The following is a 144,179-nucleotide window of genomic DNA, read 5'->3' on the forward strand; positions in this document are numbered from 1 at the left end:
CAATTTATAAAAGTTTGTGTTCCAAAGTTCAACCAGTCTCGCGTCTCGTCACTGCATCCTGCGTACCTGCGATTACTACACCCGCACAACTACATACTCATTCTAAGACCACGTTCATATGCTCAGTATTTGGTCAGTATTTGTACGCCAAAACCAGGAATGGGTGATAAATGCAGACGTGGTGATGTGTTTCTATTATACTTTTCCTCTGATTTTGGCTTACAAATACTGAGGTAAAATACTGTGTGAACGTGGCCTAACGGCAGATTAACCCAATCTGGAGCAAATGACAAGTGCAGAGCAAAGGCGTAATACCACAAAATCACCAACAGGGAACAGCATGACGGGTCTGTATAGTATCTGTCTTCTATGAACCCTTTGGGCCCCCCAATGCTCCAAGCCCAGACTGTAACCCCTCCATAGTTATAGCCCTGATGGTGTGGTTCCCATAGCAACCAGATTTCCCCTCTCATTTCTTATAATTTATGTGAAAGGTCAATGTTGAAAGGGATTTTCCAGTCAGTGAACCTCAAATGATTAGATGCTTGTAAAATAACAAAGACAAGTTGTGTTCACCCTCCCCCGGTCTAACTCTGGCTCTCCTTCTGTGTTTTGGCTGCGGTGGTGATGTCAGGGCTACAACACCCATCACCGCTGCAGCCAGCTGCTATTATAGTCTGTGATTGCCTGCAGCCAAAACAGTCACAGGAGCAGTGATGGACCGGGGGAGGGTGAGTACTATGTCTGTTTTCTTACAAGTATTTTTCAAGTATATTGACTGTGGAAACCCCACTTAAATCGGCTTTCTTTGGGCAACTATTCCACCTTCTGATTGCACTTGATCTGTGGCCAGTTTATGTAGTGTATACCGGTGTCAACCATGGTGTATGTACATAGGTTCGACTGTAGCTACTGGATGTGACAGGGACACCACTGCCAGCTCTGTGCGAGGCGAGCGCCGCAGACACAACACAATGGGCGGGAGCGCCGCACTTCCCCCTGCACTGCGCATGCGCATCTCTCAGCCGCACCGGCTTCTTGTGTGAGGTCAGCAGTCGGCATGGCGGAAAGGGCAGAGCTGGAGCAGGCGGCAGCGCTGCAGGGAGAGAAGGTGCGGAAACTGAAGCAGGAGAAGGCCAACGCCGGGCAGGTGAGTGCGGGACAACACGGCACATGGCGGAGGGGCGGCTGCTACACGGAGCGGCCTGCGGGGCCCGGAGGGAGAGGGGCTGACAGCGGTGTGGTCACCGCTCCTGTGTACAGTCCGGGGGGAGGGGCTGACAGCAGGGTGGTCACCGCTCCTGTGTACAGTACGGGGGGAGAGGGGCTGACAGCGGCGTGGTCACCGCTCCTGTGTACAGTCCGGGGGGAGGGGCTGACAGCAGGGTGGTCACCGCTCCTGTGTACAGTCTGGGGGAGAGGGGCTGACAGCAGGGTGGTCGCCGCTCCTGTGTACAGTCCGGGGGGAGAGGGGCTGACAGCAGGGTGGTCACCGCTCCTGTGTACAGTCTGGGGGAGAGGGGCTGACAGCAGGGTGGTCGCCGCTCCTGTGTACAGTCCGGGGGGAGAGGGGCTGACAGCAGGGTGGTCGCCGCTCCTGTGTACAGTCCGGGGGGAGAGGGGCTGACAGCGGCGTGGTCACCGCTCCTGTGTACAGTCGGGGGGGGGGGGAGAGGGACTGACAGCGGCGTGGTCACCGCTCCTGTGTACAGTCCGGGGGGGAGAGGGGCTGACAACAGGTTGGTTTCCGCTCCTGTGTACAGTCCGGGGGGAGAGGGGCTGACAGCAGGGTGGTCACCGCTCCTGTGTACAGTCCGGGGAGAGGGGCTGACAGCAGGGTGGTCACCGCTCCTGTGTACAGTACGGGGGGAGAGGGGCTGACAGCAGGGTGGTCACCGCTCCTGTGTACAGTACGGGGGGAGAGGGGCTGACAGCGGCGTGGTCACCGCTCCTGTGTACAGTCGGGGGGAGAGGGGCTGACAGCGGCGTGGTCACCGCTCCTGTGTACAGTCCGGGGGGAGGGGCTGACAGCAGGGTGGTCGCCGCTCCTGTGTACAGTCCGGGGGGAGAGGGGCTGACAGCAGGGTGGTCACCGCTCCTGTGTACAGTCCGGGGGAGAGGTGCACCGCTCCTGTGTACAGTCCGGGGGGAGAGGGGCTGACAGCAGGGTGGTCACCGCTCCTGTGTACAGTCCGGGGGGAGAGGGGCTGACAGCAGGGTGGTCACCGCTCCTGTGTACAGTCCGGGGGGAGAGGGGCTGACAGCAGGGTGGTCACCGCTCCTGTGTACAGTCCGGGGGGAGAGGGGCTGACAGCGGGGTGGTCACCGCTCCTGTGTACAGTCCGGGGGGAGAGGGGCTGACAGCGGGGTGGTCACCGCTCCTGTGTACAGTCCGGGGGGAGAGGGGCTGACAGCGGGGTGGTCACCGCTCCTGTGTACAGTCCGGGGGGAGAGGGGCTGACAGCGGGGTGGTCACCGCTCCTGTGTACAGTCCGGGGGGAGAGGGGCTGACAGCGGGGTGGTCACCGCTCCTGTGTACAGTCCGGGGGGAGAGGGGCTGACAGCGGGGTGGTCACCGCTCCTGTGTACAGTCCGGGGGGAGAGGGGCTGACAGCGGGGTGGTCACCGCTCCTGTGTACAGTCCGGGGGGAGAGGGGCTGACAGCGGGGTGGTCACCGCTCCTGTGTACAGTCCGGGGGGAGAGGGGCTGACAGCGGGGTGGTCACCGCTCCTGTGTACAGTCCGGGGGGAGAGGGGCTGACAGCGGGGTGGTCACCGCTCCTGTGTACAGTCCGGGGGGAGAGGGGCTGACAGCGGGGTGGTCACCGCTCCTGTGTACAGTCCGGGGGGAGAGGGGCTGACAGCGGCGTGGTCACCGCTCCTGTGTACAGTCCGGGGGGAGAGGGGCTGACAGCGGCGTGGTCACCGCTCCTGTGTACAGTCCGGGGGGAGAGGGGCTGACAGCGGCGTGGTCACCGCTCCTGTGTACAGTCCGGGGGGAGAGGGGCTGACAGCGGCGTGGTCACCGCTCCTGTGTACAGTCCGGGGGGAGAGGGGCTGACAGCGGCGTGGTCACCGCTCCTGTGTACAGTCCGGGGGGAGAGGGGCTGACAGCGGCGTGGTCACCGCTCCTGTGTACAGTCCGGGGGGAGAGGGGCTGACAGCGGCGTGGTCACCGCTCCTGTGTACAGTCCGGGGGGAGAGGGGCTGACAGCGGCGTGGTCACCGCTCCTGTGTACAGTCCGGGGGGAGAGGGGCTGACAGCGGCGTGGTCACCGCTCCTGTGTACAGTCCGGGGGGAGAGGGGCTGACAGCGGCGTGGTCACCGCTCCTGTGTACAGTCCGGGGGGAGAGGGGCTGACAGCGGCGTGGTCACCGCTCCTGTGTACAGTCCGGGGGGAGAGGGGCTGACAGCGGCGTGGTCACCGCTCCTGTGTACAGTCCGGGGGGAGAGGGGCTGACAGCGGCGTGGTCACCGCTCCTGTGTACAGTCCGGGGGGAGAGGGGCTGACAGCGGCGTGGTCACCGCTCCTGTGTACAGTCCGGGGGGAGAGGGGCTGACAGCGGCGTGGTCACCGCTCCTGTGTACAGTCCGGGGGGAGAGGGGCTGACAGCGGCGTGGTCACCGCTCCTGTGTACAGTCCGGGGGGAGAGGGGCTGACAGCGGCGTGGTCACCGCTCCTGTGTACAGTCCGGGGGGAGAGGGGCTGACAGCGGCGTGGTCACCGCTCCTGTGTACAGTCCGGGGGGAGAGGGGCTGACAGCGGCGTGGTCACCGCTCCTGTGTACAGTCCGGGGGGAGAGGGGCTGACAGCGGCGTGGTCACCGCTCCTGTGTACAGTCCGGGGGGGAGAGGGGCTGACAGCGGCGTGGTCACCGCTCCTGTGTACAGTCCGGGGGGGAGAGGGGCTGACAGCGGCGTGGTCACCGCTCCTGTGTACAGTCCGGGGGGAGAGGGGCTGACAGCGGCGTGGTCACCGCTCCTGTGTACAGTCCGGGGGGAGAGGGGCTGACAGCGGCGTGGTCACCGCTCCTGTGTACAGTCCGGGGGGAGAGGGGCTGACAGCGGCGTGGTCACCGCTCCTGTGTACAGTCCGGGGGGAGAGGGGCTGACAGCGGCGTGGTCACCGCTCCTGTGTACAGTCCGGGGGGAGAGGGGCTGACAGCGGCGTGGTCACCGCTCCTGTGTACAGTCCGGGGGGAGAGGGGCTGACAGCGGCGTGGTCACCGCTCCTGTGTACAGTCCGGGGGGAGAGGGGCTGACAGCGGCGTGGTCACCGCTCCTGTGTACAGTCCGGGGGGAGAGGGGCTGACAGCGGCGTGGTCACCGCTCCTGTGTACAGTCCGGGGGGAGAGGGGCTGACAGCGGCGTGGTCACCGCTCCTGTGTACAGTCCGGGGGGAGAGGGGCTGACAGCGGCGTGGTCACCGCTCCTGTGTACAGTCCGGGGGGAGAGGGGCTGACAGCGGCGTGGTCACCGCTCCTGTGTACAGTCCGGGGGGAGAGGGGCTGACAGCGGCGTGGTCACCGCTCCTGTGTACAGTCCGGGGGGAGAGGGGCTGACAGCGGCGTGGTCACCGCTCCTGTGTACAGGTCGGGGGGAGAGGGGCTGACAGCGGCGTGGTCACCGCTCCTGTGTACAGTCCGGGGGGAGAGGGGCTGACAGCGGCGTGGTCACCGCTCCTGTGTACAGGTCGGGGGGAGAGGGGCTGACAGCGGCGTGGTCACCGCTCCTGTGTACAGTCCGGGGGGAGAGGGGCTGACAGCGGCGTGGTCACCGCTCCTGTGTACAGGTCGGGGGGAGAGGGGCTGACAGCGGCGTGGTCACCGCTCCTGTGTACAGGTCGGGGGGAGAGGGGCTGACAGCGGCGTGGTCACCGCTCCTGTGTACAGGTCGGGGGGAGAGGGGCTGACAGCGGCGTGGTCACCGCTCCTGTGTACAGGTCGGGGGGAGAGGGGCTGACAGCGGCGTGGTCACCGCTCCTGTGTACAGGTCGGGGGGAGAGGGGCTGACAGCGGCGTGGTCACCGCTCCTGTGTACAGGTCGGGGGGAGAGGGGCTGACAGCGGCGTGGTCACCGCTCCTGTGTACAGGTCGGGGGGAGAGGGGCTGACAGCGGCGTGGTCACCGCTCCTGTGTACAGGTCGGGGGGAGAGGGGCTGACAGCGGCGTGGTCACCGCTCCTGTGTACAGGTCGGGGGGAGAGGGGCTGACAGCGGCGTGGTCACCGCTCCTGTGTACAGGTCGGGGGGAGAGGGGCTGACAGCGGCGTGGTCACCGCTCCTGTGTACAGGTCGGGGGGAGAGGGGCTGACAGCGGCGTGGTCACCGCTCCTGTGTACAGGTCGGGGGGAGAGGGGCTGACAGCGGCGTGGTCACCGCTCCTGTGTACAGGTCGGGGGGAGAGGGGCTGACAGCGGCGTGGTCACCGCTCCTGTGTACAGGTCGGGGGGAGAGGGGCTGACAGCGGCGTGGTCACCGCTCCTGTGTACAGGTCGGGGGGAGAGGGGCTGACAGCGGCGTGGTCACCGCTCCTGTGTACAGGTCGGGGGGAGAGGGGCTGACAGCGGCGTGGTCACCGCTCCTGTGTACAGGTCGGGGGGAGAGGGGCTGACAGCGGCGTGGTCACCGCTCCTGTGTACAGGTCGGGGGGAGAGGGGCTGACAGCGGCGTGGTCACCGCTCCTGTGTACAGGTCGGGGGGAGAGGGGCTGACAGCGGCGTGGTCACCGCTCCTGTGTACAGGTCGGGGGGAGAGGGGCTGACAGCGGCGTGGTCACCGCTCCTGTGTACAGGTCGGGGGGAGAGGGGCTGACAGCGGCGTGGTCACCGCTCCTGTGTACAGGTCGGGGGGAGAGGGGCTGACAGCGGCGTGGTCACCGCTCCTGTGTACAGGTCGGGGGGAGAGGGGCTGACAGCGGCGTGGTCACCGCTCCTGTGTACAGGTCGGGGGGAGAGGGGCTGACAGCGGCGTGGTCACCGCTCCTGTGTACAGGTCGGGGGGAGAGGGGCTGACAGCGGCGTGGTCACCGCTCCTGTGTACAGGTCGGGGGGAGAGGGGCTGACAGCGGCGTGGTCACCGCTCCTGTGTACAGGTCGGGGGGGAGAGGGGCTGACAGCGGCGTGGTCACCGCTCCTGTGTACAGGTCGGGGGGAGAGGGGCTGACAGCGGCGTGGTCACCGCTCCTGTGTACAGGTCGGGGGGAGAGGGGCTGACAGCGGCGTGGTCACCGCTCCTGTGTACAGGTCGGGGGGAGAGGGGCTGACAGCGGCGTGGTCACCGCTCCTGTGTACAGGTCGGGGGGAGAGGGGCTGACAGCGGCGTGGTCACCGCTCCTGTGTACAGGTCGGGGGGAGAGGGGCTGACAGCGGCGTGGTCACCGCTCCTGTGTACAGGTCGGGGGGAGAGGGGCTGACAGCGGCGTGGTCACCGCTCCTGTGTACAGGTCGGGGGGAGAGGGGCTGACAGCGGCGTGGTCACCGCTCCTGTGTACAGGTCGGGGGGAGAGGGGCTGACAGCGGCGTGGTCACCGCTCCTGTGTACAGGTCGGGGGGAGAGGGGCTGACAGCGGCGTGGTCACCGCTCCTGTGTACAGGTCGGGGGGAGAGGGGCTGACAGCGGCGTGGTCACCGCTCCTGTGTACAGGTCGGGGGGAGAGGGGCTGACAGCGGCGTGGTCACCGCTCCTGTGTACAGGTCGGGGGGAGAGGGGCTGACAGCGGCGTGGTCACCGCTCCTGTGTACAGGTCGGGGGGAGAGGGGCTGACAGCGGCGTGGTCACCGCTCCTGTGTACAGGTCGGGGGGAGAGGGGCTGACAGAGGCGTGGTCACCGCTCCTGTGTACAGGTCGGGGGGAGAGGGGCTGACAGCGGCGTGGTCACCGCTCCTGTGTACAGGTCGGGGGGAGAGGGGCTGACAGCGGCGTGGTCACCGCTCCTGTGTACAGGTCGGGGGGAGAGGGGCTGACAGCGGCGTGGTCACCGCTCCTGTGTACAGGTCGGGGGGAGAGGGGCTGACAGCGGCGTGGTCACCGCTCCTGTGTGAAGCCCAGTGGAACAGCAGGGACAGGGCTTCATCCAGTGCCCACTACACATCACATCAGCCCTGCTGATTGCAGGCTGCCTGTAACCTCTTACTGACTAGGGACAGTTTTTTCTTTTGAGCTTGTTTTTTTTTTTTTCCCTTCTTCCTCCAAGATCCAAAGCTTTTTCTCAGTCCGTGTTTCCGTATGAGGTTTTGTTGTTTGCGGTTCAAGTTGTGGTTTTGAATGACTCCTTTCACTGTGCACTGACGGTGCGCTCTCTCGCTGGCTCATCACTTCTAATCAAGGGCTGTGATGGAATCGCACTGTCACTGTGCATGAAAAATTATGTAGCCGTGACGAGATCCTATGAGGCATATGTCGGAAGTGATACCCGACAGTGACCGCGGCCCCTGCTTCATGATCCCAGCATGCACTGGGAATTCTCAAACAACATGTCATCAGAACGGGAGTAGGCGTGTAAAACAATCGGGTTTGTTTGGACAGGGAATGTTAAAGATTCTTTTTAACAAATTTAATCATTTTTCTAATACATTTTAATCCAAAATAACTTTACTGTGATAAGTACAATATTTATTTCAGACCACCCCTTTAAGGTGTGTTCACAGTGGCTTCAGCCACCCCTTAATGGTCCTTAACATCCCTTTCATGAAGTCTTGTAAACATCACAGTGAGGTCTGTTAGTAAAGCTCCTCTAGAAGTGAGATGAAGAGGAGGTGACGTATAAATCCTTGTTAGTGTCCACGTGAGTCACTTCACATCCAGGGCTGTGGCGTTGGCGTTGCTATAAAATGGACAGACTCCGACTCCTAATATATCTATCTATCTCTTTTGGAAGTGCATTGAGCAGCAGGGTGGTTTGCTGGTAAAAGGGAAAAAAAACTCTTAAATCTTCTGCCTGAGCGAGTGTGAACGAGCTGATTGTGACCTGAGCGTAAGTGCGAACTGTGGTAAGTGTGTGACTTGAGATTCAGTGACTTTGGATTCAGGGAGTTTCCAAGGGAGGTATTACTGAATTGCTGTTATATTATATTAATACTTTTTTTATTTTTGCTCATCTTTTTTGCCTGGTGCAATCCCCATTAGGATGTGCTCCACTATTGCCAATGCCATCCAGTGCACGTCTTGCCGCATGTATGAAATCCTTGAACAGCCGGTCGAGGGTGCACACTGCTGTGTGAGATGTGAGCACGATGTGCATTTGGAAGCCCAGATACTGGATCTAAGGCTGTGTTCACACACAGCGTTTTTTTAGCGGTTTTTACCACGGTTTTCACTATAAAACTGCTAAAAATAAGCTTCCCAGTCATTTCTATGCATTTTGCACTTTTTCTGCACATTGATGCGTTTTTTTACCGCGAAAAAAACCACATCGCGGTAAAAAGCGCAGCATGCTCATTAATTTTGCGGATTTTTCCGCGGTTTTGGCTTCTTCCATGTGGTTTGAAACTGATGCGGGAAAAAACGCATCAAAACCGCGCAAAAACCACCGCGGAAAAATAGGTGCGGTTTCTGGGAAGGGATTCAGGTTTTTGAGCAGAAATTTTCTGCAACGTGTGCACTTAGCCTAAATGTGCAGCTGGCAACACTGAGATCCATAGACAATATGGAAAGGAGTCTTCTGCTCACTGAGCAGACGCTCAGTGGGATAGATGAGGGGGGGATGCTAGGTTGGAGCTGCAGGACAATGAAGCAGCTAGCTGGGTGACAGAAGGCGGGGTAGAGGGAAGAGCGCCAGGGAGGCTAGTCCTGATCTGGCACACCCCAATAAGTTGGCAGATGAGGGGAGTGTTAGTGCAGGAGTAGCACTGCTGCAGCAAGGCATGTCCTCTGAAAGCCAGAGGAGTGTCTGCTCCAGTAAGGGGGGAAATAGGAGAGCAGGGCAGGCCAGACAAGTTCTGGTAGTGGGAGACTCAATTATTAGGGGAACAGATAGGGCAATCTGTCACAAAGACAGGGATCGTCGAACGGTGTGACACATCGCTGATCGGGTTGACAGATTACTGGGAGGGGCTGGTGAGAATCCAGCGGTCATGGTGCACATTGGCACAAATGACAAAGTTAGAGGTAGGTGGAAGGTCCTTAACCCCTTCACCCCCAAGGGTGGTTTGCACGTTCATGACCGGGCCAATTTTTACAATTCTGACCACTGTCCCTTTATGAGGTCATAACTCTGAACGCTTCCATGGATCCTGGTGATTCTGACATTGTTTTCTCGTGACATATTGTACTTCATGTCAGTGGTAAAATTTCATTCAAATAACTTGCGTTTATTTGTGAAAAAAGCAGAAATTTGGCGAAAATTTCGCAATTTTCCAACTTTGAATTTTTATGCCCTTAAATCACAGAGATACGGCACACAAAAAACTTGATAAGGAACATTTCCCACATGTTTACTTTACATCAGCACAATTTTGGAACCAAAATTTTTTTTTTTTGTTAGGAAGTTATAAGGGTTAAAAATTGACCAGCGAGTTCTCTTTTTTGCAACACCATTTTATTTTTACGGACCACATCACATTTGAAGCCACTTTGAGGGGTCTATATGATAGAAAATACCCAAAAGTGACACCGTTCTAAAAACTACACCCCTTAAGGTGCTCAAAACCACATTCAAGAAGTTTATTAACCCTTTAGGTGCGTCACAGGAATTTTTTTGAATATTTAAAAAAAAAAAATTAACATCTAACTTTTCACAAAAAAATACTTTTTTTATTTTACCAAGGGTAACAGGAGAAATTGGACTGCAAAAGTTATTGTGCAATTTGTCCTGAGTACGCTGATATCGGACATGTGGGGGGGAACGACTGTTTCAGCGCATGGCAGAGCTCAGAATGGAAGGAGCGTCGTTTGACTTTTTCAATGCAAAATTGGCTGGAATTCAGATCGGACACCATGTCACATTTGGAGAGCCCCTGATGTACCTAAACAGTGGAAACCCCCCACAAGTGACCCCATTTTGGAAACTAGACCCCCCCAAGGAACTTATCTGGATGTGTGGTGAGAACTTTGAACCCCCAAGGGCTTCACAGAAGTTTATAAAGTACAGCGGTACAATTAAAAAAAAATCATATTTTTTCCACAAAAATGATCTTTTCACCCTCAATTCTTATTTTTCCAAGGGTAACAGGGCCCTAAAAGTTATTGTGCAATTTGTCCTGAGTACGCTGATACCCCACATGTGGGGGTAAACCACTATTTGGGCTCATGGCAGAGCTCGGAAGGGACGCAGCGCCATTTGACGTTTTTGGCTGGAGATGAGATCGGACACCATGTCGCGATTGTAAAACCCCTGATGTACCAAAACAGTGGAAACCCCCCCACAAATGACACCATTTTGGAAACTAGACCCCCAAGGAACTTATCTAGGTGTGTGGTGAGCACTTTGAACCCCCCAGTGCTTCACAGAAGTTTATAACGCCCGGGCGTGAAAATAAAAAATTCGTATTTTTTCCATAAACATGATCTTTTAGTCACCATTTTTTTTATTTTCCCAAGGGTACCAGGAGAAATTGGACCCCAAAAGTTGTTGAAAAAAAAGTGATCCAGCTGGAGACGGAGGCGGCTGCAATTTACAAAGCTTTATTGGACAACTTAAAAATATGTTGGTTCTTTAAAAATTTCTTATAGCAAACACCAAGCACACCAGTGAAGAAGATGTTCACTGGTGTGCTTGGTGCTTTGCAGGCACCGAGGAAGCCAGCTCCCTGCAGGCCCCCGAAGGCCCCTGTCGCCATCTTGGATTCGGGGGCCTGCAGGGAAAGAGCCCCCCGCAGCAACGCTGCACATTGCGCTGCTGTGGGGGGCTCAGGGAAGCACGGAGGGAGCCCCCTCCCTGCCGATGCTTCCCTTTAACCCCCGGTACACCGCGATCATGTTTGATCGCGGTGTGCAAGGGGTTAACGTGTCGGGGGCGGTACGTGACCCCCCCTGACACATTATCACAGCTGACACCCGGCCTTGATCAGCGGCGCTCACCACGTGGGCGCCGCTGATCGCGCTAGACGTACTATCCCGGCCATGGGCATAGGGGCCCGGGTCCCATGAACAGGATAGTACGTCAGGTCTCAGAAAGGGGTTAAAGATGATTTCAGGGAATTAGGCTGTAAGCTTAAAGCAAGGACCTCCAAGGTGGTATTTTCGGAAATACTTCCTGTACCACGTGCTACGCCAGAGAGGCAACGGGAGATTAGGGAGGTTAATAAGTGGCTCAGGAATTGGTGTAGGAAGGAGGGGTTTGGGTTCCTGCAGAACTCGGCCGACTTCTCAGTTGGCTACAGGTTCTACGCTAGGGACGGGCTGCACCTCAATGGGGAGGGTGCAGCTGTGCTGGGGGAGAAAATGGCTAGAAGGTTGGAGGAGTGTTTAAACTAGGGACGGGGGGGAGGGTATTCCTTTTATAGGGGGGAAGACAGTGCAGATAGAGACCTGGGCACAAATAATGACATTGGGGGTGGGGGTGACATGGGGGGTGGGGTTAGAACAGTTAATAATTTAAGAAAGAATAGAGGTACAGAGAGATACATAAAGTGCATGTATACTAATGCCAGAAGCCTCGCCAACAAAATGGAGGAATTGGAGTTAATGTTGTTGGAACATAATTATGACATGGTGGGGATATCTGAGACATGGCTGGATGAGAGCCATGACTGGGCGATTAATTTACAGGGCTATAGTCTGTTCAGAAATGACCGAACAAATAAGCGAGGGGGAGGCGTGTGTTTATATGTGAAATCATCCTTAAAACCCATCCTTCGTGATAATATATATGAATCTAATGAAAATGTCCCTGTGGGTGGAGATAAGGGGAGGGGGGAAAAATAATAAATTACTGATAGGGGTTTGTTATAAGTCTCCAAAAATAATGGAAGCAACAGAGAATATCCTCATAAAGCAAATAGATGAAGCTGAGACTCAAGGAGAAGTCATTATTATGGGGGACTTCAACTACCCTGAAATACATTGGGGAACCGAAACCTGCAGTTCCAGCAAAGGTAATGGGTTTTTGACAACTATGAGAGACAATTACCTTTCACAACTGGTTCAGGACCCAACAAGAGGGGGGGCACTGCTAGACCTAATATTAACCAACAGGCCAGACCTCATATCAAATGTAAGGGTTGAGGGTCACTTGGGTAATAGTGATCACAAATTAATAAGTTTTCATGTATCCTTTAATAAGATGTGTAGTAGAGGGGTTACAAGGACACTAAACTTCAGGAAGGCAAATTTCCAACAGATGAGAGATGATCTTGGTGCAATTAACTGGGACGATATCCTGAGACATAAAAATACACAAAGAAAATGGGAGACGTTTATTAGCATCCTGAATAGGACCTGTGCACAATATATACCGTATGGGAATAAACATGCGAGAAATAGGAGGAAACCACTATGGCTAAATAGAGCTGTAAGGGGCGCAATAAGGGACAAAAATAAAGCATTTAGAGAATTAAAGCAAGTAGGTAGTGATGAGGCATTAAATAAATACAGAAGATTAAATAAATTCTGTAAAAAGCAAATCAAGACAGCAAAGATTGAGACAGAGAGACTCATTGTCAGAGAAAGTAAAAATAATCCCAAAATATTCTTTAACTACATAAATAGTAAGAAACTAAAAAATGATAGCGTTGGCCCCCTTAAAAATAGTCTGGGTGAAATGGTGGATGAGGATGAGGAAAAAGCCAATATGTTAAACGACTTTTTTTCATCAGTATTTACACAAGAAAATCCCATGACGGATAACATTATCAGGGATAAAAATTCTCCATTAAATATCACCTGCTTAACCCAGCAGGAAGTACGGCGGCGTCTAAAAATCACTAAAATTGACAAATCCCCGGGCCCGGATGGGATACACCCCCGAGTACTGCATGAATTAAGCACAGTCCTAGATAGACCATTATTTTTAATCTTTAAAGATTCCATAATAACAGGGTCTGTACCACAGGACTGGCGTATAGCAAATGTGGTGCCAATATTCAAAAAGGGGACAAAAACTGAACTTGGAAATTATAGGCCAGTAAGTTTAATCTCAACTGTGGGTAAAATCCTGGAGAGTTTTCTAAGATACTATACTGGAGTATCTGGGGAAGAATAACCTCATGACTCAATATCAACATGGGTTTACAAGGGACCGTTCCTGTCAGACTAATCTGATAAGCTTTTATGAAGAGGTAAGTTCCAGACTGGACCAAGGGAATGCAGTGGACGTGGTGTACATGGACTTTTCAAAAGCTTTTGATACGGTGCCACACAAAAGGTTGATACATAAAATGAGAACAATGGGGATACGGGAAAATATGTGTAGGTGGGTTAAGAGCTGGCTCAGGGATAGGAAACAAAGGGTGGTTATTAATGGAGCACACTCGGACTGGGTCATGGTTAGCAGTGGGGTACCACAGGGGTCAGTTTTGGGCCCGCTTCTTTTTAACATATTAATGACCTTGTAGGGGGCATAGAGAGTAGAATTTCTATATTTGCAGATGACACTAAACTCTGCAGGGAAATCAATACAGAGGAGGACAATTTTATATTACAGGAGGATTTATGTAAACTAGAAGCTTGGGCTGATAAGTGGCAAATGAGCTTTAATGGGGATAAATGTAAGGTCATGCACTTGGGTAGAACGAACAAGATGTATAATTATGTGCTTAATTGTAAAACACTGGGCAAAACAGTCACTGAAAAAGACCTGGGTGTATGGGTGGACGACAAACTCACATTTAGCGGCCAGTGTCAGGCAGCTGCTGCAAAGGCAAATAAAATAATGGGATGCATTAAAAGAGGCATAGATGCTCATGAGGAGAGCATAATTTTACCTCTAAGTCACTAGTGCGACCACACTTAGAATACTGTGTACAGTTCTGGTCTCCGGTGTATAAGAAAGACATAGCTGAACTGGAGCGGGTGCAGAGAAGAGCGACCAAAGTTATTAGGGAACTGGAGGGTCTGCAATACCAAGACAGGTTATTACACTTGGGGTTATTTAGTTTGGAGAATTGAAGGCTTAGGGGTGATCTTATTACAATGTATAAATATATGCGGGGACAGTACAAAGACCTTTCTAATGATCTTTTTACTCTTAGACCTGTGACGGGGACAAGGGGGCATCCTCTACGTCTGGAGGAAAGAAGGTTTAAGCATACTCACAGATGCGGATTCTTTACTGTAAGAGCAGTGAGACTATGGAACTCTCTGCCATATGATGTTGTAATGAGTGATTCCCTACTAAAATTTAAGAAGGGACTGGATGCCTTTCTTGAAAAGTATAGTATTACAGGGTATATACACTAGTTTCCTTAATATTGCGTTGATCCAGGGAGCTAGTCTGATTGCCGTATGTGGAGTCGGGAAGGAATTTTTTTCCCCAACGTGAAGCTTACTGTTTGCCGCATGGGTTTTCTTTGCCTTCCTCTGGATCAACATGTTAGGGCAGGTTAGGACAGGATACGGGTTGAATTAGATGGACTTGGTGTCCCTTCAACCTTAGTAACTATGTTACTATATATATATATATATATATATATATATATATATATATATATATATATATATTAGTGCCTACAAGTAGTATTCAACCCCCTGCAGATTTAGCAGGTTTGATAAGATGCAAATAAGTTAGAGCCTTCAAACTTCACACAAGAGCAGGATTTATTAACAGATGCATAAATCTTACAAACCAAAAAGTTATGTTGCTCAGTTAAATTTTAAGAAATTTTAAACATACAAGTGTGGGTCAATTATTATTCAACCCCTAGGTTTAATATTTTGTGGAATAATCCTTGTTTGCAATTACAGCTAATAATCGTCTTTTATAAGACCTGATCAGGCCGGCACAGGTCTCTGGAGTTATCTTGGCCCACTCCTCCATGCAGATCTTCTCCAAGTTATCTAGGTTCTTTGGGTGTCTCATGTGGACTTTAATCTTGAGCTCCTTCCACAAGTTTTCAATTGGGTTAAGGTCAGGAGACTGACTAGGCCACTCCAACACCTTGATTTTTTGCCTCTTGAACCAGGCCTTGGTTTCCTTGGCTGTGTGCTTTGGGTCGTTGTCTTGTTGGAAGATGAAATGACGACCCATCTTAAGATCCTTGATGGAGGAGCGGAGGTTCATGGCCAAAATCTCCAGGTAGACCGTGCTATCTATCTTCCCATGGATGCAGACCAGATGGCCAGGCCCCTTGGCTGAGAAACGGCCCCACAGCATGATGCTGCCACCACAATGCTTGACTGTAGGGATGGTATTCATGGGGTCGTATGCAGTGCCATCCAGTCTCCAAACGTCACGTGTGTGGGTGGCACCAAAGATCTCGATCATCAGACCAGAGAACCTTGAACCAGTCTGTCTCAGAGTCCTCCAAGTGATCATGAGCAAACTGTAGACGAGCCTTGACATGACGCTTTGAAAGTAAAGGTACCTTACGGGCTCGTCTGGAACGGAGACCATTGCGGTGGAGTACGTTACTTATGGTATTGACTGAAACCAATGTCTCACTGCCATGAGATCTTCCCGGAGCTCCTTCCTTGTTGTCCTTGGGTTAGCCTTGACTCTTCGGACAAGCCTGGCCTCGGCACGGGAGGAAACTTTCAAAGGCTGTCCAGGCCGTGGAAGGCTAACAGTAGTTCCATAAGCCTTCCACTTCTGGATGATGCTCCCAACAGTGGGGACAGGTAGGCCCAACTCCTTGGAAAGGGTTTTGTACCCCTTGCCAGCCTTGTGACCCTCCACGATCTTGTCTCTGATGGCCTTGGAATGCTCCTTTGTCTTTCCCATGTTGACCATGTATGAGTGCTGTTCACAAGTTTGGGGGAGGGTCTTAAATAGTCAGAAAAGGCTGGAAAAAGAGATAATTAATCCAAACATGTGAAGCTCATTGTTCTTTGTGCCTGAAATACTTCTTAATACTTTAGGGGAACCAAACAGAATTCTGGTGGTTTGAGGGGTTGAATAATAAATGACCCTCTGAATAAACTTTTCACAATTTAAAAAAAAATTAAACAAAGAAATAACATTCTTTTTTGCTGCAGTGCATTTCACACTTCCAGGCTGATCTACAGTCCAAATGTCACAATGCCAAGTTAATTCCGAAAGTGTAAATCTGCAGGGGGTTGAATACTACTTGTAGGCACTGTATATATTATATAATATATACAGTCATGGCCAAAAGTATTGACACCCCTGCAATTCTGTCAGATAATATTCAGTTTCTTCCTGAAAATGATTGCAAACACAAATTCTTTGGTATTATTATCTTCATTTAATTTGTCTTAAATGAAAAAACACAAAAGAGAATGAAGCAAAAAGCAAAACATTGATCATTTCACACAAAACTCCAAAAATGGGCCGGACAAAAGTATTGGCACCCTCAGCCTAATACTTGGTTGCACAACCTTTAGCCAAAATAACTGCGACCAACCGCTTCCGGTAACCATCAATGAGTTTCTTACAATGCTCTGCTGGAATTTTAGACCATTCTTCTTTGGCAAACTACTCCAGGTCCCTGATATTTGAAGGGTGCCTTCTCCAAACTGCCATTTTTAGATCTTTCCACAGGTGTTCTATGGGATTCAGGTCTGGACTCATTGCTGGCCACCTTAGAAGTCTCCAGTGCTTTCTCTCAAACCATTTTCTAGTGCTTTTTGAAGTGTGTTTTGGGTTATTGTCCTGCTGGAAGACCTATGACCTCTGAAGTAGACCCAGCTTTCTCACACTGGGCCCTATATTATGCTGCAAAATTTGTTGGTAGTCTTCTGACTTCATAATGCCAAGCACACAGTCAAGCAGTCCAGTGCCAGAGGCAGCAAAGCAACCCCAAAACATCAGGGAACCTCCGCCATGTTTGACTGTAGGGACCGTGTACTTTTCTTTGAATGCCTCTTTTTTCTCCTGTAAACTCTATGTTGATGCTTTTGCCCTAAAAGCTCTACTTTTGTCTCATCTGACCAGAGAACATTCTTCCAAAATGTTTTAGTCTTTTTCAGGTAAGTTTTGGCAAACTCCAGCCTGGATTTTTTATGTCTCGGGGTAAGAAGTGGAGTCTTCCTGGGTCTCCTACCATACAGTCCCTTTTCATTCAGATGCCGACAGATAGTACGGGTTGACACCGTTGTACCCTCGGACTGCAGGGCAGCTTGAACTTGTTTGGATGTTAGTGGAGGTTCTTTATCCAACATCCGCACAATCTTGCATTGAAATCTCTTATCAATTTTTCTTTTCCGGCCACATCTAGAGAGGTTAGCCACAGTGCCATGGGCTTTAAACTTCTTGATGACACTGCGCACGGTAGACACAGGAACATTCAGGTCTTTGGAGATGGACTTGTAGCCTTGATATTGCTCATGCTTCCTCACAATTTGGTTTCTCAAGTCCTCAGACAGTTCTTTGGTCTTCTTTCTTTTCTCCATGCTCAATGTGGTACACACAAGGACAGAGGTTGAGTCAACTTTAATCCATGTCAACTGGCTGCAAGTGTGATTTAGTTATTGCCAACACCTGTTAGGTGCCACAGGTTAGTTATAGGTGCTGTTAATTACACAAATTAGAGAAGCATCACATGATTTTTCGAACAGTACCAATACTTTTGTCCACCCTCTTTGTTATGTTTGGTGTGGAATTATATCCAATTTGGCTTTAGGACAATTCTTTTTGTGTTTTTTCATTTAAGACAAATTAAATGAAGATAATAATACCAAAGAATTTGTGTTTGCAATCATTTTCAGGAAGAAACTGAGTATTATCTAACAGAATTGCAGGGGTGTCAATACATTTGTCCATGACTGTACATTATCTCTCTCACTTTTTTTTTTTTTTTTTTTTTCCCCACACAGTATATACACACAGTACAGACCAAAAGTTTGGACACCTTCTCATTCAAAGAGTTTTCTTTATTTTCATGACTATGAAAATTGTAGATTCACTCTGAAGGCATCAAAACTATGAATTAACACATGTGGAATTTTATATTTAACAAAAGAACAAGAGTGTGAAACAACTGAAAATATGTCTTATATTCTAGGTTCTTCAAAGTAGCGACCTTTTGCTTTGATTACTGCTTTGCACACTTGGCATTCTCTTGATGAGCTTCAAGAGGTAGTCACTGGAAATGGTTTTCACTTCACAGGTGTGCCCTGTCATGTTTAATAAGTGGGATTTCTTGCCTTATAAATGGGGTTGGGATCATCAGTTGTGTTGTGCAGAAGTCTGGTGGATACACAGCTGATAGTCCCACTGAATAGACTGTTAGAATTTGTATTATGGTAAGAAAAAAGCAGCTGAGTAAAGAAAAACGAGTGGCCATCATTACTTTAAGAAATGAAGGTCAGTCAGTCCGAAAAATTGGGAAAACTTTGAAAGTGTCCCCAAGTGCATTGGCAAAAACCATCAAGCGCTACAAAGAAACTGGCTCACATGAGGACCGCCCCAGGAAAGGAAGACCAAGAGTCACCTCTGCTGCGGAGGATAAGTTCATCCAAGTCACCAGCCTCAGAAATCGCAGGTGTTTAACAGCAGCTCAGATTAGAGACCAGGTCAATGCCACACAGAGTTCTAGCAGCAGACACATCTCTACAACAACTGTTGAGAGGAGACTTTTGGAAGCAGGCCTTCATGGTAAAATAGCTGCTAGGAAACCACTGCTTAGTACAGGCAACAAGCAGAAGAGACTTGTTTGGGCTAAAGAACACAAGGAATGGACATTAGACCAGTGGAAATCTGTGCTTTGGTCTGATGAGTCCAAATTTGAGATCTTTGGTTCCAACCACCGTGTCTTTGTGCGACACAGAAAAGGTGAACGGATGGACTCTACATGCCTGGTTCCCACCGTGAAGCATGGAGGAGGAGGTGTGGTGGTGTGGGGGTGCTTTTCTGGTGACACTGTTGGGGATTTATTCAAAATTGAAGGCATACTGAACCAGCATGGCTACCACAGCATCTTGCAGCGGCATGCTATTCCATCCGGTTTGCGTTTAGTTGGACCATCATTTATTTTTCAACAGGACAATGACCCCAAACACACCTCCAGGCTGTGTAAGGGCTATTTGACCAAGAAGGAGAGTGATGGGGTGCTGCGCCAGATGACCTGGCCTCCACAGTCACCAGACCTGAACCCTATCGAGACGGTTAGGGGTGAACTGGACCGCAGAGTGAAGGCAAAAGGGACAACAAGTGCTAAGCATCTGAGAACTCCTTCAAGACTGTTGGAAGACCATTTCCGGTGACTACTTCTTGGAGCTCATCAAGAGAATGCCAAGAGTGTGCAAAGCAGTAATCAAAGCAAAAGGTCGCTACTTTGAAGAACATAGAATATAAGAGATTTTCAGTAGTTTCACACTTTTTTGTTAATTATATAGTTCCACATGTGTTAATTCATAATTTTGATGCCTTCAGAGTGAATCTACAATTTTCATAGCCATGAAAATAAAGAAAACTCTGAATGAGGTGTGTCCAAACTTTTGGTCTGTACTGTGTGTGTGTGTGTGTGTATATATATATATATATGTGTGTGTGTGTGTATATATATATATATATATATATGTATGTGACACTATTTCTTATAACAAATTCATCAACTGCATTAATGTTTTTTCAATACATTTTTGTTGAAAAGCGTTTGGCATATTTACAATTTATTGGAGTTTTTTGTGTTTAAAGTTGTATTCCAATAAATATATTAAGTTCTAACTAACTTGATTATTGTATCATAATTGTGATGAAAAGTTACCATTTTACTGCAGTAAGGCTGTGTTCACACGTTGTTTTTTTTTTCGCGTTTTTCCCGCGGATTTACCAAAAAATCTGCTCAAAAAACGCCTAAAAGAAACTTCCCATTCATTTTAATGCATTTTGCACTTTTTGTGCATATTGATGCGTTTTTTTACCGCGAAAAAACGCTTTGCGGTAAACGCAGCATGCTAATTAATTTTGTGGTAAATTCCGTATTTCTGGCTATTTTCTGGCTATTTTCTATGTGTCTGGGAATGCTCTGGAAAAAAATGCGCGTTTTCTGGGAAGGAGTCCGGTTTTCATGCAGAAATTTTCTGCGTACGTGTGCACATAGTAAGCATGAGCCATGTATGATGGAGGCCGAGTAGGAGGTTTGGCTTACCAAGGCCACAGTCCTGTTCACATCAAAGTGTTATTATTCCCTGCAGAATGTCAAAAAATCGCTTGTCAATCTGAGAATGAAAAGAGCTTGGCATTGGTGCAGCAGTGTGCACCCTTCATTTTTTGCAATGTACTGCGCTCCGTGACAACTAAAACCGGTAGTTGCCAAAATTGGTTGTCTGGTTGACACAGATGTCTGTATTCACTCTATGTAGCTACAGATTACTGCATCTGACAGCTTGCGGTGTACACGCGGTCAGGATTCCCTGGTTTTGCCAGAGCGTGTGGTGCCAGGACTGCATGTGTGCGGTTTGCAGCCTTGCGGTCACATGACGACTAGCCATGCTTGGCCTCTCAATAGAGGTGCATTGATAGATGTGAGATACATCCTCCAAATGTATAGTAGCTCCAGTTGTGAAGGACACAAGCTCATCTACCTGGTGTTTAAAACGGACATAATGGTGGACTAGCACAAACGCCTTAGGCCTTGTTCACACATCCGTTTTACAGTGTCGGTGTAAACCGCAATGCATGGACCCAAACCCAACTCTCCAAGGCACAAGTAAGGCTTTTGAGTTGAGGTCTGAAAAGCTGTTGTTGGTCTATTCATCGTGGTCCCTACAGACAGCAGGCGGGGTCCTGCCCCCTTGACTGCGGGGTCCTGCCCCCTTGACTGCGGGGTCCTGCCGCCGCCTCAACAGTGAGCTTTGGTTTTGTTTTAGATATTCAGATGGATCCGGTGTGCTTCTTAAGTAGATGTTTCTCAATATTCTTGTTAATCTAGCATGCCAACACTTTGTGGTTAGTGAGGGACAAGCCGATACCCTAAGATCTCGCAGCCCTTTTAGTTTCTACCTGCGAAGCGATGTTATATGAGGTTGCATTACAGAAAGAATCCACAATGTGTTGAAATGCCCAAAAATAAGTATGTAAGTTTTATTACAGTGATGATGCAGTTCAGACCTGCAGGCAGCGTAAAAATTTGGTGAAATTAAGACACAAATTGCCAATATTTAAGCAAAATAAACCGATGAATGTAACGCTATCTGATCTGAACAGGGGGTGATTTTCTGATTCTTTTCCTTGTGCCTGTCCATCCTCCTATGTGCTCCTCTTCACAGTACAGGGTTGTGGTACAGTAACGATTATTTACTTCTTAGATTGCAGAAGAAGTTGCAAAACTTTTAGAGCTGAAAGCAAAGTTGGGACCAGACGATGGAAAACACAAGTTTGTTCTCAAGACCCCAAAGGTAATATATACAAAACGTATTGTTTGGCGGCAAAGCAAAAAGTGACACATTCTGAAAATGTCATGTAGGAAGAATGTGATTGACATGAAAAATCTACTGGAAAAGCAAAAATGTGTATGTCCTTGATGATTAAATGAATTTTCCTATTCCCTGAGTACATGGGGCATGGTGTCATTTAATAAGGGGTTGCCTCTTTAAAGTGAATCTTTCTCCGTTCATGTCTGGATTAGTATATACTTGTTTCACCAGGAAATAAGTTTTTATTGAAAATCATTACGTAGAACATCAATAACAGTATTCTTCTAAAATATACCAGACCACCTATATAGTCCAAAGGGTTCCCTTGACTGTTGAGCTATATAACCTCGCCATCACCACCGATTGGCAGTTTTCAGTGTACACAGTGCATAGGCAGAAAGCTGCCGATCACTGGTGGTTGGGGCATGGTTGCACTACTTGGCAGCAGGTTTACTAGTACTCTCATGCTGATAAAATTGATTTTAACAAAATTGCCCGGTAAGTCACACATTGCTGGATTCAGGGTCTCTGTTGTGCTGCTCTCGGATTATGTAGCAATAACCTGCTGACGATTTCTTTCATAGATATGGACACATATCCCTATTGGGCGATAGTGATCCTAAATATATTTTTCCATTCTACATGACGGCAACACGAGAGAGGGGATCCGCCCCACGAGGACAGGAAACCTTCAAGATAAAAGGGGCGGCTCCTCTCTCCGCATCAGTTGGTTTCCTGTCCTCGACGGGGAACCCTCAAGATGAAAGCCTCTTGAAGATTTTGAAGAAAGAAGAGGATGCCTGGACCCGGGTCGGGTGATTAATGGCAGGCATGGATTTTCTACACCCGACGCCGGGTACCGGTAGTCGCCTCGGGGGCCATATATGCCTATGTCCCCCCTGAGCGAAGGCATGGCCACAGCCGGTAGGGCAGATGCCCAGGCGAAGCGGGGTACCTTGGCGGTGGACCCTCCAAGATGACAGCACACAAAGAAGGTCCAGGGAGGCCACTTGCAGTGTTCCCTCCCTGTCGACATACAGTGGCCATGCAGCCCAGGAGACACATCGGTGCCCGGGCAGAGAAAAAGGCTCCTCGGAGGCCACAGACAGTGTACCCTCCCTGTTGAAGACCAGACACCGGACCCCGCAGCGAAAAGGAAAGGTATACAGTGGTGGCCAGGCCATCGGGCAGGTAAGGGGTGTCTGGGGGCCCCGAAGCAAGTAGGGCCCAGGCGCTCACTCGGCCCAGGTTCGTATGGCCGCAACGGGAGGCGCGCGCGTTGGGAGCGCGCATGACGGCCGATGAACCGGAAGTGGTTGCGTGCGACCCGGAAGTAGAGCGACGCGACGCGGGGCCTGCGAGAGGCAGAAGGTGTGCACAGTCCCGGGGGGGCACGCAGGGCATGGGGCACGCACGTGCGCGCGTGTCCACACAGACACTAGCGGGGCAGGTGCGGGACCAGGTGGTCCAAAAAAAAAAAAAAAAAAAAAAAAAAAAAAAAAAAAAAAAGGTGCTATTTAAGATCGCCAGAAAAGGCGATCAGGCGTCACAGCACCAATTTTGAGTTGGAGGTGACTACTCGCAGCATAATGGAGAGCCCTTCGCCAGAGCATGTGCAACCGCGCCAGGAAGCAAAGGAGAGGCGGTCGTGCTCAGAGGAGAAAGCAAAGACACGCCGCAGCAGTAGTGTGAGCCACTTGGGCAGCGCACGGGCGGATCGTCACCGCAGGAAAGAGGGGTCCATAGTCTCGTTGGGAGACAGTGAAAGGACCAGTCAGCCTCCAGATCCGGTACCCGTTCTGTGAAGCGCCCGAGTGGTGAGTGAACTTCGAGAAAGTCCAGTAATCTAATGTCTGTTCTCTTTCTCTTTTCTCCTCTCTTCCCTCTCCTCCTCCTCTTACATACATTGGCGGGGTGGAGTATAGGAGGTCCCTAAGAAATGTAGAGGAAAGTCTAAAAATAAAGAATGTGCTTTATGTAAAAGTCCCGTAGAAGCAGCCTGGAACAAAAAGTTATGCCAGGAGTGCATTAACAAGACCATAGGGGAGGACGACTCAAATAAGACGCAGTATTCAGGAAGTAGCTTGGACGGGGAAGATACGTTCCCAGTAGAAAATACAGATGAACTCATTAAAGCAGTTAGATCTACCATGGGGCTAGTAGAAGAGCGAGCAAAAAAGACAGCCCAAGAACTCATGTTCAGTGGACTGCAAAAGAAAAAACGTAAGACCTTCCCTGTTAATGAGCAACTAAAAGCACTCATAAAACGCGAATGGGAAAAACCAGAAAGGAAGTCCCAGATAACGAATTCCCTGAAGAGGAGATACCCCTTTGAGGAAGAGGCATCCTCATCCTGGGATAGGGCCCCCAAAATTGATGTAGCGATATCAAAGGTCGCCAGAAAATCTTCCCTACCCTTTGAGGACCTGGGGTTTCTAAAAGAACCGCTGGACCGGAAGGCGGACAATTGCCTTAAGGCAGCCTGGGAAACCTCGGCTGGGGCACTAAGACCCGCCATCGCATTCACTTGTGTGGCTAGGTCCCTGAAGATAAGGACAGACCACTTGGAGACGATTCTGGAAGCATTACCGGCTATTAGAGCGGCGGTAGACTTTCTCGCAGAGGCGTCAGCAGATTCTGCCAGGCTAGCGTCAAAGTCAGCAGCCTTAACCAATGTAGGACGGTGTGCGGTATGGCTCAAATGCTGGCCGGGGGACACTCAGGCAAAAATGAAACTTTGCTCTCTACCATGTGAAGGAAATTTCTTATTCGGTCCGGCATTGGATGAAGTGTTGGAAAAAGCGAGTGATACAAAAAAGAATTTTCCGAAACAACCAATTCAAGCTTTCAGCGCTCCTTTCAGAGGGGCCGAAAATTCAGAAGACAACAATTTAAAGATCGTGACAGAAACAATTCTGACAGACGATACAGAGGAGGGAGAGGCTTCTATTTCAGTAAGCCCCCAAGAGAAGCCAAAAAACCCGCCCAGTGACGGTCCTTCTCAGGTGGGGGGGAAGGCTCTCTCACTTCCTCCCAGCCTGGGAAAGGATCTCATCCAGCACCTGGATCCGACAGATAGTAGGGTCAGGTCTGGAGTTAAAATTCCACCACTGGCCACCACAAAAATTCATTCAAACTCTGGTACAATCATCTCAAGAAAGACAAAAGAGTTTGGAAGAGGAGGTATTATCACTTATACAAAAACTCGTACTGGAAGAAGTTCCAGAAAAAGAAAAGAAGGAAGGCTTTTACTCCCCCCTATTTCTGATAAAGAAACCAGACGATTCCTGGAGGACGATTATAAATCTGAAAGGCCTCAACAAGTATCTAGTAGTCCCATCATTCAAGATGGAGACGATAAGATCTACAGTGAAACTCCTCTTCCCTCGGTGTTACATGTCGGTCCTGGATCTCAAGGATGCTTACTATCATGTCCCGATCCGGCAGCAAGACCGCAAATATCTCAGGGTGGCAGTCCAGATAAAATCTCAGTGGCATCACTTTCAGTACAAGGCTCTGCCCTTTGGGGTAGCAACAGCCCCCCGGGTCTTCACGAAATTAATTGCGGAGGTCACGGCACATCTCAGAGAAAAAGATGCTCTAGTAATACCATATCTGGACGACTTCTTGATAGTGGGGAAAGATTTCTCTCACTGTCAGGAACGAGTCAAGATAGTGATAGAGACTATTCAGACTCTGGGTTGGCAACTGAACCTCAAAAAATCCAGGTTGGAGCCAACAATGGTCCAGAATTTTTTGGGCCTAACAATAGACTCGGTAATACAGGAATGTCGCCTCCCAAAGGAGAAGAAGAGAAAATCAAAAATCTAATCAGGACAACATTAGGAAAGCCAACAATGACTCTGAGGAAAGCCATGTCAGTGTTGGGGTCCCTAACCTCCTGCATACCAGCGATAAAATGGGCTCAATTTCACACAAGGGAACTTCAGTGGTGTGTGTTACAAAGCGATCTGACGCTTCAAGGGCAGTTAGAACAGAAGCTCACCATCCCGGATCCTGTACTCCAGTCACTAAGATGGTGGTTACAGATAGTCCTCTCCGAGGGGAGTACCCTGGACATATACAGCCTCCAGAGTAGTCACGACAGATGCCAGTCCCTGGGGCTGGGGAGCCCATCTAGACACCCTATGGCTCCAAGATCCTTGGGCTCAGGAGGAAAAAGATCTATCCTCAAACGAGTGGGAGCTACTAGCCATCGAAAGAGCGCTGGAAGGATTGCTGACACACCTGGGAGGACATCATGTGAAAGTCCTATCGGACAATCGTACAGCAGTTGCATACGTGAACCATCAGGGGGGCACCCGTTCTCGGGCATTAATGGAAATAGCAAGAAGAATCCTGACTCTGGCAGAACATCAGTTTCTCTCATTATCGGCCCTGCATATCCGAGGCGTGGACAACCTGAAGGCGGACTTTCTGAGCAGAAACCGCTTAAAGCAAGGCGAATGGTGCCTAAAAGAGTCCATTTTTCAACAAATTGTGCAGAGGTGGGGAAAACCCATAATAGATCTCTTCGCCTCAAAAACCAACAGAAAAGTTCAAAAATTCTGCTCCCTAAGGCAAGCAGACATGCCACTGGCGGTAGACGCCTTCAGGATAAAATGGACATCAGGTCTCCTGTACGCCTTCCCTCCGATATGCCTCATTCCATTAGTCCTGAAGAAGATCAGGGAGGACCAAGCCAGAGTAATTATGATAGCTCCCTTTTGGCCAAAAAGGCCGTGGTTCTATTGGCTAAGAGTGATGTCAGTGACAGACCCATGGGTGCTCCCAGAGGACCACGACCTCCTAACACAGGGTCCCTTCAATCACCCTCCGAATTCCAGGCTGCATTTGACAGCCTGGAATTTGAAAGGTCACTGTTAGAGAAGAAAGGTTTTTCAGCAAGGTTGATTGCCACCCTAATCAGTAGCAGAAAGCCAGTGACTACAAAAATATACGGGAGAATATGGAGAAAATTTTTGTCCACCTCAGGCCCAATACAGGAGGGGGAAGTACCTGTGAGGGCAGTGCTAGAGTTTCTACAAAGGGGTTTAGACTTGGGTTTAGCGGTCAGCACCCTGAAAGTACACGTCTCAGCCCTGGCAGCATTATTCAACTATGACCTGGCAAACGATAGATGGGTCGCCAGATTTATCCGGGCCTGTACTAGAGCTGACTCTGTCCCATCTCCTAAACCTCCTCCCTGGGATCTAAATTTAGTCCTATCATCTCTAACGGAAAGCCCATTTGAACCAATAAACGCAACATCAGATAAAGTGTTAACTTTAAAAACAGCCTTGTTAGTGGCACTCACATCGGCACGTAGGGTTGGGGACTTACACGCACTATCAGCAGACCCGCCATACACTCAGGTTATGGACGATAGAGTCGTGTTAAGATTAGATCCAGCATACCTCCCTAAGGTAGTGTCGAAATTCCACAGAGATCAGGAAATAATCTTGCCATCCTTTTGTCCTAACCCCGGTAACAAAAAGGAAGAGAGATTACATTGCTTAGACGTTAGGAGATGTATCCTACAGTATTTAGAGGTGACAAAACCATGGAGGAAACAGAGGGCCTTATTTGTCTCATATCAGGGGGCAAGGAAAGGCCTTAAAGCCTCTAAGCAAACTATAGCTAGATGGGTGAGAGAGGCCATCATACTAGCATATAGTAGTGCAGGCAGGGCTGTTCCAGAGGGCCTAAAAGCCCACTCCACGAGGGCCATGGCAACGTCCTGGGCGGAGAGAGCGGACGCCTCCATCGACCAAATCTGTAAGGCGGCCACTTGGTCCTCTCCATCTACCTTTTTCAGACATTACAGATTAGACCTATCTGCTGCCTCTGATCTCACATTTGGGAGAAGAGTGTTACAGGCAGTGATTCCCCCCCCCCCCCCCCCCCCTAAAGAGAATACAAATCTCTGTAACTCTCTCGTGGTGCCGTCATGTAGAATGGAAAAACACGGGTATTACATACCTGGTAATGTGTTTTTTCATGACACATGACGGCACCCTTATATTCCCGCCCTATTTGATCACGTCATTAGTTGGGTGTTTTGTTAGTATTATACACTCCCTTGGTGTTGGAAATTTAGCAGTATAAAATATGTATTATTTATGTGTCCACTAACCTGCGGAGTTCCTCTCGTGCTCTATAAAACAACTGATGCGGAGAGAGGAGCCGCCCCTTTTATCTTGAAGGTTTCCTGTCCTCGTGGGGCGGATCCCCTCTCTCGTGGTGCCGTCATGTGTCATGAAAAAACACATTACCAGGTATGTAATACCCGTGTATCCTGTGGAAAACTCCATCCGTCATGAGGGATAACATTTCATATATATTTTTTTCTTTATCGCCTTATTGGGGGACACAGAATACCATGGGTGTATGCTGCTGCTGCTAGGAGGCTGACACTATGCAAAACAAGAAAATTAGCTCCTCCCCGGCAGTATACACCCACCGACAGGCACTAGGCACCTCAGTTTATGCTTAGTGTCTGTAGGAGGCGGACCGGGATCTCCCCAGATCCGCAGTTAACTTTTTTCCCTTAGGTTTTCTAGTAGAACGTTTTAATTCTTTGTCTTTTGTTTTTCAGATTCAAGTCGGGAAACAGGGTATAAGTTTCACCCGGCTTTCCCATATCAGGTGGCTGAGCGAGCAGTGTGGCTGATCCCACATCGCAACTCTCAGTACCGCTGGCAGGACTTTTTCCCTATCACCTTCTGGTGCTATGGGATGTGGACAGGTGGCTGGTCCTTGCCAAATCCCCCTCCTCACCCCTCTCTCGGGACAGGGCTGAGAGGAAGACGGCGATCGCAAGATTCTCCTCGCCAACAAGAGGTTAATGCCGTCTTCTGTAGGATGCGGGTACAGAGGACATTTCCCAGCGGCTTGCCTTATGCTCGTGGGCCCGTGATCATCCTCTTCAGGGACGTCAGGTAAGTGCCTGTACGATCCCTCCAGCCCCCGCAGTGTTACAGAGAACCCATCGGCATTTGAATCTCCTGCCTCTCTCCCCTGCCTGCCGCGCACCGCTCTCATCAGCACGCGCCTCCCTTTCTATATTCAGGGGGGCACAGCACACAGCCTGGGCAGGGATTTCAAGAAATCTGCGGGCATAGATACCTTAATAGCGGCATTTTTTATTGTCCTGCGTTATCAGGCATGGGGCTGCGGCGACGTCAGTTTCACTTTCACTTTCGCCGCTCTCAGCGCGCTCCCTCCTCCTTCTGAGCGCGCCTTCTGTCGCGCTTTTTCTAGCCCATAACAGGGCTCCTTTCTCTTTGGCCTTGCCAGCCCTCCTCCTCGACGCACCCCCCCCCCCGCTGCTCTTATCCAATCGCGGCTCAGCTGCTAAGCTCCGCCCCCAATTTCCATCATCAAGCATTTCCTGGGTTTTCACTCCTCTTCCTGCGCTGCTTGGGGGACACTTCGTAGTTTCTGCTGCTCGCCTGAATCTCGGTAGGCTCTGCACTGAGGCTGGAATTAGCTCTCCTCGGCAGTTCTTCCCTAATTCCTTCGGCCATTCAGCGCAGTTTACTTATGCCCAACCCTTCAGGGGATCTCTGCTTCAGGCCCACCGCTACCCATTACGCCTGTGCGCGCGGTAAAAAGAAGTGGGCATCGGGTCAGTCGTCCCCCATCTGCCTGTCCTGCAGTCCTTCAACTATGTCTGCATCTCAGGAGCACACAGAGTCCCTGCCTGTGGACACTCCACCCCCCCCTCCCCCGGAGTGGACCGTTGTAATGTCTCAGTCAGTATCTGACTTGACAAAAGTTTCTCAGTCGCTGGTCCAGGTCTTAGAACGATTACCTTAGCTATCTACAGCCACCTGTGCTCCGACCGCCTCTCAGGGTGAGTCGTCCGCACCTGACCGCGACCTTCAGAGAGACAAACAGGGCAGGAGTTCTAGGAAGCGAGCCTTATCTACTTCGTCCTCTAGCTCGCAGGGTCCTTCTACTTCTCCCAGGCTCCCTTCTCCTTCCTCGGATGACGACCTTAAGTCTGGCGATGACTCTCAATCGGGATCTAGTTCAGAAGCAGACAGCGTTTCTAAAACACGGGACATGGTTGATATTCTCATTTCGGCTATCTTCCAAACCCTTAAAATTAAGCAAGATAAGGCTCCCCCTCAGGAATGCTCTGTTCTCTTTAAACGAGCAAGGCCTCCATCTCGAACCTTTCCCAATCACAAAGAGTTCGATACTACCTTGTCCAAACACTGGGAGCGCCCGGAGCAACGTTTCTCAGTCCGCAAGTACTTAGACGTGCTGTGCCCCTTTGATGCAGACCTGCTCACAAAGTGGACTAAGGCTCCCGAGGTGGATCCCCCAGTTTCCCGGATAGCCTCAAAAACGGTTCTATCCCTTCCAGATGGGGCATCGCTCAAAGATCCAACTGACAGGCAGATTGGATCTCTGGCTAAGTCTATCTTTGAGGCATCCGGCGCCTCCCTCTGCCCTATTTTCGCATCCGCCTGGGTGGCGAAAGTAATTTCCGCTTGGGCAAAAATTCTTCGCAGGGGCGTCTTGGCGACAGCTCCTCAAGACGAGTTGGCAGATCTAGCGGATCAGATTAACCATGCGGTAAAATATCTTTTAGCCGCCTCCTTGGACGCGGCCGGCTGCGTAGCAAGGGCTAACAGCAACATAGTAGCTATACGCCGAGTCCTTTGGCTAAAGTCATGGAATGTGGATACTACTTCAAAAAAAGTCGCTTACTAATCTTCCATTCCATGGCTCTAGGCTCTTCGGAGCCAAGCTGGATCAGATAATCTCCGATGCCACGGGTGGTAAAAGCACCTCTCGCCCCCAGTCTCGACCATAACGTTTTTTTTCAACAGAAAGGGTTTTCGGCCATTCCAGGCCCTTTCGTCCCTTCTCTTCCACGGAAAGATCTGCCCAGCAAGATCGTCAGTCCACCACCAGGAAGCGGGAGCAGAAAAAAACCTTCTTACAAACCCGCTCCTCGCTGGAGATCTAGAGGACAATACTCCAGATCTTCAGGCGCCAGTTCCGGCAGGTTTTCCTCTAAGTGACGGGTCACCCCCACCTGGAATTTCTTCCAGGGTGGGAGGCAGACTTTCCTTTTTCGTGGATGCTTGGCTCTCTCTTGTTGACGACGCTTGGATCAGGGAAATCGTCGCATCCGGATACAAGATCGAATTCGCTTCCCTCCCGAACAGACGTTTTTTCCTGTCTCGACCACCAAAACTGCGGTCCCACATTCCAAGGTTCTTTCAGGCCGTTTTCCTCCCTACTTTCCGCCAGAGTGATTGTTCCCGTTCCCCCCAAACAAACGGTTTTCAGGGTTCTACTCAAATCTCTTCGTAGTCCCGAAGAAAGACTGCTCCCTTCGTCCGATCTTGGACCTCAAGTTGCTCAATCGCCACGTGAAGATTCTTCATTTCAAAATGGAGTCCCTTCGGTCGGTCGGTGATACCCTCAATGGAACCCGAGAAATTCTTATGCTCTGTGGACATACGGGATGCCTGTCTGCACATTCCTGTTTGTGTGCAACATCAGAAATATCTTCGATTTGCGATTCAGAAAGATCACTACCAGTTCACGGCGCTTCCTTTCGGCCTAGCCTCCGCTCCCCGTGTTTTCACAAAGGTAATGGCGACTGTCATGGCCATCCTTCGCTCCAGGGGGATCCTCATCATCCCTTACCTGGATGATCTCTTGATCAAGGGCTCGTCCTGTCAAGACTGCCTTCAGAGTCTTCAGATAACCCTGGATACTCCGCTGCTTGGGATGGATAGTCAACAAAGAGAAGTCCATTCTAATTCCCACTCAGCGTCTGACCTTTCTAGGCATGGAATTCGACACGAACCTAGCCCAGGTGTTTCTTCCGAGGGACAAATTTGCGGCTCTTTCCAAAGGCATCAAAATCCTAAAACGGCCAACTCCCATTCCCCTTTGGTTCTGCATGAAGGTTCTGGGGAAGATGGTAGCTTCCATGGAAGCAGTGTCCTTTGCACAATTTCATCTTCGCCCCTTCCAGCTGTCCCTTGTTTCAGCCTGGGACAAGACCACGCTGTCTTTGGACCGTCCCATTCTCCTCCCTCTGAGTGAGGCAATCCCTGACTTGGTGGGCAATGCCAGCCTCAGTTCTACAAGGGAGGTCTTTTCTCCCTTTCCAGTGGCAAGTCATCACCACCGATGCCAGCCTTCTCGGATGGGGAGCGGTGTTCCATCAGAAAACGGCCCAAGGACGCTGGAGTCCACAGGAGGCTCAGCTTCCTATCAATCTTCTGAAGATCAGAGCAATCTCCCTGGCCCTTCTTCAATGGCAGCCTCTCCTCGTCAGCAAGCCGATCCGCATTTAGTTGGACAACGCCACGGCTGTGGCGTACATAAACCTCCGGGGGGGTACTCGCAGCTAGCAAGTTATGTCAGAAGTGGCCGATACTGCGCTGGGCAGAACGTTACGTTCCGGCAATCTCCGCCGTTCACATTCCAGGGGTGGAAAACTGGGCAGCCGACTTTGAGTCGTCAAGGCCTAGCATCAGTTGAATGGGCTCTTCATCCCACAGTCTTCAATCAGATATGCCAGCGCTGGGGCTCCGGATGTCGATCTCATGGCATCTCGGATGAACCACAAAGTTCCGCTCTTCGTGGCCAGGTCCAGGGACCCGCTAGCCGTAGCTTGCGACGCCCTAGTGATTCCGTGGTCCCAGTTCCAACTTCCTTATCTGTTTCCGCCTCTTGCCTTGATCCCACACGTGGTCAAAAAGATAAAATCGGTAGGTGTACCAGTGATTCTAGTGGCGCCAGACTGGCCAAGACGTCCTTGGCACGCGGAGCTGTTGAACGTGCTCGCAGACGTTCTCTGGAGGCTTCCAGACCTTCTCTCGCAAGGCCCCCTTTACCACGAGAATTCTCAGTCTCTGAGTTTAGCGGCATGGCCGTTGAGGCCGCGATACTGAAAGGATCAGGTCTGTCCAGCCAGGTTATTCAGACTATGATCAGAGCCAGAAAGCCAGCCTCTTCCCGCATCTACCACAGGTACTGGAAGGCTTTTTTCCGTTGGTGCGACGATAAGTCTTTCCAATGTCCTTTTCCATTCCGTCCATACTGGGTTTTCTCCAGTCTGGCTTAGATTCGGGTCTCTCTCTCAGTACCCTCAAGGGCCAGGTTTCCGCTTTGTCTATCCTCTTCCAAAGAGAGCTCGCTTCCTTGTCGCAGGTTAAGACTTTTCTCCAAGGGGTCGCCCACGTGGCTCCTTTTCATCATTCACCGATAGACCCGTGGGATCTCAATCTCGTCCTTAGCGCTCTTCAAAAGGCGCCGATCGAGCCTATCCAGGACATTCCGTTGTCCCTTCTCTCATGGAAAGTAACCTTCTTGATTGCCATTACATCCATCAGAAGAGTTTCTGAGCTGGCGGCATTGTCATGTCGTTCCCCTTACTTGGTCCTCCATCAAGATAAGGTCGTCCTCAGGCCCGTTCCTGCCTTTCTTCCGAAGGTGGTGTCCTCTTTCCACATCAACGAGGATATCGTTCTTCCATCTTTTTGTCCTCCTCCTTCTCACCCTCTTGAGAAGTCTCCACAAACTGGATGTAGTTAGAGCCTTGCGTGTCTCTCGCCAGGACCTCTTCATTTCATCAGTCCGATTCTTTGCTGGTCATCTATGAAGGTCGCCGGAAAGGGCTTCCGGCATCCAAGTCCACGATCGCTCGCTGGATTCGTTCTACCATTCTGGAAGCGTACCGGCTACAAGAAAAACGGCCCCCTCCGGGAGTGAGAGCTCACACCACCCAAGCCGTGGCGGCGTCGTGGGCCGTTCGTCACCAGGCCTCGGCCTTACAAATTTGCAGGGCCGCTACCTGGTCGTCCTTGCACACCTTTGCAAGGTTCTACAGGGTTCATACCCAGGCCTCGTCTGATGCGGTTGTTGGTAGGAAGGTTCTGCAGGCGGCGGTGGCGAACCGGCCAACCTAAACCCTTCCTGTTCTTTCGTTCCTTATTGCTGTTACCGCCCTTGGGACTGCTTTGGAACGTCCCATGGTATTCTGTGTCCCCCAATAAGGCGATAAAGAAAGATGGATTTTTGGTTCTTACCGTAAAATCTCTTTCTTGGAGCCTTCATTGGGGGACACAGCACCCTCCCTGTTTAAATTGTACCGAGTTGGGTCTTTGAGTCCCTTGTTGGGTTGGTACATATGTTTAGAGTGGTTTCGTTGCTTCTCCTACTGCTTTTTCACCAACTGAGGTGCCTAGTGCCTGTCGGTGGGTGTATACTGTCGGGGAGGAGCTAATTTTCTTGTTTTGCATAGTGTCAGCCTCCTAGCAGCAGCAGCCTACACCCATGGTATTCTGTGTCCCCCAATGAAGGCTCCAAGAAAGAGATTTTACGGTAAGAACCAAAAATCCATCTTTTCAGATTATCCCCATCCATGTTAAATATATTTGTGTAAATGTTTTCTTATAGCTATCATTTGGTTGAGATGTTTATTTTAATGTGCCCCTACCACCTTTACAGCCTTGCAGGGCATTGTTTCTAGATTTGTAGATTTCTGTAGCTGTCAATGCATTCACCTTTACTTGAACCTAAAGTGTCCATATCATTAGAGCAATGCACGTAGTGCAGTGATATCTACCAATGTCCCCAAATTGTTCCATAAAGCCCTGTGTAGGTGTGGCGCCCCTGAGGGTTCAGTCGTCACAGAGGTACTACACCTCCTCCTGAGGTGTGGTACCCCACTATCCAGGTAAGGTGGAGACACCTGACCACACTCCAACACTCACATCCCACACGCACACCAGTAGTGTAGCAGAGCAACCTTGGTGGCTCCCTGCTTGGAACATGAAGAGTGCTGGGAGGTGGGTGGAGCTTAGACTGCACAAGAGAGGAGAATATTAGGAAAAGGTCAGTCTGTGAGAGAAGATCCCCTGAGAGGGATGGAGTGAAGGAAGTGCTGCAGCAGACTCCTGTGACATGGAGCTGCTGGCACAGGAAAGAGCCATAGAAAGCCTGATTCTTCAGAAGGAAGATAGTTTAGTACGGGACATAAGCAGAAGAAGAGAACTAAGGACTAGGGTCGGAGTGGAACCCTTCCTCAAGTTTGAAGTGCATGGCCAGGGTCCGGTCCCCGAGGTTGTATGGATACTGATGTTCCTGCAGCAGAAACCGGAGGAATAGAAGTCGTCACCACTTTATTCCCATCTAAGACTTGGGGGCACAACAGCAGCGTAGGTGAGCCGGGACATGATAGCAAGGAGTCCCCGAAGCAGGCTACACTTGTGGGGAGCTTCAACATCATTGCTGCACCATACCATCTGTCTCAGAGAAACAACCCTGCAGCGCTGGTCAAACTTACCAGAAACTACAGGTGGCGTCATGAATCATCTCAACAACTTTATCCCCATCACTCTACCCCTTTTACATTGACTGCCTGAGGCCACGGACCAGGTCACTGCCACTGTGACATCTCCCATTGAAGTCATGGGCCCGGCACCGAGTACCCCACGGCCTCTGGGGGCGAGTCATAGGCCACACAGAATGTTAGTATTCGCAATGTGCATGAAGCTGAGTGAGCAATTCTCACTGCTGATAAAGAAAAAAATGGAAGCAAAATTTTCAGAACATCTCAATTTATGCAGTATCGAGTAAAAACGCGCCACGTGCATAAACAGAAATCCCTGCATTTACAGTCGGCTGCGATCAGCGATATTACAAATGTTAGTGTGAGGAATGTTCTGCCATGAAGAACGCAGTTGAGCATGGAAATAATCAACATCTGCTGCTGGCAGCTGCCTTTGCCGACTAATGATGTCCCCTATGTGCTTAATGGGAGACAAGTCTGGAGATGCTACAGGCCATGATAGCACATGTAGGTTACAAAGACGTCTGCATGACATTGGGCTACGAGCAAGAAGGCCAGTTACATGTGGTTCATTGACAGAGGTCTATCCATTGACAGAGGTCTATCCTCTTCAGTGATGAGTCGTGCTTTTGTCTTGGACACAATCATAGCTGGAAATTGATCTTGAGTCCATGTGTGCCATGACATGTAAACCTTTATGAAGGAACATCACAATGGTCCTACTCCTGGGTTATGGTTTGGGGGTGGCATACTCTATGGTAGCTGGAGCTCCCTAGTCTTCATTCCAAGTGCACTAACAGCTCAGCATTACATTGATTTAGCCATGTCCACGGAGAATGGTGTAAGTTGGTGAGAATATTGGCATAAATTATATTTGAGATCAAATAACTACAAATTGTGCATATGTATTCACCCCTTTTGCGTTGAAGCACCTAAAAATTTCTACTGAAGGCAGTTACTCTCATAAGTCACGTGACAGGACGTAAACCTGTGTGAAATCTAAGTGTCACATGTCTGTCAGTATATACAGTGTACTTTTTACCTTAACCATAGAGGCTGCAACATCATTAACAAGAGGCACCACTAACCAAACATCACCATGAAGACCAAGGAGATCTGCAAGACCAGGGACAAAGTTGTTGAGAAGAACAAGTCAGGGATGGGTAATATAAAAAAAAAAAATATCCGATGCTCGAGAGCATCATCAAATCTATATCAAATGGAAAGAACATGGCACCACCAGAAATCTGCCAAGAGGGGGTCACCCACCAAAACTCTCAGCGTGGAAGGCATTAATAAGAAAAGAAAAGAAAAAGGAGATTGCCAGCTCACCATGAATAATCTCCAGTCTGCACAGAAACCACGAGCCGACCATTCGTGCAATGTATAAGGGAAAAAGAAAACAAATTCCGCTCCTGGTTAAAAAAAAAAATATATATATATGATTCAAGACTTTGACAAAGAACGGGCATGTTTGAAACTCGTTGCCCTTTGTATACCGTGTCTTGAATATGTTTATATTTTTTGATGGAATAAAGTCTTGAACCATATTTTTTACCCTGAGCTGCAATTTGTTTTTTTTTGTTTTGTTTTATTTCATTAATAAGACGGCCAACACAGAGGCCAAAGGTAACCCTGAAGGAGCTGCAGAGTTCCCAAGCAGAGACTTGTGAGCTCTGCATATATAAGACCACAAATAGCTGTACTCCATAAAGGTGGCTTTTATGGAAGAGTGGGCAGAAAAAAGCCTTTACTTACACACCCAAATGGTAAGGCTCGTTTTGAGTTTGCCAAAAGACATGTGAGGCTCCCCAAATGTATGTAGGACAGTGCTGTAGTCGTAAGAACCCAAAATTGAACTTTTTGACCACCAAAGTAAACGATATGCCTGGCGTCAAACCAACACAGCTCATCACCCCAAGAACACCATCCACACTGTGAAAAGTGGTGGTAACATCATGCTGTGGGGCTGTTTTTCGGCAGCAGGGACAGGGAAAATGGTCTGAGTTGAGGGGAAGATGGATGGTGTGAAACACGGGGATATTCTTGAGAAAAACCGGTTTCAATCTGTCAGTGATTTGACACTGGGACCGAGGTTCATCTTCCAAGAAGACAATTACCCAAAGCATAGTTCTAAAATAACATTCTACTGGTTTAAGGGGAAACTTTTGTAAATATTTTGGAGTGGCCTAGTAAAAGCCCAGATCTTAATCCAATCGAGAATTTGTTGTCAGACTTGAAGATTGCTCTTCACCAGTGGAAACCATCTAACTTGAAGGAGCTGGAGCAGTTTTGCATTCAGGAATGGGAAAAAATCCCAGTGGAAAGCTCATAGAGACTTATCCAAAGTGACTTGCAGCTGTAATTTCTGCAAAAGGAGGCTCTACAAAGTACTGACTTTATGGAGGTGAATAATTATGCACACTAAAGTTTTCAGTAATTTTGTCCTATTTTTTTTTTTTTTTGCTTTACAATAAAAAGAAAATCAAATGTTCAGTTGTAGGTATGTTCCTTATATTCACTGATGCAAACCCTCAGAAAACCCTGTGAAATTCCAGGTTGTGAGGTAGCAAAACCTGAAAAATGCCTGTGTGTAAAATATAAATATATATTTGCAAGTCACTGTACATGCTTGTTTTTTTTTTCTTAGGGTACAAGAGATTATAATCCGAAACAGATGGCCATTCGAGAGAAGGTTTTCAACACGATTATCAACTGCTTTAAGCGCCATGGTGCTGAGACCATCGACACGCCTGTATTTGAGCTGAAGGTAAGGATCGGTCAGTGATTTCCGTCATCCGTGTGTTCTGAACGTAGCACTTCCTCTCTTGCAGATGTATTGTATCTTGGTACAACCACTTGGGTGAAGACTGGTCTTAGATTTAGGGACTGAATAATGACTTTGAAGAGCTGTTGTATGATGTGAGGTTTCCTACACGACCCCGTGGGGAAGAATACGCTGGGAAGACTTCAGGTGTCCATGATTATAGTTGCAATTTATTAGAGCTGCTGAAAAGCCCAACCAGGAAAGGCCAGAACAAGAAGAAAGCCTGTTCCCCCCCCCCCCCCCCCCCCCCAGTGTCTGAGGATAACCGCGTGTTCCCAGCACTTTACTGATCAGTCCTCAGTGCTGAGCTTGGTAACATATTAATGCGGTGTAATAAATATTACAGGAAAGTGGCGCTCCACCTTATATTAGTACACGAAAAAGGTAACGGAGCAGTGACAGGCTTTGTGTGCTCGCTAAAGACATGAGATGGGTAATCGCTGGGATTTTTACAGTAACTCTGTATAAGCAGGTAGTGGAAAGAGGACGAATGTGATATGCTGCAGAATGGATGCCTCTGCCATAACCCATAAATATAGAGATATTTGAGTCATCTGCGGCTCCTGTGCATCTAATTGTTCACCAAAAGCTGCAATCAGAACATCATAGCTAAATGTATGGTAATTGCCAGTGCACTAGGGAATCACTATATGATGGGTGGTGATCCGACGTCTTGTACCCAGCTGATTCTGAGAATAAAGGGACCGCATCACTTGTGTCCCCTCCTAAATCCTTCCTCCAGGATGCCCCTTTCACATGTATGGAGCTGTTATTAGGGGTGTGGTAGAAATCAGGCTCAGCCAAATGTAGCTTTTGTAGAAAAGCTGTCTTGTGTACCATGTCTGGCTCGGGTAGCATGGACTTCTCATTTTCAGTTTTTATTAAGTAAGACATCTGATCTCCCATTTTTTTTTTAGGAAACACTAACCGGAAAGTATGGAGAAGACTCTAAGCTTATATATGACCTGAAAGATCAGGGTGGTGAATTGCTGTCTCTGCGTTATGATCTTACTGTATCCTTTAAAAAGAGGTGATCAACCTCAGTTTTCACATCGAAACGGCGAGGCCGGCGTTAGACCGGAGAGACCATGAAGCACACACTCCATCTTCCCAGTCAAAATCTATGATGCTGGCAAATAGTCAAGTTCAGTTCTGTGTGTGTATATATAATGTGTATATATATAAAATTTGTCCATTGTCCAGCCTTTGTTGGTGTCACTGCGTTGCAATCCTTCACTCCGCCACCAGGTTCCGTTTGCTCGTTATTTGGCAATGAACAAGATTACCAACATTAAGCGTTACCATATTGCTAAAGTTTACAGAAGGGACAACCCGGCCATGACCAGAGGCCGCTACAGAGAGTTCTACCAATGTGTAAGTCTTAGACACAATCTATCCTTGTAGTTTTACAATAGAGACGTTTAGAGGAGTGTTTGTAATAGACATGTTTGGGGATTATTTTTTTTTTACTTTAGTGCATATATTTTGTGCTGATAATCATTTTCCAGCTTTTGCAGGCTACTTTGTTTCCCTGCACATCGCTGGTTGCAGAATGAGTTGAATTAGAATGTGTTAGTGAGCTCATTTCTGAATGGAGCGTTTTTAATTCTTTCCTCCGTTTTTTTTCGGAGCTCCTCTCCGCTTATTTGCAAACACAAAGTCCATGGGGTCTGTTGAAATACGTAGGCCTAGAAGAGCGCAGAAAAAGATAAGTTAAGCATTTATGTTGAAGCGAGCTCACTGATGGATTCACAGGTAACTCATTCTGCTGCCAGCAATAGACTGCAACCTAGAGGGAAATATAGAAGGCAAATGGTGCAGTTATATTGAAACACAATTGCAAAAATGATTTAGTTTTTCGCTTCATTTATCCTCCATTTTGTCAGGTTTCTAATATTGGTCAGGGTAGTGGAATTTTCTGGTCTTCTACAAAATATACATGGAAAACTGATAGTATATAAAGCCGTCTGTTTTGTAGTGTCCATGTAGTAGATAAGGCTTAGAGGACCTCGGACTGCCATACAGCTTTTATTCCATCCTCTAGGTTAAAAGAAAAAGAAAAGTTTTATTCCGTATGAAAATGCATTGTTTTTGTAGAGTAAAATATGAGCTGTTTGTATTGTATATGAAATCTCTACATATTCGCCCATGTAAGAGCTGTGCTGTGAGCTCATGAACAGAATTACCAATGTCATGCCTTGGTTTCCATGTCGGTGTTGAATGTCAGAGGAGAGGCGCAGAGGGATTATTGGGGATCTCGAACACTCCCCAAGTACATTTTTTTTTTTTTTTTTTTATCACCTGCCTAATACGGTCTACCTATCATAATATTGTAGTATGTGGCTAGGATATACCATAAGATTGAGTGTGGGATCTGACTTCTAGGCCCCACTTCCCATTCTGAGAATGGAAGGCTTTTATGGTAGAGCTACACGACTTGGGTAATTGCGCAGCAGCAAAACTAGGGCAAGATTCGGCACAATTTTATAGCTGGTATTTGGCCGATAAGGTGGTGACAGTAACTAATGTTTATTCCATTTGCCTCCAGGACTTTGACATTGCTGGACAATATGATGCGATGATCCCTGATGCTGAATGTCTGAAGATTGTTCATGAAATCCTGAGTGAACTGGAGCTGGGAGACTTTTTAATTAAGGTAAGGTGATGTGACACTAGTCACTACTCACGGGCGGGCCATGAGGTTGGGTAGTCAAAGTTTCAGGATCAGATGCCAAGAAAACACGTAAACTAAAAGGAAAAGGTGAAGTCAGGTCACTGTCCGAGGTCAGAATACCAAGAATATAGCGGATCAGCGAAAAGGGGCTAGGCAAACGAATGGTCAGAACGAGGTCCAAGGTTAGGCCGCAAAATAACAAAAAAAAGCACAGAAATACAAGACAAACCACTGAGCAGATGCTACGTCTGGCAGAGGTCTGGGACTGACAGCTCAGCTAAGGAACTGGAAAAACTCAGCACCTCCCAGACTCAGATTGGATGCCTGAGCTGTCCTACAAAACACCTGACAGCTTAGCACGCCTCTGCACCAAATTGGATAACTGAGCTGTCAGTCACCATGTCCAAGACACAATGAGCGGAGGAATCACGATGAGCGACTGATTAAGAAGACTGCATGTTGTCCTTTTGAAGGAAGCAGTGAGAGGCTGAACTAAGATAGCTAAAAGTGGTACTTAGAAATAATAAGACAGACTGGCACATCCAAGGAAGTGTGAATAGGTGCATACTAGGAGCAGCTGCCTCCATATAAAATAAAAAAAAGTTGCACACTCTCGTGCTAAAGGATGTCAATGTGAAATATGTGAAATATGATTAGCAATATGGCTTCTGAATACTAGGAAAAAATGAGACGCTTAGCACATAATTTGGCAAATTCATGCAAGCCCATCAACCAACGTCAAGGTGGTCTCAAAACTGATGGGTCCCTGCATATCTAATATGAATCCCTCTCTCAGGCTGAAGTCTTTATTCCTGGGTAAATATGGACACCTCTGTCAGCAAAGTTTGCATTTATGGGTAGGTAGGATCCTACTGTAATTGGCCATCTCCTGCAGTCCCATAGTCTTTGTCTGGAGAACTGCAGATGCATGCAGGTTAATTTTTAACATTGAGAGAGAGAATATTAAAAATTAAATCCAGAAAATCACATGGAGCCATGTACCGTAAAATCCTGAGTGACAACCTCCTTCCCTTCACCAGGACATTAAAAATGGGTCGTGGCTGGGTCTTCCAGCAAGACAATGACCCAAAACATACAGCCAAGGCAACAAAGGAGTGGCTCAAAAAGAAGCACATTAAGATCATGGAGTGGCCTAGCCAGTCTCCAGACCTTAATCCCATAGAAAACTTATGGAGGGAGATGAAGCTCCGAGTTGCCAAGCGACAGCCTCAAAATCTTAATGATTTAGAGATGATCTGCAAAGAGGAGTGGGACCAAAATTCCTCCTGACATGTGCGCAAACCTCATCATCAACTACAAAAAATGTCTGACTGCTGTGCTTGCCAACAAGGGTTTTACCAGCAAGTAAAAAGTCTTGTTTGCCAGAGGGATCAAATACTTATTTCTCACTGCAAAATGCAAATTATATAATTTATACAATGTGATTTTCTGGATTTTATTTTTGATATTCTATCTCTCAATGTTAAAATTAACCTACCCTTAAAATTATAGACTGACTGTTCATGTCTTTGTCAGTGGGAAAACTTACAAAATCAGCAAGGGATCAAATACTTATTTCCCCCACTGTATGTACAAAAATAATATACAAAAAAGGGGAAGGAGAAGGGATTTTACAAGCATTATTACATAAGTAGCTAATAAATGGGTAAAAGAGGTGGGATTCATGGAGGAAGAAAAAAGGTGGGAGTGGGGGGGGGGCTGGGAAGGGATCAAGGTTGCATAGGGTCAAGGAACACTATGGAATCATACACAGAAATTAGAAAACTGCTTACAACAGGCATAAATCAGACTTGGACAAACATGCCAGCAGAGTTATCAAAGGATATCATGTAGTCAAGTGTGTTTAGCTGTAGGGAGTGGAGACCTAAAAGTAAGGAAGTTCTACTTATTTCCAATAATAAAGTATAAAATATATATTGAAATAAAAAAATATTGAGTATCAAATGTTTATAAAGTGGTATGGAGAAAATATAGTAGGGTAAAGGGTATATGGATATAGAGAATGTAGAAATCAGAGGTGAAGGTAGATTAAAGTTGTGTGGTGCAATGAGTGGTTATATGGAAGGATATTAATATAGTGGAGCGCAGACGGTTAATGGAAAACTTACATGTATTGTAGAGGTGGCGGGTATGACATAGATGCACCCCTCCATTCAATCTGGATAATATGGGGCATTGATGTCGTGATAGGTGAGGGCACAGCGGAGGTTCTCAAATAGGGGATATGTGCATGATCTATCATGGGGACCCACACACGTTTGACTAAAGTCGACTGAACTCTACAATATCGGTGGAATGTCAGCAGTCTGTGTATGGGGGGCTCCTGACTCATCTTACATTAGGTTAAAGAAGGATTCTGCCTCTAGAATTTGCTGTCCGATCTTTTAGTTCTTCAGGAGATAACCCTCTGGCAGAGGAGTCTGGTAGCAGCTCTTGCAGAGATCACATTGGAGTGTTTGGCCATCCTGAGAGTGTCGGGAGAGTTTGGTGAGATGATCAGTTGTTTGGTCATCATCGGTTTAATGCATATCGGGACTTTTTTTTTGTAGCCCAGTGCAGTATGGTGGTAAATACACTCCTCAAAATTAAAATTGCAACACCCAGAAGGAAAGCTAAAATTATGGAAACCACAAGATGGATAGACATGTTACAGATCTGCAAATGATGAAAAAATGGAAAGAAAAGTTTCAAAACGTCTCAATTTGAGTAGATGTGCCACACTCTCAAATCTCGGCACTTACAGACTTGGCTGCTATCGGTGAAGTTATTAATGGTTGTCTGAGGAATGTTCTGCCGCTTAAATGCGCTTGAGGATATCAAGATCTGCTTCTGGCAGCTCTCTTTGCAATTACTGGGCAAAATTGTCCAGTTGTGCTCAATGGAAGACAAGTCTGGAGATGTTGCATGCCGCGGTAACACATTTCGGCCAGAAGTTTCTCACAGTAACACAAGCAACATGCTGCCTGGCGTTGTAGTGTGTCTGATATTGGCCACCATTTTTAACCAACTTCATTTATGTTCACTTTATAAAGACTGGTCCAGGCTATATACAAGCTGATCTGTGGTCATTTACTGGCATGTCTAGACAGGTTAATGTTCATTGTATGCTCACAGAATGATCGCTAATATCATTGTTTTGCGCACACAGAATAGCACATTATGGGCAGCACATCTCCCATTTACGTAGAGTGATATACTGCTGATAACCAATGGTATTTATGCCTGCATGAATGATCCAATCACCAGATGAGCGTTTTACTCTTTTGATGAGCGATTGCCATCCTGGTTAGATGGGGCGACAGAATATCTGATTAGCAATAAATTCCTTGCCTACATGTGCTGTTCCACTACACATAGGGATTCACTCTCGGGTACGCGGTAGGTAGGGTTCACATAGTCAATGGATTCTAGTTTCAAAAACAATGTGATAATTATTTTTTGCTGGTTGCACAGTATCAAAACAAACCATAAACATAAATTTCTAGCCTCGTCCATTCACTAACTAAACACAGACCAAGATTACGTCAGACACCGCTGAGCTAGTCCCTGTGCAGTCTCGTAAAGAGATTCTGGCCTTTCTCGTCGCTCTTCTGCTCCAACACACATCCAGTTTGCTCAACCTCCACAGCAGACCGACTTAGATGAACACCCAGCCTGGTAATATATGCAGAGCTTAGCCAGGCTTACTTAATCCGACACTATAGCTCTAACCCTAGCCTACCTGGCATTGCTACAATAGCAATAGTTGTTGTAAATTAGTTCTTTCTCTATCGCTTCATTGGGGGACACAGAAACCAAGGGTGTATGCTGCTGCCACTAGGAGGCTGACACTATGCAAATAAAAAAAGTTTTCTCCTCCGCAGTATACACCTCACCGACAGGAAGTAAGATATCCAGTTTAGCTTAGTGTCAGTAGGAGGTGGACACGGGTCTTTCATTAGACCCATATCTACCTCAGTGTGCGTTTTTTTTTTTCAGGTTCCGGAGGGATACAGTGAATAGTCACATCTGTAGTCCCACAAAGAGACTGCGTACGGCGTGAACTGCCACCCCGTATCCTCATAGCGCTCCACGGCAGGACCAAGAGCCTAGCATGGGCGCTCAGCACATATGGTCCTCGCCCCCCCCGTCTCCCACCTACTCTCCTACCAGAGCCTGTCGGTTGGATGAGGCGCGGACATCATTCTGACGGATCAGACAGCGTTGGATTTTAACGGTACTCAGCAAACGGATCACAGATGGGCCCCCGAATCGCGTCCTCAGCAGTTTCATACGGAGGCGGTGCACCACAGAGAGGTCGCTGTGGCAGGGCTGCGGGACCTCCGTGCCGCCCCGCAGCCGCCGCATTTATGCCAGGACCCGGCTTCACAGCTATTCCCTCTCATCTTTAGGCGACATTCCCTCCCGCCCGGCCAGCGGCGGTCCTCGGGAGCGGTCACCGCGGCAGGTCGCCGCGGTTAATTTAGGCCCCGGCTTCAGTTGTGGCCTTGTCCTGCGTCGCGGCCACCCCCTCCGCCTTCAGTCATAGACGGGCTTCTTTCACGCCCATTTTAGGCCCGCCCACCGGCTCTTCCCATCGTCTTCCCTGGGAGCGCACTCCTTTTCTTCTCCCCCCTCAGGCTGCCGCCATTTTTTTTTTTTTTCTTCAGCCTGTCAGCAGACTCCTTTCTCCTCTGCTGGGGCCTGCAAGCCGGACGAGCCGTGTAGCATCACTTACTGGGGGTATCACCGGTCCGCGAGTAGCTCTGCATCTGCAGAATAACACCTCTGCCACTCTGTCCCCCAACCTTCCGGCACTGCTTCAGGGACCTTACTTCATTATGTCTATCCCTAAGTCTTTGTGCTCGTCCTCCGGCTCCCACTTGCACTTTAGTCAAGTTCTTAACGTGCAATCGTACTCTGCCTAGACTGCAGCAATCCTATTCAGTCCGTCGCCGCCCGGGAGCCATCTATTGCGTAACGTGGGAGTGATCCCCCCCCCATTCCTGGCTGGACTTCTTCTCTATCACAATCAGTGGCAGAACTCACCAGGGTGTCTCAGTCCCTAGCGGCCGTTCTTGAAAAGGTGCCACTGGACACTTCTGCAGGATCCAGCAGGTTACAAGAGGCCCAATCTAAGGGTACCGTTACACCTAGCGATGCACCAGCAATCCCGACCAGCGATATGACGCGATCAAGATCGCTGGTGCATCGCTAGGTGGTCGCTAGTGAGCTGCCACACAGGCAGATCTCACCAGCGACATCGCAGGGGACGGGGATCGCTACTTACCTGTCAGACGCGGCGATCCTGACGAACTCCCACCCACGTCCACGCGTCGCTGGTCGGCGCCACAGGAAGCCCATCAGGAAGTGGCCGACGAGGAATGGTCCAGGAGCTTCTCGTGCGATCAGCGATAACCAGCGGGAGAGCCGGTCGGAGGTAAGTATCACATGCAGCGATATCGCTAGCAATATCGTTGCAACGTCACAAAATCGGTGACTTTACAGCGATATTGCTAGCGATATCGCAGTGTGTAACGGGGGGCTTAAGCCAGCCAGCATAAGCCGCAAAAGGCCCAGGCAGGATCTCCTGCCGGAATCCTCCACTCGCCCCATCTCACCGCATAGTCCTTCCCAGCAGTCTAGTCAGGCGAGGCGTTTTCAGACGCGCCATCCGAACAGATTTTACAGCTGGATTCGGACCATGACGCGGACATGAAGGTTATGGTATAGAACCTCATTGCAGCGATTAACCACACCTTCGAAATCACAGACTCCCCTGCAAAATCCTCAGATCAGGAGGTTTCGTTCAGACGGGCAGAAACACCTTCCAGAGTCTTCACTTCGCACTCTGAGTTGGGCAAGCACCCTGCCAGGGAAAGAGAAAATCCGACCAGGCGCTTTCAAAGAGGGAAGCGCCTTGGCGTGCTGTATTCATTTTCTCAAGAGCTCACCGACAACTGGTCGGCTTCCCCCTCTGTTATTGCTCCCGTGTCCAGACTATCTAACAACATGGTCTTTCCGATTTCAGGTGTGGCGTCTCTAAAGGATTCTAACGACAGGATCATAGAATCTTTAGCAAAGTCAGCATTTGAAGTGGCTGCGACGGTGCTAAGCCCGGCCTTCGCTTCCACTGGGGTAGCAAAGGCCATAGCTACTTGGGCGGAGGATCTCCGTCAGGGCATTCTGGATAGAGCCCAACCAGAGCGATTGGCCGAGCTAGCCAACCAGATCTCCCACGCGGGGGTTTATCTAGTCTCGGCCTCCTTTGATGCCGCGTCCTGCACTGCTCAAGCGTCCAGCAACGTGGTTGTAATCCGGAGTACAATTTCACTCAACACTTGGCAGGCGGATTGGTCTTCAAAAAGTCCCTTACCAATCTGCCTTTTCGGGGAGTGCGTCTTTTCGGATCCCAGCTGGACCCGACTATTAAGACGCCACTGGAGACACCAGCTCTCTTCTCCCTCAGTCCAAGCCTCGTAGACCCCCTCAAGGCGTCAGTTTCGGCCCTTTCGGTCTTCCCGCCGCTTCGTGACGGCAGAATACTCTTCCAACCAACAAAGGCCGCAAGTACGCCAGGATAGGAACAAGGTCTCCTTTAGGTCCACTCCCTCCTGGCGATCTCACCCAAGGCAGATCCTCCAGGTCCAGAACTGGATGGTCCACATCAGCATGACTATCAACGAAACCTGAGGCGCCTTCCCAACTGGGCGGTCGACTCCTTTTTCTTCTCAGACTTCTGGCTTGCCTCAGTAGAAGACTCTTGGGTCAGGGAGGCTGTATCCTCAGGATACAAGATAAAGTTCGCTTCTTGGCCCCGGACCCTACCTTAGTTCCTGGGTTTTCTTTGCATCCATCGCCTCCCTCCTTAGTTCCGGGGTGATCGTGCCCATTCCCGAGTCAGAATGTTTCACGTGGTTTTATTCCAACCTGTTTGTAGTACTGAAAAAATGGCGGCGCGGTCCAGCCATCCTGGACCTCAAGTTACTGAATAACAGAGTTCGCCTACGACATTTCAGGATAGAGTCTCTTCATTCAGTAATCGCTTCCATGGAAGCGCAGTAATTCATGTGCTCAATAGACATTCAAGATGCCCTTCTGCAAGTTCCCATCGGAGATCCCTGCGTTTCGCGATTCACCTGGACCACTACCAGTTTGTCGCACTGCCGTTCGGTCTCGCCACCGTACCCAGAGTATTTACAAAGATCATGGCGGCGTTGATGGTTTTGTTAAAGATCAGAGGTCTCGTCCTCTTTCCGTACCTCCGACATTCTGATCAAAGCTCTGTCTTTTCACCAGTCTCACCAAAGTCATACCATCGTTTCCGACACCCTGTCCATTTTCGGGTGGCTTGTCAACAAAAAAGTCCTGCCTTGTTCCGACACAACGTCTTGTGTTTCTAGGCCTATCGTTCGACACCTGTCGATCGAGAATTTTTCTTCCACAAGAAAAGATGATATCTCTGCGGCGAGATGTACGATCACTGCAGAGCACACGGCCTCCATCTCTCCGGTCAGCCATGAAAGTCTTAGGAAACATGGTGGCGACGGCCGAAGCGGTTCCCTTTGCCGAATTTCACCCAGCACCGCTTCAATAGACCATCCTGTCTCAGTGGAACAGGTCTGTCATTTCCCTAGATCGGCCAATTCTCCTTTCGCCCCGGGTCAAACAATCCCTCAATTGGGATCTGACGTCACATCTCATTTCTCTGGGCAGGTCATTCCTCCCAATTCACTAGCAGTTTGTGACAACGGATGCCAGTCCTCTCGGCTGGGGTGCAGTGTTTCGCAATCACACTGTTCATGGTCGGTGGTCGACTCAAAAGACAACCCTGCCCATCAACGTCCTCGAGATAAGGGCGATTTATCTATCTCTCATTCACTGGGAATGGCTCCTCAGCGGTCGGCAATCCGAATTCAGACAGACAATGACACAGCGGTGGCATATGTCTATCACCAAGGGGGGACACGAAGTTCCTCAGCGGTAGTGTCCAAGATTCTTCACTGGGCACAGGTATCAGTCCCAGCGATTTCTGCGGTGCACATTCCCAGCGTGGACAACTGGGCCGCCGATTTTCTCGGCCGCGAGGGTCTCGCAGCGGGAGAGTGGTCCTTACATCCGGGCGTCTTTCATCAGTTTTGCCGTTGTTTGGGGACTCCGGACGTACATCTGCTGGCGTCTCCCCTGAACGGGAAAGTCCCACAGTTCGTATCAAGGGCCCGAGATCCTCTCGCAGTGGGCGCCGATGCTCTGACCACTCCCTGGTCTCAGTTCAAGCTCCCCTATCTGTTCCCTCCCCTTCCTCTTCTTCCCAAGCTGTTGAAGAAAATCAAGGCGGTAGGGGTCCCAGTCATCCTCATCGCTCCGGATTGGTTCGCGGCCATCGTCAACCTGCTCGCGGACGCCCCCTGGAAGCTTCCAGACAGAGCAGATCTGCTGTCTCAGGGTCTGATTTGCCACCCCAATTCTCGGCCGCTCAATTTAACGGCGTGGCTGTTGAGACCGCGGTTCTGAAACGGTCAGGTTTTTCGGATCTGGTTATTCACACCATGTCCGGGCTAGAAAGCCTTCGTCTTCCAAAATTTATTATCGTACGTGGAAGGCCTATTTCCCTTGGTGCGAGGCCAATGACATTCCGCCCATGTCCTTTTCACTCCCTTCTGTCCTGGCGTTCCTCCAGACAGGCCTTGATACGGGCCTTGCCCTCAGCTCTTTAAAAGGTCAAGTCTTGGCGCTTTCCATTCTGTTCCAGAAGACGTTGGCCTCCCTTCCGCAGGTCAAAACCTTTCTTCAGGGAGTGGCTCATGCGGCACCTCCGTACCGTGCGACTGTGGATCCATGGGATCTTAATCTGGTTCTCGAGGTTCTGCAAGGTCCACCCTTCCAACCTCTCAGGGAAGTTTTTCCTATCCCTTCTCTCCTGGAAAGTAGCGTTCTTGGTGGCCATCACCTCCATCCGGCGCGTGTCAGAATTGGCTGCCCTTTCTTGTTGCTCCCCTTTCTTGGTACTCCACCAGGATAAGGTGGTCCTGCGGCCTCCGCCCTCTTTCCTTCCTAAGGTGGTGTCTACTTTCCACCTGTATGAGGATGTTGTTCTCCCGTCCTTTTGTCCAGGTCCAACTCATCCTCTTCAACGCTCCTTGAACAAGCTAGACCTGGTCAGGGCGATGAAAGTCTACCTCGCTAGGACGACTCCCTTGCGGAAGACAGACTCTCTCTTCGTCATTCCAGATGGTGCGCGGAAAGGTTAGCCGGCCTCCAATGCTACTATTGCTCGCTGGATCAGATCGGCAAATTTGGAAGCCTACCGGGTCAAGCATCGAGTGGTCCCTCCTGGAATTAGAGCTCACTCTACCCGGGCAGTGGGTGCTTCCTTGGCGGTGCACCACAGAGCTTCCGCGTTGCAGCTTTGCAAGCTGCAATCTGGTCTTCTGTTCACACGTTTGTGAAATTCTACAGGGGCCACACCTACGCTTCGGCGGAGGCCAGCCTAGGTAGAAGGATCCTGCAGGCAGCGGTGGTAAGTCCGCTGACCTGATGGAAGTTTGCTTTCCCTCCCCAGGGACTAATTTGGGACGTCCCATGGTTTCTGTGTCCCCCAATGAAGCGATGGAGAAAACAGGATTTTTGGGTTGCTTACCGTAAAATCTGTTTCTCGGAGCCTTCATTGGGGGACACAGCACCCTCCCATGTTCTGCAACTCCTGTTATTTGCTATGTGTCTTATGATTACAGTTGAGTTGTCTGTTCTCTATTCTGTTTCTCCTACTGCTTTCTCACTAACTGGATATCTTCCTGTCGGTGAGGTGTATACTGGGGAGGAGGAGCTAACTTTTTTATTTGCATAGTGTCAGCCTCCTAGTGGCAGCAGCATACACCCTTGGTTTCTGTGTCCCCCAATGAAGGCTCCGAGAAACAGATTTTACGGTAAGCAACCCAAAAATCCTGTTTTCTGTCATTATGGAAATTTCATCATTACATTTTTCCATGCAGGTAAATGACAGGAGAATTTTGGATGGGATGTTTGCAGTGTGTGGTGTACCGGACATAAAATTCCGAACAATTTGCTCTTCGGTGGATAAATTAGACAAGGTAAAAATAATCCTATAACGTTTATTTTGCACAATGAAAATGTCCGCTGTACAGCGCTCCTATGCTTTACTGTATTCAGACAGTATTTCCAGCATACTTTCATACCAATGACAATATTATGAGACCCAATACTAATTGCTAGCCAGTACTAATTGATTATACATTCTCAAGTATTTTTGTTAATAAGTCAGTTCCTCTGCACAATTGCTTGAACATTAACATCTGACAGCTGCTATTCCCATTTTAGAAGTGTCATTACCATAGTCGTAATTCCTCCTTTTCAGACACCATGGGAAGAGGTGAAGAATGAAATGGTGGGAGAAAAGGGACTGGCATCGGAGGCTGCTGACCTGATTGGGGAATATGTCCAAAATAATGGTAAGTCAGGCGTTGATAGATCTATGAACTGTCAAGCCTCGCCAGTTCTATTGTATGGTCACAAACCCACTGATGTTATGGTGGCGCAGCAGAATGGTTCAGTCCACAAACTTCTTCAAAGAGGACTTTCACAACCGGGCCAGTTTTTGTTTTTGCATTTTTGTTTTCTTAAGTTCTTTTTAAGTGTTTCCAGTAGAACTGCCCTTAATCATCGAATAAGAATATTGTATAACTAAGGGCAGTTATGCCAGAAACACGTAAGATTAAGTCATCAGAAACTGTGCAATACCAAGGAAATCCTAAAAACATGATCTGTTGGGGGGATCGTGAGGACTGGAGTTTGGGAAACATTGATGTTAGACCATGGTAGAAAGTTTTGTGCTACACAAACTGCTCACAGTAGCACAAGTAACAATGCAACCTGTTGGTGTTGTGTTGAAATATGGCCCCTATCACATTCCCTCGTGAAGGCCGCTTCATGGTGTTGCCCATGTGGTCTCTAGACCCATTACTGGCTATCCCACTAAAGACAAACGTGGGATTCCTTGATGAAGGGGATGGACCTCTGTTCTAGCATTCACTTGTGGCTTACTCTGCACTATGGCAGCCTTTGAGCGTGTCGGCATGAGGTCATTCATGATGGCGGACAAGGCTGTAAGTGTGTGATTTCTGCAAATTGCGCTCATACTCGATACTGAATAAATCAAGAGGTTTTGAAAATTTTGTTTCCCTATTTTGTAATTTGCAGATCAGTAACCACAACTTGTCCTTGTTGCAATTTCCATGTTTACTAACCTAAATATTGTAACACATTTTAGGTGGATTGGCTCTTATCGAGAAGCTTTTAAAGGACTCTAAACTCTCAAAGAACAAGCTGGCACTAGAAGGACTGAATGACATGAAAACACTCTTTCAGTACCTGGAACTATTTGGAGTTACGGATAAGGTGGGGTACTGTTATAACCTTGGTGAGCACACTGTAATGGCCCTATACACGTGGGTTAATGTCAGCTGAACCCAGGGGTTTTGTTGGTCCCTATTGCATTGGTGAATGGTATGGTCCCAATTATCTGTGTTTCTCCTCATCGCAAAAATACCAAGCATAAACTCAGTCTGCAGATTTAGTTGCAAAAAGTTCTACAACTCTTCCCACTCACATGAATGGTACCGATTTTCAGTCACAGCAATTTCTGCAAGGAAATCTGCAGCATTTTCTTTCTCGCCGTGGGGTGGGGATTCACTAAAGGCTTGAGGCCAGTTTTTCTGGGTAAAAAGTCAAAGATTTTAGCACTTCTGCACTTTTCTAAAATGTGTACAAAGCATAGCTGAAAGTGGTGTGAATGAATGCATCCCGACAGTTTTCCTTTAATTGAAGCTGAAATTGGTGTTCATCATTGGGGAATTCTTTGCCAGTTTAAGCTGGTGTATATTTCTGATTATGGTACTCTGACAGAGATTTACTTAATAACTTTGGCACCTGTTTCTCCAGTGGATTTATGACGACTGAGCATATATCATTCTTGATTAACCCAATCCCGAGTTCTGTCGTGTAAGGGTTTTTCTTTCTTTATCGCTTCATTGGGGGACACAGATTACCATGGGTGTATGCTGCTGCTGCTAGGAGGCTGACACTATGCAAAAACAAGAAAATTGGCTCTTCCCCGGCAGTATACACCCACCGACAGGCACCAAGAACCTCAGTTTGTGCTTAGTGTCTGTAGGAGGCGGACCGGGATCTTCCCAGATCCGCAGTTATGATTTCTTTTTCCATTTAGGGTTTTAGTCGAACGTTTTTAATCTTTTCTCATTTATTTTTCAGGTTCGCCATCGGGAAACAGGGTGTAAGTACCACCCTGATTTCCCATATCAGGCGGCTGAGCGAGCAGTGTGGTGTCACTCACCCACATCGCAACTCTCAGTACTGCAGGCAGGACCTTTTCCCTATCACCCTCGGGTGCTATGGTCTGATGACAGGTGGCCGGTCCTTGCCAAAACACCTCCTCACCCCTCTCCCGGGACAGGGCTGAGACGAAGACTGCGGTCGTCTGTGGTCACCTCCTTTTCTTATAACAAGAGGATAATGCCGTCTTCTGCATGATGCGGGTAAGAGGACCTTTCCCAGCGGCCTTCCTTCTACGCATGGGCACCTGTGGTCATCCTCTTCAGGGATGCCAGGTAAGACTCTGAACGATCCCTCCAGCCCCGCATGTCTCAGGGAGCACCTTCAGTTCCACTCCCTCTTTGAATCTCCCACCCCTGCCAGCCGCGCGCCTCATCCTCAGCCGCGCACCTTTCTATGCAGGGGGACACATCAGCCGGTGATTTAACACTCGGGGGGGTGGGGGGGGGGTGTTTCAGAGCGGTGTAAGCGCAAGATCACCTTTATATATCGGCGCCGCGGGCATCTTATCTTCTCGGTGTAGAAACTCAGGCGGGGAGGAGACCGCGTTACTTTCACTTTCAAAAGGCTCCTTCCTCCCCACTCTGAGCGCGCTCATTTCCACTATCTGAGCGCGCTTTTTTCGCGCTCTTTTTAGCCCATCACAAGGCGCCTTTCTCTTTAGGGGCGTCAGCCCCCCTGCTTACCACGCCCCTCCGCTGTCTTTATCCAACCACGCTCTGGCACTAATCTCCTCCCACCGAGTTCGTCAGCCAGCTTCCTCTGCAACTTTTCTTCACTTCCTGCGCTGCTTGGGGACACTTCAGCGTCCTGCTCCTCGTCAGATTCTCGGTAGGCTCTGCTCTGAGGCTCAAAATTGGCTCTCCTCCCTATTTCGTGCGGCCATACGGTGCAGCCTACCTATGCTCAACCCTTCAAGGGCTCTCAGTTTTAGACCCACCGCTACTCACTACGCCTTTGCACGCTGTAAAAAGAAGTGGGCATCAGGTCAGTCATCTCCCTTCTTCCCGTCCTGCAGCCCTTCAGCTATGTCGGACTCTCAGGAGCACACCGATTCCCGGGAGGAGGCCACTCCACCCCCACAGAGTGGGCCGTTGCAATGTCTCAGTCGGTCTCTGATCTGACTAAAGTCTCTCAGTCCCTGGTCCATGTCCTAGAACGTTTACCTCAACTATCTACAGCCACCTGTGTGCCGACCGCCTCTCGCGGTGAGTCGCCCGCACATGACTGCGACCTTCAGAGGGACAGACCAGGTGGGAGTTCTAGGAAGCGGGCTCTGTCTAGCTCATCCTCCAGCTCGCGGGGCCCTCCTGCTTCACCCAGGTTTCCTTCTCCTTCAGAAGACGACCTTAGGTCAGACGACGATTCCCAATCGGGATCTAGTTCTGAAGCAGATAACATATCTAAAACACGGGACATGGTCGATAGTCTCCTTTCGGCTATCTTCCAAACCCTTGAAATCAAGCAAGATAAGGCCCCTCCTCAGGAATGTTCTGTCCCCTTTAAACGAGCAAGGCCTCCATTCCAGACCTTTCCAAACCACAAAGAGTTCGATACTACACTATCCAAACATTGGGAGCACCTTGAGCAACACTTCTCAGTCCGCAGGTACTTGGATGTGCTGTACCCCTTTGATGTGGATTTGCTCACAAAATGGACCAAAGCTCCCGAAGTGGATCCTCCTTTTTCTCGCATAGCCTCTAAGATGGTTCTATCCCTCCCAGATGGGGCATCGCTTAAGGATCCAACAGACAGGCAGAATCTCTGGCAAAATCAATTTTTGAGGCATCTGGCGCCTCCCTCTGTCCTATTTTCGCATACGCCTGGGTGGCGAAAATCATTTCAGCTTGGGCTAAAATTCTTCGCAGGGACATCTTAGCGGCAGCTCCTCAGGACGAGTTGACAGATCTGGCAGATCAAATTAATCATGCGGGTAAATACCTTTTGGCCGCCTCCTTGGATGCGGCCGGGTGCGTAGCAAGGGCTAACAGAAACATAGTAGCCATACGCCAAGTCCTTTGGCTAAAGTAATGGAATGAGGATACCACTTCTAAAAAGTTGCTTACCAACCTGCCATTCCATGGTTCTAGGCTCTTTGGAGCCAAGCTGGATCAGATAATTTCCGATGCCACTGGTGGTAAAAGCACTTCTCTTCCCCTGTCTCGACCTAAACATTTTGTTAACAGAAAAGGTTTTCAGCTGTTTAGGCCTTTTCGTCCCTTCTCTTCCACAGAGAGATCTGCCCAGCAAGATCGGCCTTCCGCCTCTAGGGAGCGGGAGCAGAAAAAACCATCTTGCAAACCCGCTCCACGCTGGAGATCGAGAGGACAATACTCCAGGTCTTCAGGCGCCCGTTCCGGTAGGTTTTCCTCCAAGTGACGGGTCACCCCCACCTCGAAATCTTTCCAGGGTGGGAGGCAGACTTTCCTTTTTCAGGGACGCTTGGCTGTCTGTTGTCGACGACGCTTGGGTCAGGAAAATCATCGCATCCAGATACAAAATCGAATTTGATTTCCCCCCCCCCCACCACACACACGTTTTTCCTGTCTCGACCTCCAAGACAGCGGTCCCAGATTCCAGGGTTCTTTCAGGCCGTCTCCTCCCTTCTTGCCGCCGAAGTTATCGTTCACGTGCCTCCAAACGAACGGTTTTCAGGTTTCTACTCAAATCTTTTCGTAGTTCCGAAGAAAGACTGCTCCCTTCGCCCAATCCTGGACCTCAAATTGCTCAATCGCCTCGTGAAGATCTTCCACTTCAAAATGGAGTCCCTTCGATCGGTGATAGCCTCAATGGAACCCGGAGAATTTCTCTGCTCTGTGGACATACGGGATGCCTACCTTCACATCCCGGTTTGTTTGCAACATCAGAAATATCTTCGCTTTGTGATACAGGAAAATCATTATCAGTTCACGGCCCTGCCCTTCGGCCTTGCTTCCGCTCCCCGTGTCTTCACGAAGGTGATGGCAACAGTCATGGCTATTTTCCATTCCAGAGGGATTCTTATTATCCCTTATTTAGACTATCTGTTCATCAAGGGGTCGTCCCACCTAGACTGCCTTCAAAGTCTTCAGATAACTCTGGATACCCTTGCCCGACTCAGATGGTTAGTCAACAAAGAGAAATCCATCCTTATCCCTACTCACCGACTGACCTTTCTGGGCATGGAATTCGACACGAATCTAGCCCGTGTGTTTCTTCCGAGGGACAAATTTGCGGCCCTTTGCAAGGGAGTCCGAACCCTTAAACGGCCAACGCCCTTTCCCCTCCGAACCTGCATGAAGGTTCTGGGGAAGATGGTAGCTTCCATGGAAGCAGTGCCCTTTGCACAATTTCACCTCCGCCCCCTCCAGCTGTCCCTTCTCTCAGCCTGGGACAAAACCACGTGGTCTCTGGACCGTCCCATTCTCCTCCCTCTCAAAGTGAGGCAATCCCTGACTTGCTGGGCAATGCCAGCGTCAGTTCTACAAGGGAGGTCCTTTCTTCCGCTTCGGTGGCAAGTCATCACCACCGATGCCAGCCTTCTAGGTTGGGGAGTGGTTTTCCATCAGAGAACGGCCCAAGGACGCTGGAATTCCCAGGAAGCTGTCCTCCCCATCAATCTCCTGGAGATCAGAGCAATCTTTCTTGCCCTTCTCCGCTGGCAGCCTCTCCTTGTAGGCAAGACAGTCCGCATTCAATTGAACAACGCCACGGCTGTGGCGTACATAAACCACCAGGGTGGCATGCGCAGCAGGCAAGTAATGTCAGAAGTGTCAAAGATATTGCGTTGGGCAGAACGTTACGTTCCGGCGATCTCCACTGTTCACATTCCAGGGGTGGAAAATTGGGCAGCCGACTTCCTGAGTTGTCAGGGCCTAGCATCAGGCGAATGGGCTCTTCATCCCACAGTCTTCAATCAGATATGCCAGCGCTGTGGCTCACCGGATGTCGATCTCATGGCATCTCGGATGAACCACAAAGTTCTGGGCTTCGTAGCCAGGTCCAGGGACCCTCTAGCCGTCGCTTGCGAAGCCCTAGTAATTCCGTGGTCCCAGTTCCAACTTCCTGATCTGTGTCCGCCTCTTGCCTTGATCCCAAGAGTGGTCAAGAAGATAAAATCGGAAGGCATCACAGTGATTCTGGTGGCTCCAGACTGGCCAAGACAGCCAACTGGTGAACATGCTTGCGGACGCCCCCTGGAGGCTTCCAGACCGTCCAGATCTTCTCTCGCAAGGCCCCCTTTACCACGAGAATTCTCGGTCTCTGAGTTTAACGGCATGGCCGTTGAGGCCGCGATTCTGAGAGAATCAGGTTTGTCCAATCAGGTCATTCAGACTATGATCAGAGCCAGAAAACCAGCCTCTTCCCGCATTTACCATAGGTACTGGAAGGCTTTTTTCCATTGGTGCGATGAAAAACAGGTTTTTCCAATGTCATTTTCCATTCCATCCATACTTGGTTTTCTCCAGTCCGGCTTAGATGCGGGTCTATCCCTCAGTACCCTCAAGGGCCAGATCTCGGCTCTGTCTATTTTTATCCAAAGAGAGCTCGCTTCTTTACTGCAAGTTAAGACCTTCCTCCAACGGGTCGCCCATGTGGCTCCTCCTCATCATTCGCCGATAGACCCGTGGGACCTCAATCTAGTTCTTGGCGTTCTCCAAAAGGCGCCATTCGAACCTATTCAGGACATTTCTTTCCCTCCTCTCATGGAAGGTAACCTTTTTGATCGCCATTACATCCATCAGGAGAGTTTCTGAGCTGATGGCTTTATCATGTCGTTCCCCTTACCTGATCCTCCATCAGGATAAGGTCGTTCTTAGGCCCGTTCCTTCCTTTCTTCCAAAAGTGGTATCCTCTTTCCACATTAATGAAGATATTGTTCTTCCCTCTTTTTGTCCTGCTCCTTCTCACCCTCTGGAGAAATCTCTTCACAACCTGGATGTAGTTAGAGCCTTGCGGGTCTATCTCGCCAGGACTGCTTCGCTTCAGCAATCCGATTCCTTGCTGGTCATCTCTGAAGGTCGCCGGAAAGGGCTTCCGGCATCCAAGTCCACAGTCGCTCGCTGGATTCGTTCTACCATTCTGGAAGCGTACCGACTTCAGGACAAACGGACCCCTCCGGGAGTGAGAGCCCACTCCACCCGGGCTGTAGGAGCTTCGTGGGCCGTTCGACACCAGGCTTCGGCTTTACAGAATTTGCAGGTCCGCGACCTGGTCGTCTTTGCACACGTTTGCGAGGTTCTACAGGGTTCATACCCAGGCCTCGTCTGATGCAGTCGTTGGTAGGAATGTTCTGCAGGCGGCGGTGGCGCACCGGCCGACCTAAGCCCTTCCTTCTTTCGTTCCTTTATGGCTGTTCCCACCCTCGGGACTGCTTTGGAACGTGCCATGGTAATCTGTGTCCCCCAATGAAGCGATAAAGAAAGATGGATTTTTGGTTCTTACCGTAAAATCTCTTTCTTGGAGCCTTCATTGGGGGACACAGCACCCTCCCTGTTGAAGTTGTACCGTGTTGGGTCTTTGAGTCCCTTGTTGGTTGGTACATATGTTCATGGTTTTTGGTTGCCTTTTCTACTGCTTTCTCACCAACTGAGGTTCTTGGTGCCTGTCGGTGGATGTATACTCCCGGGGAAGAGCCAATTTTCTTGTTTTTGCATAGTGTCAGCCTCCTAGCAGCAGCATACACCCATGGTAATCTGTGTCCCCCAATGAAGGCTCCAAGAAAGAGATTTTACGGTAAGAACCAAAAATCCATCTTTCCCTGCCGTCCCATTAGCGACTTTTTCTTATAGATGCAGCTCCAGTATGAATAGTTAGGTCTCGTGTAGACCACATAGAGGCTTATGGTGGCCCAGACTCCTGTATGTATCTATACTCCTGATCCACAGGATATCCTACAATGCCGTGCTGGGTGCCATATGTACGGACCTATTTGAACTCTAGAAGCATTGCAGATGTACACCTAATGTGGCTGTGTGTATGAGGCCTCATACTGTATTGCTGCATAGTTGAACTTTCCATTTAGGTAGTTGTAAATGCAATTATCATTCTAATTTTCAGCAACTATATTCACGTTGAACCGTGGCTTGTTTTTCTCCACCTTGCAGATATCTTTCGATCTCAGCTTGGCCCGCGGTTTGGATTATTATACGGGAGTTATTTATGAAGCCGTTCTGCTTCAGAGTCAAGGGGAACAAGAACAACGGCAGAATGACCACACGGAGGAATCGGTCAATGTCGGCAGTGTAGCCGGAGGGGGACGATATGATGGTTTGGTGGGGATGTTTGATCCAAAGGGTAGGAAAGTTCCATGTGTGGGTGTCAGTGTTGGAATTGAGAGGATATTTTCTATCATGGAGCAAAAAGCCGAGGTGAGTAATAGAACAGGTCTACTCTTACTTTTTGCTGTATCAGCTTTTATTGGAAACACTGTATGTATATTTATATATTCTATGGCCTCCCATAGTCCTTTTTTGATATTTTCTCCATTCAGGCTTCTGAAGAGAAGATTCGCACCACAGAAACACAGGTTCTGGTTGCAGCAGCTCAGAAGAAGCTTTTAGAAGAAAGAATGAAACTTATATCTGAGCTGTGGAATGCGGGTGTTAAGGTAACTGATCTGTGTCCTCTCTCTCTACATTGGAGCCTCATATCCCAGCTGCTGTGAAATCTGATTAATAATAATAATAATAATAACAATAATTTCAATATATTGTGACCCTTCTTACAGCACATAAGAATAGAAGAGAATCATGGATACGGTGTAGCTTAGAGTGTTGCTCTGTATCTGTAGTTCTCATTCACTTGTGTGGGAGTTACGAAAACCATTCAGCTTGGCCAGAACCTGACCACAACATTTGGATGCAGTTATTCCCCATATCAACCATGAATACACGGATAAGATTGGATTTGTCAAGTATTCCCTTTTATAATGTAAAAGTTACCTGGATGCACAAGGAGGGGGTTTATGGAGCATTCTCAAAAAGCGGTCCACTACGTACCCAGCAGGGGCCAGACAGCTGGCACCTGTCTCTAGTAACGGCGTGGGAAGCTCTTCAGATACCGCCGAGTTTGACCTAGGTTATTGGTGTGCAGTTACTCACCATTATCCACTGTCTGCAACGTGTTCCCAGAGTGTTCATGAGTTACCGAGGCTATTGGCCTGTCGATTGTCCCTGTCGCTACTTTTATTACTGGGCTTCATAGGAGATCAGTAAATTGATAACATGTTGCAATGTTAAAATAAATAATATAGTGTATTGTACATGTAATCAAACTATTGCAGGTTCAAGTTCCCTAGAGGGATGAAAAGAATGCGAGACCCACACCGATCAGCTGTTGGAAGAGAGTGTGGACCCCTCAGCCCCTTCATTGTGTACATCAGCTTACAGACTGGTTCTTACCTGCCTACGCTATATGTTTCCTTTGCTGCTCAACGTTTTGAACCGTTCAACAATACTATAATATCTTGAACGGCCGCTGAGAGAAAAATGATTCTGCAAACCAACCTAAAAGAAGCAGTCCCACGAATATTTTTTTACATTAAATGTGTATTAATATACTCCTGCGCCGTTCTGCACCTCTTTTCAAAGACACCATCGCAATTTAGACTAGTTGATTCACTCTGTGTGAGCCAGAAGTCTTTCTTACAGTGTAAACCTATGGCACCTCGTTCAGACGCTCCATAGGTTTACACTGTAGAAGCCACTTCTGGGTCACTCAAAGCGTAGTGTGTCCGGAAGAGTTTGCAGAGTCGTGACAGCACTAAGAAGAGGAGCAGAACAGCGCTGGACACCGGTGAGATCGGCAGTATGGGAGTATATTAATACACTCCACTACACGCCATACACACGTCCTCATACACACTTCTCAGCACATGACATGGGGTGCGCCTGAAAGGGTTAATTTACCTCTCACTCAATCCAACGCTCAGCCTCTGTTCTAGGCTATAAAGTGAGCATAAATCACATCCCCAAAACCGTCCGCACACCACGATTTTTTTTTTGTTGTTGTTCTAATGTGCTGCCACCACTCATCAAACACACGGCAGGATGAGTTCCCAAATATGTTACTGGCATTCAATCAAAACGTCACACACTCTGAAAGGCTATGGATTCTGTATCGCATACAGGGATCAAACTTATTAAAGAGTTTAACCTTTAATATAAAAATATACAGTCGTTAGAATAAAAGATATAAAAAAAAAAGTGGCACACAAATATGCATAACTGTTATAAGATAAAAAGAGATAAATAACAAATACCTATTGTTCTTCTGTTTCCTTGGGGGCAGGAGAACATGAATTATGGATCACAAGCAGCAACACAGCCCCCACATGTTTTATTTTTTGTGCTGCCCAGGTTTTTATAGTCCTGACCATAGACTCATATTTCCAGGATCACCTGGATTGGATTATTTAAAAATTGATGGTCTGTGACTGGACGATGGACTAATTTAGGGCCTTACAGTTCAACTATACAGTGTCTCCCCCACTCCTCTCTGTACAGAACATAGGAAATATCCTGTCCAGTTACAGATCATTTGGTAGCTCCTTTTTGAAGGTCCAGGAGCCGAGGTGCCAGGTCTGACACCTCTGTATTCTGCGAGGACCCCCCTCCACTCATGTGGTTCTGAGAGCCTGCAGTAAGAGAAGGCAGATGTTATCTTCTGTGTGTAGATACAATCATGTGGATGTGGCTCTAACAAGTTATATTATTGATATTATTGATTCCCTTACAATTGTTTCCTTCACACACATTTAAAGAGAGAAATTGATGGGAATGCTTTTTTAAAGCAATTGTAACTATCATACTACATATTATAGGGACACGTCCCAGTACTAATACATGGTGACTACTGGCTTAAAGATTCTGACACAGAAAGCAGTAGCATCTGTTTAGCTTAGTTTAGTGATGCAGTGATGGCTGTGCAGTCCCTGTTGCTCTCCTTTAAAGTGAATGACATTTGTGGAAACAGCTGCTCACACTTGTGGGATTTCCGAAAACATCAGAACTTTAGTCTCCTCTCTAATACCAAGGATGTTGTTGTGACCAGGTTTTTTTTTTGGGGGGGGGGGGGGGGGAATGTGTTGGGCTGTAGCATCTCATCAATCTGTCTTACAACACATCATAAACAGGTTTCCAAGACATCGCCATTTATCATCTAGTTTTGTCCCCACAGGCAGAACTATTGTACAAAAAAAATCCAAAGTTACTGAATCAGCTGCAGTACTGTGAAGAGAGCGGTATTCCACTGGTGGCCATTATTGGGGAGCAGGAACTCAAAGACGGAGTCGTAAAGCTGAGAGACGTTTCCACAAGGGAAGAAGTATGTAATGCGATGTTCATATAGTAAAAACATAGAAATGGAGAGCTGACTTCATATATATAAAAGTAAATAAAAGTTATTACAATCAATTATTAGAACAAACAGTAAGAGGTGTACATAAAGAAAGAAACAAAAGTCACCCAGGGGATGATCAGGAAGATGGGGTTATCACAGTGCAGGGAAATCAATTTCTATTACATGGTATCACCTATTAGCACTTGCTCTAAAGCTATACCTCCAAGGAAATCAGACCCATATCTATAATGAATCCATAGCATGTCGGTCTTCCTAGCTTTGATAAGTGATGTAGAGGTGCCTACTGCAAGTATAGTTCATAAGTGCCACCCATATAGTCACTAAATAAATGTCATTTTCCCTGAGGAGAACTTATCCATGTTAAAGTGCAAGTGCAGGTCAATGCTCTCTGGGCAGCACCCCGACGCGCGTTTTGCTTTCTCAAAGGGGTTTGAGAAAGCAAACGTGCTTCAGGGCAGTTACCAGTGAATATTAGAAACCTATGTAATTAAGTTATTCAGGACTAGAAAGCCATAGCTTCTGTCTTTAGGGGAAAAAAAAGTCACCACACCTGTCCACAGCAACTTGTATTGCAATACCATCCTTAACCTGTGGACAGGTGTGGCACTGTATTTGAACACAACAGCCATGTTTTTCAAAACCTGCAGAACCCATTTGATGTATCATCAGCCAGAAAAATCACTACGAATCATTGTTAGTGTCCCAGTTATAGCTATTGGAGCAAGCCTTATCTAATTGTCCAAAGCTGATTACAAGTGGGGAGTCCGTGTACCAATCGGAAAGCTTCACACATTTTCAAAAAGACCTGATTCCGTTTGGTTTCCCCTGTACCACCCCATGTAAATCCTAACTGATCCCCTGGCAGTGTACAGACCACCTTTACTCATTTCTTTGTGTTGGTTAGCACTAATCTGATCACTTCTATCTTTACAATGTCATTTTTTTCGTATATCTTTGTATTTTAGGTTGATGTTTCCAGGCAAAATTTGGTGGAAGAAATTCAAAGAAGAACTAGTCGTTTTTAAGACACGACCATAAAGTTTAGTCTAATACATATTTGGGTCCACCAGTCGCTGACTTCAGCAATTATTTATAAACCATATGTGAAAGAATTTTACATTTCTTCAGTCTCTTTATCTATGGTGTCATACAATAAACCGTTCCACAAAGTGAGCACCATGCAGCGTGTGACTATTCATGTATTTAAAGCAGGTTGTCCAAAAACATCACAAAACCAACGTGTGACTTCCATGTTTCACAAAGTTATCCACTATCCTTTTTCTCGTTCGCCTTATTGGGGGACACAGAGACCATGGGTGTATGCTGCTGCCACTAGGAGGCTGACACTATGCAAAAAAAGGTTAGCTCCTCCTCCGCAGTGTACACCCCACCGACCGGCAGGGAATTTCCTCAGTTTAGCTTAGTGTCAGGCGTGGCTGCGCCGCAGTTCTTCCGCGCCGCCCCGTGCTGACAGGCAGCCGCCGTGTCTAATTTAGCCCCCGGCTTCAATTTGGGCCTTCTTGCCTGTCGTGGCCACGCCCCCGTCCGCTCTCATAGGCCGTTGCCTTCATAAGCCCTCCCATCGCCTCTTCAGGCTTGTGGCTGGGAAGGGGGGGCGGGTTTTCCCTCTGGTGGAGGCGACTAGCTTCGCCCTTCTTCTTGCACAGAAACCGCGCTTTTACTTCCTCACGTCGGCCTGTCGCCATCTTTGCAGCCTGACAGCCGGAGACCAAAGCAGAAACCAGCGCTTCCTGTCGGTCCCTTGCCAGTTGCAGGAGCCTAATTCATCTCTTTCGGGGTCACCAGACCGTGAGTACTTCTGCATCTGCAGACTGACGTCCTACTCTGCCTTTCTGTCCCCCAACCTTCCGGCAGTTCCGTAGGTTTTCATCTTCTCTTCCTTCACCATGTCTACTTCTAAGCCTGATCGTGGCCGTCCGCCAGTCCCCACGGGCACCCTAGTCCAGTTCTTCGCATGCTCCTCTTGCAATCGCAAACTTCCCTCAGGTCAGCCTACTCCCATCTGCCTGGACTGCAGCCATCCCGCTCAGCATGACCCCGTCCAGGAACCACCTTTTGTGCCACGGGAAAGCGAACCCCCCATTCCTGGCTGGGCCTCGTCTCTTTTACAATCTGTGGCCGACCTCACCAGGGTGTCTCAGTCCCTAGTGGCCGTTCTTGACAAGTTGCCCCTGGACACTTCTGCAGGGTCCAGCAGGTCACAAGATGCTCCATCTGAGCCAGCTAGCAAAAGCCACAAAAGGCCCAGGCAGGATCTCCAGCCGGAATCCTCTCCTGCCCCCCTCATCTGCACCTAGTCCTTCCCAGCAGTCGCCCTCACGTGCCGCCTCACCCGAGTCAGGTGAAGCGTTCTCGGATGTCTTTTGAAGGGATTGTAGAGCTGGAATCTGGCCAGGACGCGGACATGAAGGTTACAGTACAGAACCTCATCGCGGCAATTAACCACACCTTCGAAATCTGACTCCCCTGCGAAATCCTCAGATCAGGAGGTTTCGTTCAGACGGGAGGAAACACCCTCCAGGGTATTTCCTTTTCACTCCGAGTTTGGATAGATCTTTACAAGAGAAAGGGAAGATCCGACCAGACGCTTTCAAAGAGGAAAGCGTCTCGGCGTACTGTACCCGTTTGCTAAAGAGCTCACGGATAACTGGTCTGCCTCTCCCTCGGTGGACCTGCCCGTGTCCAGACTGTCTAATAACAAGGTTCTCCCGCTTTCAGGTGTGGCGTCTTTAAAGGATTCTAATTATAGAATTATAGAATCCCTGGCAAAGTCTGCCTTCGAAGCGGCTTCGACGGCGGTATGCCCAATCTTTGCTTCATCTTGGGAAGCAAAAGCCAAAGCTACTTGGGCAGAGGATCTTCGTCAGGGCATCCTAGAGAAAGCACAACCAGATCGATTGGCCGATCTTGCCAATCAGATTTCCCATGCGGGGGATTATCTCCTTTCTGCTTCTTTGGATGCTGCATCCTGCACAGTTCAGGCGTCAAGCAACGTCGTGACAATCCGACGTACAATTTGGCTCAAAGCCTGGCAGGCGGACTTGTCGTCTAAAAAGTCTCTTACTAATCTGCCTTTTCAGGGAGTACGCCTCTTTGGATCCCAGTTGGACCAGATTATTAAGGACGCCACCGGAGACACGAGTTCCCTCCTCCCTCAGTCCAAGCCTCGCAGACCTCCACTAAGGCGCCAGTTTCGACCCTTTCGGGCTTTCCACCGTTTCAATACGGCAGAGACATCCTCCAACCAACAAAGGCCGCAGGCACGCCAAGATAGGAAGAAAGTTTCATTCAGACCCACTCCCTCCTGGCGATCCCACTCTTCACAGGGCAGACCATCCAGATCCAGACGGTCCACTTCAGCATGACTATCCTCTGACTCCCGAGGGTCCCTTCCAATTGGGAGGTCGACTCTTGTTCTTCAAGGATGTCTGGCTGGCCTCAGAGGACGCCTGGGTCAGGGAGGTCGTATCGTCAGGATACAAGATAGAGTTCGTCTCTCTTCCACGGGATCGTTTTTTCAAATCCCGTCCTCCAAAAGATCCAGCCTTGATCCCGGGGTTCTTTACGGCCATCGCCTCTCTCCTCAGTTCCGGGGTGATTGTGCCCGTTCCCGAATCGGAGCGGTTCACAGGGTTTTCAAACCTATTCGTGGTGCCAAAAAAAGACGGGGCGGTTCGACCCATCTTGGATCTCAAGCGGCTCAACAAGAGAGTCCGTCTTCGCCGCTTCCGGATGGAGTCGGTTCGTTCGGTAATCGCTTCCATGGAGGAGCAGGAATTCATGTGTTCAATAGACATCCAAGATGCCTATCTACGTGTTCCCATATTCTCCGGACATCAGAAGTTCCTGCGTTTTGCGGTTCGCCAGGAACATTACCAGTTCGTTGCGCTGCCCTTCGGTCTCGCCACCGCTCCCAGAGTCTTCACGAAGACCATGGCTGCATTGATGGCCTTGTTGAGGATCAGAGGTCTCGTTCTTTTTTCGTACCTCGACGATATTCTGATCAAAGCTCCCTCTTTTCACCAGGCGTGCCTAAGTTTGAAGATCGTCCTAGACACTCTTTTCAATTTCGGGTGGATTGTCAACAGGAAAAAGTCCTGTCTGGTTCCTTCTCAACGCCTTGTGTTTCTGGGCCTACTGTTCGACACTCGTCGGTCAAGGGTCTTTCTCCCATGAGAGAAGATTCTCTCCCTGCAGCAGGATGTACGATCGCTGCAGACCACACGATTCCCGTCCCTCCGAACAACCATGAGGGTCCTGGGAAAGATGGTGGCGGCGATAGAGGCAGTTCCCTTTGCCCAATTTCACGCCAGACCTCTCCAACACGCCATTCTGTCGAGGTGGAACAGGTCTGCTCTGTCCCTGGATCGCCCTGTTCGTCTTTCATGCCGGATCAAGCGGTCTCTCAACTGGTGGTTGACGTCACCTCCCATCCTCTTGGGGCGGTCTTTTCTTCCCGTTCACTGGCAGATTGTAACAACGGATGCCAGCCTCCTCGGATGGGGGGCAGTGTTCCGCAATCACACTGTTCAGGGTCGTTGGTCGACTCGGGAATCAGCCCTGCCGATCAACGTCCTAGAGATACGAGCGATTTATCTGGCTCTCGTCCACTGGGAGAGGCTCCTCAGGGGCCTGCCTATCCAGATTCAGACAGACAATGCCACAGCGGTGCCATATGTCAACCGCCAAGGAGGGACACTGAGTGCCTCAGCCCTGGCAGAAGTGTCCAAGATCCTTCAGTGGGCAGAGATTTCGGTACCGACAATCTCCGCGGTACACATTCCCGGCGTGGACAACTGGGCTGCCGTTTTTCTCAGCTGCGAGGGTCTCGTGGCAGGAGAGTGGTCCCTACATCCGGACGTGTTTCTTCAGCTTTGCCGTCGTTGGGGGACCCCGGATGTAGATCTGCTAGCCTCTCGCCGCAACAGGAAAGTCCCACAGTTTGTATCCATGGCTCGAGATCCTCTCGCAGTGGGCGCCGACGCTCTGGCCATTCCTTGGTCGCAGTTCGAGCTCCCCTACCTGTTCCCTCCCCTGCCCCTTCTTCCCAAGCTGTTGAAGATCAAAGCAGACGGAATTCCAGTCATTCTCATCGCCCCGAATTGGCCCAGAAGGTCTTGGTTCGCGGACATTGTCAACCTTCTCGCGGACGCCCCCTGGAAGCTTCCAGACAGGGCAGATCTGCTGTCTCAAGGCCTGATTTGCCACCCCAATTCTCGGCCGCTCAATTTAACGGCGTGGCTGTTGAGACCGAGGTTTTGAAACGAGCAGGATTCTCCGGTCGAGTAATTCATACCATGATCCGAGCCAGGAAGCCATCGTCTTCCAAGATTTACTACCGTACTTGGAAGGCCTATTTCACTTGGTGTGAGGCCAAGAACATTGCGCCCATGTGCTTTTCGCTCCCTTCCGTTCTGGCATTTCTTCAGGCAGGGCTGGATGCGGGGCTTGCTCTCAGTTCCTTGAAGGGTCAAGTTTCGGCGCTGTCCATTTTATTTCAGAAGACGTTGGCCTCCCGCCCTCAGGTCAAAACCTTTCTTCAGGGCGTGGCTCACACGGCTCCTCCGTACCGAGCGCCCGTGGATCCATGGGATCTTAATTTTGGTTCTTGAGGTTCTCCAAGGTTCTCCTTTTGATCCTCTCAGGGATGTTTCCCTTTCTCTCCTTTCTTGGAAGGTAGCTTTTCTGGTGGCCATCACTTCCATCCGGCGCGTGTCGGAATTAGCGGCTCTTTCTTGCCGCTCTCCTTTCTTGGTACTTCACCAGGACAAGGTAGTTCTACGGCCTCTGCCCTCTTTTCTTCCGAAGGTGGTGTCCTCCTTTCACCTCAATGAGGATATTGTTCTGCCGTCCTTCTGTCCGAGTCCTACTCACCCTCGGGAGCGGTCCCTGAACAAGCTGGATCTGGTCAGGGCGATGAATCTGTCTAGGACGACTTCTTTGCGGAAGACAGACTCTTTTCATCATTCCAGATGGGGCGCGGAAAGGTCACCCGGCCTCCAAGGCTACTATTGCTCGCTGGATCAGATCGGCTATTTTGGAGGCCTACCGGGTTAAGCATCGAGTGGCCCCTCCGGGGATCAGAGCGCACTCTACCCGGGCAGTGGGTGCTTCCTGGGCGGTACGACACAGAGCCTCCGCGCTGCAGCTTTGCAAAGCTGCAACCTGGTCATCGGTTCACACGTTTGTGAAATTCTACAAGGTCCACACCTACGCTTCGGCGGATGCCAGCCTAGGTAGGAGGATACTGCAGGCAGCAGTGGTGAGTCCACTGGCCTGATGGAAGTTTGTTTCCCACCCCAGGGACTGCTTTGGGACGTCGCATGGTCTCTGTGTCCCCCAATAAGGCGAACGAGAAAACAGGATTTTTGGGTTGCTTACCGTAAAATCTGTTTCTCGGAGCCTTCATTGGGGGGACACAGCACCCTCCCATGTTCTACAACTCCTGTTCTTACTTTGGTTGATTGTTCTGTTCTCAAACAACTCATCTGTAACCAATCTATTGTTACTTCTCCTACTGCTTTCTCACTAACTGAGGAAATTCCCTGCCGGTCGGTGGGGTGTACACTGCGGAGGAGGAGCTAACTTTTTTTGCATAGTGTCAGCCTCCTAGTGGCAGCAGCATACACCCATGGTCTCTGTGTCCCCCAATGAAGGCTCCGAGAAACAGATTTTACGGTAAGCAACCCCAAAATCCTGTTTTTTAGGCCATGTGAAAAACCATAAATAACCAACGCTTACCCGTTAAAGCTACTGCTCCGCTCCCGGTCAAGTCAGTTTAATAATAATAATAATCTTTATTTATATAGCGCCAACATATTCCGCAGCGCTTTACAGTTGAACAGTTTCAAACACAACAGTCATAAGTAACAACGTTAACAATACAATAATTAAAGCGAAATAAGACCAGTTTACTCCTGGGCCCCTGATCTCGTTCCCTATAACCATGTTAACTAGTCACTAGGTGGATGTTCACCGCTGGAGCCAAACACGTGACTGCTGCAGCCAATGATCACCTGGCATCTAAGCATGTGACGATTCATGGTCATGAACTTAACCCTTAACCCCTTTCTGACATCTGACGTACTATCCCGACCACTGTACCCGGGCCCCTATGACCGGAGACGGGATAGTACGTCATTGCAATCAGCAGCACCCCCGGGGGGGGGGAGCGCCGCTGATCGCGGCCGGGTGTCATCTGATTATCACCGCTGACACCCGACACTGTCAGGGGTGGTCACGGACCGCCCCCAGCACGTTAACCCCTAGCACACTGATCAAACATGATCGCAGCGTATCGGGGGATTAGGGAAGCATCGGTAGGGAGGGGGCTCCCTCCTTGCTTCCCTGAGCAGCACGATGTGCCGCGCTGCTCGGAGGGTCTCCTTCCCTGCGGGGGCCTGCAGGGAGGCGGCTTCCTCAGTGCCTGCAGAGAGCAGGCACAGAGGAAGTCTGTGCAGCGCCTGTCAGATCGCTGATCTGACACAGCGCTGTGTGAAGTGTCAGGTCAGCGATCTGACACTTCACAGTAATGTCTTCCCCTGGGACAAAGTAATAAAGTTAAAAAAAAAAAAAAAAAAAAGTGTAAAAATGATTTATAAAAAAATCACTAAATAAATTAAAAAATAGTAATCCCTAATAATCTCATTTTTTGGCAAACAAAAAAAAAGTACATTTAGTATCGCCGCATCCGTAACGACCCGCCCTATAAAACTGTCCCACTAGTTAACCCCTTAAATAATAAAAAAAAGCAATGCTTTATCATCATACCGCCGAACAAAGTGCAATAACGCGCAATCAAAAAGACTGATATAAATAAACATGGTATTGCTGAAAACGTCATCTTGTCCCACAAAAAACGAGCCTCCATACAGCATCATCAGCTAAAAAATAAAAGTTATAGCTCGCAGAATAAAGTGATGCAAAAATAATTATTTTTGCATAACACTGTTTTCATTGCATAAAAGCGCCAAAACATAAACATAAATGAGGTATCGCACTGACCGGAAGAATAAAACCGCTTTATCAATTTTACTACACGTGGAACGGTGTAAACGCCCCCCAAAAGAAATTCATGAAACGCTGGTTTTTGTTCATTCTGCGTCCCAAAAACCGGAATAAAAAACGATAAGTCACGTGCCCAAAAATGGTACCAATAAAAACGTCAACTCGTCCCGCAAAAAATAAGACCTCACATGACTCAGTGGTCAAAATACGGAAAAATTATAGCTCTCAATATGTGGTGATGCAAAAACTATTTTACCAATAAAAAAAAGCATCTTTTAGCATGTGACAGCTGCCAAACATAAAAACCGCCATAAATAGTAAATCAAACCCCCCCGTTATCACCCCCTTAGTTAGGGAAAAATAATAAAAAAATATTTATTTCCATTTTCCCATTACGGTTAGGGCTGAAATTAGGGTTAGAATTAGAATTGGGGGCGATTCCACTGTTTGGGCACATCAGGTGCTCTCCAAATGCAACATGGTGTCTGATCTCAATTCCAGCCAATTCTGCTTTGATAAAGTCAAAACGGTGCCCCTTCCCTTCCAAGCTTTGCCATGCACTCAAACCGTGGTTTACCCCCACATATGGGGTATCAGCCTACTCAGGACAAATTGCACAACAACTTTTGGGGTCCAATTTCTCCTGTTACCCTTGGGAAAATAAAAAAATTGGGGACTAAAAGACCATGTTTATGGAGAAAAAATTTTTTTAATTTTCACGCCCGGGCATTATAAACGTCTGTGAAGCACTTTTGGGTTCAAAGTGCTCACCACACATCTAGATAAGTTCCTTGGGGTGTCTAGTTTCCAAAATGGAGTCATTTGTGGGGGGTTTCCACAGTTTTAGGCACACCAGGGGCTCTCCAAAGGCAACATGACACCCGCAGACCATTTCATCAAAGTGCATTCCAAAACGTCACTACTTCCATTCTGAGCCCTGATGTGTGCCCATACAGTAGTTTTCTCCCACATATGGGATATCAGCGTACTCGGGACAAGTTGGATAACTTTTGGGGTCCAATTTCTCCTCTTACCCTTGGGAAAATAAAAAATTGGGGACTAAAAGATCATGCTTGTTGAAAAAAAAAATATATATATTTTCATGCCCGGGCGTTATAAACTTCTGTGAAGCACTTGGAGGTTCAAAGTTCTCACCACACATCTATATAAGTTCCTTTGGGGGTCTAGTTTCCAAAATGGTGTCATTTGTGGGGGGTTTCCACTGTTTTGGCACATCAGGGGTTCCCCAAACGTGACATGGCGTCCAATCTGAATTCCAGCCAATTTTGTGTTGAAAAAGTCAAACGGCGCTGCTTCCCTTCTGAGCTCTGCCATGCGCCGAAACAGTGGTTCCCCCCCACATATCAGGTATCAGCATACTCAGGACAAATTGCACAATAACTGTTGCAGTCCAATTTCTCCTGTTACTCTTGTAAAATAAAAAAATTGAACCTGAAGTAATTTTTTTTGTGAAAAGTTAAATATTCACTTTATTTTTTTTTTAAACATTCAAAAAATTCTTGTGCAGCATCTGAAGGGTGAATAAACTTCTTGAATGTGGTTTTGAGCACCTTGAGGGGTGCAGTTTTTAGAATGGTGTCACTTTTGGGTATTTTCTATCATATAGACCCCTCAAAGTGGCTTCAAATGTGATGTGGTCCGTAAAAATAAAATGGTGTTGCAAAAAAGAGAACTCGCTGGTCAATTTTTAACCCTTATAACTTCCTAACAAAAAAAAAAATTTTGGTTCCAAAATTGTGCTGATGTAAAGTAAACATGTGGGAAATGTTACTTATCAAGTTTTTTGTGTGCCGTATCTCTGTGATTTAAGGGCATAAAAATTCAAAGTTGGAAAATTGCAAAATTTTCAAAATTTTCGCCAAATTGCCTTTTTTTCACAAATAAACGCAAGTTATATCAATAAAACTTTACCACTAACATGAAGTACAATATGTCACGAGAAAACAATGTCAGAATCAGTGGGATCCATGGAAGCATTTCAGAGTTATTACCTCATAAAGGGACAGAGGTCACAATTGTAAAAATTGACCTGGTCATTAACGTGCGAACCACCCTTGGGGGTTAAAGGACCAGACAATTTTTCATTCCTGCATTTTTATTTTTCCATCAATATGGCCATGTGAGGGCTTGTTTTTTGCAGGACGAGTTGTTCTTTTTGAATTACACCATCCATTTTATCATGTGATGTACTGGAAAGCAGGACAAAAAATTCCAAGTGTGGGGAAATAGAAAAAAAAAAAAAAAAGTGCAATCCCAAAATTATTTTTTTTTTTAAATCAAGTACTTTTTATTAAGGCATATATACAAAATATAGTACAGTCTGACAATTCCAGACATATACCAAAATAACAAAGCAGATTAATACATTTTCCTTTTATATGAACTAGCCCCTTCACCCAATATCCAACCCCTCCCCCCCAACCCCATATCCTTCATTGTCAAGCTAATACATCACCTCTTGATAAATTTAAATACAGTTTTACATAATCCCAGCCGCACAAGTACTATTTCTACTGATGCAATTAACCGACTCCCAACCTACTCTAACAGCTGCCACACCCAGGCAATGCATCCATCCCACACATTTTCAGATTTTGTATGTTGACCTCTCTTGACATACAGTATATATTCCTTTCCATTAGAACAATAAAGTTTATTTTATTCACAAACTTTTCTCGGTGGTTTTTTTATTTAACCAATGCATCGCAATAAGCTTCCTAGCGGCATAAAGGAATCTTGCAATAGCCAATTTTCCACATTTCATCCGTGGCAATATCTTCCATGCAACCCAAAAGGCAAGTCAGCGGGTCTCACACAACATTTACCCCAGCCACTTCTTGAATCAGATTGAGCACTTTCACCCAAAAGGGCTGAAGACGAGAACACGACCACATGTGTAGAAGGCTGGCTCCTTCCTCAGAACACCTTGGACATTGAGTCTCTTCTCAATCCTGCCTTCATCATCCATAGCGGGGTCCTATATACTCTATAGACTAAATATAGCTGTGACACCCTTCTAGCCTCACTTGGAGAAATCTTGGGAATATATTGTAATATGGACTCCCACTGAGACTCTGATAAAGGACCCAAATCTGCTATCCATTTTCCCCTCACCATTAATGGATGTTTCAGTTAAAAATGTGTCCAACAGGCCCCTATACATCAAGGTAATGAACCCCCTCTCCGAGGTCCTATGAGATTCAGCAAACTATCTGACTGCAAAACTACACGTGACACCTTGTTCTGTTTATTTAGGGCATGTCTAAGCTGTACATACTGGAAAAACATCATCTGGCTCATAGGAAACTTAATTCCTGAGCATTTCAAACGTCTTAACACCACCATCAAGCAACTGAGACACGAAGCAAATGCCAATACGCCTCCACTGACCAAACCCCCGCAATCGCATGAGCTCTGTCATTCTAGGGATGCATATCGAGTAAATTCTTTCACCCCCCTCCACTGTTTAATTTTCTGCCAAATTTTCCCCATCATAACTATGGTTGGACATTTTTCTGGGTTCAGTCTAAATCTACCCGCTTCCAAACTAACAATGGACCCTTCCCCGCTATCAATTCAGTGACAATTCCAGTTGATGTATTTTGGCTACATTCTCCCCATCCCACCATGTGTTGACATTGAGATGCTATATATCCAAGGGTTAGGGACCACCAAACCACCCTCATCCTTAGATCTCTGCAGATGTTCTAATTTGTTGCGTGCCTGTCCACCTTTCCAAATTAAATCCCTAAACAGAGAATTCTATAGAATTTTCTCTGCGCCAACCACACTGGAGCATTATGCAGTATATAGAGGAGCTGAGGCATAAGTATCATTTCGATCAGATTGACTCTACCTGCCACCGCCAAAAATAGTTTCTTCCAAGCCCCAATCTTCTGCTGAAATTTTCCAAGCAAAGGAGTCAGGTTGAGCCGCACATAATCCCCTATCTTAGCCGAAACTACAGTACCCAAATATTTGAACTCAGAACCCACCCGTAGGGGAATCGCAGGATTCGCTCTCAGGGGAGCCGCCACGTCCAAGGGTGGCAACACAGACATCCCAGTTAGATAGTCCCGAGAGAGCCCCAAATTTAGTAATACTATGCATAGCCACCCTCAAAGACTCCTGCGCATCTTCCAGAAATAACAATACATCTCCCGCATACAGGGCTATCTTCTCTTCGTGCCTTCCATATCTATATCCCTTTATACCCCTATCCCCTCGTATCGCCGCAAGAGGCTCTATAGTAATCGCAAACAGAGGAGACAGGGCACCCCTGCCGTGTTCCCCTATACAAGGGAAAAATCCCTAGACAGGAGGCCGTTCATCCGTACCCTAGCTCTTGGAGATGCGTATAACAGCTGCACCCAACTTATAAATTTCTCGCCAAAACCCATAACCCTCAAGACCGCCCACAAATACCTCCACTCCACACTATCAAACGCCTTAGCAGCATCCAGAGACACCACTACCCTCCAACCCACATTATCCGCCTTTGCCTGCCTATTAAGAAATATTCTATTGGGCATAAACCCAGATTGATCCCTATATATTATTGTTACTATCACCTTATTTAGGCGTTTAGCCAGCATCTTAGCCAAAATTTTAACATCTGTCGTCAACAACGAAATTGGACGATAAGAGGCTGGATCTGCCAGATCCTCACCCTGTTTCGGCAGGACTAAAATTATTGCCTCTCGCATGGACCATGGCAACTCCCCCTCCACCAAATCGGCACCGTACAGCTCCAGCAAAGCAGGAAGAAGCATCTCGTTACCTTTTTTTTGTATACCTCTCCCGGGATCCAGTCCACCCCTGGGGCCTTAATATTAGGCATAGAGGCCAGTGCGGCATCAAGTTCCTCCAAATTAAATGGCTCTTCAAGAAGCCCCTGGTCAATCGCTGTGAGTCTGGGGAGCTGCAACTCTGCCAATTAACTATTCATCTCCTCCTCTGTCGGCCACACCTTTGATTTATAAAGATCTGAATAATACTCCGTCATCACCTCCAACACTGCCCCGCTACCATTATGTTCACACCCATCCTTTCCCCTCAGAACAGCTATATGTGTGGAATCTCTCTGTGCCGCCACTATCCTAAAAAGGACATGGCCCGCCCTGTCCCCCTCAAAGTATTTAATATTGTGAAACATTCTCTTGCGTTCCACCACTTTCATTGCCATCTGACCCACTCTATTCTGCACCTCCTTCAACCTCCCCTGTGCCTCCGGGGACTGATCATTGATTAGTGCCTCCTCTGCTTCCTCCAATTCTTTAATCAGCATCTGGTCTTTCCTGCCAGTTTCTGCTTTTACCTGGGATATCTTTTTAATGCAAAGCCCTTTAAAATAAGTCTTCATAGCTTCCCAGACCACCAAAACCAATGCCGTCCCAGCATTAGTTTTAAAATATTGTCTAATATCGCCCTCTATATGTCCATCCAGGTCAATAAGTTGTAGCCAGAACGGGTTCAACCTCCACATGCATCTCCTAGCAGGCGCAGCTCCCACTAATGGGGGAATGATCAGATATTGTTCTAACCATGTATATTACTTCCCCAACAAGGCCCAACATCTGAGTGTTGCCCAACGCCAGGTCAATCCTCGACAAAGATGCAAAGGAGGACGAGAAGAAGGAATACTTATACACACCAGGATGGGAAATCCTCCATAAACCATACAGAGCAGTTTCCTTCAGGACCGCTCCAAATGGTGTAGTTACCCCCCTGGATTCAAGCCTCCCGTCTGCCCCTGTCGCAGTGTGTGTCTGGAATGTTATTAAAGTCGCGGGACAAAAAAGGCTAATCACCCCAATACACAAAAAATATTTACCTGTTGCGCATGAGACATATTACAATTATTAAAAACTGATGTCATAAAGTATAATACAATGTAATTTATAACTGTGCTAAAAAATTTTTGCCTTTTTTCTTTTATATAAGCCTGACAACTGCAATAGCTATTATATGCGCAGAAAAATTCAGTATCCTACCAAATACCAGATTTCACATATGTTGCCACCAATCAGTATGAAAGCACATGACGTGCCAATAATATGAGCGATGACAACGCTCTAACGAGATCTCACCTGGCTAACTGTAACGTGTGGAGTGACTGCCACGTCCCTCACCCTTGATGCGCGTTTCGTCCTCTTCTTTAGATGCCCCCTGAAGAGGACGAAACGCACGTCGGGGTGAGGGACATTGTAGATTGCTTCACCCCAGACGCCAAACCCCTGACATTCAAACTCACCACTCTCATTCTTCCCGACATTTTCTTTCCTCAGAACATATTGCCCCACATTTTTTCATCCAAGTGCAGCCGAAGCCATAGCAGCAATAATGAGTGAAATACATTGTATAAATGTTTTCCCCCTCCTCTCCTCTCCCCCCAAACAGCAAAACACATCCCCAAGAAAGCCCCATCCCATCTTTCCATCTCCTCCTAACGAGAAGAGAGCGCACTTTATCCAGAACAGTCTCACCCAACAGATCCGCCACTTATCCCAACCCATTGGGACTTTCACATGACTTGTAGATTGCAGCCAGGTAAATCACCAGTTTCCAATTCTTCCAAAAAAGGGTCTCACGACCAACAGGGATCTATACACAATATCCCAAAAACTAAAAATACCAATAAGGAAAAAAGAACCATCAGATCACTCAGGAGAATGTAGCAGTAGGCAGGGGGAGCAACCCCGTCAACCCACTGAATCCTTTGATTTTGCTTGGCGCAAGTGTTGCTCATTGCTGTCCAGCCATCTCAGTGCCTCCTTATCCTCCGTGAAAAATTCTACTATCCCCTCAGCAACCACTCTCAATTTAGCCGGATGCAACATCGAGTAGGTGACGCCCAGCTCCCTCAGCCTCCTCTTGATATTCACAAATTTAGCCCGTTGTTTCTGCACTTCTATGGAAAAGTCAGGAAATATAGAGATCCTGGAGCCGTTTATCTTGAGATCCGGATGTTCTCTGGCGTGCCTAAGAGTTGCGTCTCTATCACGATAGTGCAGGACCTTAACCAGCACTTGTCTGGGAGGGTGTCCAGGGGGGGAGGGGATGTGTAGGAACACGATTGGCCCTTTCAATTGCATACATGCGGGACCCAAAATTATTTTTAATTAACAGCATTCCTTTTACTGTAAAAAAAAAAAAAAAAAAAAAATGATCAAGGCAATGATTCTTCAGGTGCGTACAATTACGGAGATATCGAGCATGCATAGGTGTTTTACTGAAGTATTGGAAAAAAAAAAAAAAACGGATTACTTACCGGTAATGCTCTTTTATAGAGCCCACAACAGCACCCACTGAGAGAGGGGATCCGCCCCCTTGGTCCCTCAGTTGGATTTCAGAGAATGAGCAGAACCGCCACAAAGCTTTAGCGAATTGCTCAGCAAGCCATTTAAGTATTTACAGATTTAAATCCTATATACATACATACATGTATATTTTTAGCTATGTATGACTAACCCATCACCACTTGGAGTGAACCACATGCAATTATGTCAGGGAGGGAAGTGAGTGGGTGCTGTCGTGGGCTCTATAAAAGAGCATTACCGGTAAGTAATCTGGCCCATTTCCAATAACCAGCACTCCAGTGTTCTTATGGTACTTTGTTTGGTAACTGTGTAAGAAGGCTAATGGAAACCTTTGAAAACCCTTGTGCAAGTATGTTAGCACAGCTGAAAACCTGAAAATAGTTTGGCTGATTACAGAAGCTATAAACCTGACCTTCCCTTGAGCTAGTTGAGAATCTGGAGCATTACATTTGTTGGTTCCATTAAACGCTCAAAATGGCCAGAAAAAAAAAAACTATCATGTAAAACTCGACAGTCTATTCTTCTTCTTAGAAATGAAGGCTATTCCCTGCGAGAAATTGTCAAGAAACTGAAGATTTCCTACAACAGTGTGTACTACTCCTTCAGAGTAGAGCACAAACAGGCTCTAACCAGAGTAGAAGGAGAAGTGGGAGGCCCTCCTGCACAACTGAGCAACAAGACAAGTACATTAGAGTCTGTAGTTTGAGAAATCGACACCTCACAGGTCCTCAACTGGCAGCTTCATTAAATAGTACACACAAAACGCCAGTGTCAATGTCTACAGTGAAGAGGCGACTCCAGGTGCTGGCCTTCAGGGCAGAATGGCAAAGAAAAAGCCATATCTGAGACTGACTAATAAAAGGAAAAGATTAATATGGGCAAAAGAACACAGACATTGCACAGAGGAAGATTGGAAAAAAAGGGGTATGGACAGACGAATGCAAGTTTGAGGTGTTTGGATCACACAGAAGAATATTTGTGAGACGCAGAGCAACTGAAAAGATGCTGGAAGAGTGCCTGACGCCATCTGTCAAGCATGGTGGAGGTAATGTGATGATCTGGGGCTGCTTTGGTGCTGGTAAAGTGGGAGATTTGTACAAGGTAAAAGGGATTTTGAATAAGGAAGGCTATCACTCTATTTTGCAATGCCATACCATACCCTGTGGACAGAGCTTGATTGGAGCCAATTTCATCCTACAACAGGACAATGACCCGAAGCACACCTCCAAATTATGCAAGAACTATTTAGGGAAGAAGCAGGCAGCTGAGCTGGTATTCTATCTGTAATGGAGTGGCCAGCGCAGTCACCAGATTTCAACCCCATTGAGCTGTTGTGGGAGAAACTTGACTGTATGGTACGCAAAAAAAGGGCCCATCAAGCCAAACCAACTTGTGGGAGGGGCATCTGGAAGCATGGGGTGAAATCTCTCTAAATCACCTCAGCAAATTAACTGCTAGAATGCCAAAAGTCGGCAATGCTGTAATCGCTGCAAAGGGAGCATTCTTTGACGAAAGCAGAGTTTGAAGGAGAAAATTATTACTTCAAATAAAAATATTTTTTTCGAACCTTGTCAATTGTCAATGTCTGGACTAGATTTTAAATTCATTTGGCAACTCATTTGATTAATGAAAGTATGAGTTTTCATGGAAAACACAATTGTCTGGGTGAACCCAAAATTTCGAACGGTAGTGTACATAGTTTTCAACATTGAAATTACAACACGAAGGATAAGTCCTAGAAATCACAGGATGGACAGGCATGTTAATAATATACCAATGATAAAAAAAAATGGAAACAAAGCTTTCCAAACATTTTGATTTAGTCAGTATCAAGTATGAGCGTCACACGCAGAAACACAAGCACTTAGGCTAGTTTCACACTAGCGTTTTGGAGCGCAGCGACGGCCTGCGCACGGCCGCCGCTAAGCCCCGCCCCCTGCCGCGCCCGCCGGTAGCTCCGCCCACCGGCGCATGACGTTGCATGCGCCCCCTATCTTTATCACAGGGGGCGCAGGCCGTGCGCAACCTGCTGCAGTTTGGTTGCGTCGGCGCACCGTCAAAAAGGCGCATGCGCCGCCAAACGCATACTGTGCACGGCCTGCGCCCCCTGTGATAAAGATAGGGGACGCAGGGCGCATGCAGCGTCATGCGCCGGTGGGCGGAGCTACCGGTGGGGGCGGGGCTTAGAGGCGGCCGTGCGCAGGCCATCGCTGCGCTCCAAAACGCTAGTGTGAAACTAGCCCTATACACCTTTGCGGCTATGAAAGAGGTTATTAATGGTTGTCTGAAGAATGTTCTGCTATGCTAAATGCATTTGGGAACATAAATCATCAAGATCCTCTAGTGGAAGCTTCCTTTCCAATTACCGATCAATAATGTCTTAGATGTGCTTGATGGGGGACAAGTCCAGAGACGCTGCAGACAATGCTAGCACGTTTAGGTCACGCAGGCTGCTCACACCAATGGACGCAAAATGCGGCCTCTCATTGTCATGTAGAAAAATGCATCCTAGGACACTTGAGAAATTGCTGTACTTCATACCTCTCACTACTCAGTAAACCTGGGAGTAGGACCAATGTGACATTCCCTGCAATAGATTCCCCAAATAAACTAAATTTGAAGAATATAAAGATAAAGATATGGAGTACTGCGGAAATCAATAAAAAAAAAAAAAAAAAAAAATATCCTTTTAATGCCTTCTCCCTGAATCCTGTTTTCACCTTCATGACCAGGCCAATTTTTTCAATTCTGACCACTGTGAATCGATGAGGTAATAACTCTCGAACGCTTTAATGGATCCCGATTCTGAGCTGCAGTCAACAGTTCGCATCTGAGACTGGTTGCCGTGGGTGACTGCACCACCGTGTCACGCTGAGGGGCACCCAGCGTTCGCTTCCCTTGACTCTGCGTTACCTCACACAAGCCAGATGTTGCAGAGCCACCTGTTCTGCTGCATGCAAACGCTGACACCCCCAACCCTTTACTGCAGGGTTTTTAAATGGAATCTGTGGCCATGGACCACTTGTAAGGCCTGGCAGGAGGCTGCGAACCACCTCACTACCATCCTGCAGTTCACTCCAAAAATAAAAGCCCATGCCGGATTTTCTTAAAGCTGCCGTGGGCAAATAGCCAAGACTAAACTTTTATTCTGCACTGTAATCACAGCTATGTCTGTGACTGCAATACACTCCAGCGGCCTCAATACGCTTCTATGCTCATTCTGGGGGGATACATACCGTCCTGTTGTGAGCTCTCTTAATCCGACTTTTGAGGCAAGGCTCTCTCTGGTGGATACTGCTGGCAGTGGTGCTGGTCAACATGATGTTAACCCAACAGCTGCAGAAGATAATTGGAGGAGTGGTGGTAGTGACTAGGACTACATAAGCGAGCAGACTTCTCTCAGTGTGTTAGGCGTCAGGTTCCTGCAGTGGTTAAACAGGAATCCAGAGCCTCACATTCTGTGGTCTCCCATTGTCTTTCGGCCGCAGAGGAGATTGCTCAGCAATCCCTGCTTCCCAGATGCTCTGCCCAGACCTGCTCTGTGGGGCTGGCTATTGCTGCCACCTTTGGGTCAGCAATGGCAATGCAGGCTGCTTAGCAGCAAATCGCTCCGGAGGCTAAGTGCTTCTGTAGCTCCACTGAGCATGCTCACGAGACGATCTCCCATTGGAGATCGGGAGCCACATGTCCAGGTCCTTCTCCAGATCTGATTGGTCCATCTCAGGGATCTGGAAGCTTCTGGAAGGTCCTGGCTATAAAAGGTTTGCATGGCCACTCGACCATGCGCTAGTATAGTCTCAAGTTGCTACTATGTGAATGGTGATGGATGCATGAACCTGCGAATGATGCCTTAAGATCCCCTCCCTCTGATATTACGAGTGTGTATAGGGACTTAGCTATAGAGTCGGCGCCAGCCAGTGGCAAGCTACAAGCCACATTAGCATCCGCCACAGTGCTAGCGTCCGACAGTGCGCCCGCTTCTGGGCATTGTCGACTAGCGGCAGTGTCTGTCGCCGCGCTGCAATCTGCAGCTCCTCTTGGCGTCCGCAGTTGCGACGCCGCACGCAGACCCTCTGCTTAGGGCCCAGCTCCTGTGACCATATACCGTGCGTGCACTTCTCTGAGACCTGTGACGCTAACAGATGCTAACAGACTCAGCCTTTTTGTGTTTTTCACTTAAGGCATCTCTGTGAATAAACAGATCGCTCAGCGTACCTGGGTGACGTTCAACCCGCGTGCGCAGTACCGCCATATTGTACGTCCGCCATTAGCCAAATTTTGGGGGAAAAAAGTACATCTTACAAAGCGAAAAATACGGTATATAAATAGATGCTTTTTTTTGCACATATTTGATGTTATTCATCGCACTAAGCACTTTTCTCTGTTTACCTCTATTTTTGAATGACAGTTAGGCTGAGTTCACACGTGGCTTTTTTTGCGTTTCCGCGGTGGTTTTAACCGCGCGATTTTGCCGCGAAAACGCGAAAAATAAGCATCCCATGCATTCCTATGGGATTCCGCAATGCTGTACTAATGCTGCGGTTTTTACCGCGGCGTGATCGCTTCGCGGTAAAAAAACGCAGCATGCTCATTAATTTGCGGAATCGCGGCGATCCCGCACCCATAGGAATGCATTGTTCCGCTTACTTTCCGCATGTGGCTGTGCACACCATGCGGAAAGTAAGCAGAACATTTGCGGATGGTACCCACGGTCCGGAGGAGAGGAGACTGTCCTCCGGGCTTTGGGTACCATATCCCTGTAAAAAATAGAATTTAAAAATAAAAAAAATATTGTTATTCTCACCCTCCGACGTCCCGCGCAGTCTTCCTGCTTCTCTTCACGCTCTCGTTCCCAGTAGTCCTTTGCGAAAATGCCCGCAATGGCGTCCGTTCTCGCGAGATCGCGAAGTCACGCGGTCTTTCGCGCGACATCATCGCGAAACGTCGCGATCCCGCGAGAACTGACGTCATCGCGGGCATTTTCGCAAAGGATTACTGGGAACGGATGCGCGGGACGTCGGAGGGTAAGAATAACACCATTTTTTATTTTTTTTTTTTACATTCTATCTTTTACTATTGATGCCGCATAGGCGGCCTCAGTAGTAAAAAGTTGGTCACACTTGTCAAACACTATGTTTGACGAGTGTGACCAACCTGTCAATCAGTTCTCCAAGCGATGCTACAGATCGCTTGGAGAACGCTAGCATTCTGCAAGCTAAATACGCTTGCAAAATGCTAGTTTTTCCGCGGCAAAATTGCGGGAATTTAAAATGCGATTTTCCCGCGGAATGGAATTCCGGCATTCTCGCGGTAATTTCCGCGAGAGTTCCGGATCGTGTGCACTTAGCCTTAAAGATAAATTGTTATCACTTAGGGACATTATGTAATGTCTTATAATATGATGAGGACTATTTGATTAGTCTCCATTTATATTTTTGAATGAATAAAAATTTGTATATTTATTCTATATCCTTTGGTCACTTCAATATATTTTTGTATCCATGGTTAACATTTGATGGGATGTTCAAAAAAATAAGGTGGTTCAGTTGTTCATGAAGTGCTTCCCTATTTGATGGGTTATTATAGGTAAGGACTTTTTTTTATGTAATCTTTAATAATGCATTTACAGGGGTCCATTTGGCATATGATGTAGGATTTTGGATGAAAAATTGATGGGCATAAAAATGTCACCATAAGATTTATTATTTCCTCACTGAAGTACTTTTTCAAATTCTATTTCAAATGATGCCGGTGGTGTCAAATAGAGAAGAGCAAACCTTTCAAGATTTGGTTTGTCGAACCTATCTGAACCCATTAGATTCAATGGGAGGCCAAACCAAATGTATACTCAACATCTTAAGGGGGTCACAAAAAAAAAAAGCTTTCTAAACAGCTAAAATTAGGGAATGACACCATGAAAAGTGGCATCAATTGATCCACAGTAGAAATTTGCAAATGGCACAGCAGCAGTCAGTCATGGGCTAAGCATGAGGTATCAGGGTCTGAGCCAGCATTTACAGCTTGAAATTTCAATGAGGACCTGGTGGTTAAGGGAGCAGTGTAAGCCTTCTTAGCTGGAAATCCTGATACCTCATGTAACACTGGCTGATTAGAAGGTCATCCAAGTAGGAAGGGTAAAACCTTGACCTGAAAATGCTGTTCGCTAATGGCGAAGTTGAAGTAACGAACGAACGGAAAAACACCATCGAGAAAAGACGGATCCTTGTTTAGAGGTTTGGAATCCAGTATGGTTCCAACAGTTCCGTCCTTTTAAGACCACAACGTGTTTGAGTAGAACCCCTCGAACCGTTAGTTTCCTGGGACTGGAACAATGATTCTGTTTTGAATCAGTGACTGTATGTCTCGGAGAAAAAACCCTTGCTCTTGCCTTTGATTGTTTGAGGGCGGGAAGGGATGGGCCCTTTTGTACCCGGAAGACGCCAGTTCTCTAACCCATTCTATGTGAACGGCGGAAAAAAACCCCAGTCCTGAGCTAACAGAAATAGGTTGCCACCTAACCCGCCGGTGGTGTCAACCAGATAACGCCAGAAGACACTGAGCGGAAAATCTCTGGGACCTAGATCCCTTAGATCCAGATGGACTGGGTCGACACTTCCACTGCTGCCTGGGTCTACAGACCTGGAATCCTTTGACCCTACATGGTGAATTCCCTGATCCGGAATGATAGTGAACCAGCCCAGATCGGTGCACAAGGACCAAAACGGATTTTGCTGAATAAAGGACGCTGGTATAAAAATTTGCTCCTTCTTCCTATAGCATCCAAGATGAGCAGATTTTGCTTTTCTCCAAATAAACGGCCATTCTGGTAAGGAAGAGATATCAGATTTTGGACGCGTAGTCCGTTTTCAACTCTCTTAGCCATAATGCCCTTTGATGGCATTTGCTGCGGATAGTGCAGCTAGCCGCATCCAAGGAGGGGTGTAGGAGACCATTGCTTTAGCTACCCACGCCGCAGCAAATGATGGATAGAGTGCTCAACCCGAGGTCTCTGCCAGGCGAGATATTAGCGGGTCTACAGCAGGAAATTCAGTCCAACCTTTCCGCAGATCAGCTAAAAAAAAGACGTGCCTAGCCTCGAGGCTTCTGACCTGTAAGGTGTTTATCCGATCGTTCCCTGTGCTGGCTAACTGTGACCCGGACCTCTGGGTGCATGGCAAACATATGAGAGCGTCTAGTCCTCTTGAAGGACACTGCGTGATCCAGGACAGAACATTGGTTGACAGTCTTAAAAAGCGAATCCATCGATGCCTGGAAATCTGCAATTCCAGATCCAAGAAAACATCAGATTCAGTCAGTCTGGTTTGCTGCAAAACCCTGGTGAGGGAGAGCAAGAAAGCACAGCTCACGGACACCAGGTCACGTGATTGCTCGGGGAAAGTACTACGGATCTGTTTTCTAAACGCCTGTACGTTTCTAGAATACGTGCTAGCCGATGACTCCTGTGTAGGAGAGAATACATTTATATCAGTCTTGCTAACTCCAATCCACAGAGAAATCACAGAGGGATTGAGTTTCTTTGGCCAGTGAAGTCATGGATTGCTACCGTGACAAAGTCCACTCAGGGGAACTAGGTACACTGGGATCGGTGGCGGCGAAGAGTTCCTGAGCGCATTTGGGGTCAAGGGCTTTGCAAAGTAAAGACGACTGTAATAGTCTTATTAGACCCTTTGGGAGCTTGGACCGGGACATGGTGTCATGGCGCCTTTAAGACCAGGGAATACTACAGGGGGAGGGAGCAGCACCTCCTTACCGGGTCCTGATGTTCCTGGAGTCTGCATTGGATTAGTGCTATCTTTTGCGCTAAGAGCCGCCGGGGTCAACGCAGCAGCCGCTAGCGGATGTTAAGGGTCAAGGCTCTTACCCAGGTCCTTTGCCGCAGATTCGTTGTGCCCCTTTAAAAAAAAAAAAAGCCATCGGTGTTGCCTGGCGCAGCATCATGTGCAAAGCAGTCGCCCCAGTGTAAGCCAGCCGGGTGGACCAAGATAGCCACCGGGAGTTGCAGAGGCAGCAAAGTCTCGCAGTGAGCGAGAGGCACCAGTTCGGGGGGCGGAGCCACAGCCGCAATGTGATCCAGTGGGCGGAGCCTCATGGATTGTTCCATGAATAGGTCCAAACCGGGGCCCAACTTTCTGCAGCCAGAGGGAGCGTAACCCGGGGGAGAAGTTGGGGGGGGGGGGGGGGGGGGAGACGAGAATTGCGAGCGATCCCGTCCCAGGCGAGAAGAGCCAGAATAGCTTAGTTACTCACCGATAACGGTGTTTCTCGGAACCCATGACAGCACCACGGAGAGAGGGGATCCGCCCTTCAGGGACAGGAACCTACAGATAAAAAGGGCGGTACCTCTCCTCTGCCTTCAGTTGGTTACAGAGCATCAGAGAGTCTCCAGGTTAGTTAGACAACAGAAATATATGCACAACATTATAATATTGCTTATTATCAGAAGCACCGTGCCTAAACGGAAACACTACTAACAGTAAAACGTGCCCACCACACTCGTGAAGGGGAGGGGAATAAGCGGGTGCTGTCATGGGTTCCGAGAAACACCGTTATCGGTGAGTAACTAAGCTATTCTCTCTCACCCATGACAGCACCACGGAGAGAATTACAGAGATTGGTAGCTTAGGGAGGGACCACCGCCTGAAGGACCCTACTCCCGAAGGTCAGGTCAGACGTAGAGGCTAGATCTAATCTATAGTGCCTGAAAAAGGTCGAAGGTGATGACCAGGTGGCCGCCTTACAGATTTGTTCTATTGATACCTCAGATCTTTCAGCCCATGAGGTCACCATCACTCCTGTGGAATGGGCTCTCAACCCTTCCGGGATGGTATTTTCACTGGATGAATATGCCAGGTCAATCGCATCCCTTATGCACCTTGCCAGGGTACTCTTAGATGCTTTGAGTCCCTTCCGAGGTCCATGAAAACACACAAAGAGAGCCTTCCTTCCTATATTTCTTGGTGGCCTCTAGATACTGCACTAGGCACCTCATCACGTCTAAGGTGTGGAATTTGTCTTCTCCCTTCTTTTTAGGATTTGGGCAGAATGAAGGAAGGGGACTTATGGAAGTGTGATGACACTTTCGGTAGATATGCCAGGTCAGGCTTTAAAATGACCCTATCATCTAGAATCTTTGTGAAAGGTGGCCCTACTGATAAAGCTTGCATATCGCTCACTCTGCGAGCTGATGTTAGCGCCAAAAGAAGCACTGTTTTTAACGACAGGATTCTTAGGGATGCTGAGTGAATAGGTTCGAATGGAGGGCCTGTTAGCGTGGATAGTACAAGATTTAGATCCCATGATGGTAATCTTTGATTAGCTATCGGCCTGGATCTGGATACGGCCTTAATAATCTGTCACCCAAGGATTACCTACCACATTATGGTTATAAAGGTGCCCAAGGCCGCTACTTGTACCTTTAATGTGTTGACCGCTAGACCCTGTTCTAGGCCCTTTTGTAGAAATTCTAGGATTTTGTCAATGTGAACCTCATCCTGAACCTTTACCCCCGAAGTGGTTAAGAATTTTTTCTTTTTTTCCCACGTTCTCCTGTAGGCTCTCATCGTAACCAGTTCCCTACTTTTTTTTTTTTTTTGTAATGTGGTTATCAGGTTCTCTGAAAACCCTCTGTCTCTCATCAGTGCCCTCTCAAATTCCATGCTGTTAAATGGAATCTCCCTGCCTGAGGGTGTAACACTGGCCCCTGCGATAGCAGGTCCAGGAGATCCGGGAGGATCCATGGGTCGGTTAGAGAGAATATTCTTTGCCAGGAGAACCAGGTTCTTTTGGGCCAGAAGGGGGCTATTAAAATCATTCTTGCCCCATCCTCCCTGACTTTTCTTAGCACTGCTGGGATCAGCATGATCGGGGGAAAGGCATATGTTAGGCCCCATGTCCATGGGAGTATGAAGGCGTCCAGAGCTAGAGGATTCCCCCTGGGGTCTATGGAGCAGAAAGTTTCCACTTTTTGTTTCTGAAGTCGGCGAACAGATCTATGTCCGGGTCCCCCCACATTTTTACAATCTGCCGAAAAACGGACCGCTTTAGGACCCATTCCCCTTGTCGTAATTGGGTGCGACTCAGAAAGTCTGCCCTTTGATTCTCCGTGCCCCGGATGTGTAGTGGTGACAGAGATAGCAGGTTTGCCTCTGCTAATTTGAGGACTCTGGAGAATGTGTCCATTAGGGCTCGGGACCTGGTTCCCCCCTGATTTATATATGCTATTGTGACTCGATTGTCCGACATTATGCGGACATGATGACCCCGGAGCAGGGGTAAGAATGTGTTAATGCGTAGCCCACTGCTAAGAGCTCTTACTGGTTCGAGGAGGCTTCTAATTCTTGAACTCCCCACGTACCCTGGGCCACTTCGTTGTTCATGTGTGCTCCCTACCCCGTGGGACTGGCATCTGTGGTAACTATGTGTTATTTTTGTTACCCAGGGGATCCCTTTGGAAAGGTTGTCTTGGCTTTTCCACCAGGTTAGGGAATGAGTAGTTTTTGAATTTAGGGTAATAAGACCCTCTAGATGTCCCCCTACTGCAGACTAGTTGGCTAGTACATCCCACTGTAGATCTCTCGTGTGTAACGGAGCCCATTGGACTGCTGGCAGGCCGGCGGAGAGAGAACCTAGTCGTGACATCGCTTTTCTTAATGTCATGGAGGGATTTTGGATGGCTCGTTACAATTTGAGCGATTTTCTCCTTCTTGCGGTCTGGGAGGCGGCACTCTTGAATGTTTGAGTCCAATGTTAGACCCAAGAATTCCTGTACTCTGCTGGGCTCCGATCTTGATTTTTTTAGATTCAGGAGCCAGCCCAGGCCTTGCAGAGTGTCCATCACTCTGTCCCTCTGTCCCCAGCGTTTTTGAGCCAAGCTGGTTGCTATTAAAAAATAGTCCAGATACGGGATTATTATTATGTCTTGCTCCCTTATATGGGCCATCATCTCTGACACTATTTTGGTAAATACCCGTGGAGCTACAGATATTCCGAATGGCAAGGCTCTATACTGGAGTTCTTATCTCGCCCTTTATCGAGATGGCTTACCTGAGATATTGCCTGGAGTTTTTGTGAATGGGGACGTGATAATAGGCGTCGCTGAGATCTAACACCGAGATGAAGCAGTTCGGGAACAGGATTTTGGTGGTGGACCTGATAAAACTTCAAAATGGAGTCTTTTTTTTTTTTTTTTTTTTTTTTTAAATTTTTAATTGTCCGAAACCTGCCGCCTGGCTTTGTTGCCAGGAAAAGGAGGGGAGTAAGGCCCCTTGCCCCTTCCCTGCAGGGGAACCTCCTGGAGGGCTCCTTTTTCTACCAGGCTTAGGACTTCTTTTCCTAGGGCTTCCTGCTCTTGCATACTGGATCTTAGCGGAGTCATTACATACTTTTGAGGCGTTTTTTTTTTTTTTTTTTGTTTAAAACGCATGACCCCGGACCTGCTAGCGCGGGCTGGTCTCCCAATCGGGTCCCGGCCCAGGCTCAAGCTGCTTAGCAAATGACACCTGACGAATGCAGTCACGCTAAGCCTAGAATGGCCGGAGGCCCTACTATCCATGGGTTGAGATTCTTTTCCAGGCTGGGAGAAAAAGGGGTTAACCTTCCCCCCACCCTGAGCAAACTGTCACCTAGAGGGCTTTTTGTCTCAGGACAAGTTGCAGAGGAGGAACCATCTCTCTCTTCTCTTGTCATCCCACTTTTGCTCTCTCGGTGGTCTCCGCTGAAAACACTTTCTATTCCGAAAGGGTCTCTTAGCTGCATTTGAGAGTGCTGCTGCTTTGGACGATAACCGGACTGAGTCTGCCGATGAGTCCGCTAGGAAGGCAGCCGCTCCCCTTATTACTGGGATAGAGTCTAGGATTTTATCCCTTGGTGTCCCTTCTCTTAGTTGCTTTCCTAGTTGGTCCACCCAAATCATTAGGGCTCTCGAAGTACATGTTGCCGCTATGGCTGTCCTGAAGTTACCTCCAGCTGACTCCCATGCACCTTTAAGAAAGGTATCTGCCTTTTTATCCAGGGGACCCCTGAGGGTGCCCATGTCCTCAAAGGGGAGGGCGAATTTTTTTTTTTTTTTTGAGGCCTTTGCAACAGCTACATCGAGCTTCGGGCCCTCTTCCTCACCGGGATATTTCCTTTTAAGGGAGGGGACCGTGGTGTTTTTCCTGTCCGGTTTATCCCATTCTTTTTGATTAGACCCCGCACATTTTCATTTAGCGGGAACACTCTCCGCGCCTTTTCTGGCCCAGTCCCCCAAACATTATGTCCTGGACTGTTTTATCAGGCCTAGGGTCCAGCACCCCCATGGTAGACGTTACCGCTTTCACTAGTTTGTCTACCTCGTCTAGGGGGAAGCAGTGACGCCCCTCTGTTTCCTCGTCTGAGGATGAGGAACTGGAATCTGAGGGTTTTGACGTGATTTCTCCCGATGTCGAGGAATCCGACTGGGAAATCACTATTGTGTCTTTCTTTTTTGATTTGTCCCTATGCTTAAGGGATGTAAGGGCACGCTGACCTCCAATTTAATTGCAGCTTTTAGGTCAGAGGCCAAATCCGGAGTTTCCTAACAGAGGATTTCTTTTGTACATGGCTCTGTTTTTTTTCTCTCAAGAAATAGGTAGGGGACTAGCACAAGTGGAGCACTCCCTGTTCTTTTCCCCTTCTTTCCCTAGTAAGGGAAATGGAACTTTTAATACAATGGTGAACATTCACGAAGATCACTCACCCAAAAGGTATGCGGCTGCAGGTATCGATTCGGGAGATGGAGTCAGGTCCTGAATAGGCTGCTCTCCAGGTGGCGATTTGCTCCTTACACAGCTGACGTGCTATGCTGCGTGGAGTGACTACTGGAATGACCATCCGTTCTGCGTTCCTTGACGATGATTGTGGTACTGCTGCCTGGCTTGCTGCTCCTGTTGCTGGTCACTATCCCCTTCAGGATCGCCTCCAGGCCGGAGCACTTGTGCAGCCACCATTTTAAAATTTCCCGGCTGGCGTCACTGCTCCCATCCTGCACCGCGGTCCCCGGGAGAGCGCCCCTGCGCATGCGCCGGTTCTGGGGACCCGGAAGCCAGCTTCTACTTCCGGGGCGGCCGCCATCTTGGTACACCTCTGCACCCCGGCGCCGCCCGCATGTTTACCGGGTCCCCGCGAGCCCCGACTTCCTCTCCGGAGCGGCGGCTCCGGCGTCACTCCCGCCCGCTCACCCGGCAGCCCGCATCGGCCCCAGCAGTGGCGGCTTCGAGCACCGCACCCTCCCGAGGCAGGGGCCTCCCCGCTGCCATCACCGGTCAGGCCGGCCCCGGATCCTGGACACACGAAAGGTACCGTCCTGTGGGTCCCTCTGTCAGGGACAGGAACCCAACTGAAGGCGGAGGAGAGGTACCGCCCTTTTTATCTGTAGGTTCCTGTCCCTGAAGGGCGGATCCCCTCTCTCCGTGGTGCTGTCATGGGTGAGAGAGAAAAGTGGGCGGAGCCGCCTTAGCACGCCATAGTGCGGGCGCGGCTTCTGGCCTACACAGTCGCCAAAGCCAGGGGCTAAACTTTTCGGCGCTGATGCAATAAGGATCCAGAATGAGCCCCCTTGCCAGCGCCGCCCTGAACGCCTGTTCAGAGCCCTCCAGCCACGGCACTTACCCGGAGAAGCTGCCGGGTGCCAAGTAACCCAGCTGTATGCGACAGGTACTGAAGTCCCCCCTTCTGCCGCTGCTGGTCTTGAACGGTGCAGGGATAAAGGGATCACCCTTAATCCACCATCCCTTTAATAGGGAGGTGGAGAGGGACCATCCACCTCCTTGCACCATTCGCTTAACAGTGGTGGTGCAGAGGCTGCATGGACGCCAAAAGGGGGCCTCTGTATATCCAAGGGGTTAAATCCTCTAGGATGGGACAGGGCTGGTTGTCCGGCATTAGGCCTGGCTGTGGAAGAGGATATGTGGGTACGACAATCCATGTGCTCGTCCGGTAAGGGTGCGAGGAGATCGGTGCCTTTATGGGACTCGTCGCCCCTAAAACCCAGCCCAGGCATGGCATCCCACGTCGCAGCAGGATACGGGGAGGCGACACTCCCTGTGATTGCCTGTTGATGGTTCGGGGAGATCGGAGCCTTGAAAGGATCCGTCGCCCATTCATCCGATGGAAAAAGTAAAATTCAAAAATGTTAAAAATTGGAAGAAAGCTTTTGGTCTGAAGACCAGACCCATGTGCTTCCTATGGACACTAAACAAGAACTGGTCCTCTGGGAGCCAGCATGAGGGTGTATTCTGCAGAGGGAGACCTAACTTTCTTTGTATTACTTAGTGTCAGCAGCATAATACCCATGGTCTGTGTCCCCAAATGAGGCAAAGGAGAAATATATATCATGGCTCTTGAAAGAAGGGAAAGCAAAAAAAAAAAAAAATACAGAAAATGGCCATGGGGTGAAGGAGTTAAAGGGACTCTCTCGGCACAGAATGACTGTTGAAGCAGAATGAATACAAATGTCATCCATTCATAGTGCCACAGCCAGCATGAATTATACCCAAGATCCTAGGGATACTAAACAACTGTACTAACCATACAGCCTCCATGTTTTTCTCCATTTCAGTTAATAGAAGAAGAAGAAGAAAAAAAAACAAAAAAAAAAAAACGTACAAATCAGATAGGACACGAAAATATTTAATGGACTTACACAATACTGGGCGCCTATAATCAAAGCTACAAGAAACATACAATGTTACTGGAAAAAAAACGTAATACCAGTCTACCTAGAACTTGACATATTGTACATTTTCTGTGAAACTCTTCCAAATTGGAGGAAGGCATCTTATGGAACTAACCAATGCAAGTCTGCAGTTAGGAGGTAATCTGCATCCTTCCAGAAAATGAAAGCTTCCATTGTGTGCAAGAAATCAACTTTAATATAAGCGTTGACTAAAAATGCCACATCTGATATCCTATATGTGACACATACACCAGTTCAGTATTTAGGTCTTTTCACTTCAACCCTGAAAAGAAAGGACAAAGCGTTCATTTAGATGAAAAAGGTAAAATACTGCAGAACAAATTAAAATAAAATCCTACGCATGCACGGATATGATCAGGACAGGTCTGCAGCCTTTTAACTAACGGACCCCGTTTCATTCAATGTCAGCAAACAGCACATTCAGGCCCGATTGTAAACAAAGATTATAGAATATTCAAGTTTTATTAAAACAAGGATAGACTTATTCTAAAACATGTTTTCCCGTGAACAAGCACAGTTATTTCCAGAAATATTTGGTCAGTGACCGAATCTTCGAGATTTGGGTTTTGCTTGCCACCATTTTGGATTTAATATGAAAAAACCAGATGCAATTAAAGTGTAGACGTTCAGGTTTTATTTAAAAAAAAAAAAAATATACGTGAAACGTTTAGGAATTGCAACCTTGTTTCTACAAAGTCTTCTCACTTCAGGGGCTCAAAAGTAATTGGACAAATTAACGTTAACTTTGCAGGCAATGACTGCCTGAAGTCTGGAAACCACTGACGTCAAACGCTGGGTTTCCTCCTTTTTGATACATTGCCAGGCCTTTCCTGTAGCTGACTTTAGTTGTTTCTTGTTTGTGAGCTTTTGCTGCTTTAACTTTTGTCTTAGGCTGGTTTCACATTTGCGTTTACGGCCGCAGCATCGGACTGCGCACAGCCGCCGCTAAGCCCCGCCTCCGCCGGTAGCTCCGCCTCCAGGCGCATGACGCTGCATGCGTCCCCTATCTTTATCACTGAGGACGCAGGCCGTGCGCAGTATGCGTATGGCGGCGCCTGCGTCGTTTTGACAGTGCGCCGAGCGCAACCAAATTGCAACAGGTTGCGTTTGGCGCACCGTCAAAAGGATGCAGGCGCCGCCAAAACGCATTCCGCGCACGGCCTGCGTCCTCAGTGATAAAGATAGGGGACGCATGACGCATGTAGCGTCATGCGCCTGTAGGTGGAGCTACCGTCGGAGGCACGGCAGGGGGTGGGGCTTAGCGGCAGCCATGCGCAGCCCGACGCTGCGGCTGTAAACGCAAATGTGAAACCAGCCTTAAGCATGTGAAATGCAGCTTGATGGGGTCGATATCTGATGATTGACTCGGCCATTTTAGAATATTCAACTTCTTTGCCTTAAATTCCTGGTTTGCTTTCATAGTAATTTTGTGTCATTGTCCATCTGGACTGTGAAGTGCCGTACAATCAACCTTGCTACATTTGGTTGAATCTTAATTCTGAAGTGTAAAGGACGATACTTCATGCTCAACCAGCTACTTCTGTCTTCAGACACATCAACAGTGAACACTAGTGAACCTGGCCATTGAAAACCATGCATGCCCGTGCTATCACACTGCCTCCACCATGTTTTACAGATGATGTGGTATGCTTTGCATCATGAACTGTTCCAAGTCTTCTCCATCCTTTCTTCCCATCATTCTGGTACGGGTTCTTTGTTTCATCTGTCCAAAGAATGGTTTTCCAGAACTGACCTGCCTTCTTTAGATGTTTTTTGCCAATGTCTAATCTGTCCTATTTTGTAAGGCTGATTAATGCTTTACAACTTGTGGTTAACCACCTGTATTTTCTCTCATGAAGTCTCTTTATGGTAGACTTATACTGCAACAGCAACTTCCTGGAATGTTCTTCACATGGGTGGATGTTGCAAAGGGGTTACTCTCTTCACCAAGGAAGACATTCTACATTCATCCACCAATGTTTTCTATGGATGTCCAGGCCTTTTTGAGTTCCCAAGTTTGTTTTTTTTTCAGAATGTACCATACTGTTGACTTGGCCACTCCTAACATGTCAGCTCTTTGCTCGATTTCTTCTTTTTTTCAGCCTAATGATAGTCTCTCTCTTCAATTGAAACCTCTTTTGACCACATGTTGTGGGTTCACAGCAACAACTTGCAAATGCCACAAGTGGAATCAACAGACCTTTTACCTGCTTAATTGATGATGATTTAACAAGGGAATAATCCATCATCAAAAAACTGTCCAATTACTTTTGAACCCGTAAAAAAAAAAAAACCCTACATATTAAAAAGCTGTAATTCCTAAAACGTTACTCGAATTAGGATGTGAATACCTTCATACACACAAGGGAGAGACAATCACCTGCAACGGTGCTGGGAAAGAGAGAGAGGTCATCCAACATACTCTATCGCTGAATTGCGGCAGCATTTCATAGAAAAAGCATACCTGGCTACAATTATGCAGCCAGGTTCGGGCTCTTGCTGCCTGAGGTTTAGGTAGCATGAATGAGCTAACTGCTTCCTTTGAAGATTCATATCTCAAGATACAGAAGAGAAGAATTTACACATTTGGTGGCGTTCTCTAATTATCTATAGTACGTTTTATACTATAATATATAAAGGTACCCAACAAGGTTTCAGTTGCAAACACTCACCCGTCAGCCTCCAGCTTCTTACGTTTTTCAATGATCTAAACAAAGTACATAGTCATCAGAATTAAAAGACATAAAATATTCAGCGTAGTGAGCATAATATTAGGTTGTATACACAAAGAGACCCAAGGCATGTAATTTTACCCTTTACCACAATCGTATTTTAGGGAGATGACTAGAAACTTTGCACAGAGAAACGGAGGTAGTTTCCAATATTAACTAACTATATCCCTGCTTTAATTTTCGATTTTACCCTAGATGTATGAAAACTGGAACTTCATCAATTGAGACAGTTTTCCTTTGAACAAAAGGTTTCATCATCTCCTTCCAGATGTGCAAAAAAAAAAAACTGCGGTGGAAGTTGATGATGCTACATAAATATATCCTTACCGCACTGATCTTTTTCCACTGTCTGTCCAGTTCTGCTTTTTCATTTGTCTCCTTGAAGCGTCGGGTTTTACGTCCCTCCGACATTTTAATACCATACTGAAATGCAGCTCTAGGGAACAAAAAAATTTAGTATGAAGGATATTGAAACCATAACTGGTTGAACATTTTGAGTCACTCCTAAGAGTCCAGGACACAACTCTAAAAAGTATCAGACAATAATAATGTAAACAGTTATCTAGGACATCCAGTTTGGACATCCCTTCCTCAGACTGCTGGTGTCTGGTATCTACCAAGTAACACGGACACCATTACTCACTTTGGCAGAGCCTCTTTATTGTTCATATATTCACTGTATTCTTCTTGTGTATCAAAGTCCCATCGTCCCAGAGGTCCCTTCTTATTTCCCTGAAAAGGAGGAGAAAAGAAGTTATTTAATAACCGCTAAAATCATACATAATAGATGTTAAATGCCAAAATGTGATACCATATCTACAATTTCGGAGAGCCCCTTTAATCACTACATAAGAAAAAAAAAAAACTAATACTTTGTTTCCAGCCTCCATTTTTAAGAAATGTTTTCTTGTCATTCAGAGACAGCAAACCTGTGCATACATGCTCTGAGAAGTGGATGCAGTTGTAAGCTAACAGCCTGGACTGAAACCTACAGAGTTTTGCAGCTAAAGGGAATCAGTCAGCAGGTTTTGCTATGTAATCTGAGGACAGCATGAGGTAGTAGTTAAAACACAGATTTCAACAATGGGACACACTGTGTGCTGTTGTTTAATTTCACTGGAGGTTTTATCACCTAGTGGTTATCATTGCTGTGACTAGCTGGCTCTCATCAGACTCCGCCCCTCCTGTGATAAGTTGTTGGATGTCTATAGACATTGTTTATACAGAGCTTGGTGTGGGTGGGGTTAGCTTTCTCAGCTCTGCTGCATCGCTAAATCTAAAAGCATGGATTTTGTCAGAACCGCTGCACCCAGGAAATTAAGTCATACATTATTGGAATCTGGGTCTCTCTTCCTACATTATGCTGCTCTTAGATGAGGTAGGAAAAACCTTATGACCGATTCCTTTTAATGATTGCATACAATGAATTCACTTTGCCACAGTTTATCTAAAACTGGGAAACAAGTGTTTTTATTCACCGACCGCAAATTCTTAAACTGGCGATGATTGAAAACACAAAGATTATCAGACAGCTAAACAATTTCTTGTTTGTGGTTTAGAAGGTTATTATATATTTTTACATAAAACCAGATTGCAAGCAGATAACTTTTACGGGGAACCACTCATGTCCAAAAATGTTATTAACCTGCAGCTATAGGGTTAATCTGAAAAGCAGTGTGGCGTCTGCACCGAAAGCCCTGTTGCCAGGAGGAAATGAAGTTTAGGGTATGTGCACATGGTGCGGATTCTGCTGCGTTGTACAGTACCTTTATTTCCTATGGAAATTAAAAAACGCTGTGCACATGCTGCGGATATTTCCGCGTGGTTTTGCTGCGGTTTACAATCCGCAGCATGTCAATTGTTTGGTGCAGAAACGCTGCAGTTTTACACCTCATCCATTATGAGGTGTAAAACCGCAGGGGTGTCCTGCGGTTTTCTCTACAAAATCTGCACACCAAAAAAACTACGTGTGCACAAGGCCTTATACCTCCCGACAGCCTCCGACTTTTAGTCATAGCTCAGCAGTGGTTCTAGGAGTATGTGCACACATTCAGAATTTCAAGCCAAAAATTCACACGTTTTCCTCATTCATTAGTACGGAGAAAATCAGCAGAAAAAACGCTGAAACAATTGACATACTAAAGATATAAATCTGCAAGGAGAAAAATAATGTGGGCATGAAACTACAGGAACCTCATTCAATTTGCTGGTTTTAGGAAATTCTTCAGGTTGTGAGAAAACTGCACAGCAAAACAAAGACAAAAACGCACCATTAGCACAAACCCTATGACTGAAAGCCAGAAGCTGCAGGGAGGAATACACTTTATTTCCTACAGGCAGCAGGGCTCTCAATGCGGCTGCAGCACTGCTTCAGGACGCCATTAACCCTATTACCTGCAGGTTAATAGCATTTTGCGACAGGACGGGTTCCCTTTAAGTCAATAGGAGGATAATGGTACACGAATGTGATAAGTAATAATGATCATTCTTGATATCTCAAATTAAGAAGTGACATTTCTTGGACACTTACCTGGTCCATTTTACTGTAATCCACTTCTTCATCACTGTCAACAGCCATATCATCCATACTGCAGAGCGACAGGAGAACAAATTGTTATTAAATACTATTTATATCTAACCTGAACAGTCCTTTACACTAACATGTTAGAATGCAAGAAGATAATACATGTTTTAAAGAGGCTGTCCACTATAGACAAACCCTTATTGATAAAAGGTCCACATGTTATTTTTTCAAATTACTCTACAGCACCACCACAGGTGAAATGAATAATTACATTGTGCACATTGGTGAATGGTCTCTAAATGTTTTGTATGGACATGCAAGGTCCTTGTAAGACATTAAGCTATGGATCCCAAGCACAGATGTATCCAAACACCTGGAAAACTGAACACACTGATCAATGGATCGAGCACTGTAAATTCACAGCACAAAATAGGACACTTTCCATTGGGAAAGACCCTTAAATATATGGGCAATCAGCAAGGATTGGGTATTCTACAGCTTTACATGCAATTAAAGGGAGACGGTCAGCATAAAACGACTGTCCAAAACCAAGGTCAGGCGCTTGGTGCACCGTTGACATGGCAATTAGTTTAGTGCACCTTCCTACCTACCTGTTTTGCATTGATCTCTGCCTTTCTTAGAAGGAGGAGATGAAGGAAAACAAGTGAGACGGTGCACTGAACTTGCAGCCTTGGCACGGCCAAATCGTTCATCTAGCGCCTGTGCTTGGAGTGAACATGATTTTGTGCTAATAGAAGGCCTATAAAACAATGTAGTTATTATTATTATGCATTGCTTGTATAGCGCTATCATATTCCACAACACTTTACATACATAACACCACTCACACTGAAACTGCAACACCAAAAAGGAAAAGTGAAATTATGAAAATAACAGGATTGGTAGACATGTTACTGATATGTAAAATCATAAAAAAAAAAAAAAAAAAAAAAGACCCATTTACATGCATTGGCTGCTATTAATGAGGTTATTGATGACTGCCTGAGGAAGCCCACAGCATAATCTCAGGAGTATGACCAGTGTAACGTTGAAGGCCTCTTCATGGAACATGTGGCCTCCAGACGGACAATGGTGTCTGGAATGGAGGTTTATCTTCTTCAGCAATCAGTCCTGCTTTTGTCTTGCATGCAACGATCACCATAGATTCGTCTGGGGACCAAGTGGGTAGCGCCATGAAGAGGCCTTAATGAGGGAACTTCACACAAATCATAATTAGTGATGAGCGAGCACACTCGTTGCTCGGGTTTTCCTGAGCATGCTCGGGTGTCCTCCGAGTATTTTGGCGTGCTCGGAGATTTAGATTTCGTTGTCTCAGCTGCATGATTTGCGACTGCGACAGCTTGAATACATGTGTGGAATGCCTGTTTGTTAGGGAATTCCCACATGTATTCAGGCTGTCTACAAGTCGCAAATCATGTAGCTGAGATGATGAAAACTAATTCTCCGAGCAAGCCAAAATACTCAGATCACCCGAGCAACGAGTATACTCGCTCATCACTAATCATAATTCCAGAATTATGGTGTGGGGTGACAATGTACAGTAGCGAGACCCCTATAGGATTCATTCCAGGTACACTATCTGCTTGGTGTTACATTGATTTAGTTGTGAAATGACTTTCTCCAGAGTGTCCCCGAGGCCCTTTTCAACACGACGAAGATGGGCTGCATGTTGCTTGCACATTTGTTTTGGACTTTTTTTTTACATTTGCATATCATTGACGATAAATCCTGTGATTACTGTAATTCCTCAAATTTCCCTACTTGGTGTGGCAATTTCAATGTTGAGAAGTGTAGAACCCAAAAGCCAAATCTGGCCCGACCAGCTTTACTGTGCCAGGCCGTACTTACGTTCCAGGGTAACATTCTGCATAACTGTTCCACATGCCAAAGAAATCTCCCAACTGCTTCTTGTCCTCATGTTTCTTCATTGTTTGCAGTTGTCAAGAAGTGTAACAAACAAATGGCCAACTGCACTTTTCAACAAAGTAGCTAAAAATGTCACTAAAAGGTACTATTTGTACAGTGCAAAGAACAAACGGTAACGTCTTACCGACGTATAATGTACAGGTACTGAGCCTGCGTCTTTCCTGGCAGATGATATTCAGCTATCCTATGCCTTCAACAGCTGCGAGCTGAGCTCGGACCAAGGCTTTTAACCTGTTAAATGCCGCTATCAATTTAAGACAATGGCATTTACAGTGTACAACCAGCGCATGGTGCTGTTCTAAATGGCCAATCTGTGCCCCTGACATATACACTCACTGGCCACTTTATTAGGTACACCTGTCCAACTGTGTGTTAAGACTTAATTTCTAATCAGCCAATCACATGGCGGCAACTCAGTGCATTTAGGCATGTAGACATGGTCAAGACAATCTCCTGCAGTTCAAACCGAGCATCAGTATGGGGAAGAAAGGTGATTTGAGTGCCTTTGAACGTGGCATGATTGTTGGTGCCAGAAGGGCTGGTCTGAGTATTTCAGAAACTGCTGATCTACTGGGATTTTCACGCACAACCATCTCTAGGGTTTACAGAGAATGGTCCGAAAAAGAAAAAAAATCCAGTGAGCGGCAGTTCTGTGGCCGGAAATGCCTTGTTGATGCCAGAGGTCAGAGGAGAATGGGCATACTGGTTCGAGCTGATAGAAAGGCAACAGTGACTCAAATTGCCACCCGTTACAACCAAGGTAGGCAGAAGAGCATCTCTGAACGCACAGTGCGTCGAACTTTGAGGCAGATGGGCTACAGCAGCAGAAGACCACACTGGGTACCACTCCTCTCAGCTAAGAACAGGAAACTGAGGCTACAATTTGCACAAGCTCATCGACATTGGACAGTAGAAGATTGGAAAAACGTTGCCTGGTCTGATGAGTCTCGATTTCTGCTGCGACATTCGGATGGTAGGGTCAGAATTTGGCGTAAACAACATGAAAGCATGGATCCATCCTGCCTTGTATCAACGGTTCAGGCTGGTGGTGGTGGTGTCATGGTGTGGGGAATTTTTTCTGGGCACTCTTTGGGCCCCTTGGTACCAATTGAGCATCGTTGCAACGCCACAGCCTACCTGAGTATTGTTGCTGACCATGTCCATCCCTTTATGACCACAATGTACCCAACATCTGATGGCTACTTTCAGCAGGATAATGCGCCATGTCATAAAGCTCGAATCATCTCAGATTGGTTTCTTGAACATGACAATGAGTTCACTGTACTCAAATGGCCAACTCAGTCACCAGATCTCAATCCAATAGAGCATCTTTGGGATGTGGTGGAACGGGAGATTCGCATCAGGGATGTGCAGCCGACAAATCTGCGCCAACTGTGTGATGCCATCATGTCAATATGGTCCAAAATCTCTGAGGAATGCTTCCAGCACCTTGTTGAATCTCTGCCACGAAGAATTGAGGCAGTTCTGAAGGCAAAAGGGGGTCCAACCCGTTACTAGCATGGTGTACCTAATAAAGTGGCCAGTGAGTGTATATTTGGACAGAGACAACATTTTTCTAATTTTGGTTCTAGACATTACCACAATGAATTTTAAACAAAACAATTCAGATGCAGTTGAAGTTCAGACTTTCAGCTTTCATTTGAGACAGAAAGGCCCACAAACAAACAGCAACTGAAAACCACCGCAGTGAAGGCCTGGCAGAGCATCAAAAAGGAGGAAACACAGCGTCTGGTGATGTCCATGAGTTCAAGACTTCAGGTAGTCATTGCCAACAAAGTGTTTTCAACCAAGTACTAGAAATTAACATTTTATTTACAATTATTTAATCTGTCCAATTACTTTTGGTCCCTTTAAAAACAGGCTGGCACATGTTAAGGAGCTGAAACTCCTAAACCCTTCATCCAATTTTAATGTGGATACCCTCAAATGAAAGCTGAAAGTCTGAACTTCAACTGCATCTGAATTGTTTTGTTTAAAATTCATTGTGGTAATGTCTAGAACCAAAATTAGAAAAATGATGTCTCTGTCCAAATATATATGGACCTAACTGTAATTAATGCTGTAAACACAAAACCCAAAAAACAATTGTGGAATTGCGTGGGTTCTTTTTTTTAGTTTTGGCCACATTAATTTCCCCCCCCCCCAATTTCCAGTGCATCACATGATAAAATGGATGGTGTCACTCATCCCACAAAAAGCAAAAAAGCTAAAGGGCTGAATATCACCTGATCAGGTAGGGTTTAAAGGGAATTTGTCAGGCGATTCATGTTGCCCAGAACACTATTGCAGCCAGGTATATTATAGTTTGACAATCCGTCCGGCTGTTTTCAGCGCTGCTCCTGGTGATTGGCAGGTCTCTCCCTGTATACACAGAGAACCCATCAATCACCTGCACCAGTGCTGGGGAGAAGTCAGCCAGTGGCAGTATCGGACTAGTCTGGTTTCCGGCTATGGCCTCAACCAGTATATTTTCTCAGAAACGCTGCAGTGAGGAATATACCTGGCTACACTTGGGCAGTCAGGTTACGATTCATGATGACACATTTTGGGCAGCACAAAACAACTAGTATAGGAAATAAATTACTTGGTGCTTGAACATTTAAAATAAGACAGAAAGGATATTCTATTCCCTCCCAACCAGGAGCTCCAGCAAAGTTATCATTGATGGACTTAAGAAGATCCTTGGTTGATCCTGGTCCTAAAATAGAAAGATACCATTTCATTACAATAATTTATCAGCTATGTTCGCCTTCCATATCTTCTCACATGTCATTAAACAATAGGAGCTTAGTACAATAAGACTTCAGGTGAGGACTGGGTGTACATCACCCTTAGTACAGACCTTCATTTCTTTTCTTGGAGAAACACAGGATTTTTGGGTTGCTTACCGTAAAATCTGTTTCTCGGAGCCTTCATTGGGGGACACAGAAACCATGGGTGTATGTTGCTGCCACTAGAAGGCTGACACTATGTATAGAAAAAGGTTAGCTCCTCCTCCGCAGTATACACCCCACCGACCGGCACTAATTTCTTCAGTTAGTGAGAAAGCAGTAGAAGTAACAAAACAGAATGAAAACAGGACAACTGTAATCAACATAAGAACAGGAGTTGCAGAATATGGGAGGGTGCTGTGTCCCCCAATGAAGGCTCCGAGAAACAGATTTTACGGTAAGCAACCCAAAAATCCTGTTTTCTCTATCGCTTCATTGGGGGACACAGAAACCATGGGACGTCCCAAAGCAGTCCCTGAGGAGGGAAAAGCAAACTTCCATTAGGTCTGAGGACTCACTACCGCCGCCTGCAGGATCCTTCTGCCCAGGCTGGCATCCGCCAAAGCGTAGGTGTGGACCTTGTAAAATTTGGCAAACGTGTGGATCGAAGACCAGGTTGCCGCTTTGCAGAAGCTCTGTGGTGCACCGCCCTGGAGGCACCCACTGCCCGGGTAGAGTGAGCTCTAATTCCAGGAGGGGGCACTCAATGCTTGACCCTGTAGGCCTCCAAAATTGCCGATCTGATCCAGCGAGCAATGGTAGCCTTAGAGGCCGGCTGACCTTTCCGCGCACCATCTGGAATGACAAAAAGAGTGTCTTCCGCAAGGGAGACGTCCTAGCCAGGTAAACCTTCATCGCCCTGACCAGGAAAAAGCGCACGCTTCCTTGAGGCGACAAGGAGGAGGGCGGGAGTAACTGCAGCCAAGAATGGCACCGCCCGCTGCTGATAGGCAGGCTAGGGGGCTCAGCGCCGCCTCCATAGCGCCGACGTGGAGGGAGAGGGCGGGGGCGGGCGGGAGAGAAGCCCACCTAAGGGAAAAGGCGGGGGGCGTATTGGCCGCGACGCCGGACAAGGCCCCAATTGAAGCCGGGGCCTGGATTAGATGCGGCGGCTGGCGGGGAGCGCGGAGGTGACGCCGCACAGCCGCGAAATTAACTCCGCTATGGATCTATGCCCGCCGCCCGGCTGCTGAGCTGAACCAGGATCCGTGCCTGCCGCCCGGCTGCTGATGCTGAAATAAGATAAGTGCAGCCGGGGAGAGGGGAGGGGGGTTGAGCCGTGATACCTGGGGAAATGCCACTCAGGGCGCCCGCTCCACAAGGTACCCGAGCCTGCAGCGTGGCTGCCCAAATGAAAAGAGCTAGGTGCAGCCGGGGAGTCATGGGAGGGAGGGCAGAGAGAGTAAGGGCTTGGCACGCCGGCATCCCATACTTACCCTCTACCTGAGGCTCTTCTCGTGATCCTGTCTTTTTCCATAGAAGGATGTCCGCGTCTCTTCCAGACCGACAGGCTCTGGTGGGAGAGTGGGTGGAAGACGGGAGCGAGGACCAGCTGGATCGCCTGACACGCATCCGTGCTCGGGGCTCTTGGTCCTGCCGTGGAGAGCTAGGAGGATACGGGGTGGCAGTACAAGCTGTACTGAGTCTCTTTACGGGACTACAGATGTGACTATTCACTCTGTATCCCTCCGGAACCTGAAAAGAAAACGACGCACAGAGGTAGATATGGGTCTAATGAAAGACCCGTGTCCACCTCCTACTGACACTAAGCTAAACTGAAGAAATTAGTGCCGGTCAGTGGGGTGTATACTGCGGAGGAGGATCTAACCTTTTCCTATACATAGTGTCAGCCTCCCAGTGGCAGCAGCATACACCCATGGTTTCTGTGTCCCCCAATGAAGCGATAGAGAAACTTTTCTAATTAAATGCAATACCGACAAATTCTAGCAACAACTAAAACAGCCATGTGAGGAAATCAGGGTAACTGGTCACAATAGTGCTTCAGGAATGCATCTACACCACCATAAAATACAGGTATGGTTTGCACACAGTCATTGCTGTTCCTACAGTTAAAATGTTCTCATTTTTTTCCACCTCTGTCGTAGCTGGATCGGTGTCTACTGGACAACTTTTTTTATAATCCTCGCTTTACCACTTACTTATATGTAGTGTACATGTAACTCACCCTTGTCAATATCATGAGGCTGAAAGGAAAAGGGAAAAAAAAGGTGAAAAATGCACATCTATGACATGTTACATATATATTTTTATTACAAACATGTACAAAAGCACGAAACACAAAATCAATGGCTTTTTTGGGACAAATGCTCTTCATTATGCCGATTGGGGTGTCCTAAGGACATGCCACCAACCCCCAGAGAAACCCTTCAAAAGCAATTCTATTACTATCGCCTACATATGTCATGAGATATAGGACTCCATCTGACTGGTGATACAACTTAAGAATGAACAATTTTTAATGTATAGGGTGGGGTGTAAACACCCTAATTGCAGTATTTCAGTAATCTATTAGGGTGGGGTAGGAATAGATGGATATAATGTATGTTAATTACCTCGTCATCAGCCTTTGGCTTCTCAAAGTAGCTGTGCTTCCGCTTTTCTTCTTCCCTGTCCCTTTCTCGGTCCCGTGTCCTTTCTCTCTCCCGCTCTCTGTCACGCTCATGATCTCGGTCTCTGTCTCTCTCTCTGGGTCGCTCTTTCTCTCTATCCCGCTCCTTTTCTCTGTGCTTTTCTCTCTCCTTCTCACGAGGAGGTTTGGTTGTAGTTGGCACGTAGTCTCCAATATCATCGAAGATACTTAAATGAAAGGAAATAAATGAATACAATGTGGTCTTATGTCCAACACGGGAATATTTACGTAAAATATAAAGTCAGAATATGGTAATATATAAAGGGTCTTACTTCAAGTCAGCCTCTGGAGGTTTCTTGTCATCCAACTTCCCTATAAAGAAGTAACAAAGTATAAAATCCTTCTCTCGTAAGCTCAGCAGCTGGCTATCTAGACACTTCCTACCTTTATTGGGGTACACCACTACTATGATATTGATAACCTACAAAACCGTATACCATAGACAGTGTAAAGAGCGGAGCACCATCTCTTTAGCACACTGTAGTGATCCTCCGAGGTCCTGCAGTTCAACTCCTATGCAAATTAGCGGTGGAGTTCGGTGTTGGATCACCATCATTCTGACATTGAGGATCTATCCGAATAGGTCATCCATATAAAAAAGTAAAGTAGTGCACAACCCTTTTAACGTGACAAAATCTTGAAGTCATGGTCTAATACATTGCGCTCTCTTCTGAGTAATCTTACAATGACTGGCTCTAGTTGCCAAGCACATCAGAGGTAAGATCTTGCACATTTTCATTCTCCAGTGTTGTGAACAATCCCCAGACTAGGGCTGATGTAAGATGTCATCCATAACCAAGTCGCCTATTATAACAGTAATCTATACATATCAGGTTCTTACTTGCATTTTCCAGCAGAAAAGTCTGTAAACAATTGGTCATAAAAACAGAAAGCTTTCCAATCTGTTCACAGCGCACGATCTGAACTGAGGCCAGAAATGTCCTTTTAGTTTCTGTTGTGGCTGTGTAACTGCAAAATTCAGAGCAGCAGATTGGCCCATCCCATACAGTGAATGCCCACAATGACAACAAAAATAAGTATATACGGCACTGAGCAGTATAAGCTTAGTCAACATTATGGACGAAGTAAGTCACTGTAAGACTGTAGATACAGGACTGTAGATACAGGACTATAGGTTGTAGCCTCCCCTCCAAGATATATCAGGAATAGCCTACATCACGATGTATGTTAAGTTTTGGCTTGGGAGAATGGTGGGAATCATCAAAACTAGTGCACGAGAGAAAGAATTATATCCCAAAGATTATCTGGAGAGGGAGAACAAAAAAAAACACCTCCCGGAAGGACCACTTCAAGAAAATTAAATTATTACCAACTAGGTAAAACCATAATTAGTTTACAACACATGAGACATGAAGGCACTACATAAATACCTTTGTCTTTTTTCTTCATCTTCTTGTTACGGGTTCCTTGCCTTAGGTAGGACAAGATCTGGGTCAGCTTGCTGATGACTATGTCATTTGTTGTGAGTGTTGTTTGAGCCTGAAAAGTAGAGGTTTTTGTAAAACGGAAGTAGAAAAGAAGACAATTATATCAACCACATGATGGATATATCCAAGGTGAATGGAGGCTTAATAAAAGGTTACATGTAAAAATGAAACCCTGATATGAAGGAGAACCTATCATTTCTATTTTTTTTTTTTTTTTTTTTTTTTTAAACGATAGGTACTACCTAATATGTGCAGCCGATTTGGTGGGGATGTTGGTACTTGGTCCTGAGACCTCCAACAATCACTCAAATATCAGCTCTGTAGCGTGAAGCTTAGAAGGCAGAAGCACTGATCTCTTGCAAAAGAATAGTATACAGACTCAAGAGAAAGTGTGGCGTATGGGCTCATAGACTTTCTACTGAGACTGTACACATCTCTGTGCAAGGGCCTAGGCAGAACTCTGTACTTTTGCCTGCTGAGCAGCGAGCATTTTAAACATCCAATAAATTGCTGTATGTCTTACAATCATTTAGACCATCTGCTTCTGAAGATCAAGCTAAAGGGGGTTGTGGAATGCATTTAGAAATATATACTATATCATTTACCTCCATGGTTGGGCAATCGGCTTTGCTTCGGATAAGTGTGGTTGGAATGTCAGTGTCTGCATACTCGTCATCTAAATCTACCACATAGGCCATCCGTCCAGGCAAGAAGAGCTCATTGCGTTCATATGCTTTGCCCTTAAAAAGCATACGGTACACATTCCGTCCTAGTGAAAATAAGAAACACATTTTGGATTGGAAAACGGGAAAATGGTGGCACTCACCAGTTCTGTATAAAAGTCCAAATTGGACAACAAGCATGTCACACCTGTCTGCGCTTAAAAGGGTCCTGCAATGGAACAGCCAAAAAAGTCGTCGACCATGCTTTGTTCCACTCTCTCTCATGCCACTTGTTTTATGTGAATAAACTTTGGACTTTTATACAGAACTGGCGAGTGCCACCATTTTCTCAGTTTTCCATTGCATATGACTTTATTCTGGATGATCACAAGATTACTGTTTGGTGATCATTCCATATTTAGCACACGTAACCACTTGTTCCATCTTGCAGGGTTTTTTTCCTTTCACATTTTGGATTGTTATTCAGATAGATAAGATGTTCTCTTAAAGATCAAGTACACCTTGTGAAGTACAGACTTACCGAGTCGAGTCTTAAATTCAATCTTATTTTCTGGATCTTCATCTTTTCTGTTAAAAGATTATAATAAAAAAAAAAAAAAAAAAGTTTTAATGACATTACAGTGAAGTGAATTAGCTGCTTACATGCAGATTAATTTAAAAGTAACTGCACATGTTTTGCAACCCCTACACTGAGAAATTAGACTAATTTTTCCTTTGTTCAGACCCTCACAAGTTATAGCAAGTAACTCAAATTTATAGCTATCATCCAAGGTTACCCTTATAGCCAAAAGCAAGTATTAGCAGCTCCTTCAATTCTGCTACAATTGGCAAAGTGTGTATTGAAACACAAGAGAAAAGTTACAAACACAACCCAAGGAAGGGTAAAAAAAATAAAAATCATGTAACCAGGTTTTCTTCCAGACTATGTCCATTCAGTATTCTGGAGCCAACATGCTTAGCCTAGCAAATGGACAATGTATGCAAGCACTATGGGGTAGGGGGATATGGTGAAATGTGCAGACTTCTGCAACCTCATCTGTGTATTTCTCTTAGGGTTCTTGTAGACGACTGTATTCTGGTTTGAGTACGATTCTACAAAATGTCGGCTCACACTCAAAACAATGTTAGTCTATGGGACCGTGCACATGTCAGATGTTTTTCTTCGGACAGTCTGTCTGGAAAAAAAAAAAAAAAAAAAAAAAAAAAAAAAAAAACTTTGCTGCGTGCCCGAGTTTCATCCAATAGTCGGATCACACTCTTCCATGCAAATCAATGAGTGCGTGGAAACAGAATGAAGATCGAGACATTTTTTCTCCATATTCTCCTCATCTGGGAGAATTAGATCTTGCTCTGATCAGAGTGTCGTTTGCACAATCGACCCAATTTTCTATTTTCTTGGATGAGAGTCTATGCTCGACTGCATCTGAACTCAAGTGAAGACGTTAGCGTTGCTTTCTTTAGAAAATCTGTGCTCACATGGATTATAAATTAGTCATTACCCCACCATACCCTTCCCCCCACCACCAGAAGGAACATCATTTTACTTAAGAAAAAAAAACAAAAAAAAAAACCATGATACTCACTTTGTTTCTTTCTGGGGCTTTTCAATAAGATCTTCTTCTTCCTTTTCTTTGCTTGCAATTTCAGCTCGGACCTATCAACATACAAAAGGTCATGTAAAGGGTCTGTAACTTATAAACCAAGAAATATATAGAAATTAGCTGCAAAAGATCCATGTAGCATAGGAACTTCATACAGTTCTTAGGAAAGACGTTTCCTACCTTTTGCAACAGAGCAAAATCCAGACCTTTCACCAAGTGAGTGTGCTCCATGTCACCACCCAAGAACTTGGACTCCTGGATCAACTGACGCCTTTTCTCTGCTGCTGACTTGTCACTGCAAAATAACCAATGCGTTTAATACCAAACTGTATTAAAAGACTATGATAAGGGCGGTGAGAATGTATGTGCCTGGCCCTTTCCATGAGCCCCAACAGTGATCTCTGGCCACTGGAATGGGAGAGGGAGAATGGCCTCTTACCAGACAGCATTCGCATCTCTTTCGATTAGCTGGTCTGGTACGTCATCGTTACGATGTGACGTTGCACCAGGTCATCCAATTAAGAGATGAGAGACAGACGCCGTCGGGTAAGAGGCAGTTCTCCCTGTCTCATTCAAGCAGCCACAAACCACTATTGTAGCTGATGAAAATCAATTTGCACATCCCATTTTAACAACTCTAATTACCACCCTGGTGCCATTTGCAGGGTCACACAGTGTAAGAAGGAAATAAACAAAAAAGAAAACCCAACTTCTTTACTAACCCAAAGAATAGCACCATCTCTGATGATGTGAAAACAATATGGCTTAGATTCATCATTTGCATTTGGTTGTATTTTTAAAGTCACTTTTCTTTTTTATATTTCGGTATTCGGTGTCATTTTTTGACAACAAAATTTTCAAAATGGCGTGCGTGGTTCATTAATTTTGCACCAAAAAATAAATATTGTCTTTCTTTTTTTTTTAATCTTTGACTAACTTTTTTTGAAACTTTGTGGAAAAAGTTTCAAACATTGCGCAACAAAATTCTCCAGTAGATAAAAATCACTTTAGGCGAGGACATTTGCCTAACAATTTTGAGACTTTACTAAAAGGTCACAAATAATGAATCAGTAGAAAATATCTGTAAAGTCTAAACCCCATCCACAACACTGAATAAAGAAAAAGAAACCCAGGGGTTTTGAAAGATCATTATTCAAGCGTCAGGTTATCACAGCTAATAGATCACCATTTAGGGAGGTCACTGATCAGACACTGAAAACTATATAAAATCCCTTTAAGGGAAATAGCAACAAAATAAATAAGATATTAAACAATTAAAAAGTACAATAAAAAATATAAATACAAAAATCCTGTATTAAATAAAATGTAATATGAAAACTTACGCCTCAGCTGTAGGTCCCACCGCTCTGTAATTTGCAGTCGTGCTAATGAGTTCAGTTTCTTCGTAATCCTTGTTGACCCCGTCTCGTCTCTCCTTGGCTCGGTCTCTATACTTCTCAGCAAGTTCTCGCTCGCGTTCAATTTCTTGCTGCCGTAATTTAGCGTAATAGCTGTATGTGGCAAAAAAAAAAAAAAAAATTAGTTAAGGTCTCAACTGGTAATATAGCATTCAATTTACTTGAACCGCGGTAATAAAGGACTACTATGTGACATAATCTTGTCTTCTGAAATAAATAATATTTTTGTGCCTTCATAGAAAAAGCTAAAATAATAAACTAACGAAAAATTCTGATTATTCCTCCAAGGTGAAACTTCTTCCTTTATCCTACAGATTTTCAACCCTGGAGAGACGGTGTAGTTCTCAGGTTACCTTTTCTTCTTCCTTCTTCTAGCAGCTGGATCTTCATCCTCATTATATTCACGTGGCATCCTAGAAGGTACAAACCAGGAATAGGTGGAAGTTATATAAAAAACAAACACAAACAGCATTTGTAACAAGTCCTTACTACTATGTCTACTTACTCATGATGGCGGGATTTGGTTGGTGGTGCAGAAGAAGGAGTCGAGCGAGGGGTCATAAGAAGTTTACGGAAGTCCTCATTTGTCAGCTTTGACCTACAAAACAAATAGAGGTTACGTATGTAAATGCAATAAGGTTGCTCACACACAAAGTTTAAGCTAGGTTTAAATGACTGGACGCCATATCGCCACAGTTAATTCTGCCCAATGGCCTATATTATAGTGTACCAGGTAAGGGATTTGAATATACAGCTTTGCTATATGTGACATTATAGAGACAGTCGTTCTCTTTCTGGAGGAAGCCATTTTGCACACCTTCCGCCTGAAAGCAATGCAATCCCGGTCCGCCTCCTACAGACACTAAGCACAAACTGAGGTGCCTAGTGCCTGTCGGTGGGTGTATACTGCAGGGGAGGAGCTAATTTTCTTGTTTTGCATAGTGTCAGCCTCCTAGCAGCAGCAGCAGCAAACACCCATGGTATTCTGTGTCCCCCAATAAGGCGATAAAGAAAGCTATTTTGCACACCTTCCGCCTGGAAGAAATGCAAAAATATTCCCTACTAGTTGGATTATTGTAAGCACAAGTTATTTATTTTTTATATTTCAAGATATAACTTTCATAAGAAGGGCCTGAAAACCCAAAGTTGATTATTCAATGTTATGGTTGCTTTATTTTAACTGTCCAGAACAAATTAAAAAAAAATAATGTGTATGCACAAAATAATTTGGAGAAAATATTAATCTTTTGCATCTAAAATAAAAAATGAGGCAACCTTGCAAATACACATGATTAAATAGGTCCTATGTGTACAGCCCATGGGCAGATCTAAGTGTTCATGGTTACAGCTACCCCACATCTACCAAGAAGAGCAGGCAGCAAATGTGAAGTAACACACGGTCATGTGGTTTTTTTTTTTTCCCCATACAGTAGCAATTAGTAGAAGAATATTACTTACTGATACGAATGCAGATCTTCCACCTCATGGCCATCTGGGGCCAGAGGATTGGAGAACAACTCACCTAGAATGAAAAGAAATAAAAGATTAGCATAAGAAATGCATAATTACATCTTTTTCAAATTTTTAATAGACAATATTCAAAGTGTATACAACAAAAAAGCATCCCCCTTCACATATGCACAACATACAATACTGATGAGTCTAAAGGCTAATCTATACTATGGACTAAAGTTGGCAGAATGCGCGGCCATCAGCGGAATTGACCGACAGTCTGTGAATGGGAGCCTCACGACGATGTGAGGGGAGAGCAGGATCCAGCCTATTGGATTTCCAAGGTTCGATCCTTCTGTTCCTACTTGAGAATAGCATCTGCCATATGAATTTTGGCAGCAGCTCTCTCATGGAAAAGACCAGAATGCTTAGCTGAGCCTTTCTTTGGGAGGGGGTTTTACTTTTGGGGTGATCAATAAAGATAGCTGTCCACTAAATGACTGTCAAACCCACAGCTATCTAATATAAATGTGGACTATAACAGCCTGTTAAAAAGGGGTTATCCGCGACTTTGCTTATTTTTTTTGTATGGGGATAAGAGTTGCTAAAAATCTGCCAGTTCTTTCAGGTGACTGCACCTGCTGACGATTCTGTGGATCCTGGTGACATCATGCTGACACAGCAGCTTCTTCTGTTCCACTCAGTTCCGTCAACGGGCCATCACGATGTCATGCTGATTGACAGCCACCTCCCCTCTGCTTAACTGCAGGGAGCCAGTTGTTAATCAGCATGACGTCAGCAGTGAAGCACCATCGACAGAGCAGCCCGGAAGAGTGACAATGTTAATGTGAGGTCAAATGAAGCCAGAAATTCACCACTGGAGCCAACAGAGATCATCACCGAACAGAACTACCTGCTTGTAAGGGCTTAGTCCAAAACGAAAATAAGCAAAGTTGCGGATAAGCCCTTTAAATCTTGCATAGTTCTGCATTTCAACATATTTCCATAGTCAAAATTGACATGTGAATAACAAATATAAGAAATATATCATCTACAAAGCTAAAAGTATACACATTCTAGGGTCCCAATCAGATAGCTGCTGGGCGAACGACTGTTCAGCTAACAGCTCTCTCTTGTCTACCCCTTACACAGAAATGTTCATCTCAGCCGAATACTCCCGTGTTCTCTATGACAGAGCCAACTAAACTCTTCTTTTGTCAAGAGAACACAAAAAAAAAAATCGGCCTTTGTAAATTCTACATGGCAAAGTATTCTGTTCCAACTTTCGGCCAATCCCACTGATATCGGCGGATTTGGCCAACTTTAGTCTAAAGGCCACGTTACACACAGCAATCTGACTAGCGAGATCGCTGATTTTGTGACGCCACATCGATCTTGCCAGCGAGATCGCTGTGTGTGACGGGGATGCACGCCGGTTTCCAAGGTAAACAGCGGCTCCTGGATACCCGATGTTTACATAAGACACCAGCTTGCTCGCTGGTCCTGATCGCTGAAGGGCTGTCTATGTGACAGCTCTCCAGCGATAAGCCTAACGATGTCCCAGCGATCCCATCATGTCGGATCGTTGGGACATCGTTATGTGTAACGAGGCCTTAATGTGTATGGCGGCCGAAACACAATATATAGAAAAAAACAACTACAGAAATACAATATGACATGAACATAAGTACCAGTGAGCAGCCATCTCCCCTATCCAGCTATACCAGTAGCCTTCCTTGAAGGAGTGTTGCTGTGGCCAGTCCAGGGGCATCTAATAAAAGCACCCAAAGCTTTTCAAATCTGTGTGGTGCACATCTCTTTTGGAAAACACATTTCTCTAATCATGAATTTGTATTAACTCTAGTTATTAGCTCCAATTACCTTGGTGTACTGGCAGACCTGTCAATAGTTCAATGCCAACAACAAAAAAAAAATCTATTTCTCGAGCTCCCTTTGCAATTGCCGACCAATGACGTCCTAGGTGTGCTCAATGGGAGACAAGTCTGGAGACGTTGCAGGCCATGGCAGGCTTCTCACAGTAGGATGAGTAACATGTGGCCTGTAGTGATGAGCGAGTATACTCGTTGTTTGGGTTTTCCCGAGCATGCTTGGGTGCCCTCCGAGTATTTTGGTGTGCTTGGAGATTTAGTTTTTGTCATCTCAGCTGCATGATTTGCTGCTGCTAGACAGCCTGAATACATGTGGGAAATGCCTGTTTGTTAGGGAATCTCCACATGTATTCAGGCTGTCTAGCAACCGTAAATCATGCAGCTACTTCGACAAAAACTAAATCTCCAAGCACGCCAAAATACTCGGGAGGACACCCGAGCAATGAGTATACTCGCTCATCACTAGCGGCCGGGCTTTGAGTTGAAAAAGGATTCCTGTGAAACTTTGAAGAAATAGTGAAACCACATCAATGCAACATTGAGCCTAGTCTACCTGGAATGAAGACTAGAAGTGTCCGGCTATCGTACATTATGCCATCCCACACCATAATCATGGTAGTAGGACGGATGTGACGTTCCCTAGTAAAAGCCTTTTCACGATGTTGCCCATGTAGTCTCCAGACCAATCTCTGAAGTGTGACTTATCGTTGCAAAGATCACAAGAGCCATGCCACAAAAAGGCCTTCACAAAGGAACGTCTCACCGGTCCAACTCATGGCATTATGGTGTCGGAAGGCATAATGTACATTATAGCGCCAGTGGTACCGCAATTTCTCCAAAATGTCCCAGGAGCGGTTTTTCAATACCACCCCAGGCTGGATGTTGCTGGTGCTACTGTATGCAGCCAGCATGGCCTAAATATGTTACCATGGTCTGCAGCATCTCCAGACTTGTCTCCCACTGATCACATGTGGGAGGTCATTGGTCAGCAGTTATAACGGAAGCTGCCAGCAGAGGATCTTGATGATTTGCCCAAATGCGTTTAGCACCACAGAACATTCCTCAGACAACTATTAATAAGCTCACTGATAGCAACCGAGGCTGTAAGTGCAGGACGTAGGTGTGTGGCGCTCACACCTGATGCTGAGTAAATCGAGATGTTTTGAAAACATTATTTCCATTTTCCACCACCGCAGATCAGTAACGTGTCTACATCCTGCGGTTCCCAGAGTTCCACCACTTTGAGGAGTGCATACATCTCTGGTCTTGTTAGTTCCAGCCCACCACACTCACGGGCCGATTGGACACCACAGCCACAACATGGGCAAGAATATTCCGCAGTGTGAACCTTTATTGGAGAAAATACCCCAATTCACAGTGGAATATTCCATATCAGTATCAGGCATTTGTGACGCCTCAGGACACTAGGGGACTTGTAGTTCCACAATATCGGCCTGTGGTCCTGCAATGCTCACATATAGCTGTGCTCCTGAGGCCTCCGCCCTGGGCCCACATTACAGGCGTCCCACAGACTTTATAACTCACCATCTCTTTCAGGCATCTTCTCGGCCGCGAACACAAGGAACCATAAACAGGAAGCAGCGCAGTTTTACCCACAAGCCCCCGGACGTTAACATTACCAGCACGTGACCGGAAGCGCGCTTGTATTGGCTGAGACGCCGGCAGAGGCAGCCGCAGACAGTTGAATGCTGATTGGTCAGGGCAGCTGTCGATTACTAACTCTTCCTAGCAGCGATTGGCTGCAGATGTGAGCGTTGATTTAGGAAAGATGGCGGCCACCATAGTAAGAAATATCGGGTCAAAGCTGAGCAGGAACGTGAAGGAGGTCAGGATTCACCTGTGTCAGAAGTCGGCGGGCAGCCAGGGGGTGAGGTGAGGAGGAAAAATGCGGGGGGATACGGCGGGTGTCCTAGCCAGCTAAAGTCACCTTCCTGACAATGTCACTGTTAGGCTTGCTGGGACTTGTAGTGTTACAGGCCTCCTGACCAGGAAGCAAGGCAACTTGCTATAAACAACAAAAGAGTTAACGTCCCAAAAATGGCTGCCAATATTAATCCGGAGAAGGTGATGAATACTTGTATTTCCAAACCCCCGGACCAGAGCTGTCCTCAGCCTCCTCCGATAGAAATGCCGCTTACACTTAGACCCGGGTCACATGTTCCTGCACCGACAGCCAAACCATTAAGGAACATGGGTTATAGGTGTCAGACAACCCCTTTAATGCTGACAAACTTGTACTTTGTTTCATAACCTCACCGGTCACTAATGATTATAAACCATCTGGTGGGATAAGCTGAACTTTCTTCTTTTTTTTTTTTTTCTCCAGAGATTTTGTTGAGCAGAACTATGTGACCCTGAAAAAGGCAAATCCAGAGTTTCCCATACTGATTAGGGAATGTTCTGAAGTTCAACCCAAATTGTGGGCAAGATACGGTGAGTACTTGAAAATGGAGTCTATGAAGAGTGAAGGCCACCAAGAATCCTCTGCTGCAAAACACATGAGATGGTAATGCTGGTAGTCAATCGGCAATATGCACCACCGGCACTTATGTAACAAAGGGCAAGGAGATCTGTATAGTGACCTCAGCCCATCACCTGTCACCAGGCGGCTGCCAAAACTCATTAATGGGAGCTGCAGGACTGTGGAGTCGGTAAGCCAAACCTTCCACTCCAACTCATAAACTTCTTTGACTCCTAACTCCACAGCCCGGCCTCACTACTGAGCATGTACATAAAGTGCAGCACAGATTCATCTCCACTACGACTCCACAGCCCTGCCTCACTACTGAGCATGTACATAAAGTGCAGCACAGATTCATCTCCACTACGACCACACAGCCCGGCCTCACTACTGAGCATGTACATAAAGGGCAGCACAGATTCATCTCCACTACGACTCCACAGCCCGGCCTCACTACTGAGCATGTACATAAAGTGCAGCACAGATTCATCTCCACTACGACCACACAGCCCGGCCTCAATACTGAGCATGTACATAAAGGGCAGCACAGATTCATCTCCACTACGACTCCACAGCCCGGCCTCACTACTGAGCATGTACATAAAGGGCAGCACAGATTCATCTCCACTACGACTCCACAGCCCTGCCTCACTACTGAGCATGTACATAAAGTGCAGCACAGATTCATCTCTGACCCCACAGCCCTGCCTCACTACTGAGCATGTACATAAAGTACAGCACAGATTCATCTCTGACCCCACAGCACTGCCTCACTACTGAGCATGTACATAAAGTGCAGCACAGATTCATCTCCACTACGACTCCACAGCCCGGCCTCACTACTGAGCATGTACATAAAGTGCAGCCCAGATTCATCTCCACTATGACTCCACAGCCCTGCCTCACTACTGAGCATGTACATAAAGTGCAGCACAGATTCATCTCCACTATGACTCCACAGCCCGGCCTCACTACTGAGCATGTACATAAAGTGCAGCACAGATTCATGCACTAACATGAATGGGAGAGGGGTAAGTATTACAATGAGGAAAGGAGGCAGGGATTTGTTACAGCACCCCATGCCCTGATGCCTGTAAGGAATCATTAATACTGTGTAAAGACAGAATACAACATTTCTGAGCATCAAGATCATTAATATGAGGTAGGACTAGTGTAACATTTCTATCATCTGTATGCCCATATTAATAGGTCATGTATGACCCGGCGGTGACAGATTCCCTTTTAGCTAGGTTACTGGCCACCACTGCACTCTTTTAGGTGACTGGTCTCATAAGCTCTTTGCTATACTGATGGCCAGCACTGCACTGTAGCTGCCGATCACTGAATCCAACCAGCCTTGGTGCCCTTGGGCTCCTCACTTGCAGCAGAGGCAACCCAGCTTTGATTGCAGCAAGAGATCATGCAGTTCTGGCCAGCGGCACAATTATGATGCTTGATTAGAATAGTCAATCTTTCAGGAACATATCCACGCCATCCCCCAGCAAGCACTTTGTCTGAAAGCAGAGGGTTGTGTACTCTTGTTGAATGAGTGTGCAAACCTCTTTTAAGTCTATTAAATGGAATCTTTTATCAGATTTTCGTTACCCCATCTGAGAAGTATCCAGATTTATGGGTAGAGACTCTGATTCTAGTGATGCGTCGCATAGTTTGCTGGGTGCTACAGTTTTAATGCAATCAGTTTTCTCTCCTGCAGATCTAGCAGTTATCTGAATGCTGAGCTCTGTATAACCCTGCCCACACAGCTGATTGGCAACTTTCTGTATGTACAGTGCATAGGCAGAAAGCTGTTGATCAGTGATGGGGGCGTGGTTGGACTACATGGTAGCAGGTTTACTAGTCCTCAAATAGTAATCTTTTGCTAGTTTACAAAGCGAATTTTATCAAAACTATAGCAAGCAACCGAGTAAGTGATATATCACTGGAATCAGAGTCTCTGCTCCTATAACATGTTGCTCTCAGATTACATGGCTAAATCCAGGTGACATTAATTTGTCTTCAATTTTTAGTCATTCTGCTTCTTCTTATAATATCTTTTTTTAGATTTTGGAAAAGAAGTGAGCATTCCTCTTCACAATCAGTCTGCTGACCAAGTAGCCAGAGCCCTGGAGTCAGTTGTAAACAGCAAACAGTGAAGTTCTTCTGCTCAACTTATCTACAGGAAATAAAGAAGTGTCTGCCCTGATGAAAAGTGAAACAGTAGAGGAGATGATCATCTATAGGACTGTACTTAACATGAAAAGAGAAATCCATCTCTGCAGCTACCATCCATTTATTATTACTAACATATGAACACTTATTAATGTGGTCTGAATAAAAAGTGGAAAGTACACGGTGCTGTCATTTTGATTCTCCATCTCATGGATGAAACCCCTTCATCTTTATCCTTTATCTACAAGTAGATAAAACAGAAGTTAGTTTACAGACCATAGCAGAATGATCTTTAACCCCTTCATGACCTTGGACTTATCCATACATCTTGGTTGGGAAGGGGTTTCTGACCTATGGATATGTCCTAGCGATCGTGCGGGTAAAGAAGCTGTGCCTGCTCAATCACTGCCTCCAGCTCGGCTATCATGATAGCTTGGACCCAGCTCTTACCTCTCCCAGCTGTATGACCACCTAAATGCCGCAATCGATATTGATCGCAATATTTAGGAGGCTGGGAAAGTGAGGAGGTTCCCTCTCCTGTCCAATTGTGGCCCCCCTCTGCGTTAAGGCGAGGACCTAATTGTTGCCATAGTGACCCGAGATCGTCTCGACGACATCCGGGTCACCCAGCTAATAAAAGCCTGTTAGACAATGCTCAGACCATGCTTTTGAAAAAGACTATGCTTTTTCTAGTTAGTATAGTAGATAAATATTTTACAAGGAACGCATGGTGTTTAGTTTCTACGGGTAGTAAAATCCTCCTGGTGGAAGGGATCAACATGCTTGGTGACCTGGTATGAAAGATTGGTTGCACGAAGAGCCTCCCGCCTCTGGAGGGGCTTCTTCAAGGTGCCCTAGTCCTGTAGTACTCCAAATTCTCGTGGTGGGCTAATTTTTCTCACCCTAGGTTTTTTGGTTTTTTTTTTACAAGGAAAGCATAGTAGGAAAGGGTTAGCAAATGGCAAACTTGAGCAAATAATGAGTTTTGGTTAGAATATTGTTGTTTTGGTAGTTAAGGATAGCACTGCTGTAATTAAGGGGAACTAATTAGGCGGGGTGGGTTCGTGTGCGGTGTCATAAAGATTGGTCTATCCCAGGCCCTATCTGGGGAAATTTTGGGGTCTGATCCAAGCTTGTAGAACTGTCTTGAACTTGATGGCTAGTGTGGGTTTGGGGGTAATGAATGTAGTTAGGATAAGGTTATGTTTGCTGTGGAAAAAAAAAGTGTTTTTGTGGCTTATATCAAGAGTCTGTGCATGGTGGTGGAACCAGATGCGTAGTAAAATAGGATATGGTCGTGGTTTGTAAATAGTGTAGATATTTTTTTTTTGTTTGTATGTAGATAAGAATGGTGCCTGACAGTTGGATTTCTGCTGGAAATTTACGTTGCAAACAGTTTGTTTTTTATTGTAATAGTTTATGCTTTTTGAATAAAATAGAGTTTCAGCTCCAGTAGCGTACACTAAAGTTAAAAAGCTCGTAGATAGGTTTTTGTGATCGTGCAGTCCGAGCCCCTCTGCATTGGGGCGCCTCCCCGATTTCCCTTGACTGAGAGTCCCGGGCGCCTGAAGCATTTACTTTGAAAAAATTAGTGTTCAAAGCAGGCAACCACTCCTGAATACTCCAGCTAGGAATAATGGAATAGGACTCTATTTCTATTTTGTTGGTAATCGGAATTGGGGCCATGATTAAGAGGTACAGCTGGGAATCATCCGTATTGCACCGCTAGAAGTTAAATTCTTGCATCGGTGCAGTTTGCTAAGAATGTTTTCATTAACAACAAAAGTCAGAGGTTCGAAGACTATCATATACCGTCGTAATTCTGACCAGAAATGATGCCTACTGGCAATTCAGCATTATTCCTGCCGAACAGCATCCGGGAAACCAAAGTCTTTGGGTTCTGGGGGTAGTATGATTGCAAAGCTGAAATTAAAGGGAATTATGGAAGGCCACCACTAGGAGTGGAGCCTGCGGCTTAATTTGACTCAACGCTGGAGACCTCACTCGACCAGGCCACAAAGGATTGACAGATTGAAAGCTTTTTCTTGATTCTGTGGGTGGCGGTGCATGGCGTTCTTAGTTGGTGGAATGATTTGTCTGGTCAATTCCGATAACAAACAAGGCTCTGGGTGCTAACAAGCTATGCGATCAACCCCCCCCCCCCCCCCCTCCCAGTGTCTGCGTCCAGCTTCTTTAGGGGTCAAGTGGCCCTCAGCCACACGACATTGAACAATAACAGATCTTAAATGTCCACGGCTGCACACACTACACAGAAAGATGTGTCTACCCTTCGCCGACAGGTGCGAGCAACCCGCTGAACCCCATTCATGCTTGGGATCGAGGAATGCAATTCTTCCCAGTGAACAAGAAATTCCCAGTAAGTGTGGGTCATAAGCTCGTGAAAAGTTCCTGCCCTTTATATACGCCACCAGTTGCCACTACTGATTGGATGGTTTAGTGAGGTCCTTGGATCGGCCCCGGCGGGGTCCGCCAAGACCCTGGCAAAGAGCCGAGAAGACGATCGAGCTTGACTATCTAGAGGAAGTAAAAGTTGTAACAAGGTTTCTGTAGGTGAACCTGCGGAAAGATCATTAATGGGTGACAGACCGAGGAGGCGGGGAGCTGGAAGCCGAATCAACCCCCCTTTCAACAGCCAAAGTGGTGGTGGAGGGGTTTGCTTCTGCCCCAAAAGCGAGGGCTCATGAGGTTGTTGACAAGCAAACGACGTTGGGAGAGTTCGGGGAGCCCCTCTTGCTCCGTCGTTCAAAAACGCCTAGCCTTGTGCCAATAACAGGACCCTGCCGCACCCCGCCTGGGAATAACCCCATGAGATAAGTAGTCCCAGGTACCATTTTCCAATGCGCCAGTATACCCCCTTGGGTTGTGGGACCGGGCGGTAGGAAAAGAAGCCTAGAGTCCTGTCTTATTCCCCTCTCCACTAGAGGGAAGGACGGGGGAGGTGAGCGCCTGGGTCAACAGGGCCGAGAGAGAAAACCCGACACATCTTGTTTTTAGTCCTCTGTCACCAGCTGACACAGAAAAGAGGGCGCCCTCGAGTGCCCAGGCCGAGAAGCGCGACTCTTAACAGTGGATCACTCGGCTCATGCGTTGATGAAGAATACAGCTAGCTGCGAGAATTCTTGTGAATTGCAGAACACATTGAGCATTTCCTCTGCAGCGGTGCGCCGCGACCAGCTCAGGGCTGGGCAGTTGTGTCCACACCTTCAAGGCGTTACATGTTCCTTTCAGCAGCAGCAGTCGCTGGGGCTGAAGGAGATGACCTCCTCTACAACTGCTTCACCCTTCCCGTCCAACCATCTCCCAGTCGGCGTTCCACCAGTGAGGGAAGTCGTTGGTCAGAGGTGGGGGTCTCTTGGAGGTCAAGCGGGGCTCCAAGACGGGTAAGGGGGACTCCGCTCCCGGCGTGGCTGTGAACCGGGGTGGACCTTTCTCAGTGCTCCCTCATCACGCTGCGCTGCTGAGGCAGGAGGGCCCACCGCCCCTTTTTACGGAGGATGGAAGCCAGTCACCAGGGGTCCGCGGCGATGTCGGTGACCCCACCCATCTTGAAACACGGACCTAGGAATTTAACATGCGCGCAAGTACGAAGGCTTGGTGAAAAACCCTGTGGCACAATGAAGGTGAAGGCTGGGGCGTCCTGGCCGAGGTGGAATCTCGCTGCCCGTCCGGGGGCGTTGACACTGTGGGCGCAACTCCGGCCCACTTCGCCCAATCCATCGGGGAGGAGGAGAAACGAGCATGTGTGATATTACTTGAAAGTTGGTGAACTTTGCCGGGGCAGGACTAAGCCAGAGGAAACTCTGGTGGTGGTCCGCAGTGGTCCTGATGTGAAAATCTGTCGTCTGACCTGGGTATAGGGGGCGAAAGACTTGACGAATCATCTAGTACAGTGATGGCCAACCTTTTAGAGACAGAGTGCAAAAACTTCAAACAAAAACCCATTTATTTATGGCAAAGTGCCCACATGGCAATTTAACCTGAATACGTAAGTTTTTGTTTAAAAAAACAACTCATACAGAGAGAAGGCGGGGGTAGCAGTGAGCAGGGGTACCAGGCTGCAGACATCAAGGAATATATGGGTCGCCCAGCAGGGCCGTGGGGTACTCTGTACCGGGCCGGTATCTCAGAGGGAAGTGTCACGGTAGCAGTGGCCCTGGACGTCCTTGTGAAAGGGGATGGTGTTAAGCGTGGATGATTAAAGTTTATAAGTGGATGATTTGTGACGCCACCTGTGGTTTCTGGTCAATTTGACCAGCGCTGCAGGGTTGCTTCTTTGGGACAGCTGGTGTGGTGCAGCAATGATGTTGTAGCCCTCCACAGGTAGGGCTGTAGTCCCAGGGCAGTGTAAATGGGGAGATAGTGAGGAGAGCGTAACGGTGCAGTGTTAAGCAAAGAGATGGTGCAGTGTTAAGCACAGAGATGTAGCAGTGCTGAGTGGGTGGGTTGATGCAGAAATAAGCGGGCATGTAGTTCCAAAGCTTTACTCACAGTCTGTTGTGCATACAGGTGTCCGTCTCGGTGCTGTGTCCTCCAGGTCAGGGGCCCAGCCAACCTCCAGGCAAGATGAAGTACTCTGTGCCAACATATGCATTCTCTGAACGTCTCCTTTCTAGCACTTGTAATGAAGTACTTGTGGTTGTGTGTTAAACCCAAGTTCCTCCTTTAAGATATTCCTTTGAACTCTACTTGTACGGCAGACAGCTGTAGCCTGCTTCGGGGACTCCTTACTGCCCAGTCCCGGCTCACTAACGTTGCTGTTGTGCACCCAAGTCTTGTGTGGGAATAAAGTGGTGACAACTTCTATTCCTCCGGTGTCTGCTGCAGGACCATTAGTATCCATACAACCTCGGGGACCGGACCCCGGCCATAATAATAATAATAATAAATTTTATTTTTATAGCGCCGACATATTCCGCAGCACTTTACATTTCAGAGGGGATTTGTATAGACAATAGACATTACAGCATAACAATAATCACATACAGTAGATTATAACAAATACCAAGAGGAAAGAGGGCCCTGCTCGCAAGCTTACAGTCTATGAGGAAAGAGGTAGACACGAAAGGTGGGTGCTAACAGTTGCCCTGATTGTATGGACCAGCCATAATGTTAAGTGTGTGACAGTACAGACACAGAGGGCTAATGGATGCATAAAGCATGTGGGAACATGATGCGGGAAATCTGGTTATGGTAAAACTTTTGGCTGTGCCACACAGGGATAGATTAGGTTAATGTGTTGAGGCGATAGGCCAGTCTGAATAAATGCGTTTTTAGGGCACGCTTAAATTTGTTGGGATTGGGGACTAGTCGTATTGACCTGGGAAGTGCATTCCAAAAAATTGGCGCGGCACGTGTAAAGTCTTGGAGACGGGAGTGGGAGGTTCTGACTATTGAGGATGCTAACCTCAGGTCATCAGCAGAACGGAGGGCGCGGGTAGGGTGGTATACTGAAACAAGGGAGGAGATGTAGGGTGGTGCTGAGCCATGGAGGGCTTTGTGGGTGAGGGTAATAAGTTTATACTGAATTCTGGAGTGGATGGGTAGCCAGTGTAATGACTGGCACAAGGTAGAGGCATCGGTGTAACGATTGGTGAGGAATATGATCCTGGCTGCAGCATTCAAGACAGATTGGAGAGGGGAGAGTTTGGTAAGAGGGAGACCGATTAGAAGAGAGTTACAATAGTCGAGACGAGAATGAATAAAAGAAACAGTAAGAGTTTTTGCAGAGTCAAAAGTAAGAAAAGGTCGAATTCTAGAAATGTTTTTGAGGTGCAGATGACAAGAGCGAGCCAGTGATCGAATGTGGGGGGGCAAAGGAAAGCTCGGAATCAAGTATGACCCCAAGACAGCGGGCCTGTTGCTGGGGAGTAATAGTGGAACCACACACAGAAATAGCAATGTCGGGTATAGGTACATTAGTAGAGGGAGGAAACACCAGGAGTTCAGTCTTTGACAGGTTCAGTTTCAGATATAGTGAGGACATGATATTAGACACAGCGTTTAGACAATCGCCGGTGTTTTCTAGAAAGGCTGGCATGATGTCAGGAGAAGAGGCGTATAATTGGGTGTCATCAGCATAGAGATGGTACTGGAAACCAAATCTACTGATTGTTTGACCAATAGGGGCAGTGTACAAGGAGAAGAGGAGGGGGCCTAGAACCGATCCTTGAGAGACCCCAACAGTAAGGGGAAGGTGAGAGGAGGAGGAACCGGCAAAAGATACAGTAAAGGAGCAGTCGGAGAGATAGGAGGAGAACCAGGAGAGAACGGTGTGTTTGAGGCCAATGGAACGGAGCATAGTGAGGAGGAGCTGATGAGCCACAGTGTCGAATGCTGCAGAGAGATCCAAGAGAATTAGCATGGAGTAATGACCATTTGATTTAGCTGTTAGCAGATCATTAGAGACTTTAGTGAGGGCAGTTTCAGTGGAGTGTAAAGAGCGGAAACCGGATTGGAGAGGGTCGAGAACAGAGTTTTCTGAGAGATAGCGGATAAGATGGGAGTGGACCAGGCGTTCCAGGAGTTTAGAGATGAAGGGAAGATTAGAGACAGGTCTATAGTTAGCGGCACAGTTTTGGTCGAGGGATGGTTTTTTAAGTAGTGGATGTATGATGGCATGCTTAAATGAAGAGGGAAAAATACCAGAAGAGAGAGAGAGGTTAAATATTTTAGTTAGGTGAGGGGTGACAGCAGGGGAAAGGGACTGGAGGAGATGTGACGGAAATGGGTCACTGGTGCAAGTAGTTGGGCGAGAAGATGCAAGGAGCCTGCTTACTACTTCTTCTGTGACTGGTTCAAAATCAGAGAGTGAGCTAGATGCAGTGGGGGAGGGAGGACAGTGCATGGTATGAGGTGATTGGGAGATAATTTCCTGTCGAATCTGGTCAATTTTTTCTTTGAAGTAATTGGCCAGATCGTCAGCTCGGAGCTCCGTGGTTGGGGCCTGTACTCTTGGATTGAGTAGAGAATGAAAAGTGTCAAAGAGACGTTTCGGGTTATTGGACAGTGAGGTGATGAGGGTGTTGAAATAGGTTTGTTTGGAGAGGTGAAGGGCAGTGTTGTATGTTCTAAGCATAAACTTAAAATGGATGAAATCTTCGTGTAGATTGGATTTTCTCCACAGACGTTCGGCGCACCTGGAGCACCGCTGCAGGAAACGTGTTTGCACCGTGTGCCAGGGTTGTCGCGGTCTGCATTGTGGTGTTCTATTTATAGGGGGTGCAAATTCATCCAGGGCACTTTGAAGTGTTTCATTGTAATGCTTCAATGCACAATCAGAACATGAGAGGGAGGAGATAGGGGCCAATGAAGACTGCAAGTTCTTCATAAGTTTCTGGGTGTTAGTGGCCTGTATGTTTCTATAAGTCTGGACAGTGGGGGTGACCTGAGCGGCCTGGCAGTTCTTTATAGAGAATGAAAGAAGATTGTGGTCAGAGAGCGGGAGAGGGGAGTTTGCAAAATCATCCACTGCACAAAGCCGAGAGAAGACCAAGTTGAGGGAGTTTCCGTCTTCATGCGTTGGAGAATTAGTAAGCTGCGAAAGGCCAAACGAGGAGGTTAGAGATAAAAGGTGAGTAGCAGATGGTGAGAGGGGAAGAGCAATGGGGATATTGAACTCTCCCATGATGAGGGTAGGGATGTCACAGGAGAGAAAATGTGGAAGCCAAGTGGCAAAATGATCCAGGAACTGATGGGAGGGGCCGGGAGGACGATACACCACCGCCACTCGCATGGAGAAGGGGGTGTAGAGTCTGACGGCATGGACCTCAAAAGAAGGGAAGACAAGTGAGGGTACTTGAGGGATAACCTGAAAGGTACATTTTGGTGATAGGAGCAGACCAACGCCTCCACCAGTTCTACTGTCTGATCTTGGGGTATGAGAGAAGTGTAGCCCCCCGTATGAAAGAGCAGCAGCAGCGGTAGTGTCTGACTGCTGGATCCAGGTTTCAGTAAGAGCCAGGAGGTTAAGAGAAATAGAAAGGAAGAAGTCATGGATGAAGGAGAGTTTGTTACACACTGAGCGAGAATTCCAAAGTGCACAATTAAGAGAGACAGATGGCAGGCAGGGAATATTAATAAGATTAGAGGGGTTTCTAAGTGTAGCAGTTGGGGGGTTTGACTTTCTATAAAATGGGGGACCAGGGTTGGGAGCAATGTCTCCTGTGACTAGGAGAAGGAGGATAGAAAGAGTGAGCAGATGGTTAAGTGATTTGTGAGAGCGTCTCTGATGTTGAATGGTGGGACTGACTGGATCTGTGCAATTTAACAACGTGAAAAGAGCGTGAGTGCTATACATAGGAGAGGAAAGGAGCGAGGGGCCGATATGGATGGAGTGTAGAGAGTTAATGCCAGGGCGGTGGATGTGTGTGAATGCAGTGGCCAGGATTAAAATTACACAAATGCATATGGTATATATTTTTTGTACTCCTAATGTACAGGGAGTAGATGTATATAAATGTCTTACCTGTCTCCTGCCCTGTCTACCTGCCATGTTATAACTGCCAGTAGTACTTTGATACATGTACTTCGATTACATGTGCATAAATGCCACCCCTGCCCCTTTTATAAAATAAAGGGATTAAAAACAGAGTCTCAATCTTTATGTCTCAATTTTATAGCAACTTTTATCTGTAACCACTGCCCTACTTTTTCGGGGAATAAATGCTAAAATTATTTAGTTCTGTCTCTATGCTCTAAGAATCGAACTATACGCCTTTGATAGATAATCACTACTAATTCAAGGGGTTTGCCACAGACCCTCTTAATTTAACACTGTGAATTAAGTAACCGTGACTGGTGGCAGCGCGTTGTGTACGGCTATTGCGGCTTGCTGGCAGTACAGAAGGGTCTTATATTGCTGAATAAGGGGCTGCGGCCACAGCATTGATAATTCCCTTACTGCAGAAGCCTAATTGCCGGTTCACAACAGGCAGTCCGTCCGGCGACTAATTATCCTAGGTGCAGTTCCCTGACTGACCTGAGGGTAAGGGGGGTGCCGGAGAGCTGCGAGTTCCAAAGTGGAACTGAGAAAGTGGGATATACATAAATCCCCGCAGTACTTGGAAGATTGATAGCAGTGGTGGGGCATCCAAATTAAACTCCCCCTGCGGCAAATTGTAGAGCGAGATTAGCTTGCTGGATATTTTTGGTCACATGGTGCCAGTGGTGGGAAAACTAAGATAAGCCCCACTGCGCCTGTGATAGCCGTGTGCCGGCATTGTGTCACGTCCCTCCGTCCGCTGATACACCGGTGTCAGTGGTGGGACTGTGACATAGTGGTGACACAGGGTCCGCTGTCTGTTGCATTTTGGTGGCAGCGGGACCCCCGTTAGTCGCCCGTAAGTGGCGAACGGCGGTTCGTGCTGTTCGTCACATATTCCATATGTGACGAACAGCACGAACCGCCGTTCGCCACTTACGGGGGCGACTAACGGGGGTCCCGCTGCCACCAAAACGCGACGGACAGCGGACCCTGTGTCACCACTATGTCACAGTCCCACCACTGACACCGGTGTATCAGCGGATGGGGGACGAGACACAATGCCGGCACACGGCTATCACAGGCACAGTGGGGCTTATCTTAGTTATCCCACCACTGTCACCATGTGACCAAAAATATCCAGCAAGCTACTCTCGCTCTACAATTTGCCGCAGGGGGGGTTTAATTTGGATGCCCCACCACTGCTATCAATCTTCCAAGTACTGCGGGGATTTATGTACATCCCACTTTCTCAGTTCCACTTTGGAACTCGCAGCTCTCCGGCGCCCCCCTTACCCTCAGGTCAGTCAGAGAACTGCACCTAGGATAATTAGTCGCCAGACGGGCTGCCTGTTGTGAACCGGCAATTAGGCTTCTGCAGTAAGGGAATTATCAATGCTGTGGCCGCAGCCCCTCATTCAGCTATATAAGACCCTTCTGGGCTGCCAGCAAGCCGCAATAGCCGTACACAACGTGCTGCCACCAGTCACGGTTACTTAATTCACAGTGTTAAATTAAGAGGGTCCGTGGCAAACCCCTTGAATTAGTAGCGATTATCTATCAAAGGCGTATAGTTCGATTCTTAGAGCATAGAGACAGAACTAAATAATTTTATCATTTATTCCCCGAAAAAGTAGGGCAGTGGTTACAGATAAAAGTTGCTATAAAATTGAGACATAAAATATGTACAGTACAGATATAAAATAAAGGGATTAAAAACAGAGGTACACTCACGGTTGTTCATGACTCTTTAGGCAAACCCATGCGGCGGAGAAAGGCGGAGCCACACATCTCCACTCATCTGGAGTTCTTGTCAGCACAAGGATTGGAGCTCTTCTGAGCTGGTTTTGCCAAGGGAATGCCTTATAGGCTTTGCTTTGTGACATCACGGAGAGATGCATTCTGGGTTGATCCCACCTCTCTCATCCAAGTTATGTTTTGGCTACAAAACTTACATTAGCTATAACGTTATGGGAGAAGCTGGTATGGACTCATCAGTGGTATCATGTTTCCCAGCGTAATGAGCCCATCAAGAAAACATCAAACATCTATGCGATATGACCGTCCATTTGGGCGCAAATCATATCTCAGGTTCTCGACATGTTAGGACTTCGGAAGTGACACTGTAGCGGAGCTGGGACCGCTCAGATCACAGAGATATGGTTATTATATCTCTATGTTATAGGGCTTTCGCAGGGCGGGCTCTTAAAGGTTTACTTCTAACTCCTGATTTCAAACAAAGAGGTTTTTTTTTCCCGCACTTTTTTTCTCTTTCAGCTGAGGCTGAGAGAAGCCAAATGGTGTGACAGAAAGTGTCCTAGCTAATTAACATTCCTGCTCTGACAGAGGAAGTGGCAGGGTTGATAAAACCTGGGGGGAAGGAATTCCTACTACTGACAGTTTACAATGTCCTAGGATGGAGGATTTCTAGCACAGTCCAACAGAAAACATATTTTGCAGACATTGTATATCACACCTCCCCCCTTAAGAGGGCGCTAAGGAGGCATTACCTCTCGGTAATCGGCCATGCGCACCTCAGCGGGTTCGCCCCGGCGCCATGCCCTTAGAACTTCAGGAAGGGTTCCACTCTGACCCTAGTCCTTAGTTCTCTTCTTCTCCTTACATTCCGTACAAATCTTTCTTCCTTATGGAGAATCAGGCTTTCTATATCTCTTTCCAGTGCCAGCAGCTCCAGGTCACAGGAGACTGCTGCAGCACCTGCCTCCATCCATCCCACTCAGGGGATCTTCTCACACAGACTGACCTAGTCCTAATCATCTCCCGCTCATTTGTGCAACTAAGCTCCACCCACCTCCCAGCACGCTTCGTGTACCAAGCAGGGAGCCACCAAAGGTGCTTTGCTACACTACTATGTTGTGTGGGATGCAGGTGTTGGAGTGTGGTCAGGTGTCTCCACCTTACCTGGATGGTGGGGCACCACACCTCAGGAGGAGGTGCAGCACCTCTGTGGCGACTGAATCCTCAGGGGCGCCACATACCCCCCCGTTAAACACAGCACATCCCCGGGCTGCAAGTGAAACAAAGATGTTACAAATAAGGAACATACAAAATTTTTGAAATGCTTGATAAACAGTTCTTAAACTAAACTTCCCAATGTGGGAGGCATTGACTCTTGAACGTTACAGAACAATTTAACAGACTATCTACATCTTAACATATTACCTAATTTAAAGTGCTATTGGATAATAATAATTACTAAGAAGTTTACTGCTAATTCAAGTACCATCATCAACGCATTTTTCTTCTTTTTGTCTTTCACATTTTCCACATTTTACTCCTTCCTCTAGACCATGAGTGACAACCGCCGATGCCTGGTTCGTCACCTGCATTCAAATCTTTATTCAAATTTCACATCTTTATTCAAGCATTACTACAAGACTAAATTCTATAACTCTGTTGCTATCAATATCTTTATCAAAGACTATCATGACAACCTATTCTTATCCTTCACTATAAAATACTAAGCATTAATTATTAAGACATTAGTGATAAAGTAGACACTGGTCCAGCCCAAAATGTCTTGAAATGTCCTTATGATAGGAGCAAAGCTCCCATTCCGAGGTAGTTCTTATTTAAAGAAGGCCTATGTAAAACCAAAAGAGGGCACCTTAAGAGGCGCAACTATTTACAAGACAGTTTGTGATTCATTTCCAGTTCATGATCACAGCAAGTCTGTATAAAAAGGGGAAAAACTGATGCCAAAAACTAGGCAAAACTGGCAACATGATAAACAATGAGGCACAACAGTGCCAATACCCTCCTGGGTAACAATATAGTTAGTTGTAGGCATGTTCTTTAGTGGTGGTCTCCTCCTAGGGTAGTAGAAGCTGATTTCTTTTACTGCTTCTAAGGAAGACTGTCTACTTTTCCACCTCCTTGTGGGTTAACAAATTGTTGGTATTCCTTCTGTTGGGCTTTGGGGAATGCTGCCTGTGCAGATGAGGTGGCAGCTGGTGAAACTGCTGCCTGTGGTACAGCAGGGGTAGCAACTTGTACTTGGGGGTGTTGTACTCTGGTGGGCGTGGCCTGCTTTGCCTTTGTGGGTACAACTACCACGGTGAGAGGCATCCCTGCCGGGGGAACGTAGGCTTTCTCCTTCTTGTAGGCCACTATAAAGTCCTCCGGTATGCGGTGCACGTTCAGAGAATACCAGCAACGTAGCCCCTCATGCCGGGTGAAGGTAACAATCTCCCGGGTACAGGTCACGAGCAGGGTGTCCCCTCCGGAGGTGGGACTCTATATCCCTCCGGTTGAAGAAGAGGTCAGAAATCCTCTGGGGGTCTGAGATAAAGCCAAACCCCCGATCCTGGTTGACATTAAGGACCTGACCCCATCCTGCTGAGTCCCGGGGACCATAGTGACCGGCATGGTCTCTTTCTTTCCGGTCCATGTCAGGGCCCAGCACGGCCAGTCTCCGCTATTCCCGTTCCCTCTGCTCGGCTGCCAGCTGGCGGATAGTCTGTTGGCATCTGGCCTCCGTCTCCTCCTCCTCTTCTCGAGACCGGCCTCTGCACACAGTGGACAGGGGCACCACTGCCAGGGGTTCAGGTGTTCCCCCCCCCCCAGGGACTAGTATCCCGGTCCCAGACTAGGTCCAGCATGACCTGCCCGGACGTTGTAGCAGCCGGACACCCCGAGGCCTTCCCAACTGCAGGGGCGGCGGTCATACCTGATGCTTCCCGGTGGTGTCTTGGCTCCGGTGCCAGTACTGGACAGCAGCCGGTGGCAGCGGTGGTTGCTGGAGCTGCCTGGTCAGAGGCCGGAGACGGTGGTGGAGCGGATGGCGTCTTCGGGTCCGCAGGGGCCTCCAGCAGGACCTGCGTGGCCGTGCTAGGTCCGGGCAGGAGCACAACTTCCCCCTCAGCTCCCAGGCCCTCGGGTAACTCCTCCTGGCAGGCAGCGCTCAGCGACGGTTGCAGCGTGGAGGTGGTGCTAGGCGCTGCCGATAGCATCGCAGCAGCCGCGGGTTCCGCAGGTGCTGCCTGAGGGAGAACCGGTGCAGCGGCGGTGGGTACCGGTGGTGAAGGTACCGTTGGTGTAGGCCCCTCCTGGGCGCACTGCAAGTTCAGAGTCCACAAAGCCTCCTGCTTCAGCCGCAGACGGTGCGTCAGCTGGGCAATTTCGTCCTCCCGCTACTGGTGGTCCATGGTGGAAGCGGGGTTGGAGTCTTCAATCAGTGCGCCGAGGAAGATCAGCTCAGCCTCCTCGCGCTCTTCAGGTCTCCGTGCTTCTTCCAATATGGCGTTCTCTCCCCTTCCTGGGCTCCCTTCCCGCCACAGGGCTTCGCTCCTCCTTCCTGGGGTGGCGCCTTCTTCCTCTGCCTCCATACCAAGCCAGTATACGAACCCGTCTGGGGGTGGGCCATGTCGCTGTTGCATAGAAGTTCATGCAGGGGAGGCCCAGGACAGTTCGCGCTCTTTTCTTAGGGCCACCCATGTTGTCACGCCCTTCTTCACCGTGCCGGCGGCCATTTTGAGAGTCCATTTTACAGTCTATCAACTTGGTTATTTTGCATATTCTCAGCAATTTTAAGTCTAATGTAATAAATCTTCAGCACACAGGACCCAGTGATACCGGGCTTCGTCATCCTGTTCGTGACGCCAAAATGGGTCACCAGCCAGGGCCGTGGGGTACTCGGTACCGGGCCGGTATCTCAGAGGGAAGTGTCACGGTAGCGGTGACCCGGTCCGTGGCCCTGGACGTCCAGGTGAAAGGGGATGGTGTTAAGCGTGGCTGATTAAAGTTTATAAGTGGATGATTCGTGATGCCACCTGTGGTTTCTGGTCAATTTGACCAGCGCTGCAGGGTTGCTTCTCTGGGACAGATGGTGTGGTGCAGCAATGATGTTGTAGCCCTCCACAGGTAGGGCTGTAGTCCCAGGGCAGTGTAAATGGGGAGATAGTGGGGAGAGCGTAACGGTGCAGTGTTAAGCACAGAGATGTAGCAGTGCTGACTGGGTTGATGCAGGAATAAGCGGAGGACACCAGGGTATGTAGTTCCAAATCTTTACTCACAGTCTGTTGTGCATACAGGTGCCTGCCTTGGTGCTGTGTCCTCCAGGTCAGGGGCCCAGCCAACCTCCAGGCAAGATGAAGTACTCCGTTCCAACACTCCGTCAACATATGCCTTCTCTGAACGTCTCCTTTCTAGCGCTTGTAATGAAGTACTTGTGGTTGTGTGTTAAACCCAAGTTCCTCCTATAAGATGTTCCTTTGAACTCTACTTGTACGGCAGACAGCTGTAGCCTGCTTCAGGGACTCCTTACTACCAAGTCCCGGCTCACTCACGTTGCTGTTGTGCCCCCAAGTCTTGTGTGGGAATAAATTGGTGACAACTTCTATTCCTCCGGTGTCTGCTGCAGGACCATTAGTATCCATACAACCTCGGGGACCGGACCCCGGCCATGCGCTTAGAACTTCAGGAAGGGTTCCACTCTGACCCTAGTCCTTAGTTCTCTTCTTCTCCTTACGTTCCATACAAATCTTTCTTCCTTATGGAGAATCAGGCTTTCTATATCTCTTTCCAGTGCCAGCAGCTCCAGGTCACAGGAGACTGCTGCAGCACCTCCCTCCATCCATCCCACTCAGGGGATCTTCTCACACAGACTGACCTAGTCCTAATCATCTCCCACTCACTTGTGCAACTAAGCTCCACCCACCTCCCAGCACTCTTCGTGTTCCAAGCAGGGAGATACCAAAGGTGCTTTGCTACACTACTATGTTGTGTGGGATGCAGGTGTTGGAGTGTGGTCAGGTGTCTCCACCTTACCTGGATGGTGGGGCACCACACCTCAGGAGGAGGTGCAGCACCTCTGTGGTGACTGAACCCTCAGGGGCGCCACATATACTTCTCACCCTGGTATATGATCCCACCCATCCTGGTATATGCATCCCATCCTAGTATATGCTCCCCCATCCTTATATGTGTTCTCCCAATCCATGAATATACTCCATCCTTGTATATGCCCCCCATTCATGTATATGCTTCCCCCATCCATGTATATGCTCCCCCGATACTTATGGTAAATGGTCCCCCGATCCTGCGGCATATGCTCCTCGATCCCTGTGATATTTGCTCCCCCCATCCTTGTGGTATATGTTCCCCCCCATCCCTGTTGTATATTTTCCCCCCATCCTTGTGGTATATGCTTCCCTCATCCTTGTGGTATATGTTGCCCCCATCCATGTATATGCTCCCTCATCCTTGTATATGCTCCCCCATTCCACATATATTGTGGAGACATGATGGTCAGTGGGTGCTCTCCTCCGCTGGCCCGGCTATCTTTAGAAAGACCGCATGGACCAAGGCTCATCCCGCAGAATGCCTGCTCTCTTTTCCAGGTGAGAGGGGTAAGACAGTGCGGCAATACTTTATTGAATCACCAACAGACTAACATATAGAATAATAAATACTATTATTACTATTATTATTATTAGAACAATCTCAACAAATACACAAGTTGGTGCAAATTTCAGAGTATCACCTTTCTGCTGGCATGCCTGGATTAGAGCAGCTGCAACTTCGGGGCTTCCAGGGCTGAATGTCCTCCAAAAAAAGGGGAGAAGCCAGCACTGCCTATGGTCAGAACGCAATACATAAAGTGCATATACACATATTGATTTCTAACTGTATTTCAAAATGAGACATTTATCAAAAAATTGATCAATATTTTGAGCCACCCCGCCATGCCAAGGCATTCTCATATGGGGCAGTCCTACTCTACGTTTTTTTATATTCGCTGTGCCTTTACGGCCTCCTAAATGTATTAAAAGCAAAACCATATTAAATGCAAACTGTACCAGAAGCGTTTATGAAACACTTCCATAGAGCCAGAAAAGGCAAATGCAGATAAAGGTTGACCAGGTCCGGACATAGATATTTCAGGTTTAACCTCCACATTGCCTGTCCAGCAACACAGATGAAGGGTGATACAGGCCCAGACACAGGTGCACAATCAAACAGAGCCTGGGGCAGGGCTGCCGTGTGTGCACAGCAGCCTAGATCAATCACAATGAACACAGAAAGAACGGCGAACATGACCCATCACGCACGGCAACAGTGGTGGTCAGCCACAAACCAATATCAAAGGTGAAGGCTGGGGCATCCTGGCTGAGGTGGAATCCCGCTGCCTGATCCGGGGGGGTTGACACAGTGGGCGCACCTTCGGCCCACTTCACCCGCCTCATCAGGGAGGTGGAGAACGAGCCCGCGTTATATTACTTGAAAGATGGTGAACTATGCCAGGGCAGGACTAAGCCAGAGGAAACTCTGGTGGTGGTCCGTAGTGGTCCTGATGTGAAAAGCTTTCATCTGACCTGGGTATAGGGTGCGAAAGACTTAGCGAATCATCTAGTACAGTGATGGCCAACCTTTTAGACACAGAGTACAAAAACTGCAACCCAAAACCCATTTAATTATGGCAAAGTGCCCACACGGCAATTTAACCTGAATACTGAGGTTTTAGTTTAAAAATAACAACTTGCACAGAGAAAAGGCGGGGGGTAGCAGTGAGCAGGGGTACCAGACTGCAGACATAAAGGAATATACTTCTCATCCTGGTATATGATCCTACCCATCCTGGTATATGCATCCCATCCTAGTATATGCTCCCCCATCCTTGTATATGTTCCCCAATCCATGTATATACTCCATCCTTGTATATGCCTCCCATTCATGTATATGCTTCCCCCATCCATGTATATGCTCTCCTGATCCTTATGGTATATGGTCCCCCGATCCTGCGGTATATGCTCCTCGATCCTTGTGATATATGCACCCCCCATCCTTGTGGTATATGTTCCCCCCCATCCTTGTTGTATACGTCCTCCCCCCATCCTTGTGGTATATGTTGCCCCTATCCATGTATATGCTCCCTCATCCTTGTATATGCTCCCCCATTCCACATATATTGTGGAGACATGATGGTCAGTGGGTGCTCTCCTCCGCTGGCCCGGCTGTCTTTAGATAGACAGCATGGACCAAGGCTCATCCCGCAGAATGCCTGCTCTCTTTTCCAGGTGTGAAGGGTAAGACAGTGTGGCAATACTTTATTGAACAACCAATAGACAATAACATATAGAATAATAAATACTATTATTATTATTATTAGAACAATCTCAACAAATACACAAGTTGGTGCAAATTTCAGAGTCTCACCTTTCTGCTGGCATGCCGGGATTAGAGCAGCTGCGACTTCGGGGCTTCCAGGGCTGGTTGTCCTCACCAGTGACACCCTGCTTTTCATGAGCACCCACAGACAGGAGGTAACTCAAGCTTAGGAAGCTGACAGGCTATTGAGGTATGTGGCCAGGTTGCTTAATTGTTCAAACCTGGATTCTCCAAACGTTTTTGAAGGTTCAGTGATGGTCAGTGGAGCAGTTCTGCATTGTTCCAACCAGGGTTGGAACAATACAGCCATGGTTCCTAAAACCGGCATCCTGTAGAATCAACCTGGCAACAGAGGCATATCCTCCTTTAATAGTTCACAACTATCCTTCAGACATCATCCACAGGTCAGGGGGAGGTGTTTGAGTATTTAATCAATTTGTAAAGCGCTGTGGAATCAATGGTGCTATGTAAATGGGTAAAATAAATAAATACTAGTCACCCTGTGGAAGCCGGTGGAGGGCTTAATAGTCACCCTGTGAAGGTCTGTGGAGGGCTTAATAGTCGCCCTGAGGAGGTCAGTGGAGGGCTTAATAGTCACCCTGTGGAAGCCGGTGGAGGGCTTAGTAGTGTTGCAGACTGTCCAGAAACCGTTCCAGAACATTTTAGCAGAGGCTCCCCAGTCTCTGACTTCCACCACTGATAGGGAAATATGTGTTGGAGGATCTCCCAAAAGAATCCCCAAAGTGTGGGTGAAATGTGTGCTTGGCAGATGGGAAAAATTTTTGGGCTGAAAACATTTTTTTGGGACAATATTTTGGCCCGTGTCTGACTTCCAGACAGGGGGAAATGTCTGTGAGAGTGTCGGAAAACAGTTCCAGAGCGTTCAGCGCAAAGTGTTGCAGAACTTTGGGAAATTCAATCCGCTTGCCAGTTCCAGGCGTTGAGATATTCCAGTTAATACAGTTCGTCCACCAGATGGCGGAAAAGGACCAAAAAGTAAAAAAAATAAACAATGAGGAAATCTCTGGCAGCCGCATCCTCCTCACAGTTCCAAAATGTCAGACACTTTTCTGACTTTGTCCCCTTAAACTATGGTTGGTGCCTCACCATGTTAAATACCCAATTCTGCACAACAACGATAGATTGTATGGGAGAGGTACCGCTCGACCACCACTAATTTTCACTGGTTTGCAGGTCTGTAGATTCTGGTATGCTATTTAGTCCCTGTTCGGTTGGAGATCTGCATTTCTGTCAAGCCCAAGCTTCTGCAGCTCCAGGGGGACTTTTGCTAGTTGGCCGTTCCTAGTCAGAGAGATGTTCCTGGGTTACCTGAACCTGCCAGACCCTCCACTGGTCCTGTTTCTCCATAGGGGACCGCGATGAGGGTGAATCTGGAGGCCTCGGCCAGAGAGAGGCTCCAGGATGGTGGACACTTTTCTGACTTTGTACCCTCAAAGAAGGGTCAGTGCTTCTCCATGTTAAATACCCCCTTTTCAATGACCCCAGGAAGATACATGAGAGAAACGCACTGACCACAAGGGCACCTGTGTCTGAGTCACGCTCCCGGGACTCATGGGCACCTACTTCTCTGCCTCTCACCCATGCTATCAATAGGTAAGAAGGAGTTAGTGGATGATCTCTGCGCTGCTGACAGGATTAAGACATACAGGGGTTGGACAAAATAATAGAAACACCTGGAAACATGAACAAAAGTTAGTTTAATATGGTGTAGGTCCACCTTTTGTGGTGATTGCAGCCTCAATTCTCCGAGGTATGGATTCATACAAGGTGTGAATTGTTTCCAAAGGAATTGTAGCCCATTCTTCAGTTAAAACACCCTCCAGTTCTTTGAGCGACGATGGCGGCGGAAATCGACGTCTAAATTGAATCTCTAAAATCGACCATAAATGCTCAATAATGTTGAGGTCTGGGGATTGTGGGGGTCAAATGAGATGCTCAACTTCATTAGAATGTTCCTCGTGCCATGCTTTAACGATTCTAGCTGTGTGAATTGGTGCATTATCATCCTGAAAGATGGCGTTCCCTTCCGGGAACAGTGCTTGAACCATAGGATGCACTTGGTCGCCCAAAATGCCTAAATAATCTCGGCTGTTAATTCTTCCATGAAGGGATATCATTGGCCCGGCGGATCTCCACGAAATAGCACCCCAGATCATCACAGAACCTCCGCCATGTTTTACGGTTGGGAGAAGGCAGTCTGGATGGAATGCTTCTTTCGGCTGTCTCCAAACGTACACTCGGCCGGAGGTCGGAAATAGGGTAAACGATGATTCATCTGAGAATATCACATGTTTCCACTGCTCGAGGGACCAATTCTGGAGGTTTCTATCTAGCAGTGGCCCGGAGTGGGGGGTGGTCCACTGCTTACCGCGCACAGCCGACACAGAGACGAGACGGAGGCAGATTTCAGTTGCAACAGGTCCGGGTTTTATTGGCCATCCTCCTGACAACCGTAGCAATACACTGCAGTTCCGTTACAGCTCTCCGTATTCAGGCCCGGGTACCTCCACCTTTCCCTCAGTCGTAGTGACGTTCCTCGTGGATCTTTCGCTGGGGCTGTCCTAGACCTATCTACCGCCAGCACTTCAGCTGCCCAAGGTCGTCGTCCACGCGGTACCCCCGGGGCCTCGTCTGTCCTGCGGGTCTTGATGTCAGGGCCACCCCTGACTGTCTCTTCCTGTCAGTCCCCTGGTCGAACTCTCCACCGTTGTCAGTCTTCTGCTCCAGAGCTCCTCCCGGGACTAGACTCTCCTGGAACCCCGTCCTGTCCTATTTATCCCCTCCCTCGGGAATTTCCCTCCTGGGTTCCTATCTCCCCGCCCCCATGACTAAGCAGTTTCTATAGCCGTAAGCTGCTGTCAAGTCCTAAACTACACTCCCCCTGCCATCTTGTGGTCAAATCTAGGTATTGCACTCCCTTTTCTATCTTCCCCAGCTGTTACCCTTCTGTCAATGCCAATATCTGTCTATAGGGCACAAACCGTCCCTTCTTCCCCCAGTCAAGTCTGTCCGTCAAGTCACCTTCCCCACATCTACACCACTCTAAATGCTTGGAAACATTTGTCATTGAGAGCAGCAGTTTTCGAATAGCAGCTCTTCCGTGAAATCCAGATTTGTGCAGCTCCCGACGAACAGTTTTCGTGGAAACTGGGTACTGTGGGTGTACATTGAGCTCAGCAGTGATTTTCGGAGCCGTGGTCTTGCGATCCTCTCTCACAATTCGCTTTAGAGTCCGACGGTCTCTCTCAGTCAACTTCGACTTTCGTCCGGACCTGTGCTTTGCTGCAGATGTTTTTCCTTCTCTTTCAAATGCAGTCATTACTTTGGAGACAGTACCTCTTGACACGCCAAGCATTAGGGCACTTTCTGTTACATTAGCGCCTGCCATACGAGCACCAACAATTTGGCCTCTTTGAAAATCCGAGAGGTCTGCCATTGGTATCAGGTTTTCATCAATTTTCTTACAATTCTTCAAAACAGTTAATTTACATACACATATCACATTACACAAATAATCAACTACAAAACATTACCATATGTCACGGTTTGCATGTTTACACTATGTTCCAAATTATTATGCAAATTGTTTTTAAGTGTCCTAGCATTTTTTTGTTTTTTTTTAATGAAACCCATTAATGGTATTGTGTCTCAGGGTTCTTTGGATCACTGAAATTGGGTCGCCCTCACACCCAGGGCAGCGGGGTACTTGGTACCGGGCCGGTGTCAGGGGAATGTGTCACAGCAGCAGTGACCCAGTCCGTAGCCCTGGGCGCCCAATATCAATGGCGGTGATGTTAATAATGTTATAGTTTATTGGAATAGTTCGTGACGCCACCCGTGGTGTTTGGCAAGAGAGATGTTAAGCCAACGCTGCATGCAGATCCGCTGGGACTGATGATGTGGTGCAGCAAAGATGGTATAGCTCCCCACCCAGTGGAGCTGTAGTCCCAGGGCAGTGTAGGTGCAATGGACGAGGAGAGGCGCAGAATGGTATAGATGCTGTTACCCAGATGTAGCGGTGCTGAAGGTGTTAGCGACGAATGAATGGAGGACACCAGGGCTTGTAGTTTCAACGCTTTACTCACAGTTCGTGGTACCCACTGGTGCCTGCCTCGGTGCCGTGTCATCCGGGGTAGAGACTCAATCAACCTCCTGGGCAAGTCAGGGTTCTCCTCTCCAACACTCCGCCAACATGTGCCTTTCCTGAACGACTCCTCTATTGCGCATTTTAGTGTGAAGAACTCCAGTACCGTGGTTCCCTGAAGTTCCTCCTGTCAGATGTTCCTAGAACCTTACTTGTATGACAGACAGCTGTAGCCTGATCAGGGACTTCCTGGATCCCAGCTCTCTATCCGTGTTGCTGTTGTGTACCAAGTCTCAGATGGGAGCAGTGCATTTACAGCCAACTACTCCACCGGTGTCTGCTGCAGAGCCATAAGTGTCCATACAACTTCGGGGACCGGGCCCCGGCCTTGCGCTGAGAACCTATAGGCAGGGTTCCTCTTCCAACCCACAACTCCTCTCTGTTCTCCTACTCCTTCGTTCCGCGCTGTTCTCTCTCTTATGGAAGCTTAGGTTGCAGTTCTACGTCTTTCTCCCTCTCTTCTCTTTCCCGTGCCAGCTGGCTCAGATCACTGAGGCAGCTGCAGCACTCTTTCTAAACTGAACTCAAATTGAACTCAAAACTAACTTCAGAACTGAACTTCTCTCGCCTGACCTTCCGCCAGACTGACCTGCAATTCTAAACCTTCCCACTCTTTTATATGGATCTCCAATCCACCCGCCTCCCAGCACATCTCGTGTTACGAAGCAAGGAAACACCAGAGGTGCTCTGCTACCCTCTATGCATGAGCCGCAATGTGATCAGTGCTGAACTATCCTGTGTGTGGGATGCAGGTGTTGGAGTGTGGAAAGGAGTTCCCAACTTACCTAGTTAGTGGGGCACCACACCTTAGGAGAAGGTGCAGTACCTCTGTGGCGACTGAGCCTCAGGGGTGCCACAAAATCAATGTCAGATACTTGTGAAAATTAGTTTGCCATGTGAGCCCAATAAAAGGAAAACTGGATGATCCACACTATTGAGCAGGCAACAGTTTTCAAGTAACGTGGGAAAGAAAAAGGATCTCTCTGCTGCCGAATAGCATCAAATAGTGCAATGACTCGGTCAAGGGATGAAAACATTAGATATTTCCCAAAAACTTAAGCATGATCACCGTACTGTTAAGAGATTTGTGGCTGATTCTGAGCACAGACGTCTTCGTGCTGATAAAGGCAGAATGAGGAAGGTTTCTGCCAGGCAAGTTCATCGGATTAAGAGAGCAGCTGCTAAAAAGCCATTACAAACCAGCAAACATATTTGAAGCTGCTGGTGCCTTTGGAGTCACTCAAACCTCAAGGTGTAGGATCCTTCAAAGGCTTGCTATGGTACATAATCCTACTATTCGGCCACCCCTAAATAGTGTTCACAAGCAGAAACGGTTGCAGTGGGCCCAGACATACATGAAGACTAATTTTCAAAGTCTTGTTTACTGATGAGGGTCGAGCAACCCTGGATGGAGTAGTGGATGGTTGGTGGATGGCCACCATGTCACAACAAGGCTGCGACGTCAGCAAGGAGGTGGATGAGTCATGTTTTGGGCCAGAATCATGGGGAAACAGCTGGTAGGGCCCATTAAGGTTCCTGAAGGTGTGAAAATGGCCTCAGCAAAGTATATATAGTTTCTGACTGACAAATTTTTTCCATGGTATAAAAAGCAGAAACGTGCCTTCAGGAGCAAAATCATCTTCATGCATGACAATGCACCATCTCATGCTGCAAAGAATACCTCTGAGTCATTGGCTGCTATGGGCATAAAAGAAGATAAACTCATGGTGTGGCCACCATCTTCCCCTGACCTCAACCCTATAGAGAACCTTTGGAATATCATCAAGCTAAAGATCTTTGAGGGTGGGAGGCAGTTCACATCAAAACAGCAACTCTGGGAGGCTATTCTGACTTCATGCAAAGAAATCCAAGCAGTAACTCTCCAAAAACTCCCAAGTTCAATGGATGCAAGAATTGTGAAGATGATATCAAAGAAGGGTTCCTATGTTAACATGTAACTTGGCCTGTTAGGATGTTTTGGAGTTAAATAGCTTTTTTGTTCAGTGAATGTGACCTCTTAATGTTGCAAATTCCACAAACCAGCATTTTCAGTTCTTTAACCCCTTAAGCCCCAAGGGTGGTTTGCACATTCATGACCGGGCAAATTTTTACAATTCTGACCACTGTCCCTTTATGAGGTTAAAGCTCTGAAACGCTTCCATGGATTCCGGTGATTCTGACATTGGTTTCTCGTGACATATTGTACTTCATGTTAGTAGTAAAATTTCATTGATATAACTTGTGTTTATTTGTGAAAAAAATGGAAATTTGGCGAAAATTTCGCAATTTTCCAAATTTGAATTTTTATGCCCTTAAATCACAGAGATACGGCACACAAAAAAACTTAATAAATAACATTTCCCTCATGTTTACTTTACATCAGCACAATTTTGGAACCAAAACTTTTTTTGTTAGGAAGTTATAAGGGTTAAAAGTTGACCAGCGATTTCTCATTTTTGCAACACCATTTTATTTTTACGGACCACATCACATTTGAAGCCACTTTGAGGGGTCTATATGATAGAAAATACCCAAAAGTGACACCATTCTAAAAACTGCACCCCTTAAGGTGCTCAAAACCACATTCAAGAAGTTTATTAACCCTTTAGGTGCGTCACAGGAATTTTTTGAATATTTAAAAAAAAAAATGAACATTTAACTTTTTTCACAAAAAAAATACTTCAGGTTCATTTTTTTTTATTTTACCAAGGGTAACAGGAGAAATTGGACTGCAAAAGTTATTGTGCAATTTGTCTTGAGTACGCTGATACCTGATATGTGGAGGGGAACCACTGTTTCGGCACATGCCAGACCTCAGAAGGGAAGGAGCGCCGTGTGACTTTTTCAATGCAAAATTGGCTGGAATTCAGATCGGACGCCATGTCGCGTTTGGAGAGCCCCTGATGTACCTAAACAGTGGAAACCCCCCACAAGTGACCCCATTTTGCAAACTAGACCAAGTAACTTATCTAGATGTGTGGTGAGAATTTTGAACCCACAAGGGCTTCACAGAAGTTTATAACGTACAGCGGTACAATTAAAAAATCATATTTTTTCCACAAAAATGATCTTTTCACCCCCAATTTTTATTTTTCCAAGGGTAACAGGACCCTAAAAGTTATTGTGCAATTTGTCCTGAGTACGCTGATACCCCATATGTGGGTGTAAATGACTATTTGGGCGCATAGCAGAGCTCGGAAGGGAAGCAGCGCCATTTGACGTTTTTGGCTGGAATTGAGATCGGACACCATGTCGCGATTGGAAAACCCCTGATGTACCAAAACAGTGGAAACCCCCCACAAATGACACCATTTTGGAAACTAGACCCCCCAAGGAACTTATCTAGATGTGTGGTGAGAACTTTGAACCCCCCAGTGCTTCACAGAAGTTTATAACGCCCGGGCGTGAAAATAAAAAAATCATATTTTTTCCACAAACATCATCTTTTAGTCCCCATTTTTTTATTTTCCCAAGGGTAACAGGAGAAATTGGACCGTAAAAGTAGTTGTCCAATTTGTCCTGAGTACGCGGATACCTCATATGTGAGAGAAAACTACTGTATGGGCACACGTCGGGGCTCGGAAGGGAAGTAGTGACGTTTTGGAATTCAGACTTTGATGGAATGGTCTGCGGGTGTCATGTTGCTTTTGGAGAGCCCCTGATGTACCTAAACAGTGGAAACTCCCCACAAGTGACCCCATTTTGGAAACTAGACCCCCTAAGGAACTTATCTAGATGTGTTGTGAGCACTTTGAACCCCCAAGTGCTTCACAGAAGTTTATAACGCCTGGGCGTGAAAATAAAAAAATCATTTTTTTCCACAAAAATGATATTTTTGCCCCCAATTTTTTATTTTCTTAAGGGTAACAGGAGAAATTGGACCCCAAAAGTTGTTTTGCAATTTGTCCTGAGTATGCTGATACCCTATATGTGGGGGTAAAACACTGTTTGGGCGCATGGCAGAGCTTGGAAGGGAAGGAGCACCATTTGACTTTTTCAACGCAGAATTGGCTGGAATTGAGATCAGACGCCATGTTGCATTTGGAGAGCACCTGATGTGCCCAAACAGTGGAAACCCCCCAATTATAACTCCAACCCTAACCCCAACACACCCCTAACCCTAATCTCAGCCCTAACCCAAGCCCTAACCCTAGCCCTAACCCTAACCCTAATGGGAAAATGGAAATAAATACTTTTTTTATTTTATTATTTTTCCCTAACTAAGGGGGTGATAACGGGGGGTTTGATTTACTATTTATGGCGGTTTTTATGTTTGGCGGCTGTCGCACGCTAAAAGACGCTTTTTATTGTAAAAATAGTTTTTGCATCACCACATACTGAGAGCTATAATTTTCCCATATTTTGACCCACCGAGTCATATGAGGCCTTATTCTTTGCGGGACGAGTTGACGTTTTTATTGGTACCATTTTCGGGCACGTGACATTTTTTGATCGCTTTTTATTCCGATTTTTGGGACGCAGAATGAACAAAAACCAGCGTTTCATGAATTTCTTTTGGGGGGTGTGTTTACACC

The 144,179-nt window shown here is 47.3% G+C and overlaps 3 protein-coding genes across 3 annotated transcripts; 2 read left to right on the forward strand and 1 right to left on the reverse strand.

The window, feature by feature from the left end:
• The first annotated feature begins 948 nt into the window (after nucleotides 1-948).
• On the forward strand, nucleotides 949-63,134 carry LOC141083685 (histidine--tRNA ligase, cytoplasmic-like). The gene is made up of 13 exons (XM_073568080.1): nucleotides 949-1,150; nucleotides 21,306-21,395; nucleotides 37,400-37,519; nucleotides 38,494-38,589; nucleotides 38,825-38,950; nucleotides 40,125-40,232; nucleotides 50,243-50,341; nucleotides 50,626-50,719; nucleotides 51,538-51,665; nucleotides 58,706-58,969; nucleotides 59,092-59,208; nucleotides 61,779-61,925; nucleotides 62,927-63,134. The coding sequence occupies exons 1-13, from the start codon at nucleotides 1,061-1,063 to the stop codon at nucleotides 62,984-62,986; spliced, it is 1,539 nt and encodes a 512-aa protein (XP_073424181.1). The 5' UTR covers nucleotides 949-1,060; the 3' UTR covers nucleotides 62,987-63,134.
• A 28,846-nt stretch (nucleotides 63,135-91,980) lies between these two features.
• Nucleotides 91,981-114,892, reverse strand: IK (IK cytokine). Its single transcript, XM_073568081.1, has 20 exons — nucleotides 114,745-114,892; nucleotides 111,317-111,380; nucleotides 110,364-110,456; nucleotides 110,212-110,271; nucleotides 109,784-109,951; nucleotides 108,621-108,735; nucleotides 108,423-108,493; nucleotides 107,360-107,406; nucleotides 106,762-106,925; nucleotides 106,100-106,208; nucleotides 104,981-105,020; nucleotides 104,632-104,875; nucleotides 104,244-104,262; nucleotides 101,909-101,985; nucleotides 99,189-99,268; nucleotides 97,326-97,383; nucleotides 95,439-95,527; nucleotides 95,123-95,231; nucleotides 94,736-94,770; nucleotides 91,981-92,325 (listed from the first exon to the last, which is right to left on the reverse strand). The coding sequence occupies exons 1-20, from the start codon at nucleotides 114,758-114,760 to the stop codon at nucleotides 92,298-92,300; spliced, it is 1,686 nt and encodes a 561-aa protein (XP_073424182.1). The 5' UTR covers nucleotides 114,761-114,892; the 3' UTR covers nucleotides 91,981-92,297.
• Nucleotide 114,893: 1 nt separating this feature from the next.
• NDUFA2 (NADH:ubiquinone oxidoreductase subunit A2) lies at nucleotides 114,894-118,029 on the forward strand. The gene is made up of 3 exons (XM_073568082.1): nucleotides 114,894-115,092; nucleotides 115,547-115,653; nucleotides 117,743-118,029. The coding sequence occupies exons 1-3, from the start codon at nucleotides 114,989-114,991 to the stop codon at nucleotides 117,832-117,834; spliced, it is 303 nt and encodes a 100-aa protein (XP_073424183.1). The 5' UTR covers nucleotides 114,894-114,988; the 3' UTR covers nucleotides 117,835-118,029.
• The last annotated feature ends 26,150 nt before the right edge of the window (nucleotides 118,030-144,179 follow it).

This window comes from Dendrobates tinctorius, unplaced genomic scaffold (assembly GCF_039654945.1).
Source record: "Dendrobates tinctorius isolate UK_male_01 unplaced genomic scaffold, ASM3965494v1 ptg000020l, whole genome shotgun sequence".
NCBI classification, from domain to species: Eukaryota; Metazoa; Chordata; class Amphibia; order Anura; family Dendrobatidae; genus Dendrobates; species Dendrobates tinctorius.

Bases quoted from the DNA above. Each gene is read 5' to 3' on its own strand.
- LOC141083685 (XM_073568080.1), top strand. From the start codon at position 1,061: ATGGCGGAAAGGGCAGAGCTGGAGCAGGCGGCAGCGCTGCAGGGAGAG. The intron at 1,151-21,305 runs GTGAGTGCGGGA...TTTACTTCTTAG, and splicing joins AGAAGGCCAACGCCGGGCAG to ATTGCAGAAGAAGTTGCAAA. The intron at 40,233-50,242 runs GTAAGGTGATGT...TTTTCCATGCAG, and splicing joins TGGGAGACTTTTTAATTAAG to GTAAATGACAGGAGAATTTT.
- IK (XM_073568081.1), bottom strand. The intron at 109,952-110,211 runs GTAACCTGAGAA...TGCCACATACAG, and splicing joins AGAAGAAGGAAGAAGAAAAG to CTATTACGCTAAATTACGGC. The intron at 95,528-97,325 runs GTAAGTGTCCAA...CCTCCTTTTCAG, and splicing joins ATTACAGTAAAATGGACCAG to GGAAATAAGAAGGGACCTCT.
- NDUFA2 (XM_073568082.1), top strand. From the start codon at position 114,989: ATGGCGGCCACCATAGTAAGAAATATCGGGTCAAAGCTGAGCAGGAAC. The intron at 115,093-115,546 runs GTGAGGAGGAAA...TTTTTTCTCCAG, and splicing joins GCGGGCAGCCAGGGGGTGAG to AGATTTTGTTGAGCAGAACT. The intron at 115,654-117,742 runs GTGAGTACTTGA...ATCTTTTTTTAG, and splicing joins CAAATTGTGGGCAAGATACG to ATTTTGGAAAAGAAGTGAGC.